Source organism: Geotrypetes seraphini, chromosome 2 (genome assembly GCF_902459505.1).
Source record: "Geotrypetes seraphini chromosome 2, aGeoSer1.1, whole genome shotgun sequence".
Taxonomy (NCBI): domain Eukaryota; kingdom Metazoa; phylum Chordata; class Amphibia; order Gymnophiona; family Dermophiidae; genus Geotrypetes; species Geotrypetes seraphini.
This window is the reverse complement of record NC_047085.1, coordinates 196,741,187-196,856,382: the sequence shown is the minus strand read 5'-3', so window position 1 is coordinate 196,856,382 and position 115,196 is coordinate 196,741,187. Positions and strand designations below refer to the sequence as shown.

Genomic DNA, 115,196 nt, shown 5'->3' with positions numbered 1-115,196 from the left:
AAAGGATAGAAAAAGGATCCAAATGAAGAAAATAAGAAACACAGAAACATGACAGAAGATAAAGGCCAAATGGCCCATCTAGTCTGTCCATCCGCAGTAATCATTATCTCTTTCTCTCTGACATAAGCACTGGCAAGTTAGATGCAAAGCATTGATAAAGAATGAAGAGAACTTCCCGAAGAGGCAAAAACTCATAGTACCAATTTTTATAGGTACATCAGAAGCAGAAAACCTGTGAGGGAATCCGTGGGACAGTTGGATGATCAAGAGCAAACGGGGCACTCAGGGAGGATCAGGCCATAGTGGAAAGACTGAATTAATTCTTTGCTTCAGTCTTTACAGAAGAAGATGTAAGATGTCTACCTGAACCCGTTAATGGTTTTCAAGGGTGATGATGCAGAGGAACTGAAAGAAATCTCAGTGAATCTGGAAGATGTACTAAGTCAAACTGACAAAATTAAAAGTGATAAATCACCTGGACTGGATGGTATAAATCCAAGGGTACTGAAAGAACTCAAATGTATTTTCATGAGTAGGTACAATTAGCAGATGTTGTTGTGAAGACTGCAAAGATCTTATTGGTACACTAGTGTTTTAGCCCGTTATATTAACGGGTGCTAGAGTAGATGTCTGTCTGGGGTTTTTTTTAATATTTGTCTCTCTCCCACTACATGAGCCGTGGAAATTGCCTGTATGTGTAGCTCTGCCCACTGGAACAATAAGTGGGCTTCCAGACTGAGCTGAACACTCTTGGTGCCTCCTTGACGACTGTCATACACCACTGTGGTAGCATTGTCCGAGAAGACTTATATTGCCTTTACTTCCAGACTCTTCTCCAGCTTCTGTAATGCCATTTGAATGGCCTGAAGTTCTACTCTGTTGATGGACCAATGTCTCTGGGAAGCCTACCACAGCCCCAGAACTGAGCATCCTTAGTGAAAATCACCCATGAAATTATTCTGAGGAGCATACTCTGTAATAATGACTGTAGACATAGTCACCAACTAATACTTCATTGGTATTCCAGAGTCCACAGGAGGATAATTTGAAGGTAGTCCATTTGTGGAGACCACCAATATAGTACTGCATTTTGGAGAGGATGCATGTGAGCCTTCACCCAAGGGACCACATCTATAGTGGTTGCCATGGAGCCTAATATGTGGCAGTAGAGGGAACATCTGTTGCCACTTTTGTGCCAAAAGATGCAGCCTAGTCATTGTTTTGGCTACCTTTAAAGAGCCCTCAGGAGCATCCTAGTGCTCCGTGATTAAAACATTCATATCAAGTAATGCCATATCAGGATGTGAGGGAAAAGACATGGACTGAGTCCCCTTTAGGTAACTTCACATTATGCCTCTTGGGCTCCATGGCTTCCACACTCTTATGCTAAGCTACACTGCTGTAGCTCTGGGAGGGGCTCTGGGAGGGATTTTCTCCCTATAGACAGGCCCTCCAAAAGTTGCTGTTCTAGACACCAAAGGGGAGGCTAAGCCTGAAGCTCCTGCCCTCTTCACATGCTGCATGGCATGTGATGCAAGGTGCTCGTCTGGTGTCCATCCAGCACAAATCTAGCATAAATTAGGGGTAAAAGAGTTTGGGGACTCCATTCCTGCCAGTTTTGAAGAAAAACAAGGTGATCTGAAGGATCTGGAGAACTCTGCAAAAACATTTGGGAAATTAAAGATGGCAACCACAACAGTGTTTTGGTACCAATAAATAGCTAAAAAATGACTTTATTAAAAGTTTTTTTAAAAACCCCATCAGAAAACAAGAATTTAGAACTGGGGGACCCTACAAGATGTGGCAGAAACCTTCAAAAATAGGTTTTACATAAGAACATAAGCAATGCCTCCACTGGGTCAGACCCGAGGTCCATCGTGCCCAGCAGTCCGCTCACGCGGCGGCCCAACAGGTCCAGGACCTGTGCAGTAGCCCTCTATCTATACCCCTCTATCCCTTTTTCCAATCCTTTCTTGAACTCCAGTACCGTACTCTGTCCTATTACGTCCTCTGGAAGCGCATTCCAGGTGTCCACCACACGCTGGGTTAAGAAAAACTTCCTAGCATTCGTTTTGAATCTGTCTCCTTCCAACTTTTCCGAATGTCCTCTTGTTCTTTTATGTTTTGAAAGTTTGAAAAATCTGTCCCTCTCTACTCTCTCTATGCCCTTCATGATCTTGTAGGTCTCTATCATGTCCCCTCTGAGTCTCTGCTTTTCCAGGGAGAAGAGCCCCAATCTCCCCAATCTTTCGGTGTATGAAAGGTTTTCCATGCCCTTAATCATTCGTGTCGCTCTCCTCTGGACTCTCTCAAGTATTGCCATATCCTTCTTAAGGTACGGTGACCAATACTGAACACAGTACTCCAGGTGCGGGCGCACCATTGCCCGATACAACGGCAGGATGACTTCTCTCGTTCTGGTCGTAATACCCTTCTTAATAATACCCAACATTCTGTTTGCCTTCTTCGCGGCTGCTGCACACTGTGCTGTTGACTTCATTGTTGTGTCCACCAATTCACCCAAATCTCTTTCAAGGTTACTTCCCTCTAATACTAATCCTCCCATTTGGTAGCTGAACATCGGGTTCTTTCTCCCTATATGCATGACCTTGCATTTCCCTACATTGAAGTCCATCTGCCATTTATTCACCCACTCCTCCAGTTTGTTTAGGTCCCTTTGTAGGTCCTCACACTCTTCCGCATTTCTAACCCTTCTACAGAGTTTAGTGTCATCCGCAAATTTGATAACTTCACACTTCGTCCCCGTTTCCAGGTCATTTATAAATACATTGAACAGCAGCGGTCCGAGTACAGACCCCTGCGGAACTCCGCTCGTGACCTTCCTCCAGCCCGAGTAATGACCCTTCACTCCAACCCTCTGCCTTCTGCCTGCCAACCAGGTTTTCATACCCCCTTCCCCCCATTGTCGCAGTTCTAAGCAGTATCTGGATCTGGGAGAAGAATCCCTGCCTCAATCAGCCAGTCCTCCAAATGCTGAGATCTTTGGGCTGTCTGTCAGACTGAAGTTGGACCAATCCTTAATTCTCACAGAACCGCACATATGCAGGGGCATATAGCATAAAGCAAGAGGCATAGAGCTTTATGGTCAATTAAAGGACAAATAATGTGCATTTGATGTACTGTAGAGTTTGAAAGAATTTCTTACCTATCTCAGAGATCTCAAGAGACAACCTAAAGTAATTGTACAGGATGACCCCTAGTACCTTCAAGGATTCTCCCTCATATCATACCATAATTTAATCATTTGTACAATGTATAATCAATAATTATAAAAACTTTAAAATGTATAATAATTTTTACCTCCTAGTCTGTAGTGTTTGGGGTCTGGAATCTAGGATCTATCATCTGCCCTATTGGCTACATGAGAAAATGTCAGGGCCTGAGGAAGGGGAGAGGGTAAAGGAGAGTGAGAGAGAGACTGGCAGTGGATCAACTTGTCATAAATCTCCCTTGGTATTATTACCTTGCTGTGTGTATATGAGTATGTAAGACACGCTTTCAAGGTCTTCTACAAAATGTTTAACAAAAACATCTTTTGAAACCCTACCACGCTACCTAGAGGTCTATAATGGGTAAGACAGTAAGAGACTGGGGAGATAATGGGTGAGTAAGTAATCTGAGAGTTGAGGAAAGGATTTTTGTCTGCAGCCTCTGCTGTATCAGTGAATCAAAGCCTGGCACTCACTCTTGGGACAAAGGCACAACAGGGGCAATAGTAATAGCCAATGACCCTCCACCCTATAATCAGCATGGCAAATTATACTTTGTATTTTATATACCACCTGCAATCTATCAAAGGTATAAATTTAGGTGCAGTAGGTATTTTTCTGACCCTCGAAGGCTCATAATCTAACCTGCCCCTTTTATTAAGCTGCGCTGCCAAGCAGCACGAGCTAAATGCCGAGCCGCCCATATGAATAAAATGGGAGAGTCTGGGAGACTTGGCATTTAGTTTGCGCTGCTTGGTAGCACAGCTTGATAAAAGAGAGGGTAAGTTTGTACCTGAGGCAGCGAAATATTATGGATGTCCTTTTACTAAATAAAAAAAAGGGGAAAAAATTTCACACCACAACAGTCTTTTTTATTCCACTGTTTTTCCTAGTCCTTTTACTAAGAAACAATAACTGATTTAGTGCATACTAACTAAATAATGTGTGTTAAGTGCCATGGAGCCCATGCTAAATCTGTTAGCGTGCCTTAGTAAAAGGACCCCTAAGTGACTTACTACTTCTACGTGCCATCGACTTGTGTTTGAGTCTTGGCGACTTGATGAATTACAGATCTAAAAAGAAATCGGTTTTGTGCTAGTCCAGTAAGGTCTTCCAACATCATCCCCATGGTTGTTTTCAATGTGTCCAGCCATCTGATTGCAGATCACCCTCTATCTGGTTCCTTCTGTAGGAGTGATTCTTTGTTCACACCTGAAGTTAGGCCTCTATGATGTCACAAAGCCTGAACCATCTTTTGGGTGAAGAGAAAAGAAGAAATCATCTTTGCTGCCTGCTGCCTGCCAGGTGCATTCTGGACTTGTTTACAAGAACTTTGTGTTTCTCCAGTCAAGGACATCTGCCCGGCTCAGCTCCTGAGAAAGTTGTAGGAGGAATTAGCTTCCATGATCGGTATGTGTCTCTCTGTTATCTACTAAGGCACCTCTCTGGAAGGCTGGTACACGAAGATGCAGAATGGCTACTAATTGGTGAAAGACTACTAATTGGGAATGTTTCTGGATTGGTCAGAAGGAGGTCATCTGATGAGAACTAAGAAGAAGGTATCTAATTATTATTATTCTGTTCTGAGGTGTAAAGGAACTTGCATCTTAACATAGTTTCTCTGCACACCTTCTATAATAATATCTGATAAGTTACCTCTTGTGATTAGCTCTACCAAAGAGTGAAGAAACAAAGAACTACTTTTGAAACGGACCTAGTTTTCACTTCACATAAGGAAACTGTTGCAGACCTAATTTACAGCTTTTCCAGTGACAAACTGATCTGTCTAACTCGAAGGAATTTTCTCATCTGCTTCTGAAGGAACGGATTCCTTCTCCCCAATTTTGCTGAGGCCTGATCTAAGGGTGAGAATAAGGAATTATTTATCTTTTCAGCTGGGTAGAGAGAATTCTGTTGTTTGGGATAAGGTCAGTTGGGTCCCGTGGTGATAAGCTATATTTTTAGATTGCTGCTATTCAGGAATTATTATTATAAGGAATTACTTAGTGTGTAAGAATTAGTATTTGCTCATTTACTTAGGGATTATTGTGTAATAATTATGTAATGAGATATATGTATGTACAGAGACATTGTGAACAATAATTAGTTATTTACTGCTGGCTTATGAATTATATTTTTCTATTTCTATAATAAAATATTTCATATAGCCCTGGTCTCTTTCTTAATATAAACTGGCAAAATAACAGAATCCGTGGAAAGGTATTTATGGTTTCCCTAGCAACTAAGATACATGTGACTTGTTTATGTTACGCTAATTAGTATATCCATAAATCTACCTACACTTCGATTTTCCCAGAAATGATGTCCTCCAATTATCTTTCTCTTCTGATAGTGTAACCAAAATAAGACAGTTGTAACTTCATAATTTGGGCTTCGAGTGACATAGCCAGTTTGATATCTTCCAAAATTGATTTGTTAGTTCTTCTGGCAGTCCACAGCACACATAAAATCCTTCTCCAACACCAAAACTCAAATTAGTCAATCTTCTTTCCGTCATGTCTAGCATTCGCATCCATAACTGACCACTGAGAAAATGAGTGCATGGACAAGTCTGATCTTCATTTGGAGTGTTATTTCTTTGCCTTTGAATACTTTCTTGAGAGCCTTCATTGAAGAGTGACCAAGTGCTATCCTGCAGAATATTTCTTCCCTGCTAGTTGCTTCTTTGTTTACAAAAGAGCCAGGAGATTGTAATCCTTTACAACTTTTCTATTCTGTTGCCTTCAGCCTCAAAATGTTCATCATTTTCCATGTTCATATCTTCATCTTGTTTATGTTTACTGGAAGAACAATCGACTGATTGAGATGAAATTCAGTGACTACCTTTGGTAAGAACTTTGGATGAGTGTGAAGTACCACTATGTCATGATGAAATACTGTGAAGGGTGTATCCACCATTAATGCTTGAAGTTCGCTCACTCTTCTGGCAGAAGAGAGAGAAATGAGGAGACTATCTTCCAAGTAAGGTATTTTAGATGAGCCGTGAACATTGGTTCAAATGGAGGCTGCATTAACTGATCACGAACCACATTGAGATCCCATACTAGTGGAGGTGGTTTGACATTGTAAAGTCCTTTCATGAATCTGGAAATGAGAGGATGGGCCGCAAGAGGTTTACCATCCACTGTCTGATAAAAGGCTGTGATTGCGCTGAGATGAACTTGTACAGATGTAGACTTGAGCCCAGAATCAGACAAATGAAGAAGATAATCTAAAATTCGAGAAATCGAGATAGATTTTGGTTGTTCATGCTGAAGGAAGCACCAGAAAGAAAACCTAGTCCACTTTTGATGGTAAGTAACATTGTTGCATGGATGGTTTCCTGGAAGCTTCCAAGATAAGTCAAACAGGCTGAGAAATATGTAGATCAGCAGAACTCAGCCCGAGAGGAACCAAGCTGTCAGGTGTAGAGACTGAAAATTGGGATGCAGAAGAGAACCGTGACACTGCGTGAGTAGAAATGGAAATATTTGTAGAGGTATGGATTCCTTGATACCGAGTTGAAGTAGAAGGAAAAACCAAGGTTGTCTGGGCCACTGAAGAGCTATCAGAATCATGGTGGCAGACTCCTGCTTGAGCTTGACAAGCTGAGAACAAAAGGAAATGGTGGAAATGCATAAAGGAACTTGTTCGTCCAATCCAGTAGAAAAGCATCCGCTTCCAGGCAATGAGGTGAGTAAAGCCAGGAACAGAAGCTGGGTAGTTTGTAATTGTAGGGAGATGCAACCAGATCTACTTGAGGCATCCCCCATTGAGAGAAAATGAAGTGGAGAATGGTTGAATTCAGAGTCCACTCATGAGGTTGAAGAATGTGACTGAGCTTGTCTGCAATGAATTCTGTTCCCCTTGAATGTAAACAGCTCTGAGAAAGATGTTGCAAGGAATGGCCCAATTTCAAAATTTTGAGCCTCCTGACAGAGGAGACCCTGTACCTTCCTGTTTGTTTACATAATACATTACCACTTAATTGTCCATCCGGACAAGGAGAACTTGATCTTGGATGAAATGCTGGAAAGCTGTGAGAGCACTGAAAATCGCTAAGTTTTCCAAGTTTATTATATAGTTTGATTAATCGCCTATTCAACATTCTAGGCAATGTACAAATAGTTAAAAATATCTAAAAAATGGGTAAAATAATACACAGACATACAATTTATCATATTGAGTTAAAAAGGATATGGACATTCTTACACATAGATTAAATCATTTAAATTAAAAAATTTGTAAATACAATATCAAAACAATAGGGAAATTATTTAAAGGTTACAATCAATATTAAATTTCATGTAATAAGGTAAAAACATTAGGAGGGAAGACAAAAACGAAAAAAAGGCAATATAAGATAAAAAGAGAAAAAAGAATTAATTATTCGCTAAAAGCATCATTAAAAAAGAAACTTTTAAGTTTGGTCTTGAATTTATCTAAATTCTTTTCCTGTCTTATATACAGTGGGAGATCATTCCAAGACTGAGGAGCAGTCACTGAAAAAATAGTATGACGCCTCGTATTAACAACTTTCAGTGAGGGAATGGCCAATAAATGTTGATCCTGTGATCTCAATGTTCTAGAAGTAGTATAAGGAATTAATACTTTAAAAATAAAAGCGGGAGTTTGAAATATTAAAGATTTAAAAGTGAGTAAACATAATTTAAATAAAATGCGATGTGCAACAGGTAACCAGTGTGCCTCCTTAAGTAATGGTGAGACATGATCAAATTTTTTAGCTTTGTGAATTATTTTAATAGAGGCGTTCTGAATAATTTGAAGACGTCTAACTTCTTTTTGTGGCAAGCCTTTAAATAAGGCGTTACAATAATCGATTTTGGAGATCACTAGAGAATGTATTAGGATATTCAGGGATTTTGCACATAAAAATTTGGCCACGGAACGAATTTGGCGAAGTCTGTAAAACGTAGATCTAACCACTTGGCTTATATGATCGTGGTATGATAATTTATTGTCAAATATTATTCCTAAAATCCTAATGTTTTGGGTTGTCTGCAATGAAATGCCTTTAATAGAAATTGGAATAGGAAGTGTGCTACAGTCCTTCCATGGAAAGAGCATAACTTTAGTTTTATGAATATTTAAGGCTCTGAGTTTCAATAGATTTGTTATGATGGCATCTGTCCCTGGAGGCCCATAGATCTTGAATACATAGGCCATCCAGATGAGCTCCCCAAGCATAGGTTGATGAGTCTGTCATGAGAACCTTCTGATGGGGAGGCATTTGGAAAAGCAAACCTCTGGAAATACTGGAAGATTGCATCCACCACTGTAGTGATTGTTGAAGAGACAAGGTCACTGCAACGTGCTGGGAAGCTAGGGTCCACTGAGGAATTCATAAATGAATCCTCGCAAATGGAGTGACATGGACTGTGGAAGCCATGTGCCCCAGAAGAACCATCATACGTCTTGCTGACAGAGATTGGAGCTGGGCAACTTGCTGACAAAGCTGAAGAAGGGTGTCCTGACGTTATTGTGGAAGAAACGCCCTGCATTGAGTGGTATCCAGAAACTCCTATGAATTGGAGCTTCTGAGGCGGATGAAGTTAAGATTTAGGGAAGTTAATTTCGAATTCCAAACTATAAAGAAAAGACACCATCCGGTGTGTTCCCAAAAGCACAGCTTGAGGAGAGAGATCTTTGATCAGCCAGTCGTCCAGGTAGGAAAAGACTTGAAGGCCCTGAGACCGCAAGGCCGCTGCCACTACTACCAGACACTTGGTGAAGGCCCTGGGAGAGGATGCCAGGCTGAAAGGTAGAACCTAGTATTGGTAGTGGTGTTGCACCACTCGAAACCTGAGGTACTTCTTGTGATTCGGATGAATGGTAATGTGAGTGTAGGCTTCTTTTAGGTCTAGAGAGCATAGCCAATCGTTGTGATTAAGTAAGGGATACAACATTGCTAGATAGCATTCTGAATTTCTCTTTGACTAGAAATTTGCTGAGAGCTCTGAGATCCAATATAGGTCGAAGACCTCCCATCTTCTTGGTGACGCGAAAGTAGCAGGAGTAAAACCCCGTGTTTTCTTGTTCTGAAGGAACCCTCTCGATGCCATTGAGAAGAAGTAGATTCTAGACCTCTTGAAGAAGGGATTGGAAGCAGACTCTTGGAGGATAATCTGAGGGTAAGTTGAGAAAATGAAGGGAATAACCTTTCCAAATGATCTTGAGAACCCAGAGGTCAGATGTTCTTAGCTCCCAACGATGAGAATAAATTTGTTTTAAGTTTGTCAGATTGCCTTTTGGCCTGTTTTTCTGTTTTCCTTGCCTTTCGTTTTTCCCATTTTTTTTTTTCTTTATTATCTAAATTTTGTAGTTCTTCCCCTTTTCTGCTTGTACCAGTCATTGTTTCTTTCAATTGCTTCATGTTTGTCAGTCTTAGGTTTTGTTGCATTTCCCTTTTGTTATGGTTTTTTTCTGTATTTTTAAAACTTTGTAAAACCGCCTTGAACTCTGATAAGGCAAAATATCAAATTTTAATAAACTTGTAAAATGTTAAAACCAAACTTTTACCAAATATTAAAATCCAATGTTTATCAAAGTTATTTTTAAAAAGTACAATTAACATAAAATAACTTAAAACTTTAAAAAGTCACAATCTAATCTCTGAATAGAAAATAAAACAACTAATATATCTTTTTTCCTCAATGTAATTTAATCAGTCTATTCTCTTACAATATCTTCTTAGTTTTCTTTCTCAAAAACTTTCATTCTGTGTTTCCTCTCCATTTCCCTAAAACTGATCTTTCCTTTCACTTTCCTTTATTTCTTTCTCCAATTATCCTCTCTTCACTTTTCTTAATCTTTCCTTACTTTTCTTATATCTTCTTCCTGTCTTCTCCCCTTATTCCTTCACTATCTCCCTACCTCTTTCACTATATCTCCATCTCTTATGGCCCACTAGATTCCCTTTTTGGCCACTGATACCATTTCACTCCCTACTTTCATCTTCCTTCACCTGTCTTTCTTCCTTTACCTTTTGCCCTTCATATATCCTTCTCACCCCATCCCCTATTTGTATTTATTCTGTAATGATTCTACCTACGCCAACTGCGAAGGATCAAACTCTACATTTCAGAAACAGACTTAGCCCAACTGCTATATGTCTATGTAATCTCTAGACTAGACTACTACAACTCCCTATTCAATGGCATCGCTGCAAGAGATCTAAAACGCCTCCAAAAGTCCAGAACTCAGCAATTCGACTCCTATACAACCTCAGCTACCATGACCCCATTACTTCAGTGCTCTATGCAGCTCACTGGTTACCAATCAAAAAGCGATGCATCTTCAAAACCCTGGTCATGACACACAAGAGATTCTACAAAAAAAACCCAGCCTACATAGCATCCAAGCTACGCCTATACACCCCTAACCGGCCCCTCTGCTCCAAAGCAGAACAAAGACTCAGCATTCCAGCAGGGAGATCCCTCCGAATGAGTACGGCATACAAACGATCCTACAGTCATTTCCTACCTCAGCTATGGAACCAACTATCCACATAGATCAGGTCGCTAGACTCACTAATGACCTTCTGCAGAGCAGTAAAGACCTTCCTCTTCCGCCAATCGGTCCATTAAAAACTGCCTCCTCAATGTACTTCTCCTAGTACTCTTCGCTATGACCAGTCTGGTCTCTAGAATAAGCTCTGTTATTGTCTACTATAACCTATTTGTTGTCATGACTAGTCTGTTTTTAAACGATTGTGAATGTCTACTTGTAACCTGTTCTGAGCTTCTGGGAGAATGGGAAAGAAATCGAAATAAATAAATAAATATCACCCAAGCTTTTCTCTCTTCACGTTTCCTTCCCTGTTCTCTAACCTCCATGTATCTCAGTATTTTCCCCTTTAATTCAATCTCTTTCCTTGCCCTTCATCCAACTGTTCTTCCCATCTCTTCTTCCCTTTTTTCATATATCCTTGTCCATCTTTTTTATTTGTCTGTCAATCAAGTGCCACCTGTATCTATTCTTTTATGCCTTAGTTATCTAATCCCTTCTGTTTTACTCATTCCCAACTATCTCTCCTTTGTTTCTATACATTCATCTTGTCCCTTCCCATAACTTCTTTCCAATCCTCTGTCAGATATTTTGCTTAGCAAACTCCATCTCTCTTCCCTTATATCTCCAACTCCACCCTTTCTTTTACTGTTTCTTATGCTTATTATTACATTCTTAAGAACAGCCATACTGGGTCTAGCCCTGTTTCCACAGTGGCCAATCCAGGTCACAAGTACCAGGCAGAAACCCATATAGTAGGAACATTGCATGCCACTGATCCAGGGAAAGAAGTCTAGAATCTGCAAAAAAAATCACTCTCCTATAAAACATTCAAACTCTTTAAAATGCTAGGAATATCTTCATATGTAGTCAAAAATATGTTCAGAGATATAGAGGCAAAAACAAGGGGTGAACCCAAAGAGTGTCACCTCACCACCCAATCATTGCATATGATTGAACAAACATCAAAAACGTTCTTTCTTTGCTGCTTGTGCAGTCTAAATGGTTGAATTATAACAAAATAACTTATCTTTATTGAGAGTTCCGACGTGGCCCTTTTTGTTCCTGCATCAGGGAACCAATATGCAAGGTTCAAACAAAGATATTAAAGGTGACATCTGTCTCAAAAAACAATTTAATCAGCTCCTTCAAAAGCTCGCTCAAAACGGCTTTCCCCATGTCTGTCTCAATAGCAGACTATGGACATTTCCTCCAGGAACTTGTCCAAATTTTTCTTAAACCCAGCTACACTAACCACTGCAACCACATTCTCTGGCAACACGGTCCAGAGATTAACTATTCTTTGAGTGAAAAATATATTTTCTCCTATTTGTTTTAAAAGTATTTCTATGTAATTTGAGTGTCCCCTGGTTTTTGTACTTTTTGAAAGGGTGAAAAATCGATTTACTCTTACCCATTCTACACCATTTAGGATTTTGAAGACCTCAATCATTCATATCCCCTCTCAGCCATCTCTTTTTCAAGCTGAAAAGTCCCAATCTCTATAATCTTTACTCATACATGAGGCATTCCATCCCCTTTATCATTTTGTTGCTCTTCTTTGAATTGTTTTAAATTATGGTGACCAGAACTTGTGCAATACACAAGGTAAGGATGCACCATGGAGAAATACAGACATTAAAATATTCTCAGTCTTAGTTGCCAACCAATTTCTAATAATTCCTAATACTGCTTTTCTGTGGGCTCATAATCGAAGTTTTTGTATCTGTGAAGCTGGGTTTTTTTTCTTACTAATTTCTCCATCTTATCATTAACTCTTCCTCATTCCATATTTCCCTTTCTCTCTTCAGGTTGTCTCTTTCTTCCATTTTTTTCACAGCTTCACAATTTATGCCTATGTCTCTTCAACCCCCCCCCCTCCCTTAACTTTAATCCTGCTATTTTTCCTTTACCATCAGTGTAATTTTAGCTCTCCTCCACCCCATGATGAACAACTTAGTACATTTACCCTGACCCCCCCCCCCAACAACTCGTTCCTTACTTTCTTTTCAAGTTTTCAGTGAGAAATAAATCAATCCTAATTTACTCTCCTCTCTGTCTCTTGTTAGATCCATCTCCATTCTTCCTTCCCGATTCTGTCTTTTCTCTTTCCCAACCCCACCTACTTTGATACATTTCTTCCTTCTCACCCCCTTCCACAAAGGAACCTTGATTCTTGCATCTGCAGTCTCACCCCAACCACCTGCCAGAGAGAGCACAGCAGGATTCCCAAAATACACCTATTCTGCGTATGCTCTCTCTGGTGCTATTAAAGCACTGAGACCTGCTCAGTACACAGGCCACAGGCAAAAAAAAACAGAAGGAGGTTTCCGGCTCCTGCAACGCTGATTGGTCAACTACCATAGAGAGGCGGGGACAGAAGGTTGCTGAAGGTAAATCGTCTTTGTGACAATTGCAGACGGCCAGCTGACTTCAGAAACCTTGCCTTTACCTTTGTTGACTGAAGTTTGTTTTTTTTGCATACAGGGAATCAGTAGATGTAACGCTTTGCTCTTTCCGGAAGCAGAAGTTAGTTTACCAGGCTGTGACGTTGCCACCGTTGTGCGCCTGCGTAGAAGCGTGTAGCGCTCGCACCCACTTTCCCGTTCCAGGGTGCTGCTGGTCTCGGGAGCTGAACGCAGAAGCTATGCTAACGGTTGCGAGGTAAGATCGCGAGAAACTCTACCCGCCCGGTTCGGTGGCAGGAGCGCTCGCCTGGTGCCGACGCTTCTTTGGTGTCTTCAGATTGCAGGTAAGCTGTCCGGGTACCGCAGTTGGTGTGTTATCGACTGCTTTGGGACAGTGCCGGAAAGTTGGTTGGGTTAGGGCACTGCTGCCCACCCCTGTCTGACGGCTGCATGTTGATTTAGTGAGGGACGAGAGATTTTGAGCTTGTTTACTTACCATAACCGCTTATTTCTTGAAAGCCTGAGCGCAGGGCAGTTGGTAATGGAGCCTTTTCTTTTTTTTTTTTTTTGCTTCATCTTTCACAGCGCTGTAGATTGTGGTGTTCACTGCCAAGGGAAATAAACTGGTCAGGTATAGAGAGGGGCCACAGCAATTGCTCAGGGTCATCTTATGTGTGCATGTTTTAATTCTTTTAGGACCTGAGACCACCTCCTCCGCTTGGCGTGTTGCCTTCAGGATTCGTTGACCTTAAAATATGCTGTTTGCATAACTGCGGATATTAAATCTGATTTGGGGGTGAGTGTACTGTATGTTGAAAAGACCTGCGATTGTGTAGTTTGTAGAGTTCAAACTGTTGAAAGAGTTGGTTTGATACTTGCACTGTTTCATGTGTGATTATCCACTTCATTGTTCTAGTTTAGCAGCTTAGGCAGAGTCATTTGTGAATATAAATCCTGGTAACAAGTGTAGGTAGAGAACTAAAGACTTCTCTCTTTCAGTTTTAGGTAGAGGGATGGAACTTTTAAAACCACTTTTTCTGTGTGGTTTACACAATCAAAGTGGTTTACATATTTTAGATGAGATACCGTACTTATTTGTATCTGGGGCAATGAAGTGTTAAGTGACTTGCCAAGAATTTTAAGGAGTTGGGACTGGGTAAAACATGGACATAAGAACATAAGAATTTGCCTCCGCTGGGTCAGACCAGAGGTCCATCACGCCCAGTGGTCCGCTCTCGCGGCGGCCCTCCAGGCCGATCACCTGTGCAATGGTCCCTGCATGCCCTTATAAAAAAATCTGTTCACGAATTAAGATGGCGCCCTGACTGAGTTTGGTGGAACGCTGTTGAACCTTTCCTTAATTTTTGATGGTTAAATGAAAGTCTAAGACCCGACCCGAGTCTATCCTTCTGAACCCGGGCAAATACCTTAACTTTCATGTCCAATGGATCTTTTCATCAATCGAATGCCCAGAGATGAAACGGATGAGAAATCCTCTGCGCAAGGTGAGAGCTCATCGGAGAGCTGTCGAGCCTCTTTCGAGGTGGTCAGCTTCTCTCCAGAGGAGCGGAGAATGCCGATACAGCCATTCCCCTGGCCTTTGGCGTGTAATACAGCCAGTGAGGGGAGTGAGACAGTGATGTCGTAGTGTAGCGGGGAAGCTGAAGACCTAGCTGTACAGCAGTCACCCTGTGACCTCTTGGAGTTGGTAGAGGAGCGGCAGAATCTATCTTCAGTAATTTCAGCTCCAGGTACTATGAAATATAAACTTACAGAGCTAAATTTTGCAATAGCTCCCTTTAAAAAGCCCCCGGTTATAGCAGTTACAATCCTCTTTGGGAACTCGGATGCAAAATTTGACTACCTATTGCTCTGGAGTACTTTCAGAATTATCGAAATTGCAGCAAAGAGTGGATACAATTGAAATGGATTTAGTGCAACAAAAACAAAAAATGGAATCCGTGGGGGTTCAAAACCAGCTTTTGATGAAAGAAATTGAAAATACTAATTTCAAACTAGAACTGTTGGAGAATGTTTCAAGAAGGCATAATTTGAGGTTAATGATTTTTCCTAAAATGTTAACAGTTTCAGCTCTTGACATGTTTAAGAAATATCTTACTGATATTTTGAATATGCCTCAAAATGCTTACCCTCCTGTTTCAAAAATTTATTACATCCCAATTGGGAAGAAGAAAACACCTGAAGATCAACGGGCCCTGGCGTTGGATCTGTTGGATCTCACAAACATTTTAGAAACCTAGGATTCTGAACAGATGGAGGTAGCTACACTCTTTGTTCAACTAGCATTGGATTCGGATAGAGACTGACTTTTAAAGATTTTCTTTAAATATAAAGATAAATCCTTTTTGAATCAGAAAATAAGAATGTACCCAGATGTCTCTAGTAACCCAAAAAAGAGGAAGCAATTTCTTCTTTTAAGATCTCAAGAAACTGGGAGCCACTTTTTTACTAAGGTTTTCTTGTAAATGCTGTGTTAATTTTCAGGGAGCTAGATATATTTTCTTTGAGTCTTCACAGTTGTCAAGATTTATAACGAGTAAAGATGTGATTTCTGCAAGTACCCCTACTAACATATAAGAGGAAGGCTCATAAGTCTAGACATTCTTTTTTCCTAATGATGGTCTGATTCTGATTTAGTCCGACTTGTTTAAGCTCTCTCCCCCATATATAGCGGGTTAACTAATAGAACAAAAGAAATAATTTTCCTTTTAACTACAGTGGTGCCTCGCATAACGGACGCCTCGCACAGCGAACGCTGCGCACAACGAACTTTATGTCTTGATTCGTACAACGAACTTCGTTTCACACAACGAAGTCGCCCGAGCTGCATCCTTCCGCGCAGGCACTGCGCTTAACTGCCCTCTCTCCGCCTGGCTCCCTCTTGCCCCCCCCGACTCCCCGACACGATCGGGGCAAGAGGGAGCCCAAGCCCTCTTGCCCCCCCGACTCCCCGACACGATCGGGGCAAGAGGGAGCCCAAGCCCTCTTGCCCCCCCGACTCCCCGACACGATCGGGGCAAGAGGGAGCCCAAGCCCTCTTGCCCCCCCGACTCCCCGACACGATCGGGGCAAGAGGGAGCTCAAGCCCTCTTGCCCCCCCCGACTCCCCGACACGATCGGGGCAAGAGGGAGCCCAAGCCCTCTTGCCCCCCCGACTCCCCGACACGATCGGGCCAGGAGGGAGCCCAAGTCCTCCTGGCCACGGCGACCCCCTAACCCCACCCTGCACTACATTACGGGCAGGAGGGATCCCAGGCCCTCCTGCCCTCGACGCAAACCCCCCCTCCCCCCAACGACCGCCCCCCCCAAGAACCTCCGACCGCCCCCCAGCCGACCCGCGACCCCCCTGGCCGACCCCCACGACACCCCCAACCCCCTTCCCCGTACCTTTCTGTAGTTGGCCGGACAGACGGGAGCCAAACCCGCCTGTCCGGCAGGCAGCCAACGACGGAATGAGGCCGGATTGGCCCATCCGTCCCAAAGCTCCGCCTACTGGTGGGGCCTAAGGCGCCTGGGCCAATCAGAATAGGCCCGGGAGCCTTAGGTCCCTCCTGGGGGCGGGGCCTGAGGCACATGGGCCCAACCCGACCATGTGCCTCAGGCCCTGCCCCCAGGAGGGACCTAAGGCTCCCGGGCCTATTCTGATTGGCCCAGGCGCCTTAGGCCCCACCAGTAGGCGGAGCTTTGGGACGGATGGGCCAATCCGGCCTCATTCCGTCGTTGGCTGCCTGCCGGACAGGCAGGTTTGGCTCCCGTCTGTCCGGCCAACTCCAGAAAGGTACGGGGAAGGGGGTTGGGGGTGTCGTGGGGGTCGGCCAGGGGGGTCGCGGGTCGGCTGGGGGGGCGGTCGGAGGTTCTTGGGGGGGGCGGTCGTTGGGGGGAGGGGGGTTTGCGTCGAGGGCAGGAGGGCCTGGGATCCCTCCTGCCCGTAATGTAGTGCAGGGTGGGGTTAGGGGGTCGCCGTGGCCAGGAGGACTTGGGCTCCCTCCTGGCCCGATATTGTTGGGGAATCGGCGGGGCAAGAGGGCTTGGGCTCCCTCTTGCCCCGATCGTGTCGGGGAGTCGGGGGGGCAAGAGGGCTTGGGCTCCTTCTTGCCCCGATCGTGTCGGGGAGTCGGGGGGGCAAGAGGGCTTGGGCTCCCTCTTGCCCCGATCGTGTCGGGGAGTCGGGGGGCAAGGGGGCTTGGGCTCCCTCTTGCCCCGATCGTGTCGGGGAGTCGGGGGGGCAAGAGGGCTTGGGCTCCCTCTTGCCCCGATCGTGTCGGGGAGTCGGGGGCAAGAGGGCTTGGGCTCCCTCTTGCCCCGATCGTGTCGGGGAGTCGGGGGGGCAAGAGGGCTTGAGCTCCCTCTTGCCCCGATCGTGTCGGGGGTGCCAGGGACCACACGGAGTCACCCACCGTACCACCCGATTCGGGTAAGCGCAGGTATCGGTGGGTGGCTTATTTGCGGGGGGGTGCCTTATTTTACATTTTTTTCTAAAAAGGGGGGGCTGTCTTATTTGATGGCCCTGCCTTATCATCGGGGAAACACGGTAGAAAAAAAAAAAAATGAACAGTTAAGTCCCAGTTTTTGCCGCTGAGACTCTGCCCTCTCTCACTGTAAAATTAGACTCTACTTAGTCTGTCTTTAAATTTAAAAAATGTGTGTTGTTTTAAAAAACAATTATGTTTTTAGATGTATCTAAATAAAAATAATAACCAAAAATTTATCTTTTTTTATGTCATCTTAGCATATTTTATGCTGCAGAACGAATTATTTTTTTTTACATGTATTCTTATGGGAAAACGCGTTTCACATAACGAACGTTTCGCATAACAAACTTGCTCCTGGAACCAATTAAGTTCGTTGTGTGAGGCACCACTGTATTTGTTTTTCCTTGTATTATTTTAAATTGTTTGTTTATTTGGAATGATGGTTGTGATCATGTAAAAATTGAAATGTTAATAAAGGGAAAAAAACCATGCTCACCTCTGAGGGCGAGCGGATCTGTGAGGTCCGTGGGAGTTAAAATGAGAATTTCTCTGAAGACCCCGTGTCACGGCTGCTTTCTTTTTAAGGCTGTGTGCTTTAGCTCTACGGCAGTGGTCCCCAATCTTTTTGACACCAAGGACCGTTTTTATAGAAACTAATTTTTCCAGGGACTGTGGGTGGGGGATTCGGGGCGGGTTTGTAGGGCAGTTTTATACACAATATACATTAAATTTCTATTATTATTAAGTTATAATCATAATAGAAATTATACAACTTACCATAATGCAGAATTAGTGGGAGCCCTGAGTTTGTTTTCCTGCCACCAAACGATCCCATCTGGGGTTTCAGCAGAGAGGGCATGCTGGTTCTGTATGCAGTGGGAGGAAGCAGCAGAGAGGGTTTGCTCAGTCTGTGTTGGTGTGTTTGTTTGTCTTTAGCCTTGATTTATACATAATCCAGTGTTTACCATTTTTAGTCCCAAAACTGCCCTTGCCTTATACATGAGCTTGACTTATAGTCAAGTATATACGATAGCTGGTCTGCCAACTAAGCTTCTGGAACGTGAAGCCCATCTTTGTTGTTAGTATTTTAATCTAGGAAAGACATTAACAGGGCTATATTTGGCTTGTGACTTTTTTTCTTTTTTCCCCCCACAGGCAGCGTCATCATTAATTAATCCTGATGATTCTTCTGCAGTTTTGTGCCAGGAAGCTGGGCATACTTTCCTATCGTGGGCTAAAGCCATCTTCTTCCAGTAAACGAGCTATTTCACTGGCAATGAGTTCTAGTTCTAGTAAGTTATCTGACATAGTGATACCTGAGTAAGGCTTCTCATCCATTGCCCCAGGTACAAAATAAGTACCTGTATATAAATAAACTGCTTTGATTGTGTAACCACAGATAAGTGGTATACAAGCCCCATTCCCTTTCCGTTCTAATCTTGACATCCTACACGGTATTGATTTTCTGCCTGGTCACCAACTTGGAACCTTTTTGATTTCCCTATTGCAGCTAGAGTGGAGGCTTCTGTTGGCTCTTACCTGATAATGTTTTTTCTTTCCAGTTTAGTTAGGACTAGATAGGGATCTGGCCCATGAAACTTCATTTGATTTATAAAGAGATTTCCTCCCTGCCCTTTTTTATATGTTTACCTCAAACATTTTCATAGTTGTTAACATCCTGGGTTGGGTGCCATGTGGCCTAATTCCTTTCAAAACCTTATGTCCGTGACCCCTGATGCCAACCATCATTCCTACGCAATGAGTCCAATCTTAGATTTGATTTGGGGACCTTCATTTATTATTTGAGCCACTGGACTGTATCCTTTAAAAAAATTACTATTGCTTTGCTGGTTGAGGCATTTTTGTTTAAATTCTGTTTGATTTAAATTTTTTGAATAAAGAAAACAAAATATTCTTGTTGGTTACCCACCCTTCTCATAGAGGGTGAATATTTTTGTCAGCCAGCCCAAAAGATTTTGATTGTATCATGTACCCTGATTTGAATAGCTCAAAAATGTGCTGTTTTTACCATAAATTAGAAATAGGCCCTTTTAGATTTTAAAATCTCTTGGAATAGGGAATTACCTACTGTACCTGAATGTAACATGCTTTGAGCTACCAATGAAAAGGTGTGAAGGCAGTATTTATTTATTTATTTTGATTTTTATCCCGTCCTCCCAGTAGCTCAGAACGGCCTACAAGCAAACATTCACAGTGGAGTACATTTGGACAGTACAAAGACTATACAGTAGTTTAAGTACAAGGACTATACAGCAATTTAAGTACAAGTTAAGAATGGAGAAGAGAGGGTAGAAGGAAGGGGGAGTTTAAAGGGGATGAAGGGATAGATTGCAGTTGTAATTTTAGTTGAAGAGGAGAGTCTTTACCACTTTCCAGAAGGTCATCAATGAGTTCTGTAATCTGCAGGGGGAGTTGTTCCAGAGTTGGGGGATGAAGTGGCTGTAGGAGTGTTTGTGGGCAGTTTCTGACAGGAGAGACCTTCCTGTGTGAGGGATGCTGAGCTAGAAAGCAACCTGAAGGCCCAGAGCTACTTTTTATCTGAGTGGAGCCCCGGCCTATAGCTTCTGCAAATTACTGCAGATATTCACACAAAGTAAGATAATTTTACATGAGAATGTAGATAATTTTGCAGAGAGTGATACCTGGAAAATGTGTTTTTGGAATCTGGTAACTTTAGCTCAGTCAGAGCCAGCCTCTTTTCGACAGTGGGTCCTGGAATGTCATTTACAGTTACCTCCAGGCCCATAAAAGTGCCCTGGGTATGAATTTGGGAGGTTGAGAGTAGAAAAAACCCAGTAACAAAACATAGTATAAACAGGTTATCACCCAGTGCTGGATGTTGGAACTACAATTTTTCTATATTTACAAACTTTAACTTATTTGAGTACAGTTTAACATGAAACACTAAAACAGAGGAAGTGTGCAGAGTTGCCTGGAATGTATAGAAATGTTGATCAGACTGCTTTTAAGTGTGAATCTGTTTTAATCCCTATAGAAAAATGTCTAGTGGTCCTGAACAGTAGAGTTATGTCCCTGAACCCACAAGTTGCTACAGAAGGATGTTGCATATCTTTCAACTCCACCTCCTTCTCAGAGGGCTATGTCTTGCTCCCTCAGTTTTCCCTTTTGGAAGCAAGTTGAGAAGGTGTCTTTCTAATCTGCTCTGCGTTTTTTAAATTACAGTATTATTATTAGCGTAAGCGGGCAGCCAACAGGAAGTGCCGCGGTTGGGCGAAACCGCTGTAGCCTTCCAAGGGCCAGATACAATGCTTAGCCCCAATGTTCAAGCTCCACCCCCACAGCCCCGGATAATGAGCTCTCCAAGGGGCAAGGAAACCCCGGAGATAGGGCAGTTTCCGGCCCTTGATGCAAGTTTACCAGCTCTGGATAGCTCAGAAGGAGGGGTACTCCATCGGAGAAGCTTAGTTAAGGAACCGGAGGCGATTACAGCTGTAAATGGGGACAATTACCAACCAGAGGAGAGGAGAGAGATTCCTGCATTTGGTGAGAACTTTTTCACTTGTCAGCAACCTATTGTTCCAATTAAACCCTCTGAAGTTACTCTAGAGGCACTTTGGGACTTAGTGGCTAATTTTGGTAAAGCCATTAACCCCCATTTCTCATATAAAGAAAGGAAACTGATTGAACAAACAAAGGAATTGAAAGAAGTTAAATTGGAATTGAGTGACTCTAAATCCTCTATTCAGAAAGTTGAACAGGACTTTATTTCCTCTAAACAGATTCAAGAGACAATAATTAAAGATAATGTTAATCTTCGAAGAAAAATTGAAATGTTGGAAAACACCGTACGAAGTAATAATTTCAGATTGATTAATTTTCCCAAAGTCACTTTGGTGACTCCAAGGGAAATGATCAAAAGATATTTTCAGGAAATTCTAGGAATTTCAGCTAAACTTTTGCCTCCATTGTCTCAAGTTTATTATTTGCCTGCTGGTGGTCAAAGACAACATTTGAGGTCTAGAGATCAAGAGGCCATCCAACATTGATTTGGTGAAGCGCAGTCGCATATTTGCCATAGAGCCCGAGGAAGAGTGAGTCTCTCCAAGGGTCCTAAGGTCCGTCAGGTCAGTGGTTCACTCCTGATTTTGTGAATCTGATGTGGAGCACCTATTTAAATTGTCTGGGTTGTTAAGTACCTGGGGGTGTGGTTACCCCGTGATATTACTACTTTATATGCTTGCAATGTTTCCACATTGCTAGAGGACTCCTTGCAACTGCTTCAGCTTTGGAAAACTTTTCCCTTGTCGTTTGCGGGATGGGTGTCCCTATATAATATGGTGCTTTTCCCAAAATGGCTCTATCGCTTTCAGGTGCTTCCCCTCCTACTGAAACCTGCTCATAGAATTCAGCTTACTAGAGGGTTGCAACACTATGTTTGGGGGGATAAGAAACCACGTATGACTTTTGTTAGACTTTGTCTTCCCAGAGAAAGGAGGGGCTATGGATTGTTAAATATTCATTGGTATGCGATGGCTTGCCAAATGAGACGCATCAATGATTGGTTTCAGGGTACTTCTTATTTTTCTGTTACCACACTAGAATTGTCATTGTTATCCCCTTATCATGTTAGTTATTTCCTACATGTTACGACACCGGCGCTCCACTCTGCGGTGGCAGATTACCCCATATTTGCCCTGGCGAGACGGACGTGGCGCTGGGTCTGTTCTTGTTTGAAACTGTCGCCTAAGATCTCTCCTTTTCTCTCACTTCAGGGAAATGGACATTTTTTGCCAGGTTGCTTTTCAAAGGTGGGCCACATTAGGTTTAAGGTTTATTTTTCAAATGTATACAGAAGGAGATCAATTGGCTTCTTTTACATCTGTGCAATGTACATTTGGACTTACTGGACTAGATGTCTGGCTTGCAAATTGGCAAAGACATTATGTTCACTTCCTTACTGCTTGTCATTTGACCGACACTTGCCAGGAGACACTTTCGGAGATGTTTAGTTTGTCTGCACAACAACTGATTCCACTTCGTTTTCATCATATGAGCATTCGAGATTGTCAACCTGGCCCCAACTTTACCATATTGGCAGCAGCTTGGGCAGAGGATCTCCAATGTGAGCTTACTGATGCCAGGTACAGCAAGTGGTGAAAAATTTGAGGACTGTGTCCACCAATGTTATACACTGGGAATTGCAGCTTAAATTTACTCTGCACTTATATATATCACCCATGCGAGCATGTTGGATGGGCATTACTCAGGATCATCATTGCCCAAAATGTAGTCAGGCCCATGCCTCGCTGGACATATGTTTTGGCCCTGCCCATATATTTTTCAATTCTGGCAGCAATTGGGTCACTATACAACTTCTCTTTGGGGTAGACTGTGGACTCCGACTTCTAGAGCGCTATTTGAGTTTTATACCATTGCCTCACCCAAACCTAAGGGACTTTCAGCTTTTGTGACTAGAGTGATCTTATTGGGCAAGAAAGTAATTTTTTTCCCAGTTGCTGGCCAATGAACCGCCAACTTATAGTCAATGGAAATCATTAATGATTACGCATGCTTCTTTGGAGCGACGACGCTTTTCTGAGCTGGACACTGGCACTGGTCACAGATTCTGTTGGATTTGGGAGACATAAATTGTCTGGGTTGGCCCAAGCCCTCTGCAGATGTTCAGGGCTGAGCAGGCGGGGAATTTCCCCCAGATGGCTCCCAGATCGGAGGCAGACCTGTCACTGGAACCAGATGTCAAGTGTCAAATACTGGGATGATTGGGGTTCTGGATCCATGCCTTTTATTATCCCAGGGAACTGCTTCTTTCTTGGAAGATTCTGGCTTTCAATATAAGGCCGATGGGCAGGAGGCGGTGGTTGTCCTTGACCAAAGAGAGGATCCAACAGTATGTCACCTGTTTAAGGCAAATTTGTTTCCTGGCCTTATTGTGGCTTCGCTGCGGAAATTGAAACTGGAATCCCTGCAAGCTTCCACTTCTTAGTGCTCAATTATGAGTGGCTCCACAGCTCAGACCTGATTTCCAGTAGATGTTTGATCAGCCTAAGGTGGATTCGCTGGTGGCCCAAGTTACCAGTGGACCTCATTTCCCAGTGAAGGAGGTGTGATGTTAAAGGACACACAAGATTGTAAGGTGGATATGGTCCTTAAAAGACCATTTGAAGCCTTAGCCCTTGGGCTTAAAGCTGCTGCAGCAACAGCTTCATTTGTGGCTCATGCTTGCCATACTGAGCTCAGCCAGCTTCAGATGATGAGGAATCCTCCTAAATGGTTCTCTAGGGAGTGGAATTATGTGGTGGACACTTTTTATGACATTAGGGTCATGTACAAGATTTCTGCTTTTTCCATCTCCACCCATTGAATGCTCTGAATCAGACAATGGGCAGAAGATTTGGCCTTGAAGGCCATGCTTAGCAGGCTGCCCCCCCCCCCCCACTAGAACCCCTCCTAACCCCACCCGAACCCCCCTCAAACCTTTTAGGAAGGACGGTCGGGTCTTCTTTCCATCTGGCTGGCTGGCCCGCCTCTGTCTGAATGAGGCAGGCCTGCCCCTTCTCAGAGCATTGTAGGATGCACCGGGGAGGTGCCTAAGACCTGATTGGCCCAGGTGCCTAAGGCCCCTCCTATGGGCAGAGCCTTAGGTACCTGGGCCAATCAGGCCTTAGGCCCCTCCCCGGTGCATCCCACAATGCACCGGGAAGGGGCAGGCCTGCCTCATTCAGATGGAGGTAGGCCTGCCGGACAGAGGGAAGACCCGTCTGGCTGGCCTACCTAAAAGGTTAGAGGGGCAGGGAGAGTTTAGGAGAGGTTCTAGTGGGGGTGGGGCAGTCTGGAGGGGGGGGGAACAGTGCAATCTACATGGGGGGTATTCCGGCAAGAGGGATTGGGCATCCCTCCTGCTGTGATCTACAGAGGGGGGGGGGCTCCTGCTGATGATCGTTTGGCAGGATGGGCTACCACAACAGCTAAACATCGCGACAGGAAGATCCCTTGCTGCAATAAGCTCAGCAGCCGCGTCTACTTACAATGTAGGGCAGCATTTTGCTGGCCTACATTGTACACATCTCCCGCTGGCCTAGGGAGATGTGTATGGCTGTCTAGGTTCGCCTAAGGCTACTTACTGGGCAACCCACGCCTAGCCTTAGGCGGGCTTGCCTGTCTTCCTAGGCTCCTAGAGGCACATCCAGTGTCGGCGGCCTGCCTCAGGAACTTGCTTTTTTTTTTTAAACATATTTCCCGATTGATGCCTATCGCTGCCTACAGTCGGGACACCATTTATAGAATCCATGCCTAAGAGTTCAGGTATTTTATTAGACTCCTCTTTACAGTTTCTTGGCCACATTTCAATTGCAGTATTTTTTTAGGATCAGTATGATAATCTAATTTGCAGAATTTGCTCTTACAATCCAATTTTTGCCAAGTCATGCAGTGTTTTGTTTTACCTCATTTGGATTATTGCAATTTACTTTTGTGTGGTCTTCCGAAGAAATCTCTGAGAGCACTACAAATGGCTTGGAATGCCACAGCAAGGGTAATTTGTGGTTTGCCCCATTATGCCCATATTTCCCGTATGTTAGCTGAGCTTCATTGGCTTCCAGTAGAATGGAGAAACCAATTTAAGATCTTAACTTTAGTGTACAAAGCTTTGTATCACTCTTTACCAAAGGTGATGCATTCATTATTGGAACCATATATGCCTTCTTGTCCTCTGCGATCACAATCTAAGAATCTGTTGGTTGTTCCCTCTTTTCAGTGTATAACCAAGGCAACTATTCACTCCCGTGTTTTTAGTATTGTAGGTCGCCAATTGTTGCATTCTCTTCTTGAATTAGTTTGCTGTATTTCTACATTTGTAAATTTTCGAAAGAGTTTGAAAGCATATTTTTTTAGTAAGGCTTTTTTTCATCATATTTGATAGTTGAAATAAGATCTAATATATATAACTGTTTGTAGGGTATAATTTATGTATGTCATATTTGTAACCTGCATGGAACTTTAGACATGTGGGATATAAATGTTTTAAATAAAAATAAATAAATTATAATGCCTCTGTATTGCTCCATGGTGCAACCTCAATTCTGGTCTCCTTACCGCACCTATTTTGAGCACATTTTACCAGAAGCTTGACTTCTTCTTGGGCGGAGTCATGGGCATTTTCATCTGAGTTTTGTAGGGCAGCCCCATGGACCACTCTTCATACTTTACCATTATAGAGTGGACGTTGCAGCCAGGAAGGACATCACTTTTGAAGGCAGTGGTTCTCCATATTGAAGGCTGGCTCAAGGGACCCATCCCAAGTTCAGGGGACTGCTTTGGTACATCCCTACTGTTCCGGACTGCTAGACAAATTGCACTAGAAAGAAAGATTAGGTTCTTACCTCAATAATCTTCTTTCTTGTGAATGTGTCTATTGGCCCTTAAGCTCTGCCCTGTCATTACTTTGCACCGGCTTTCTGTCTGAGTCAATGTGAGAGTTGTTGAGACTGGAGAATGCTTCTGCCACTTGGCTACGAACAGGTGATAAATGGTTATGTGAGTAGTTACAATCTCCAAGAATGTTAGTGCTGGTTGCATTCCATTTCTGTTTTAATCTTTGTTAACTTTGTTATACTTGTTACAGAGCAGAACAGAATTTGACTGTCGGGGAGATTCCCCATACCCCTCTTTCTTCTTAGTATCCCTTTTAAGAGTATTTTGCACTTCTTTGGGACGAACTGAAGGTGCATGGCATGGCCCTCTGGGAAGGAGGTGGAATTGAAAGATGTGTGACATTCTTCTGCAACAAAATTCAGGCTCAGGGACATAACCCTACTGTTCAGGGCTACTAGACACATTTACAAGAAAGAAGATTATCTAGATAACCTAATCTTTCTATCTTCTGTTCCGTTTTTTGAGGGTTTAGTGAAACAGAAGTACAGTTAGAAAAAAAAAAGTATCCCATCTTGTCAAGTTAACATTTTAGTTTCACCTTCTTGAATTTTTTCCCTCTTGTACTTGAAGGTTTGAGCGAGTTTCGGGAAACCTTTGCCAAAGCCAAACACATTGCCATAGTAACAGGGGCTGGCGTGAGTGCTGAGAGTGGAGTACCCACCTTCCAAGGAGCTGATGGCTACTGGAGAAAGTGGCAAGCTCAGGTAAGCAAGGGACTGAAATTTGCACTGTGGTTTCTTATCCTTTCCTGCAGAATCTTTCCTCATCATCTTTCATCAGCTAATTTCTGCATAAGAGCTTCTATTAGTTTCCCTGTTTTCTCTCATATTCACCTTTTGAGACTGAGGTAGGAAATGTTTTCAAGACTACTTTATTGTAGGGCTTTCTCTGTTGTCCTAGCTGTTATGGGCTTATGCATCAGCTGGATACCCAGTTACCTTTGACAATTGTGTCTTAAAGCAGGTAAATTTATTTTAAGATTTATTAAGCTTTACATTCCAGTTATAAATTTTAAATCAACCCATAGGTTTGTCGAAGAATACAGCAGGATTGGGTCAAACTATTATACCCTGGGAGTCTTAGAACATTTCCTGCCTATACTGTGTACGGAAAAGAAGGGTGGGGGACATCAGTGGAAAAGCTTGGGGAAAGGAAGTTGAGAAACTGTTGTACATGTTCTAGAATAGGTATATGGGTTGTTGCTGTTAAGAGCTCATGGTACGCAGATGCAAAGCCCCCTTCAGAAACCTCGCACATCTGGATGTGAGGCCAAGGACTTCTTGTGCTCTTGAGATCTGAAACGCAAAAAACCTGTTATTTGAACTTTGAGGGAGTCAACCGCAAGGCCTTGTTCAAGGCCTTCCTGCACACGTGCCTGCAGGAGTGTTTGTTCTGCTCTCCCCATTTTATTCGGTGTATTTTTGTTCCTTTTTTGGGAATTCTGGTGCTTGGAGAGATTTCACAGCTCTGCCTGCTTGAGAACACACAGACTTCGATCTGTAGCTGACAGGCCAATCCCTCTGGGTACCTGGTAGCCAGTCTGCATAGTTTTCTTTGGATCTCAGGGCTGTCCCTGAGGTGGTCTCACCTACTGTTAAGCAGAGGTTGAGCGCAGGCTGTTGGGCACCATTAGGAACTTCGGCGGTGTCTCGCAGGGTACCTGCTGTGTTTTCTCAACTCTACTCATCCCGGTGCGCATCCGTGGGTCTACAGAGATGGAGGTATAGTCAGGCATAAGAGTCTGACCGGCAGCCCGAAGATCAGCTTTGCAGAAGCATTCCCAGTATTGAGGCCATGAATTTCTCATCCAGCTACTGTTAGAGAGCTGAGGCAGGCTACAGCACATTTTCTGTCAGGTCACAGTGAGTACAGGCTGTCGGCCCGTTTCGGAGGAGGTTGGAAAAGTGGGGTTTTGATTGTTTCTGAATGTTCCCCCTTCTGAAAAATCCTAAAATAGCCATTTTTGGAGTTTGGGAAGTGTGAAAAAAAATCACGATTTTGGCATGAATTTTTTTGATGGCGGCCATCTTGGATTTTTAGCAATCTTTTTTTTCTAAAGCTCCCTGCTTTAAAACTGCAAATTTTGCCTAGAAATTTGCTAAGATGGAGTGCTTGGGCTTTCCTCATGTTGATTCTTTCCAGGATTGTTCAAATTTAATGCTTTTTAGAACATCCTTGCGCCACATGCTGTATGGTGCAGCCAGGGAGTGGCGGCAGCATCCATCTTAGCCTCTCCTCTGCTCTGCTTGAAGCAGGTGACCAAGCATTTAGCTAGCTTGGTGGGGCGGCCTTCGTTGCCTTTGGGACTTGGCACAGCTGGCAGTTCCACTTGCCCAGCTGCAGACCCTCCGCAGCTTAAGAAACGCAAATTTAAGTCATCTCAGGGTGACTCTACACCCCAGGAGCCGGACACTTTTTCTAAATGTGTGAAATATTTGTGGTCTGAGTTTCAGGACAGGTGTTCTCATGAACAGTCCCAATCTACCTCCACGGTGTCTCTTAGTGGCGTTGTGCCTTTGGGCACATCCTCACCTCAGCATACTGCTGCTTTCACGCTGCCTGTCCCTGTTCTGGGGGACCCTGATGCAGATGTTTCGCTTGCTGATCTCTTGTTTGCAGGTACAATGCTTCCCGAAGCGGGAGATCAGGGGCTGTGTGCTGGATTTGTGGATCCTTCTGGGGTCTTGGATCCTACTGTCCTGCGCTAATTTAAGTTTGTGACTCTGCCAGACCTTATTTCTGAGTCTTTGCAGGAGTTGAACTTAGTCACTCCGTTGGCTCCATCTACTTCTTTCTCTTGGCTTTGTGGTGTGCGCTCACAGTCTGCGACTTTTCCCTGGCACTCTGATATGAACGTTCTGATCTTGGAGCAATTTGACTCTCCAGAGAGTGCTCTTAAAATTACTAGAGCTATGCCATGCTTGTATCCCCTGACACATAAGTGTCATCGGCTTTTGGGTCAGCCCAGGGTGGATGGTGCAGGTGACTAAGCATATCTCTCTCCCCAGTGAAGGTGGTGTGGTGCTAAAGGATATGCAGGACTGCTGTGTGGATATAGTCCTCAGACTTTGACACAGCTGTTCTAGGCATCAAAACTGCTTTGGCGCCATCTTTTGTCACATATGCCTGATTCTCTCGCCTGTGCACACTGGAGAGTGAAGCAGTGGATCCCCCTCAACTTCTTTTGGCTGGAACAGATTATATTGGTGATGCATTGTATGACTTTATGCAAATTTTGGCAAAGGTGTCATTGTACTCCATCTCTGCCTGCAGAATGCTCTGGATCAGACAGTGAGCTGGTGATTCCACTTCAAGGGCAGTTATTGTTTGGCAAAGATCTGGACGACTTTGTGCATTCTGTGATGGATCGTGCCTGATGGCAGACCCAGACCCACCAGGGATTCTGGTCGTTTTAATTTTCATGGCTCACAGTGATCCCGACTGTATGCAAGTTCCATGTCGTAGAGATTTTCACAGGGCACCCGATGATGGTATACTGGTTACCCGTGTTCCCAGCCTTCCACCTCCTGTTCTGCACCCTTTACCAAAAAGTCACAATGACACCAGTCTGAGGGATGCCCTCTTCAGTTAGGGGGCCGGCTCTCAGCATTTCTTCCCACCTGGATGCACATTACATCCGACCAGTGGGTCTTGGGAATTATTTGGTCGGGCTACAAGCTCGAATTTGCCTGGCCTCTGACAGATTGGTTTATGGACTCCTTCAGGTCGTCCAGACAAAGCGCTCAAGGTTCAAGCCACCATTGAGCTCTTGCTTGATATTCAAGCTTTAGAGACAGTTTTGTCTGACCACTTGGGCTGTTCAGGAGTGTTGGACACCCTCTCGGTGGAAATGGTCAATCAATTGCATTGATTCTAAGCAGATTACAATAAAACACACAAATTGCACATCAATTTGATGACAACAATTACAAATCCCACAAACTCTTCCACCAAACCGTCTCCACAATTTTACTTTCAAAACCCTTAACTCTAATTGTTGCTATTAGAGCATCCAGCCTCTCAAAATTCTTAAACAAGGGGGGAAATAGTGATGTCAATGGTTGAGATAGTAGTGTGAAAGACTAGCTCCGCTTCTCTACCCGCTTTAATAGAGAACTTCTACACCTCTGGTTTGCTTTTTGTTCCTCTGTCTTGTAAATTGGTGTGCTTTCTGTTTGTGATAACAATGACATTCAAGAAGAACACACAGTATCTTAAAAACTTCTGACTTTATTAGCACTGAGTCTACTGAGAAGTCAGATCTGAAAATGGTGGAGGGGCCTGGTAAGCTGTGTCCATATTCCCTGAGGATGTCTCTTCTGATAATGGTGACGGTCAAGGAGCATTGAGAGCTGAGTTCCAGCTTTAGTTTGGAGAAATAACATTGTAGATTGCTAAAATGGAAGGGGAACTCCAGTCTAGCTTGAAGGATATGAAAGTTGAACGTAAATATATTGACCACAGAGTGTATGATTTAGTGGAAGATATCATTACAGAACAGGAGTGTGACAGAAAATTGGAGAATGATAGGGATGCTGTCTGGCTTAAACTGGGAGACTCGAAGAACAGAGCAAGGAGGTGCAATCTCGAATTTTGGAGGGGGAATCCTGATACTGTTGCTGATTATTTAGATCATTTTACATTACTAAGTAATTTTCAATCTGGTTTCAAATCACTCCACAGTACAGAAACTGTACTTACTGTATTTCTTTAATCAATTATTTAGCATTTTATCTTCTGGACAAAATGCTTTGATTTCACAATTAGATTAGAGTTGTGCCTTAATTTAGTTCAGGATATTTTATTGCACTGTCTGGATTTATTCGGTCTATCAGATAATGTCCTCTGCTGGTTTAACAGTTTTCTGCGATCTCACATATATCAGGTTAGTAAGTTCTCACTCATAACAAAAGTTATTTTATATGTTAATACTAACATTTTATTTGTATATTTTATTAGTATATGTTTTTATTGCTGTACATCGCCTAGCAATTTGAATAGGCGATTCATCAAGAACAAATAAACTTGAAACTTGTTAGAAGGAATGAAATTTTCTCTCATAAATTCAAGTTTCTTTATTTTTTTAAATACCGTTTATCATACAGGTATCTAAATGGTTAACAATAAAATAGAATATAAAAATTTAAAATATTAAATATGGATAAATCAGAAGCTATTGCTACAAATGATAGTTTACGGATACAGTGGGGTCCTGATTTTCCACTAAGATGGATGGAGGATCAGTTTAAATATTTGGATATCCATATACCTGTAGATCCTAAATTTTTATATAAATCTAATATTCCAGATTTGCTAAGATATACAAAACAGAAATTGTTGAAATGGCAGTCTTTGCCTTTATCCCTAGGTGGGCATATAGCTCTTTTTAAAATGGTTCTTTTCCCCAAGTTGTTATATACTCTTGAAATGCTTCTACTGGAATTAACAAGTAGAGATTGGCAGAAATTAAGAACTGCAATTACTAAATTTTGTTGGCCAGGGAAAAAGCCAAAGTTATTTTCTGATATTTATTAGGTTCTAGGAAGAGAGGTGGAATGGGACTTCCCGATCTTCGTATCTATGGTAGGGCTGTTTATTAATCACAAAAAACACTTTCACCAAAAGGAATTGTTGAAGGTATATTAAACAAAAGACACAAGCACAGACCAGTCTTAACGGAGGAAAAAGCCTCAGACAGGGGCCCACCCACCTCCACAATGGTGGAATAACGGTGTTCAGGCGATCACTTCACTGGCATAAAACCTCCTACTGTATTGGTCGTGGCACTGTGTCAAAAAATTGCTTTCAGAATTGAGTGATGCAGAAGAAGATAATAATAACTTAACTTTCTCCTTAAGGATCGGAACACCAACGATGGCCAGCGTTTCACTGTCAAGCTGCCTCAGGGTGTAAACAAATCCGATCGCACTACAAATATAGACATGAAACACTCAAATCAGAATAAATTTTGAGAAAAACCGGTACATATTGTAACTATAAATATCAAAAAAACCGGCTACATACCTCTCTTACGGACGCCACTCGCGTCTCAAAAGATCCTAAGATGGCGGCATGGTTAGCAAACCAGATTAAATCATACCGGTGTAATGACGTATACTCGCGTCAGCACCGGAAATGACAAGCCGGCTTTTACAAGCCGGTAAATGATTGTTTGAAGCTTGTCAATTCTTGATAAAGGAAAGGCAATAAAACATTTATTGATATTTCAGAAGAATGTTTTGTTGTTTCTAATATCTTAATCATTTTCTAATTTTTTAAAAAAATTTTTAATTTTTAATTTTTATTTTGTAAATTTTTAATATTTTTAATTTATTAAATTATTAATTTGTTGTTCATTTGTTTATTATCATATGTCTTTAAGATCTTTCATTGCTTCTTTTAATTCTGCTTATGTGTGAATATAAAAAACTTATGTATAGAAAAATTCAAAACTCGTGTCATTGAACATAAGAGTTGTCTTCGCAACAATAGGTTACAAGCTCCTATGGTGACACACTGCTTAGAACGTAGTCACACATTCTCTGAATTGCGCTGTTGCGCTATTGATCACATTGCGGACAATTTGACCTCTAGACCTCAACGTCTATTACGAGCTGAGCAATTTTGGATCCATACGCTCAACAGTGAAGAACCTGCTGGACTGAATGTTAGATCTGATTGGAATGTTGCTTTATAGTTATAATAATTTTTCTATACATATGTTTTTTATATTCACACATAAGCAGAATTAAAAGAAGCAATGAAAGATCTTAAAGACATATGATAATAAACAAATGAACAACAAATTAATAATTTAATAAATTAAAAATATTAAAAATTTACAAAATAAAAATTAAAAATTAAAATTTTTTTTTAAAAATTAGAAAATGATTAAGATATTAGAAACAACAAAACATTCTTCTGAAATATCAATAAATGTTTTATTGCCTTTCCTTTATCAAGAATTGACAAGCTTCAAACAATCATTTACCGGCTTGTAAAAGCCGGCTTGTCATTTCCGGTGCTGACGCGAGTATACGTCATTACACCGGTATGATTTAATCTGGTTTGCTAACCATGCCGCCATCTTAGGATCTTTTGAGACGCGAGTGGCGTCCGTAAGAGAGGTATGTAGCCGGTTTTTTTGATATTTATAGTTACAATATGTACCGGTTTTTTCTCAAAATTTATTCTGATTTGAGTGTTTCATGTCTATATTTGTAGTGCGATCGGATTTGTTTACACCCTGAGGCAGCTTGACAGTGAAACGCTGGCCATCGTTGGTGTTCCGATCCTTAAGGAGAAAGTTAAGTTATTATTATCTTCTTCTGCATCACTCAATTCTGAAAGCAATTTTTTGACGCATTGCCACGACCAATACAGTAGGAGGTTTTATGCCAGTGAAGTGATCGCCTGAACACCGTTATTCCACCATTGTGGAGGTGGGTGGGCCCCTGTCTGAGGCTTTTTCCTCCGTTAAGACTGGTCTGTGCTTGTGTCTTTTGTTTAATATACCTTCAACAATTCCTTTTGGTGAAAGTGTTTTTTGTGATTATTAGTGATATTCACCATATCCGAGTTTTTGTGCTATAATTTTAGGGCTGTTTATTAAGACTTATTGGGTTATGGATGATGTTTTATTTACTCCAATAGTTTATGAAAAGGCCTTTTATTATCCTTTTTCATTTTTTATTCTTACTTCAGGTACATCAGTCAAAACTACCAGTTCATTTAAAATATTGTAGTGAATAGTCATCATTTCTTCTCTTCTTCTTTTCTTTTTCTTCTTTTGGCACAATCTTACATAATATGTTATAATATGTTCTATAATATGTGTATATTCTGATTGAAAATATAGATGAAGGTTGGGAGGTAGGGGGGGTTAAATGTATCATTAGATTTTTATGTAGTAGATATCAAAGTGCTATTGTGTAATAACTTGTTGAATTATATTATTTTGTGCACTTGTCAAATTTGAAAATGAATAAAGAATTATTTAAAAATAAATAAATAAATAAAATTTTATTTTAAAACCAATGAGGTCAGTATGGCGGAATTTGTTGAAATTATGGGCTTATAATCCACATGTAAATGATCTTTTACCTATTCAAGGTAATGGTGATTTTACACCTGGTATGACATCTGGGATATTTAGAAATTGGGGGTCAAAGGGTGTTTATTATCTAGCACAGGTATTATATGAGACAGGGAAGATAAGAAGTTTTCCTGACCTTTAACATTAAGAAGGGGTCCTGGATCTTTATATGGTTATATGCAATTGGTGAGTTATGTGAATAAATTATGGAGCTCGGACCTTTCATATGGAGTTTGTGATAGAATTATTACTTTTTTCAATCAATGTGAGGATTTGCCAATTTCAGTATCTTTTATTACATAAATTGTGATGGGATTTACTGCCAATTCGCACATATGATAAATTGTTACTAAATTGGAATGAGGAGTTAGGAACTCGGATATCGTTTCTTGAATTTAGTCAAGTAATTAATAGATTACCTAAAATTTACGAGTTTTGTATGGAGGGAATGTACATATAGATTGTTACATAGGGCCTATTTCTCCCAAATTCAAGCTTTTCGTGCGGGTTTGGTAATGATCTAGAGATGGGAATAGGGAACAAGTGATGGTATACTCGGGGTGTTTAGAGTGTTGAATAAATAGTTTCCTTAGGAGTTTTTACATATAAAAGTATAATTTTAAAAAATATAAAATTAATTAATTGAAAAAACTGATGGAAAATCATTAGGAGGAGGAGGTTTTTGAGCCAATGAGGTAGCTCACAAATATTGCCAGCTTGAAAACTAATGAACAATGGCAGGCTGGAGTCTGAGGCTCTTTCCTCCCTTCTCCATGATATCCTTTGAGCTGAAGGGAAATCTTAATATAAAATTAGTATTAATTCCTTTTGAATAGGGAACAAGTGATTGTACACCTGAGGTGTTTGGAGTGTTAAATAGTGGGGTTCCCCAGGGGTCTGTGCTGGGCCTGCTGCTTTTTTAACATATTAATGATCTAGAGATGGGAATAACTAGTGAGATAATTAAATTTGCTGATGGACACAAAGTTGTGAAAAGTTGTGAAATTGCAAAAGGATTGTAAATTGCAAGAGCACCTTGTGAGATTGGAAGACTGGGCATCAAAATGGCAGATGACGTATAATGTGAACAAGTGCAAAATGATGCATGTGGGAAAGAGGAACCCTAACTATAGCTATGTGATACTGGGTTCTGTGTTAGGAGTCACTGCCCAGGAAAAGGATCTAGGTTTCATTGTTCGGGATAACGTTGAAACCCTCAGCTTAATGTGTGGCGGCTGCTAAGAAAACAAATAGAATGTTAGGAATTATCAGGAAAGGAATGAACAACAAAGATGAAAATGTTATAATACCCTTGTATCGCTCTATTTTTCGGCTGCTCCTTAAATACTTTGTGCAGTTCTGGTCGCCATATCTCAAAAAAGATATTGCGGAATTATAAAAGGTATAGAGAAGGGCGACAAAAATGATAAAAGGTCAACTTCCCTATGAAGAGAGGCTAAAGCAGTTAGGGCTCTTCAGCTTGGAGAAGAGACGGCTCAGGGATGATATGATAAGAGGTCTATAAAATGAGTGGAGTGGAAAGGGTAGATGTGAATCGCTTGTTCACTCTTTCCAAAAGTAACATATAACATATAAAAATTTATTTCTAAACTGCAGTTACCGTAAAGTTCAATGCGGCTTACAAAAGATTAGCTACTAAACAAAATCTAGAATGATGGATACATTAACGTTGAGAACCAAAAAACTTGGAGAACAAGAATGTCTTAAGTTGTTTCCTATAATGATGATAAGAAACCGATGAGGAAAAGAGCCGCTTAAAATCTTTGTCCCATAGTGCAATCTGGAAAGAGAGTGTTTTAACATGATTTCTTTTATACCTACAGCCCTTGAATGGTAGAAAAATAAAGAAGGCTTTAGTGGTACAAGAATGATGTGTACTAGGGCTAGAGGACTACTACTAAGGTAGTAGATTTAAAACAAACCGGAGAAAATATTTCTAAACACAACGTGTAATTAAACTCTGGAATTCGTTGCTGGAGAATGTGGTGAAATCAGCAGGGTTTAAAAAAGGTTTGGATAATTTCCTAAAAGAGAAGTCCATAGGTCATTATTGAGATGGTTTGGGGAAATCACTGCTTATTCTTAATATAAGCAACATAGAATTGATTTTGCTACTTGGGATCTAGCTAGATACTTGGGACCTGGGTTGGCCACAGGATACTGGGCTTGATAGACCTTTGGTCTGTCCCAGTATGGCAATTCTTATGTTCTTATGCATTTTTCACGAGGACGTTTTTTATTTTTTAAAATGTCCAAAAAAAGTAGACCTCCTATGGACCAAAACGTCTACATAGGTCATTTTCAAAAATAAAAGATAGACGTCTGGCAGCTTTAAAAATTGACATTTTATCTACTGGGTTTATGGACCTCTTGCCCAAAACGTCCAATCTCAGACTTAGACGTCCTGAAGGAGGAGAAGGTAGTGGCAGAAAGGCTTAACATGTTCTTCTCGTCTGTATTTACTAACGAAAACACGTCCAACATGCCGGAACCTGAGCAATTCTTCAACGGAAGTCAAGCAGAAAAATTAACATTCATAGAAGTGAGCATTGAGGATGTTCGCAGGCAGATAGAAAAACTAAAAACTGACAAATCCCCGGGTCCGGATGGCATACATCCAAGGGTTCTGAAGAAATTAAAGGAGGAGATAGCGGAACTACTGCAGCAAATTTGCAACTTATCCCTGAAAACAGGCGAGATCCCGGAGGATTGGAAGATAGCCAACGTTACGCCCATCTTTAAAAAGGGATCAAGAGGTGATCCGGGAAGCTACAGGCCGGTGAGCCTGACTTCGGTTCCGGGGAAAATGGCAGAAGCACTGATAAAAGAAAACATTGATCAACATTTTGAAAAACACGAACTTCTGATAGCCAGCCAGCATGGTTTCTGCAAGGGAAGATCGTGCCAAACAAACTTATTGCACTTCTTCGAAGGGATTAACAAACAGATGGACAAAGGAGACCCCATTGACATCATATATCTAGATTTCCAAAAAGCCTTTGACAAGGTGCCCCATGAACGTCTACTCCGGAAACTGAAGAACCATGGGGTGGAAGGAGACGTATATAGATGGATCAGAAACTGGTTGGAGGGTAGAAAACAAAGGGTAGGAGTGAAGGGCCACTACTCCGACTGGAGGAGGGTCACGAGTGGTGTCCCGCAGGGCTCGGTACTCGGGCCGCTGCTATTTAATATCTTCATAAATGATTTAGAAACAGGGACGAAGTGCGAGATAATAAAATTTGCGGATGACACCAAACTATTTAATGGAGCTCGGACTACAGAGGAATGCGAAAAATTACAAAGGGACTTGAACAAACTAGAAGAATGGGCGACAAGATGGCAGATGAAGTTCAACGTTGAGAAATGTAAGGTATTGCATGTGGGGAGCAGAAACTCGAGGTACAACTATACAATGGGAGGGATATTATTGAATAAGAGTACCCAGGAAAGGGACTTGGGGGTATTGGTGGACATGACAATGAAGCCGACGGCACAGTGTGCAGCGGCCGCTAAGAGAGCGAATAGAATGCTTGGTATAATCAAAAAGGGTATTACAGCTAGAACGAAAGAGATTATCCTGCCGTTGTATCGGGCAATGGTGCGCCCGCATTTGGAGTACTATGTCCAATATTGGTCGCCGTACCTTAAGAAGGATATGGCGTTAGTCGAGAGGGTTCAGAGGAGAGCGACACGTCTGATAAAAGGTATGGAAAACCTGTCATATGCTGAGAGAATGGAGAAGCTGGGTCTCTTTTCCCTGGAGAAGAGGAGACTTAGAGGGGATATGATAGAGACTTATAAGATCATGAAGGGCATAGAGAGAGTAGAGAGGGACAGATTCTTCAAACTTTCGAATAATAAAAGAACAAGAGGGCACTCGGAAAAGTTGATAGGAGACAGATTCAAAACAAATACTAGGAAGTTCTTTTTTACCCAACGTGTGGTGGACACCTGGAATGCGCTTCCAGAGGACATAATTGGGCAGAGTACGGTACTGGGGTTCAAGAAAGGATTAGACAAATTCCTACTGGAAAAGGGGATAGAGGGGTATAGATAGAAGATTACTGCACAGGTCCTGGACCTGTTGGGCCACCGCGTGAGCGGACTGCTGGGCACGATGGACCTTGGGTCTGACCCAGCAGAGGCATTTCTTATGTTCTTATGTTCTATCGAAAATGCCCCTCTGTATGTGTGCGTGTATGTATATCTATCTAGATATACATTTCCAATCAATCCCTTTAAATCAGCCCTTGATTATATGCTATGACTAATGAATGCATTTTATTTCAGCGCTTGGCAACACCAGAGGCATTTGCACGAAACCCTTCCCGTGTGTGGGAGTTCTATCACTATCGACGGGAAGTGATGCTAACCAAGAGTCCAAACCCTGCTCACATCGCCATTGCAGAGTGCGAGGCCAGGCTAAGCAAGCAGGGTCGCCATGTGGTGGTTATCACTCAGAATATTGATGAACTACACAGACGGGCTGGCTCCAAGAATCTGCTAGAGATTCATGGTAAGGCATGTTCAGCCACTGCCTGCTGAAGAGCTTTTCTGACCTCCCTCTCTTTTCTCCCTTCCCTGTGCTGTATGACTTTTATGCAGCACATTCTTAAAGCTTTCTAGGATGTAGCTTGATTAAGGTTTGTGCATTTTCAGGTAGCTTGTTCAAAACACGGTGCACCAACTGTGGGAGTGTGGCTGAAAATTATAAAAGTCCCATCTGTCCTGCTTTGGAAGGGAAAGGGTAAGCCATTTACTTTTATAGTTTTGTCTCTTTGTGTTAACAGCTTTGACTTGGGATCTGAAAATGCAGTACCGTATTTTCACGCATATAACGCGTGCGTTATATGCGTTTTTACCTACCGCGCATACCCCTCGCGCGTTATACAAATTTTTTTTTACATAGTTCCCACCCCGCCCGACGCCCGATTCACCCCCCCCAGCAGGACCGCTCGCACCCCCACCCCGAACGAACGCTCGCACGCACTCCCACCCGCACCCGCATCCACGATCGGAGCAAGAGGGAGCCCAAGCCCTCTTGCCCGGCCGACTCCCCAACTCCCCGACAATATCGGGCCAGGAGGGAGCCCAAACCCTCCTGGCCAGGGCGACCCCCTGCCCCCACCCCGCACTACATTACGGGCAGGAGGGATTCCAGGCCCTCCTGCCCTCGACGCAAACCCCCCTCCCTCCAACGACCGCCCCCCCAAAGAACCTCCGACCGCCCCCCCCAGCCGACCCGCGACCCCCCTGGCCGACCCCCACGACACCCCCACCCCACTTCCCCGTACCTTTGGTAGTTGGCCGGACAGACGGGAGCCAAACCCGCCTGTCCGGCAGGCAGCCAACGACGGAATGAGGCCGGATTGGCCCATCCGTCCCAAAGCTCCGCCTACTGGTGGGGCCTAAGGCGCGTGGGCCAATCAGAATAGGCCCTGGAGCCTTAGGTCCCACCTGGGGTCGCGGCCTGAGGCAGTGCACGGAAAGTCAGGGCGGGTGAACGGAGAGTCGGGACAGCGCACGGAGAGTCGGGGCAGCGCACGGAGAGTCGGGGCGGGTGAACGGAGAGTCGGGACAGCGCACGGAGAGGCGGGGCAGTGCACGGAAAGTCAGGGAGGGTGAACGGAGAGTCGGGACAGCGCACGGAGAGGCGGGGCAGTGCACGGAAAGTCAGGGAGGGTGAACGGAGAGTCGGGACAGCGCACGGAGAGTCGGGGAGGGTGAAAGGAGAGTCGGGGTGGCCAGAGGAGAGTCGGGGCGGGCGAAAGGACAGTCGGGCTGCATGCGCGGTATACCCGTGAGCGCGGTATACAAAAGTTTTTGTACATAAAATCGTGGTTTCTGCGCGCTATACCCGTGTGCGCGTTTTACACGGGTGCGCGTTATCTGCATGAAAATACGGTAGTCTGTTGGCCAATAAATCTGCTGTGTTTTTCAGAAGTGCAGTTGTTCATTAGGTCAGAAAATGTTTTCCTCCTAAATGAAATATTTGTTTAATGTTGGGGGATCTGTTACTCTTCTTTTTTTATATCGGAACTTTTCATCTTAGCCAAGTCAAATTAAATAACAGCTTATGAAACATTGCACTGATCATTTTTCCATGCCTATACTTGTTGGTTTGGAGTTATGATTTGTTCAATGTTTTATTGTTAGTAGTAATGCAACAGGGTGTTTGAAGTGGCATTACAGCAGAGAAACCCTAAAACTATTCATATAGAAATATTCCCTGGAAGCTGTATATTGCTTTCTACCCTTTTGGAAAAAAAAACATCTCTTTTCCAAAGCTGATTTCTTGGCAAAGTATGGTTTATAGTTTATTTTACTTGATAGAAACATAGAAACAAGCAGCAGAAAAGGGCTATAGCCCACCAAGTCTGCCCATTCCAAGTATCCCCTCCCCTGAATTTACTCCCTTAAAGATCCCACGTGAGTATCCCATTTTCTCTTAAAATCCGTCACGCTGCTGGCCTTTATCACCTGGAGTGGGAGTCTGTTCCAATGATCCACTACTCTTTCGGTGAAGAAGTACTTCCTGGAGTCACCATGAAACTTCCCTCCCCTGATTTTCAGCAGATGCCCTCTGGTGGTTGAGGGTCCCATGAGCCAGAAGATATCATCTTCTGACTCGATGCGTCCCATGATGTACTTATATGTTTCAATCATATCTCCCCATTCTCTTCTTTCCTCAAGTGAGTACAGCCGCAATTTTTTTAATCTTTCTTCATACGTAAGATCCTTGAGCCCCAAGACAATCCTGGTGGCCGTTCGCTGAACCGACTCGATCCTCAGCACGTCCTTTCAGTAGTGTGGTCTCCAAAACTGAACACAGTACTCCAAGTGAGGCCTCACCATGGCTCTGTACAACGGCATCATAACTTCAGGTCTCCTGCTGACGAAACCTCTGCGGATACACCCCATCATTTGTCTTGCCCTGGAGGAAGCCTTCTCCACTTGATTGGCAACCTTCATGTCCTCACTAATGATCACCCCTAGGTCGCGTTCCGCCATGGTCCTAACCAAGGTCTCACCATTTAGTACATAAGTTCTACGCGGGTTTCTCTTACCCAGGTGCATTATCATGCATTTTTTAGCATTGAAGCCTAGCTGCCAAGTAGTTGACCATTGTTCCAGCAACAGTAGGTCGTGTGTCATATTATCAGATAATAAGCTTTTGCCTACTATGTTGCAAAGTTTGGCGTCGTTGGCGAACAGTGATACCCTTCCTCTAAGTCCTTGCGTCATATCTCTTATGAATAGGTTAAATAGAATCGGGCCCAGGACCGAGCCCTGCGGCACTCCACTGATCACGTCCGATGCTTCGGAAGGGGTACCGTTCACCACCACCTTCTGAAGTCTACCACTCAGCCAATCCCCAACCCATGTAGTTAGAGTGTCTCCTAATTCTATCGATTTCAGCTTGTTCAGTAATCTTCGATGAGGGACGCTATCAAATGCTTTACTGAAGTCCAAATATACCACGTCCAATGACTCTCTGGCGTCCAGTTGTCTAGTAACCCAGTCAAAAAAGCTAATCAGATTAGATTGGCAGGATCTACCCTGGGTGAACCCGTGTTGGTGTGGATCATGCAATTTTTCTTCTTCTAGGATTGTGTCAAGATTCTGTTTGATCAGTGTTTCCATGAGTTTACACACTATAGACGTGAGACTCACTGGTCTGTAGTTTGCTGTCTCTGTCCTGCAGCCCTTTTTGTGGAGTGGGATTACGTTGGCAGTTTTCCAGTCCAAGGGGACCCTTCCTGTGCTTAGGGAAAGATTGAAAAGAACAGATAATGGTTCTGCCAGGACTTCCCTTAACTCCCTGAGCATTCTGGGGTGTAGGTTATCCGGTCCCATGGCTTTGTTTACTTTGAGTCTTGATAGTTCGTCATAGATGCTGCTGGGTGTAAATTCGAAATCTTGAAATGGGTCTTTCTGGTTATCTCCCGTCTGCAGCTGTGGACCAGCGCCCGGCGCTTCGCAGGTGAACACTGAACAGAAGTATTTGTTTAGTAGTTCTGCCTTCTCAGAATCTGATTCCGCAAAGTTACCGTCCGATTGCTTCAGGCGTACTATCCCATCTTTGTTTCTTTTCCTGTCACTAATATAGCTGAAGAAAGATTTATCCCCTTTCTTAATTTTCTGTGCTAGCTCTTCCTCCATTTGGAGTTTGGCTTCTCTGACTGCTGTTTTGACAGCTTTAGATCTGTCTAGATAGTCCTCTTTCGCCCCCTCTCTGCCTAAATGTTTGTAGGTGATAAATGCGTCTTTTTTCTGTTTAACTAGGTCTGAAATTTCTTTACTGAACCATTGGGGTCTTTTGTTTCTCCTGCGTTTACTTACTGTCTTTATGTATCGGTCTGTTGCTTCGTGTAGGATGGACTTCAGAGACAACCACATATCCTCCACATTGTCAGATATTGCTTGTTTATGTAGCTCCTGATGGACAAAATCTCCCATGCGGTTGAAGTCAGTGCCTCTAAAGTTGAGAACCCTTGTTGCTGTGTTTGTCTTAGGGAAACCTTTCTTGAGGTTGAGCCATACCATATTATGGTCGCTGGAGGCCAGTGTGTCTCCTACTGAGACTTCCATGACGCTATCTCCATTGGTGAGAACTAGGTCTAGTAACGCCTGGTCCCTGGTGGGCTTCAATACCAATTGCTTAAGACGTGCACCCTTTATGGAGGTTAATATTCTTTTGCTGCTACCCGTAGTCGCGGAGAGTGTGTTCCAATCTGCATCTGGCATGTTGAAGTCTCCTCGCATTACTGTGTCCCCGCGCAGTGTGATGTTCTCTATGTCCTCGATTACTGCTATTCCTTTTAAAATAAAAGCAGCTTACAGTATAAACCAAGGTTAAAAAACTAAGAACTAAACTAGAAAAGGAATGCCATTCAATGACAGAAAAGTGTGCAGAAAAAAAAAATATATACCTCATTTTTTGCTCTATAAGATGCACCCAACCATAAGATGCACCCACCTGTCGAGGAGGAAAACCCAAGAAAAAAAAATTCACGCCGCCCTGCCCTGTACCTCCTCTGGTGGTCTAGTGGTAGGCTGGGACAGGGTCTTATAGAGCGAAAAACCCGTAGGCAGCACAGACACACACCCATCCCCCGTAAGCAGCACAGGCGCATCCCTCCCCCTATAGGCAGCCCCCCCCCGGGTACCTTTTTTGAAGTCCATTGGAACTTTCCCTTTCTCTTGCCTGTCTCTCTCGCCAGATGACTCTTCATCTGTTTGGGCAGAGAGGCACAGAAGGCAGGTGCATGATGTTCACGTTCCTGCCTGGTCCAGCGCCGCTCCCCAATCGCGACCCATCTCCTTCTCTGCCTCATAGAAGGTCACTCCCAGAGAGTCTGCCTTTTACTAAGTACATCAGACAGATGGGGCAAGCACTCCCAATAAATATGGAGTCTGAAACAGAACGTTGGGCAGAACTTATGGATGCACTTGATTATAAAGAGCAGCCTAAAGACTGCATAAAGGTTCCTCTTCACAACCTCATGAAGGAAACCTCGTTTAAAAACTGAGAATCTCCACTTCATGTCCCAGTAGCTCTGCAAAAGTTGGACACACTTTGCTAGATTCAGTCTTGTCTTGGCTTTGGCAAACCACAGTTACAACACCAGTCTCTGGTTGTGGAGTCAGCCTTGAAAAAGACTCATTACTCCAGGTCTTATGCCAGCACTCCTACTGGAAGAGAAGGCAGAATTCTGGATAAGTTTGGGCGGAGAGTGTTTCAGGGCTCTATGGTAGAAAACAGAATCTTGAACTATAACACAGGTCAACAACAACAACAAAAATGTTCTTGGTACTTTGGGTTTTTCGACCTGTTCCTGGGGTTATTTGGGACACTGATCCAGAAAATTGCATTGGATAGACCGCATCAGCTCTAGTTTCTTAGATATAGTTGAATTTATTAATTTTTTTACCACTATTTAAAAGAGCCAAACAAGAGCATTGGGCAAAAAAAGATTGGCCTCTGAGAGAATATATGGTGGTTGGAGGACAAATAGTAATCGATTAACCTTTGGTAGCACAAGATAGAATCATACTGCCACCACTACATATAAAACTAGGTCTGATAAAACAATTTTTAAAGGCTTTGAATAAAGACTGTTCGTGCATTGAATACATATCACATATGTTACCTGGACTTACCATAGAAAAACTGAAGGCAGGAATTTTCAGATCAAACAACTTATAAATGACCCACATTTCATAGCATCAATGAATGACATCGAATCATGTGCTTGGTCTTTCTTGGCAAAAAGAAGGCAGACAAATACCTTGTTTCCCCAAAAATAAGACAGTGTCTTATATTAATTTTAAGTCCAAAAACACACTAGGTCTTATTTTTGGGGAAGGTCTTATTTTTTTCATGTATAATGATTATCTCTCCCTCTCAATTCTTCCTCTTTCCTTTCTCTCCCCCACATGTGCAGCATCTTTACTCCACTCTCACTCATCTCCTTGTGCCTTCCCTCTCCAGCAGCTTTTTATTCCTTCTTCCTTCCCATCCCTCTGTGCAACAGAACCCTTGTTTAAATTAGTTTCTGAGTAGTCACTAGCCCAAGATCACAATAGTCAATACAAAAGATTCCACTAAGAACAAGCTCTTATAGAGCCATACAGCTTTAAGACATTTTTTTTGAAACATTTTTCCTTTATAAATAAAAGCCAAAGATATTAAAAATTATTAAGCTTGCATTAAAAAAACAACAGACAACCCAAAATACCACAGTGTCTAATACCCTAGCAGGGCTCAACTCAACAACACCCTAAATTTCCACATACCTCTCCCTCACTTTTTCCAGTCACACACCTTTTCCCACACTTTTTCCCACCACACCTAGGCTCTAAACAAGAAGAGAAAATGTGGAGCCTGCACATGCCAAAGGCAACCAATCATAAAGTACCTTGCACTTTCTTTCAATAAGTTCCAAATTAGTTCTGCCTTCCAATTATCTTATAGGCTACTCCATTTCGTTTAGACCAATGCTGTTGCCATCTTTATCTCCTCCCGCCTCCTTTCTTTCAAATGATGAATCAATGGTAACTTGTGTTTCCAAATTACCACCTCCCCCCTTCTCGTTATTGCGGGAGCGCTGGGGTTGTTTACTTCGTGTGGAGGCAGCAGAATTTGAATTTTGCAATTACACTCATAGTCTGGTGGGGAAGCTGAGAGATGAAAAGATGGGAGGGTCAGTGGGGGTTCATCGGGAAGCGCTGCTGCCTGGCGAATCCGGGGGTAGAGCTTATATTAAGACGTACCCCGAAATTCATGCTAGATCTTATTTTCAGGGTAGGTCTTATTTTTGGGGAAACACGGTATACACAATTAGTAGAGGATATGCTCTTTCATTTCAACAGGCTTGGCTGTAACATGAGTGTTAAAGTCACTTAGCGCTTTCCAGGGAACCTTGATGACTTAAGCGAAGAGCAAGGTGAAAGATTTCACCAAGATACAAAAACAATGGCAGCCAAATACCAAGAAAGATGGGATGAATACGTGATGGCAGACTATTGTTGGAATCTTATGCAAAATTGTCCTGGCAGATCCCACTCTCGGAAGTTTTTCAAAAGGAGCTTCTTGTGTGTCAAATGACTGGAAAGTTTGTATCATAAACTTGTGACAGACTGAGTCAGGAACTGGTTGAGTGGAAGGCAACAGAGGGTAGTGATCAATGGAGATCTCTCTGAGGAAAGGATGTTACCAGTGGTGTGCCTCAAGGTTCTGCTCTTGGACCTGTTCTTTTTAACATTTTTGTAAGGGATATTGCTGAAGGACTGTCAATTAAGATTTGCCTCTTGGCTGATGATACCAAATTCTGCAAAAGAATAGACACCCCAGATGGTGTGAATAACATGAGGAAGGATCTAGTGAAGCTTGAAGAATGGTCTGAAATTTGGCAGCTAAGATCTAATGCGAATGCAAACCTGAGGGAATGGTACAGTTTTTAGGGGTGAAGAACTTTTGTGCATGAAAGAGGAGTGGGACTTGGGTGTGATAGTACGTGATGATCTAAAGGTGGCCAAACAGTTTGAAAAAATGGCAGTAAAAGCTATAAGGATGCTAGAGTGCTTAGGGAGAGCTATGGCCAGTAGGAAATAGAAGGTATTGATACCCCTGTATAAGACTCTGGAGAGACCTCATTTAGAATATTGTGTACAATTCTGGAGAAAGTACCTTAAAAATATATAAACAGGATGGAGTCATTCAGAAGAAGGCTACTAAAATGGCTGATGGTCTTCATCATAAGGCATATGGAGACAGACTTAAAGATTTCGATATGTATACTTCAGAGGAAATGTGGGAGAGGGGAGATATGATAGAGAAGTTTAAATACCTATGCGGCATAAATGTGCATGAGGTAAGTCTCTTTCATTTGAAAGGAAACTCTGGAATGAGAGGGCATAGGATGAAGTTAAGAGGTGATAGGCTCAGGAGTAATCTAACAAAGTACTTTCTTACAGAAAGAGTGGTAGATGTGTGGAATAGTTTCCTAGTAGAGGTGGTGGAGACGGACTGTTTCTAAATTAAAGAAAGTGTGGGACAGGCATATGGGATCTCTTAGGGAGATGAGATAGTGGATGCCTTTATTTGCCATCATGTTTCTGTATTAAGTACAATCTAATTTCTCTTTCATCCTCTAAGAGGCTCTTGTAGCATGAGTAAAGGGGCACGTTATGTATTTCCTTTTCAACAGGAAGTGCATCAAAGTAAATTAGAGTGCACTGGTAACTGTTTGAAGGCTCTTTGACTTGGAGTTTCCTTCTGCTCTGTTGTACTACCTTTAAAGTTGGACTTGGGACTAGAATCTGTCATTATGCATCTTCATTCACATGTACTCAAAGGTTGGGGTTTTTATATTCACCCATATAAAAGACTGAAATTTGTACTTTTTCTACTAGTGGTTTTCAACTTTTCTTCTGTTGACACACAGACATTACAATTGTCTATTTCATTTCCTTGCTGCTAGCAATGAAGGAAATAAAACACAATGGTGGTGACTGCCAGAAGGGGGAGGAAGGGGGTGGGTTGGGCCAGCCCGTAATCTCTGCCACTCACCCAAGCTGTAAATGTTGCAGAAGGTAGTGACTAATGGAGATTTCAAATACCTGGCTTCCTGGTGGCTTCAGTTCTCTCCAACCTACTGTAGACATGGTTATTAAGGAAAGCACAAGCTTGCTATCCGTTGTTGGTGACACACTTCCAAGCTCTTGGAGACACCAGTATGTCCCTCATATTAGTTGAGAACCATTGATCTACACTAAACTTGTGATACTTTCAATATTATTTTAAGGAAGAATTTGAGATAGCTCTGTGAAAACCTAACATTTTGAAATTCTTCTTTTATATTGTACAATTCAGTGCTCCAGATCTTGAAGTAGAGGATGCCATTATCCCTGTTGAACAGCTTCCTCGGTAAGTTATTTAAATTTGTTACATGTGGCATTTAGTGAGGCATGAAATTTCAGTTCAAACTTAAGGTCTAAAATTATATTCAGCATGTATGCTGTCAGTAGAAGTAAAGTTCCACAATTGTTTGTGCTTTGTGATTAGTGCCACAGAAATCAGCTCCATTAAATTTTAAACTGAATTTATTGAATTATCTGACTGATAATTTAAAGAGTGGAAAATTCCTCACTAATATGGTCATATTATAATAACTCCAATCCCAAAAATCCCCAAAGAATCATTAGCATTAATCACTAATTATAGACCAGTAGCATCCATCTCATATTTTGTAAAAATTATGGAAAGATTGGTCCATTTTCAACTAATGGAATATCTTGATCAATTTTCTCTCTTGCATGAATCTCAATCTGGTTTTAGACTTTTATTTAATACCGAGACAGTAATTGCAGCTATTTTGGACAATTTACATTCTTTGTTTAGTAAAGGTCTTATGCCTTGATCATGCAATTTGATGAGTTCTGCATTTGATTTAGTGGCCCATGGGAAATTGCTGTAATGTTTGGATGCTATTGGTATTAGAGGAGAAGTGTTAGAATGGTTTTGGGGCTTTCTCATGTCTCGCACCTATCAAGTTTGTTTCAATAATGATCTTTCAGGTATTTGGAATAATTCATCTGGTGTTCCGCAAGGTTCACCATTGTCCCCATTGCTCTTTAATGTTTATGTCATCATTAGGTGTGCAATTGTCCCAGCTGGGGATAAAGCTGTTTAGTTATGCAAATGATTTTACGATCATTATTCCATTTGCTATTTCTCTTTCTGAAGTTATTCCTAAAGCAACAGAAGTATTAGGTCTAATGGAGCAATGGATAACTGACTTTAGACTGAAGCTTAACTAAAAAAAAAAACTAAGATTTTTGTAGCTTCACTGCGCCCGTTTGATACTAAAACATCATTGTGTATAAATAAATTCAGTTATCCTATTCAATCTACCATTAAGGTTTTGGGAATAATACGGGACCAGGGCTTGACTATGAAGGATCAGATGGACTCTTTGGTCAGAAAGGGTTTCTTTACTCTTTGAAAGCTTCGGTCCGTTAGGGCGTATTTTGATGTGTCATCATTTAGAGTTTTGGTAAAGTCTCATACTAAGCCAGCTTGATTACTGCAATATTGCCTATTTGACAGTTTCCCAGAAGAATATGCAACAATAGTACAAATAGTACAAAATGTGGCAGTCAGGCTGATTTTTAGGTTGAAGAAATGCGATCACGTAACACCCTCCTATCGAGTACTGCATTAGTTGCCAATGGAGGCGCGGGTGAAGTTTGTTTGCTTCTGTTTTAAGGCTTTGTTTGGTTTAGCTCTCAAATATATAATTGAGCTTTTCTCTTTTGTAACCAACAGACATAAGAGAAACTCACATCTGAATTTTGTTTTTCCGCCTGTTAGAGGGTCTAGCCTGTGTTCCAGTAGCTGGAGTCCTGTTCTTTTTCGGCCCCCCCTTCCCTTCCCGCAGGCTGGCCTGCTGTGGCCGAAGATTTTTTTTTAAGTTTAAAAGTGCCGCCGGCGGCTCCTCTCACGATCCCTGCCAGCGTTGGAAGCCTTCTCCAACGCTGGTGCAGGCTCGTGAGAGGAGCCGACACCGCAGCTTGAGAGGTGGAGAGCAGGGAGTCCAGTGCCGCTGGCCAGTTTGGCGAAGTGAGGATGGGAGGGGGGAGTCGCTGCCGAGACCACTATGTTAGACGGAGTGAGGGACCCTTGTATGCGCGCATGCGCACTCTGCTGATCACGGAACTACAGATCAGGCAACATGGTGGTAGAGTGCACATGCGTGCTTAGCGTTTTATTATATTAGATTTGTTTGGCTGGGCAAAACTCCTAGAATTGCTTTAGTATCTTTACAAAAACCAATTGTGGAGGGTGGGGTAAGTTTTCCCAATTTTTATAGGTATCATCAAGCCTATATTTTGCACCATGGTATGTATTGGGTCCTCCCAGAGCTCATTGATAAGTTTCAGGTTTTCAAGTTTATTAAAATTTTGATATAAACGCAATATCAAATATTTTCAATGTGTATAACAACAAAAAAATTTTGGGGGGAGGACAAAATAAAACAATTTAAACAGGCAAACATACAATCAATATACACAATTAATAAGTGATACATAAGGAAAAAGGAGTGAACTACAATTATTAAAGAAAGTAAGAGAACATTTAAGGAAAAACAACATCAGGAGGGTAATTAAAATGTTTTACAAATAAAACAATGTCTAAAAACGAAAGGGAGAAGTTGTGACCTGTATATAGATCTGGTTAGATATAAGTATTTGAACCTGAGATTGTTTTTTATGTTTTAAATCTTTATTCATTTTTTTTTGTGTTACAGCAAGTGTTACAAATAAACTCAATAGAAACTTAAATACACACTTGACTAACTCATATATTAATATCAAGTTTAACATTAATATAATAATCCCCTGTCCCACCCTCCTTCCCAACCAATAATACATAAATCAATTTTATTGTACATTCTTTAAATATTAATTTAGTATGTAATAATCAAAATTGAAAAGCCCACCCCGTTCCCCTCTTTACAATATCTTATCATGGGAAAAGTTGATTTTTCATTAGAGAAATCATGTTAACGGTCTTCAAATATTTCCAAGTTTTATTTATAGGAAAAATTATCCTTCTTTACAAAAATCAGTTAATGGTCCCCATATTTTTTGAAATTTATTCATGTATCCTTTGTGTGTTGCAATAGCGAGTTCCATTTTGTATATGTGGCATACCGAATTCCACCAGAACATATAATTCAATCTATCATGTTGTTTCCAATTGGATGTAATTTGTTGTATTGCAATTCCAGTTAAAATAAATAAAAGTTTGTTATTACTAGATGAAATTTGGCTTTTTGCTCTCATGGTTGTTCCAAATAATATAGTATCATATGTCAAGGCTACCGGATTTTCTAACAATTTGTTAATTTGGGGCCAAATTGATTTCCAGAATGATAGGATAAATGGACAAAAGAATAAAAGATGATCTAGTGTCCCAATTTCAATATGACAGTGCCAGCATCTATTAGATCTTGAACTATCTATTTTTTGTAAACGAGTAGGGGTCCAAAAAGCTCTATGAAGAAGAAAAAACCAAGTTTGTCTCATAGATGCTGACACCGTACATTTTAGCCTCCAAGACCAAAGTCGTGGCCATTGAGATGCACTAATTTGGTGTTTTATCTCAATGCTCCAAATGTCTCTAAGACCATTTTTTGGTGCGGCTTTGTGACCTATTGAGTCCATCTGGAAACATAAGAATTCCAAACTGTGATATTTAGCGAGATCTTTCCATTCAGGGAACCCTTCCTGAATAGACTGCTTCAATTGCAACCATTTAAAATATTGTGTTTTATTGAGATCAAATTTCTGTTGCAATTGTGAAAACTCCAGCAATTTATCATTTTTAATTACATCATCCAAAGTGCGAATGCCTGCTATCATCCAATGTTTCCAGATGACTTTAAAACCGCCAATTTTGATCTTGGGGTTTAGCCATATAGTTTGGTTGGTTGATTTACTAATTGGAATTTGAGTAAGATTACTTATGTATTTTAGAGTTTTCCAGGTATCCATAAATATTTTATGATCTTTGTATAACCTTGGCATTTTGATACTAATTACATGATTAAGACGTAATGGAAATATAAGCCTCCATTCTAGCCAAAACCAGTCTGGAATATTATCTGTGGGTTCTGGGAGGATCCAATACATACCATGACGTAAGATATAGGCTTGATGATACCTATAAAAGTTGGGAAAATTTACCCCTCCCTCCTTAATTGGTTTTTGTAATGACGCTAGAGCAATTCTTGGTTTTTTATTAAGCCATATAAATTTTGTCAAAGTCCTATTTATTTTTGTATAAAACGAATCTTGAAAGAAAACTGGTATCATCCCCATTTGGTAACATACTACCGGTAAAATAATCATTTTTACAGTTTGTACTCTTCCCCACCAAGATAAATGCAAAGGATTCCATTGCTCACACATTTCTATTACTTTTTGTAATAAGCATTTTTCATTAATTTTCATTGTTTCATCTACTGTTTTTGTTATCAAAATTCCAAGGTATTTAATATATTCTTCCTTCCAAACAAAAGGGAATGTATCAAATAAACCTTTTGTACAATGTATATTTAGTGGAAGAATCTCTGATTTATTCCAATTAATTTTATATCCTGAAAAATTTCCAAATTTCTCAATCAATTCAAGTAGATGTGGAATGGTGGATTCTGGATTTTTCAGATATAGTAATAGATCATCTGCATAAGCAGATATCTTATATTCTTTATCTGAATGAGGTATACCCTGTATCTCCTTAGCTTGTTGGATGGCTAATATTAAGGGTTCTAAAACAATATCAAACAGCAAAGGGGATAAGGGACATCCTTGTCTAACTCCTCTCTGTAGATTAAATTTTTCTGAAAACGTATTATTAATATATAGTCTAGCAGAAGGGGAGCTATACATTGTTTGTATCATTTGTATAAATCCAGGACCTATACCAAACCATTCCATTGCTTGATACATAAAAGGCCATTCTACTCTATCAAAGGCCTTTTCTGCGTCTAATGAAATTGCAAAAGTAGGTTCATTCATTTTCTTTGTTAAATATAACATATGGAATGTTAATCTGGTATTGTGAGATGAATGTCTTTGAGCAACGAATCCTGTTTGATGCATACCTATTATATGGGGGAGAGCTTTAGCTAATCTTAGCGCAAGTATTTTTGCTAATAATTTTCCATCTACATTTATTAAAGATATTGGTCTATAGTTTGAGACCAAAGTGGGATCTTTATTGGACTTTGGCAAAACAATAGTCAAAGATTCTGCTATAGTGCCTTTAATACAACCTTTATTGAGCTGATATTGATAGAGATTTAATAAATAGGGTAGTAAAAAATTTTGAAATGTTTTATAAAATTCCACTGTATATCCATCACCACCTGGAGCGGATCCAACTCTAAGGGACTTCAAAGCTGTTCCTAATTCTTTTAGTGATATTGGTTCTTCCAAACTTCGTTTTATATGTTCAGGAATTTTTGGACCCTCTAACATTTTTAAAAATTCAAAACCATCTTTTCCTTTATTTGGATAATTTTCGGAAGAATAAAGAGATTTATAAAATTTCAAGAATTGTTTTAAAATAGGTTCAATTTGTGTATATGTATTTCCATTTTCATCTTTTATTGCTATTAATTTTGTTTTTCTTTTTTTCGCTTTAAGATAATTTGCCAGTATTCTTCCTGATTTGTTTGAATTACCATAGTACAATGTTTGTTGAGAAAATAAATCTTTCCTAATCATTTTAGATGAGATCTCATTATATTTACCTTTTAATTTTAATAATTCTTGTTGAATAGAATATTCCCATTTTTCTATAAGTTTTGATTCTAAATTTTTTATCTCTTTTTCTAAGAATAAAAATTGTTTTTTAATTTGTTTTTTTAGAAAAGCCGAATAAGAAATTATTTGTCCTCTAATTGATGCCTTAAAAGCATCCCATAAAGTTTCTCTGTTAATATCATCATTATCATTTATTTGAAAAAATTCTTTCATTTTTGTTAGAAGATTTTCACAAAAGTTTTGGTCAACCAACAGTGTATTATCCATTTTCCAAATTGGTCTGTTATTATTTTGATCTGTAGTTTTAATTTTGATCCACACTCCACCATGGTCAGATAGAATAATTGGATCAATGGCAGCTTGTGTCACTTGATGTGCAAGATGATTTGAAGTAAAGATATAATCTATTCTTGAAAAGGAATTATGAACATGAGAACAGAAAGAAAATTCCCGACCATCAAAATGAAGTATTCTCCATATATCTATTAAATCACAAGATTGAATCAAATTATCTAGTCCCATAGATTTCATAACTCTACTTGGGTTTTTATCTAATAAAGGATCCATTACAGCATTGAAGTCCCCTGCTACTATAAGATTTGAAGTAGCCAGTGGTATGATCATTTGTTGAAGAGTTTTAAAGAATTCATTTTGGTTCGAATTAGGGGCGTATATATTGATTAACGTCATGGTAGTATTTCCCATATTCATTTCCACCATTATCCATCTTCCATGAATATCTGAAGCTTTTAGTTTGAATGAAGCAGAGCATTTTTTATTAATTAAAATAGCAACACCTGCTTTTTTCCCTATAGCTGGTGAGAAAAAACATTGTTTGACCCAGCCTCCTTCTAGCTTTTTAGATTCTATATGTGAGAGGTGGGTCTCTTGTATAAGGCAAATATCTGCATCTTGCCTTTTTAAAAATGATAATGCTTTTTTCCTTTTTATCATATGATTTAGACCGTTAACATTTAAAGACATAATTTTAATATCCATTTATTTTTAAATTTTCAGATATTAAATTATGTATATTTTCCCAATGTTTTAAGTATTTCATTTCTCTTTTTTCCTTTACACCCATGATTACCTTATATATTTCCCCTTTATTCCCTCCCATCCCTTTTATCCCTCCCTTCCCCCCCTCATTAATTACGAAAACTTGGATACGCAGGTTGAGGTTAGATTTAGATAACTCCGACAGGCTATTAATAATTATCTAAAGTACTACCATTTTTTCCCCTATTTCTGTATATTTTCTCTTATTTTATTATTAATTATAAGAATAAGTAAAAAGTTTTTCATTCTTATGTATTGAAAGATTATTTTCTATATTTGTATGTCTTTAAATCCATAAGAATGAATATATTACATTACTTATATCTTAGAACATTTCAATTAAAATTCATTTCTTTTCAGGTGGTATATTATTTTTACTTTAAAAAACTTTCATACCTGGGTATATTAAGTTTATCATGTTAAGAGCATTCTAATTTAGCCTCTTTCCTCAGAACTGTAATAAGAGTCTTCAGCACAGGAATCCCCCCCATCTCTTATGCTCATTATTTTCCTATGATTCACGAGAGAGTTGTCAATTAAGAGAAGCCAACAATCCCATCAGTGTTCTCGTTAGCTCTGTCTCAATAGCATACTCTCCAGACATCTATAATTTTAAAGTATCTGAGGCCTGTGCAGACGAGAGTGTAGTCCTGTGCTAAAAACTCTCTCTTTATCTCCCATAGAGGATTGCCAGGTTGAACAATTGTGGGTACTAAAATTCAACTTAATAAATAAAAGAACAATTATCTATAAAGATGAAACATGAAAATTGAGATATATATATTTAAAAAACTTTTCAGGCAATTTTTGCGTTTCAGATATATTCTTTTTATATATATCGTATTTGAAACGCATTTTAATGTATCTGAAACGCAAAATTGAACCCGAAGTACCACCTTCAACCGGAAATATAACAAACCAATCACTTCATCTTTTTTATAATCTTCTCTGTGGTTGAAGGATAATTCCCTTCTCACAATTACTCCGCCTTCAAAATTTCTCATCCAATCAGTACATCTTTAAGTTTGTTGAAAAAACTTTCTTCGTCATTATTTGAGTTCGAAGATGTATTTCAATTCATTTTCGTTCCTGCCAGTAAGTTTATTCTATTTATTCTGAGTAGAATTCTAGAATTTTTGTATTTTTGTATTTTTCTTATTTTCCATGGAGAATGTTGCAAGTTGTTTAAGTCTTTAATTCGATCCTTGTGTGTTCTTTTTCCATTGCTTTCCGTTCCAATTTATATTTAACCAATGTTCTTTTATTGAAATTCATTATCATATAAGTCAAAGTTTTCACAAATTGGTCAATATTCTTTAGTATGAACCCATTAAATGTTCTTTAGATTGTCATAGGTTGCTCCAGTTGATTTATAAATTCCTGTAGTTTTTTTGGATCTGTAAAGTTTTGCGTTTTGTTAGCGATGGTAACCTTCATAATCGCCGGATAGAGGAGCCCGAATCTAGCTCCTAGAGATCTTAGTTGTGGTCTCATGTCTAAGAATTGTTTTCTTCTTGTTGCTGTTTCTTTTGCAAAGTCCGGGACAATGTATATTTTTGAATCTTGGCATTTAAGATTTTTGATTTCCTTGGCTATTTGGCATATTTCAATTGCTTGTTGATGTCTTAAAAGTTTGAAAATTAAAGTTCTTGGACCTGTTTGAGTGTTATTTCTTTGTGTTGGAATCCTATGAGCTCTTTCAATTTCCAGTTCCGTTTTAAATTTCAGTGGTAGTATTTTAGGTAGAAATTTTTCAAGAAATGCAATCGGATCATTCTTTTCCACTCCTTCAGGTAATCCGATTATTCTTAAATTATTCCGTCTTTCACGATTCCGGCTGTCTTCCAGATTTTTTTTTATCTCTGTTATTTCTTTCCATATGATTTTGCTGTGATTCATATCTGTATTTAATTGTTCTGTAATATCTTCTAATGTTGAAATTCTATTTTCTGTAATGTCCACTCTTTTAGTTAGGATTGCAGCATCTTCCATTGCTTTTTGTAGTTTTTTGTTACTATCTAAGACAATTTCTTTTATTTGTCTTAGTTCTTCCATAACATCCAGATTTTTTTCTGTTGGTAATGGGATTTTAGAGGGTGTACCTGGCTCAGGTTTCGACCTCTTATTGCTTCCCGATGTTCCAGCTCCCAAGTCAGCTTTATTTTGTTTAGTTGAAGTCATATTTCAATATATATTTTAGTTTCTTTAAAATTAAAATTTAAAATATTTAGTAGTAATTCTTTTTAATATATTTGCATATAAGGAGCTATTCGTTTATCCAACCATCCGTCCAAGCCACGCCCCCTTTTTTTTTTTTTCTTCTCAGTATTCTTAAAGCAACTGTAAGTTATTTGTCTTAGGTTCTATTGCTGTGAGAAAAAATGTCAGTAGTCTTTTTTTTTTTTCTTCTCCTTCAAGCCCTATCTCAGTCTCTATGAAGGCAATAACATTCAAGTAGTAGATCTTTTTTTTATGTATGGTTGGTTATTCTTTTATAGAATTAATTTACCAACTTGTTGTGACATCTAGCTTCATCGCTGAAAATTTTGTAGCCTTCTTTTCTGGCTCTCCTCTTATAAGCCCAATCGCAGCCTTTACCGAGGAGAGCAATATTCCATCCAATATATTTATTTCAGCGTCTCTCAATTGCCTCAATGTCACTTTTTTCAGGTTACAGAAATCATTAAACCTTTTATTTGTCCTTTTCTCACAGCCCAAACGCTGAAAAAAAAAAAAAAAAAAACCTACAATCTCCTATATCTGAATCTTTTCAAGTACAACAGCAGAGATTTATATTTATCCTTCACACTTTCTTTTTCGAAGTTAGCAGCAAGGAAATAGTTAAAAAAAAAAACCGTTGCCCAGTAGATTTTACTGCAGACCTTGCTTTATCTCCAGCAGAGGACAGTTACTTTAAAACATCTTATTTCCTTAATATGACAGGCATCAGGCATTTCAAAACTTTTATCCCTGTCACTAAGCAGCTCACCGGCAGTCCCAGACGTTGTCAAATTTTTTTTTTTTTTTTCGATCTAAGATGGCCGCGATCGCGATGCACCGAGCAACCGCCTGCAAACCCCCACCCTCGGGAAACTTTTCCTCTGGCGTTTCACGCCGCAGAACTCCGACCGTGCCAAAGAGGAGGGGAAAGGGAGCCTCGGCCCCACGGCGTCTCGAATCAGTCTCCCCTGGCAATATCTAAGAGCTGCTGAGACGGATTCAGCCTTCCACACCTCGCCTCTCAGAAACAAACAGAAACAAAAACGGCACCTCTATCTCCCGATTCTCACCCAAAACGGCACCTCTATCTCTCCGATTCGATCAAGGAGGTAAACTCTAATTTATTATAACAACAAGAATGCAAAATCTTGTTTTTTTTTTGTAGTTTTTTCCTGAAAATTAAGCCTGTTTGTACGGAGCTGTTTCCTCACCCAACCGTCGTCATTCGCGTCCAAGCCACGCTTTCTAACCTGAGATTGTTGATAAGAGTTATCCTGTTTATGACTCAAATGCATCTTTGTATAGGTGGCTTTTTAATGTACTTTTAAATTTTTCTAAAGAAGTTTCACCACGCAGATAAATTGGTAACTTGTTCCATAGTTGGGGTGCTATGATTGAAAAAGTTGTAGCTCTTCTGGTGCCTATTATTTTCAGAGACGGGATGGTCAGCAAATGCTGATCTATTGATCTTAAAGATCTGCCTGGGGAATATGGTATCAAATAACGATGTAAAAATATTGGTGTCTTGGTTTGAGTTTTGAAGGTTAATAGTGTAATTTTATAGATTATTCTATGTGAAATTGTTAGCCAGTGTGCTTTTTGTAACAGGGGAGTGACATGATCATATTTTTTTGGAGTTAGTAATAATACCCCAGACTGGTTGTGGCTGGAATGGCAACTCATGTTTCCTCTAAGTTTGTCATGTTCTTAGTATTAAAATGCATAGATTGTATAAAGAAAACAGAATATTTATGGATACATGGAAAACTCTGCGATATGTTAGTAATTTAACATCTATTCCAATATATAAATCAACAAATCAAACTATATGGTTAAACTCCAAGATTCAAATTGGCAGATTTAAGGTCATCTGGAAGCATTGGATGATTGCAGGTATACGGATTTTGGGAGATGTTATTTCAAATGGTAAACTGCTTGACTTTTCACAGTTGCAACATAAATATGGTCTTAATAAATCACAAAGCTTTAGATGGTTGCAACTGAAGCAGACTATTCAGGAGGGGTTCCCTGAATGGGGAAAACTCAATAATCAGTATAGTCTGGAGTTTTTATGCTTTCAGGCGGACTTCTTGGGCACCAGGCCGCACAGTGGTATAAATTGATAAATGGATTTGTAAATAAAAAACCTAAAAATGGACAGGGACATTTGGAGCATTGAGATAAAGCATCAGATTACTGCGTCTCAATGGCCACGAATTTGGTCTTGGAGAATGAGATGTACAGTGTCCGCATCTATGAGACAAAATTGGTTTTTCCTTTTACATAGAGCATTTTGGACCCCAGTTAGATTACAAAAGTTAGATAGCTCTAAGTCTAATAGATGCTGGCATTGTAATCTGGAAGCAGGGACTTTAGATCATTTAATATTCTTTTGTCCCTGTATCATGGCATTTTGGAAATCAATTTGGTCTCAAGTTAATTGTTTACTAGAAAACCATGTAGCATTATCATATGATACAATTATGTTCGATATGTCAATGAGAGCAAAAAAAGTCAAATTTCATCAAGCAATAATAAACTTTTATTGATTATGACAGGAATCGCCATACAACATATCACCAGTAATTGGAAAAATTATAGTAGACTTAACTATACCTTCTGGTGGAATTTGTTGTGCCATATTTACAAAATGGAAAGAACAATTGCCATACAAAAAGGGAATTACAATAATTTTAAAAAGATTGGGGGCCATTGAAAACTATTGCAAATGATTAGACACCATTTTCTACTGAAACTATATTTATACATAGGTGGGAGGGTATAAAGTTCTATTAAAGGTTTAATCAATAGATAAGAATATAATATTTATATGATATTTTTGATTAAAATATTTGTGGGAAGGATGGGTGGGGAGGGTATAAATTTATGTATTTAAGAAGATATTAGAAGGAAGTGATGTATACAAGTTTTAACTGATGTAATATTGTGTACTTGATGTAAGATGGAAAAATCAATAAAGAATTTGGAAAAAAAAATAAAAAGGAAATCGGGTTGTTTTTATCCACCCCTTCCAGTAGCTCTAGGACCCTTAAGTTACTTCGTCTTTCTCTGTTGCAGCAGTCTTCCAGGTCCTGTGTAAGTATTTCTATCTTTTTCCGATCCGATTTAACTTGAAATATTTCTGCTTCAGTAACTTCAATTCTTTTTTCCAGTTGACCATCTTGATTTCAACCATCTCCATTCTTTTATTTGAAGTAGATATTTCTTATTTAACTTCTTGTATATTCCTCGCATTATCTAAAACAATTTTTTTAATTTCTCTAAGCTCGATCATAATATCACTGTCTGCTCCACTCTCCTTCGGCAACTGTAGCTTTGAAGGGGTTGCCGACTCCGGCTTCGACCTTTTTACACTTCCTGTCGTCGAAAAAGCTGAATCAGCCTTTGTCTGTTTCCCCGAAACCATAACGCCTTTGTATTTCACTTTTCAAGCAAAAGAATATTTTTTTTGGGTGACTTATTTAACATCAAAAAGTCTGTCGGTACGGAGCTTGCGCCTCCAAGCCACGCCCCCCCCCCCATCACAGCTTTTTAGATTCTCCTCCTCTTTCTCCCCGGTTCTTCCTTTTGCATTCGAGCATGAAGGTGTCATTCTGATCTGCTCCCTTTCTTTCTTTATTATTTTGCAGTGTTTTTTTGGTTCTTCACGGTTTTTACGCTGCTCAAGGAACTGCTATGCCTGTTTGGAGAGCAGACTTTAGTCTGCATCTGGGAGGTGAATCCTTTGGGGACCTGTGCAGCCAGCCTGATGAAAATTTGTGGAGCTCAGAGTTCTGGGCCCTCAGCATTTGACTTGGTCAGGAGCTTGATTGCAGGCTGTTGGACATCAATAGCTTCCTTCAGTTGCTCTCATGGTGCCAGCTGCAGTTTTGTCTTCGCCCTCCTCCTTTCAACATTCACCACGGCCCAGGGGGAGTGGAGACTTAAGTCCGAATAAGGTCCAATTGGCAGCCTGAAGATCTTGGCTTGGCAGCTGACTAGTGGCTTGAGGCAGAAAATCCCTCAGATCCAGCTACACTTTCAAGGAGCTAAAGCAGGCTGCAGCTCCATTTCCTTAGCACATGACCTGTGAGTACAGGCTGAAACAGTATATGAGGAAAATCGGGGGGGGGGGGGGGGGGGGGGATCTGAAAAACTGTGTTTTGACTGTTTCTGCAGCTCAGGCTGTGTCTCTCCCTCCCCAATCCTATTGTTACTGTTTTTGGTCAACCCTGAAGTGTTTATAAGCTGTTTTGGCACCAAAATGCTGCCACGGTGGCCATCTTGGATTTTATTTTCTCCCAAGTTCTCAAACCTCTCAAACACCTCCTTTTACCTCAAAATTGGTAGGAATGAAGTCCTCAGACCCTAAAACCCCTATATCGTGCCTTATCACTGGATGGGCAGCTGAAGAGCACCCTTGCGCCACTTGGCATGGGATGGAGGGGCAGGAGCTTCAGGCTTGGCACCTCCACAGGCCTCTAGGGCTGGTGAATGGCAAACTATTCCATCAGGAGGCTTGAAACAGGTTCTGGAACCCCAGGACAGCAGCCCTGCATGCCATAAGTGCGTAGATGCTTTGCAGCCCAAGAATAGCGTTTGCTCCACCCTGAGGAGCAAGGAGAGATGCCCTCTCAGGCCTTTACCCCAGAGTTCATTAACCTCCTCTGGCAGGTTTATACACAAGGCAGAAATCCACCAGTCAGGTCCCTGGCTATCACCACCAGTCAGCACACATGCCTATCTAGAAACTCAGAGTGCTTCTTCCTTGAGAACGGAGAGTTGGATTTGATCCCTTTAAAGTCCCAAAATGAAGCTTTACTGATGGGAGAATCAGTGCGCACTCCCATGCCTCTTCACATCCTTTTGCTGCACCTTCTTTCTGACATCACTTCCTGCTCCTGCAAACAGGAAATGATGTTGGAGAGGTACAGGGTTAATGCTTACAGTGCATAGGACAGTCTGCCTGCTGCTGGTAAAGATTTGAAGCAGTAGCTGGAGGAGTACTTTTCAGAGACCCATCGCATCACTTGGGGTGGGGGGAGAGGAGAGGTGCCGGCACCCTGCCAAATTAGCGACTGGGCAGTCTGCCCCCCTCTTTACTATGCCATTGGGTCATTGATTTGATGTGCCACCTTTCTGTGGTACAACCAAAGCAATTTTCATTTCTTATATGCAGATAGTTTCTGTCCCTAGTATGCACATAATTGGTTAGTGGAGGGTTAAGTGACTTTCCCAGAGTTGCAAGGAGCTGCAGTGGAAATCATACCCGATTCTCAATCCACTGCACTAACCATTAGACTACTCCTTCACCTCTAAAACTTATAAGGATTTTTCTTTTTAGTATGTCTTGGCTGCATTTGTCTCTTAAGTCGCTGTCCTATTCCATATTAAAAACTATTTTCTTCACTGCACTGATGTATTTAAAGGACCTGAGCCCCCTGTGGAGAAAGGTGGAACTTTGTATTTCACTTGGAGATTTTTTTTGGCTAGAATTTTGATTGTGCCCTTATTGTGATTGATTGATTGATTGATTTTGTTTCTGCAGCTGTCAAAAAAAAAACTGCACTGGCCTCCTCCGTCCTCATGTTGTGTGGTTTGGAGAGACTCTGGATTCTAATATCCTTACTGAAGTTGAGAAGGAACTTGATCTCTGTGACCTGTGCTTGGTGGTGAGTGATCTTTTGGCTTTCACTGTGTTTTGTTGATGCACCTTTTTATTGTGGAGTCAAGTAAAAGCCATGAAAAAATACAACTAAGTGGAATAGTTTTATTTAAAATAAAACTAGCTGAGTAGTTTGATAGAGTGAAAATCTCTTTATTAGGCTAATAAATTATTTAATATGTAATGCATCCATGCATGATTCTTCTTCCCTGTTATTGAATGATTTTTAGCTCCTACTGTATCAGATTTTTTTTTTTAATTCTTTATTTAGACACTCACAGAAACATAGCATAACAGTGTTCCCCTCAGGAACATCCCTATCGAATAACAGTAGATTTTTAAGCAGAATCTTCATCTCTCGCACTTTGAACTTTACTTCTTGAGCCAACAAGAGGATATAATAACTTGCTTAGGGTATTTCCTTTTTTAGGTGTGTTTCCTAGTACTTTTTAATCTTATTTTTTAGAAATAATACCCCCCTTCCCGCCAAGTAGGATTGGGTCAGACATACAACTGGGCCATATCATCCAACAATACAAAAATAGGACTGCTCTCCCATTGCTTATAACTTCATTGTATAGTTCTGTGCATTCACATACATTCTCTTCATTTCTTCAGGTTTTCTTCTGCTGTAGTAAGTGTTCTCTCTCTTGTAATAAATATTAGCTGTATTTTGAAAAATAAATTAGTCTTTCCTTCTCATCCTGCTAGTAGAGGAAGGTATTCAAAGCTCCCAGCCAGATTGAATACCTGTATTGCTAGCAAGATACTACTGTACACCGTAAGGCAACCACTATGCTCGCAAGAAGAAAAATGATTATGCACACCCTTGGGACACACCGTCTGCCTTGAAGACCGCATGAAAAAGATTGTATTCCCACTACCTACCGTGGCTCTGGAACAAATTACCTACCCACATAAAATCATTAGAAGGTCTACTGAACTTCAGGAAGGCAATAAAAAACCCACCTCTTCCCTTGACCCTCTGATTTCACCTATCCAAACCTAACAAAGAAGAGCCTTCTGTTTATGTATGCAGACTTGTAACCCATTCTGAGCTCTCCTGGGAGGATGGGATATAAAACCAAATAAATAAAGCTATCTATCGGCGGTTCCATGCACTTCTGCAACATTTCCTGTTTGTGGCTCTCCTGTTCAGCCTAGCAACAGCTGCCTCCCTGCATGTTCACCAAGGTTATGGTGGTGATTAAGTTGGTGGTTGCAGCTCACCTCCGGAAAATGGATTCAAGTTAAGCCCTATCTGGATTATTGGCTAATCAGAATCTCATCCAGGGAGAAATGTGAACTGGCTGTGCGTCGAATAGTGGAACTGCTCCTGTGTTTGAGTTGGATTGTCAACTTCAGAAAGAGTCATCTGGCCCTGACCCAGAGTCTGGAGTACCTGGGCATTCTCTTCGACGCAGCTTGCAATTGAGGTTTTCTTCCCGAGCCACACAAACAGAAGCTCCAGAAACAAATTCTCTCTCCTCTCTCTCTTGGAGATGCAGTCTCCAACTGCTTGGCATTACCTCCAGTTGCTGGGTTCCATGGCAGCCATGATGGAAGTTGTTCCCTGGACCAGGGCTCATTTTAACCACTCCGGGACTCTTTTCTGTCCCGGTGGTTTCTGCAGCGACATCCTCTTCAGATGCAGCTCTCTTGTACAGAGGTTGAGACAGTCAACCTACAATGGTGGCTTCAGGTTGCATCCTTTGTCAAAGGGCATTCCTCTCTGGATCTCAGACTGGTTGACTCTCTCAACCGATGCCAGCCTCTTTGACTTGGGAGCTCATTACAGGGACTACTTGGTCCAGGGCCAGTGGACTTCCCTTCAGAAAAAGTGGTCTATAAACTGTCTGGAACTCCAAGCCATTCAACTGGCCTTAAAGGCGCTAGAAGATGCCCTGGAGGGAAAAGCTGTAAGAGTGTTCCCTGACAATGCCACAGACCCCGGGGCACAAGGAGCGCCCTCCTTGCGACTGGAAGCTCAGTTGCCCATGTGAATGGAATGGAAAATATTCAGGCTGATATTATAAGTTGACAGTTCCCGGACCTGGGGGGAATAGTCACTCTCACACAGGTCATTTGATCTAATTGTGCAGTGCTAGGGCCGGCCGGTGATGGATTTGATGGCTTCAGCCAAGAACATGAAGGCCAAATGCTTCTTCAGTTGAAGGGCGGAACCAGGAAGCACAGGGTTGGCCACACGATAATCTCCTTTACGTCTTCCCTCTTTGGCTCGTGGTAGGCTGGGCCCATCCAAAGGATTGCACTCTATCCCATTTTTGTTATACTGGTGGCTCCATACTGGCACCACCAACCTTGGTATGCAGTCCTAGTATGTCTTCAGCAGGATGAAGGTCTCCGACTGCCTCTTCATCGTTATCTTCTCAGCCAGGGACCAGTCCCCATGGAGAATCCACAGTACTTTGGTCTTATGGCGTGGCTCTTGAGAGCTTGGTGCCTCAATCCACCAGTCGGCTATCATGCCGAAATCTTCAGGTTACCAATTAGACTGAAATTCCACATGTTCAGGCCACAACAACTAATGAACCGAGAAAAGGGGGGGGGGAGAGAACTGACAGCCTGCACTCAAGCTTCTGACCAAATAAAGGAAGTGAGCAAATGCTGAAAGCCCAGAACCCAGAGCTCCGCTAATATCCATGCATATAATGTGGTTCTCACCTTACTTCTACAGGAAGAGAATTCCATAATTGCATGGCTACAGACAAAAGAATAGCCTTACAAGGTCAGACCAATGGTCCATCTAGCCTAGCAACCCATCCTCACGGTGGCCAATCCAGGTCACCTGGTACCTGGCAAAATCCCCAAAAGTGATAACCATGTAAATAACACAGAGTCATTAAGCTTAGCAACATGATTCATAGTTCCCCCGAGGAAGGCTAATGTGTGGCTGAAACGCTATGGACACAATAGAGCGTTGGGTATTTATAAGAATACCTACCAGCGTTGGTTTCTAGCAATAGGCCATCAGATAAGTGTGGCTGTTCTTGTTTTGTTTTGATTTAGTATCTTGCAAACATACACACATTTTTTTAAATTTTCTTCTTTATGAACCTAAATAAATTATTAAAAATTAAAACTAATAAAATTTTTTTACCCTAGTTAGTATAAATTAAATTTAAGTAAGTACTTAAAAAGTTAGGGTGAGTCAGATGATGGTAGCGGCACTGGGGGGATCCATGATAAATCAAATTTATTGCGAAACATGTTGGATCGATAGCTCCCAGGTCAAACCAAAGTTGAGATGAATTTAAGTTAAGTATGAAATTCATCATTTCTATAATATAGTATATATTCATTTTTGGATACTGAAGATGATGGAATAAAATATTTTTAGAAAACCCAATTAAATTATTTATAAAAAGTTAATATGAATTAAGACCAGTAAGGAAAGTCTTACACCGTAATTACTGTCAGATACAAATTTATTATCAAAGGTGGAGGAGGTGTTTCTGAGGCCTTTTTACTCATATAAGGATTAATTCTAAGTTGGGCGCCAACATTATACCAGGTTTTAGCTGATGTAAATCTAGCGCACAAAATTAGGCGTGAAAATCACTCTATGATAGTATTCTGCAAAGGTTACTTTGTGCAGGGTGCCCTTTGCAGAATATTAGTTTAGCACAAATCTTCCTGGTGTATAACTTTGGGGAACATTTACTGAATTCACTTGCTTTATAATATTATTGGTGTATCATCTGCAGGTTGGAACCTCTTCAGTGGTTTATCCTGCTGCCATGTTTGCTCCTCAAGTAGCTGCTAGAGGAGTGCCAGTGGCAGAATTCAACATGGAAACTACCCCTGCCACCACCAGCTTCAGGTAAATCAGAGTGCTATAGAAATCTCCAATTCTTCTAGTCGGGAAAACTCTTCTTAAGCTTTGCCAAGAACAAGCCACCATAATTCTCATAGCACCTCCCGTGGTCACATCAATCATGGTTCCCTCTCCTCCAACAATTCTGTGTACAAGAACCCATCAACTTCCAAGTGTTTCCAACATTGCTGACACAGACCGAAGGTTCTCTGCTTCATCCCAATCTACATTCATTAGCACTCACAGAATGGTAACTCTCCTAGCGAGTAGTTTCTTTCGCAGTATCTGCACCACTGTCAGCCATCATTGAAGCTTCTAGAAAACCTTCCACACAGCACTGCTATCATTTCAAGTGGTCTCACTTCACAGTCTGATGTAATTTCTATTTGCTTGATCCGATCACTTGACGTCTTCCATTGATTCTAGACTATTTCCTATACCTTTCCAATTCTGGTCTCAAGACTACTTCAGTCAGAGTTCATCTCAGTGCAGTTAGTGCTTTTCATTCACCACTGGACAAAAAACCATATCTGTATATCCTTTAGTTTCCAGATTCATGAAAGGCCTTTACCATGCCAAGCTTCCTTCCATTGCTTGGTACCTTAATGTTGTGTTTTCCACTCTAATGAAGTCTCCCTTTGAACCACTTTCAATTTTATCCCTGAAGCATCTCACTTAGAAAGTGGTCTTCCTTATAGCTTTTACATCTAAACACCAGGTCAGTGAACTTCAAGCACTTGTATCAGATCCACCCTATACAACATTCTGCCTTGACATGGTGGTTCTTTGCACACATCCCAAGTTCCTCCCAAAAGTCATCTTGAATTTCATCTCAACCAGTGCATAGTTCTACCTGTCTTCTTTCTGAGACCACATTCTCACCCTGGTGAAACAGCACTCCATACATTGGATTGTAAACATGCTCTTGCTTACTACTTAGATCGGAGCAAACCTCACAGAACTACCACTCAACTTTTCTTGTTGTTTGATCCTACCAGACTTGGAGCTCCTGTCATCAAGAGAACTATCTCCACATGGCTGGTGAACTGTATCTCATTTGCCTATATTTGGGCTGGGCAGACGCTTGAAAGCCATGTCACTGAACATAAATTTTCGAGCAATGACAACTTCAGTAGCCCATATATGTTCCACTCCTATTGAGATTATATGTAAAGCAGCCACCTGGTCCTCAATTCATACCTTCACATCCTATTACTGTTTGGAGAATCTCTGTTTAAATGCCAATTTAACTGTCCAACCATTTATTTTTGCCAGGCTCATGGTAGTTGTCAATAACCCTCTTCTCAGAGGCATGATTTTGGCAGCTTGGGAGTCCCAAATGTGAGAACTACTACTACTACTACTGTTTGTGATTTCTATAGCGCTGAAATTCCTCTGAGAAAGCAGTTACTCACTTCTAGCAGGTGTTCTCCAAGGACAGCATGCATATATTCTAACAACACCCCCCCCCACACACACACACACACCTTTCCTAGTTGGCTTCTATGTTATCTTGCTGAACTGCAGGTTCGGTGAGCCGATGTACCGGAAGGCACCGGCACGTGCATAGTGCAGGCGGTCTTAGTTTAAAGTGACTACACTTTTTGACTGTCCATGCTGGGTTCCGTGGATCACCTAGATGTGAGAATATATACCCTTCTGTCTTCACAAAACATATACAAGTGGACATCTTTGCTTTATTTAGATCAGGGAACTGCATACATTAATGCAGTTTGAATTATATTGTTTTATACAGAATACTAATGTGTTAACAAATTATATGAGGACACACATAATATGTTCATATAATGATTCAAAATGTGTGATTGTGGCACCAAGGTACTCCACTCTTTAAACCCAGCATGCACCCAAAAAGAGGGAGAAGAAGCCTCAGACTAATGTAGCAGTATAGAACCAAAAGGAACAAATCAACACTGCTTTTGATACTTTCACTGGCAAAAAACTGTCTCACAGAACAGCTCAGGTTTAGAAAAGGGCAAAGTCACCCGGAGGCACGTTCAAGGACTTAGATGGCAAAAAACGACTTGAGCTTCAATCTTCCCAACAAGTGACCTTGTTTCACCAATGTTTGGCTCATCAGGGGAACAAACAATACAGCCTTGAAAAGTGCAGCCAAGCTGAGACCAGCGCTGTATTGTTTGTTCCCCTGATGAGCCAAACATTGGTGAAACAAGGTCACTTGTTGGGAAGATTGGAGAAGACGTGACAGCATTGGGGCTCAAGTCATCTTTTGTCAGCTAAGTCCTTGAACGTGCCTCTGGGTGACTGCCCTTTTCTAAACCTGAGCTGCTCTGTGAGAGAGTTTTTTTTGCCAGTGAAAGTATCAAAAGCAGTTTTGATTTGTACCTTTTGGTTCTATACTGCTACATTAGTCTGAGGCTTTTTCTCCCTCTGGGTGCATGCTGGGTTTGAAGAGGGGGGAGGGTGCCACGATCACACAACATTTTGAATCATCATTGTTTTATATAGACCATGAAAAATATGCAAGGGTTTGAAGACTTTTACAAGGCACTTATATGTTCAAAATGATTTATGAAAAACACATTTTAAAAGATTACATTGTATTGCCCATTTTCTTCCTTGTGTTCTTTCTCTGCCCTTTTCCCTCACTTCCTCTGGTACTGAAGAAGGTTAAGGAATTTTAGGTATAAATGGCAATATCACATAGCAGAGAGAACTTTGGGTGAAAAATAAAGAAATGTTGCAATGTCATGTGGAAGTATACTATAGTGAGTGGTAGTCACTAGACTGTTTTGGTATTTCAGAGGGAAAAACAATGTTTATAAAAGCTGTAGTGGCATGGTGTTGGATTTAGTCTTTAGCATTAGTCCTTATACTATGCTATGCTGTTTTTCTATCTGTGTTATTTTATTGCTGTTCTTGGCTTTGTCACTTCATTTATGATCTTATAATTGTGGGTTGTGTTTTCTCAGTTTTCACTTCCAGGGCCCCTGTGGCACAACCTTACCTCCAGCAATTGTCCGACACAAAAGGGAAATAATTTCTTGAAACTCAATGATGGGAATGGAGTCAAGAAAAAAATGATCCCTTTAACTATTAACTAAGGACTGAAAAGGAAAAAAAAAACTGGCTGTGTGGATAAACATCCTCTTTGCTATACATGACTTCTAAGAAGGTGAAGAGCAAATTCAGATGGGGTACTGAAGAATGGAGTTGAAAATTTATTTTGACAAATATTAAAATGAGCTACAAATGTGTTTTTATTTCAGGGTCTACGGCAGACTTTTAGAGTATGGCTCTCAGAATATTGGTGGTAATTCTATGCATTGTATTTTGCTGACTGCATTAAAATATTACAGAGTCCAGTATCTCTAATCTCAGACTTTCACAGAGGCTCACTGAAGTGACCCTTCTTACCATTGAGGCTTATGATGCCTCTCCATACAATGTTTTCATGACATATGACACTTTCTGCGAAGATGTGGCCTACAAATGAAATAAAACTGATGAAATTTTCACTGACTGGATAGGTTCAAATACATCTAATATAGCAATTTTTATGTAAACTAATGTAATTGTGGTGTGGCACTACTGCCAACATATATGGATGTTAAATAGGTAATAACAGTAATGTTAAAATATGCAGATGTGCTTCCACTGCTGCTATTAATGCTGCTGGAAATTGGTGCACTGTATTGCTCTTGGAAATCTTGATACTGGGTACCAAAAAGTTGTTATTAGTAAGTTGCTGTAGAATTAAGAAGAATGCTTCAATCTTAGCAAGTTGATGCCTTTTCCATTTTGGTATTGAAGTGGCTTACTATGATTAATAAGTGTTAGACTTAAAAACAGATGTCTAGTTTTTATACTCACAAATTTTATCTATAGCAGTAAGGGAGCAAGTGAAATGTTTTATTATACCCTTAATAAAGGATTCAGTTAGGTATACCAAGGATTCACTCCTAGATTCAAATCAGTAAGACTTCTTAGGAGAGTTGATCATGAAAGACGTCCTTAGTTTATACCAAAAGCAAACATACCATGAGCAGCTTTAGCAAAGAGCATTTACTTGGTCCTGCCAAGAAGCCACAGACCTATTCTGAAGCATCACTTTTAACTAGTGACTTTCTCTATTCTTGTCTTTGACATCACTGCTGAGCCTACAGCTCAGGAAGCCACTCATGAGAGCTTTGTGCATGTGTTATCACAGACAGACATGCATTGATTGCTGGTTATAAAATCTCTTTGCTTTTTTGTAATAAAGTAAATTTGAGTTTGCATTTGTTAGCTGTTTTCTCACTTCTCATGAAAATAAAAATTTTACACTTAATTAGCCTTTTGAACATCTTTTAGTTTTTGACCCCTGTCAGAGCTGCAATTTCATTTTCTAGCTTTAAATTTCTTTGTCATATATCCATCAAAATTCTGGCTATGAATTTTGGGGCATCAGATTGACCAAGATAATGGAAATGTGAGATTTTCATCCCCCATCTGCTAGCAGGCACTGTTAAAAGCAGTACATTTTAGCAGGGTTTTTGCATTAAAAATCCCTAGCCTGCTCTGCATTTGATTTTGACAGGGCCATGCAGAGCCGAGCCTGAAGGTTTCCTTTACAACATGTGGATATTTTTGCATTTTAGTGAGACGATGTGATTATTCTCCAAGGACATCTTCTCACATCTAGGTACATCATCTGACAGAGCCCTTCATAGACACAGTTCTCCAGCTTTATAAAAACTTTTGACAGTGTTCACAGTGCATATGTGCTCACCTTCTGTCATAGCACCCATTTGAACTATTGAGGTATTTTCTGCCGGTACGAGTTTTTTTCATTTGTGTAGGCTTGTCACTATTGTGCAGGGTCTTTTTTCCCCCCTGATAGCCACTTTAGTTGTTTGGTTGGGTTTGGTTTTTTTCATGCATTTCTAAGTTTCTTTTCTTTTTCCCATCAGTTCTTGCTTGACCTCAGTAGATCTAGGGCACCCAGTTGACTCTTTTTTCATCATAGTCATTTGACTTTGCTTCAGCTATTTTTTTGGACGTGCTCCTCAAAATGTTCCCAGGCTTTAAGAAGTTTTCCAGGTGCAACAAGACTATAGTCACAGGAAAACAGGCAGCAACCCATTGCAAAATGAATGGAGTAGACAAAAGGACAGTATGGCAGCTTAAAAGGCTCAAATGTCATTTTATTAAGAGTCAATCAGAATAAAAAAGGTGGTTCCAGATGCATATATCTAGATTTCAAAACCAATGATAAAAACAGTCCAACATGTTTTGGTGACCCCAGTGCCTGCATTAGGGTTTAATGTTATATTAACAGTGAGTCAGATAATATTGTTCTTTTGTTCTCTGTAACTGGACTATATCCTTAATGGATACCTGATCTAGGTACAAACAGTGCCTGAGACCCAATCATGAGATCTCTTAATGTCTTCATTATTCAAAGATGTCAAAAAGAGGTATCCATGGTCATGAAAAGCAGCATAAACAAATTTTGAAGTTGGTCTATTGATATTCTCCTAACCTAAAGCTAATCCCCCCTCTCTGCCCCAAAGGTATAAAAGGGTGAGGGGGAGAGACAGCTCAAACAATAATGCATTAAAGAAATAAATAAAATAAATAATTGTGATAAAGGAAAGCCTTCAGTCACACAGCTTGCACAGGGGAATGAACTCCAGCTGTCACAAGTATAACCCAATGAAGGGTATTAACTGAAACATCCCTGGGCTAACCTTGTGTGAGTTAAATATAATGAAACCAGTGCACAAACCAACATGCTAAAGGTAAAAAATCAATAATAATAAATGTAGCAAATTGTAAAAACTGTCTCTACCCCTCATCCGGGGAAAGTGAGCAACCAAAATCAGCCAAGCAGGCACAGGTGAAAAACAAAATCAAATGCAGGAAGTACTTAGCTTGTCCAATGTAGCACAAAAGTAGCCAGCCAAGATGAAGCTCGTCCAATGGGACTCCGTTTCGAGGATGAAAATCCCCTTCCTCAGGAACCGGCCAGGCTATGACCAAAAAAGATTTTAACAGTTTTAAACACCGGCCCCAGATAGAATCGCAAAGTTGAAGATGGCATCAGTCTCCATCGTTCCTGGAACTGCAATGAACAGTTAGTAACGCATTGACGTGAGTATTTCAAATCACCCTTGACTTCAGGTGTCAACAGATGTCATGGGATCAGTCAGCTGAATTCCCTCCTAGGGAAGAGGAAGAATTTGTCTTTGTTCTCATCTGCACTAACGGGCAAAGATAGTAGACATCAAGCAGAGGCCCGGACACAGTATCATTGAGCTTTCTTTTGGAGTATAACTTGAGATCAAGAACACCTGTGCTCGCAGTGCCTGGGTGCTCTAGAAGTGCCTCTGATGTGAGGATAGCTCCTCTTCAGTGTTATTGGAGTTGTAACCTAACTAAAGTATATTGGAAGCTAACAGAATGTGGCCAATCTGATTTCAATTCCTCCATTTTTGTTGATGACAACCTATGAGAGAGTTCAAGGAACTATGGAGTACTTCTACTACCATGAAGCTGCTTCTTCAAGGCTATTGATGCAGAGGCTCAAGGTGGTTCAGCCAATCCTCAACACTTTCACTACCTGCAAGAGATATATCAATACAGAAACCTCAAAGAGCTTTGGAATTGTTGCTGACTGCGCTGGTGTCTATCTTTAGTCCATCAGGAGAGAAAGCTTCTCTGATACATTGGAGATGCCCTAGACCAGGGATCTCAAAGTCCCTCCTTTAGGGCCGCAATTGAGTCAGGTTTTCAGGATTTCCCCAATGAATATGCATTGAAAGCAGTGCATGCACATAGATCTTATGCATATTCATTGGGGAAATCCTGAAAACCCGACTGGATTGCGGCCCTCAAGGAGGGACTTTGAGATCCCTGCCCTAGACCTAGGCTGACTAAGAGATCAGTAATTTGAGGCAAACAGACTTTAATGTCTTCTGCTGAGTACTTCTCTAAGTCAAAATCAGAATGCTCCTGGGCATCTGGCATCTAAAAAAAGCCAGGTATCTTCTCAGAGGAAGAGTCTACTAGTTTCCCATCATATCCTTCTTCACCATGTGAGAAACATAAAGCTCCCCTAGAGGAGTTCTCATTCACTGAGTTTTATCAGGGAGATGGCTAATTTCTTTTAGAGATGGAGAAGGAATCCAGGGCAGGAACTTCAGACATCCTTCAGTTCCTTGACTGTCCGCCCTCCCCAGGAAGAGTCTGTTCATAGACTCCTGAAGGAAGTATAAGTGAGACTGTGGGAGAACCCCCCCACCCCCGCCCAATCTCCTGTTAATAAGAAGGTTGACTCTAAAGCATTCAAAAGGCTCTGGGTTCAAGAAGCTACAACTTCCTTACCTTTCCATAGAGGTTGAATCTGGTCTCAAAAGAGCAAAGTATACAAAGACTCATTCCAAGGAACGAGGGGGAGAAGTATGGACCTTGGAGTCTTTGGGAAGAATTTTTTTCAGAATGCTATGCTCACTTCTTGCATAGCATCCTACCAGGTTTTCATGACCATGGACTTGTAGAACATTATATATAGTATAATGGAGTTTGCTGACTCTCTCACTTGGAAGAAGGCTGACTAACTCCACAAACTATTAAACAAAGGGAAAGTGTGAAAAATACATAGTTCTTGTAACCTATGATATTTTTTATATGACATTGAGATCCTCTGTAATGGGGATTGACAGCTGCAGAATTGAGTGACTGTGGGCTTTAAAGTGCAGGAGAAGCTTGCTGATATTCTGTGCCATGGAGAGAATTTCTTCAGTGTTAAGTGTTTGAAGCTTCTAGCCTCATTAAGCAGCACTTGGACACACAAGACTTTCTCCAGGCCCACTTCATAACAGGCCTCCTCTTCTAGATTTTCTAGCAAAGGGCAATAGAGATCCTACTACTCCTGACAGGTATCAGTATTTATCCCAGGACAAGCAGGCAGGTATTCTCACATATGGATGACATCATCGACGGAGCCCGGATGCGGACGCCTCGCAAGCAGACTTGCTTGAAGAAACTCGAAGTTTCGAGTCGCCCACCGCGCATGCACGAGTGCCTTCCCACCCAGCGCAGGGCGCGTCTCCTCAGTTCTCCGCGGAGCCGAGAAGTCCGTCTTTGACTCTCTGCGTTTAACTTTGTTCAGTTTGTGCCTTCTCTCAACCGCGGTTTGTGTTTTTTTCCTCACGAATCGCTGTTTTATTTTATTTCTTTTAGTTTAAAAAAAAATTTTCTTCCGTTCGTTTTCTGGGACAGGCCGTCCGATTTTGCGGCGGCTATTTTTCCGTCTATGTCCCAGCCTGCTAGGGGCTTCATGAGGTGTAGCAAGTGTCAGCGCGTGATCTCTCTCACGGACCCTCCCGGATGCTGCCTCGAGTGCCTTGGGCCAAAACATCATCCTAGGTCGTGCCTGCCTTGCCAAACACTTCAGCCTCGTGCTTTCAAGCGTCGTTGCATTTTGGTGGACAAGCTCTTCGAGATGAAGTCTCCTACTGATCCCTCGACTTCGAAGGCGTCTTCGGCCTCGACTTCCACCGAGGCTCCTTCTGCGCCTACTGCTTCCAACCTCGAGCCTCATCAGACCTTCGTCGTTTGCTGCGGCTCTTGCTTCGATGTCATCTGCTGTATCTTCCCGTTTCCTCAGGTCAGATAGCTCAGCAGTCGGTTCCGCCGGTGGTGATTAAAGTGTCTAAGACTCCCAAATCGAAGCACACACACTACCTTGAAGGAACCTCCAGCCAAAGCAGGTGGTCCAGTTTCAGATGCGGATCCATCCTTGCCGGCTTCTTTCCAGACCATGTTAGAGAAGCAGTTTATTCAGTTCCTTATTAACATGGGACCCAAACTGCTTCCTCTTATCCAGCCTGGGCATTCAGCAGACTCCCGCAAGGTCGAGCCGCTTCCTTTGCCCCAGTCTGAACTTACACACTCTTTGCAGGGAGCAGAATCTCTGCGAGTGTCTGGTCTGGCATCCAAGCACATAAAGCAAGGAGCAGATTCTGTGCGAGTGCCTCGACGAGAATCCTCACACTCTATACAAGGAGCAGAGTCTTTGAGAGTGCATCGAGGTTCCTCCACCAAGCCTCTGGAGCTTCGATCTACAGCCTCTAGTCCTATTCATACATCAGCATCGGCTGTCCACGTCTCCGAGGCAAAATCTCCTCGATGCTTGAGTTCTGGTTCCAGACACGGTTCTCACCAACATTCGAGGCCTTCATCGAGGCATCCTTCAAGGCATAGTTCTTCTCATGACAGAACATCTTCCTCGAAGCCTCGATCTACTCCAACCTCGACCAGACTACCGACTCCTCGTTCGAGGTCTCCGATGCCAGACCTCGAGGATGTTCCGGTCTTGATTGCCTCGTCCAAGTCACCAGGTTCCTTTGATGCCTTTTTCCCTGATGAAGCTTCTTCAACACAGGCTGCCTCGACATCTTCGAGTCCTTCTCGAGGCAAATCATTGGCAGATCAGCTATCTTTCTCGTCTTTCCTGCGACAGATGGCTGTGGACTTGGATATTCAATTGGATACTGGCTCCAAATATTCTAAGGAGTATCTCGAAGTCATGCATCTTCCTCAACTTCCGGCAGAGTCTCTTAAGCTTCCACTTCATAAGCTTTTGAATCAGACTTTTGGTCGTTGCATGGAAACACTTTTTTCCATACCGGCTGTTCCAGGGAAATTGGACTCTAGATATAAGGGTTTGACAATTCTCAGTTATCTCATCAATCCCGGCTGGTTGAGTCCTCCTTGAAAAGGTCCCATCCTTCCAAGGTTTACGCTACCGTCCCTCCTGGAAGTGAAGGGAAAACTATGGACAAATTTGGACGTCGCATCTACCAGAATGCTATGATGTCCTCTAAAGTCCTCAATTATAATTTTTATTTCATCGCTTACTTTGAATTTTTTCTTTCTCTTCCACCAAAGTTTTTGAATTATTTGGATGCCCAAATGCATTTTGAGTTTCAAGAAGTCATTGCTTCTTTCTCTCAATTACATCTGCATCTCCTCCAATCATCTTATGATGCCTTCGAGTTATCTGCCCGAGCAGCTGCTTGCTCTGTAGTTATGCGTCGTCTTGCATGGCTTCGTACCATTGAAATGGACTCTAACCTTCAAGACCGCTTGGCTAACATTCCTTATGAGGGCAACAACCTCTTTGATGAATCCATCGAGGCAGCCACCAAGAAATTATCTGGCCATGTAAAATCATTTGCTTCTATAGTCAGACCTAAGCCAAAGTCAGCTCCTGCCAAGCCTGCACGCCCTGCTCAAAGGTGTTTTGCTGCAAAGCCGGCTCCTTATACTCGCACTCCTCTGAAAAAACAGCAGCCCTCTTCTGAAAAAACAGCAACCTCAAAAGCAACAGAAACCCCAACCTTCTGCTGCACCTAAGGCTTCTCATCCTTTTTGACTGTTTACAACAGAGCATAACCTCCACCATTCTGTCTCTGTCTCCTTTTCCCCCTATAGGAGGTCGTCTCCATCATTTTTACAACCGATGGACAATAATTACATCCGACCTCTGGGTGCTTACCATCATCAGAGAAGGATACTCTCTTCATTTTACTCAGGTTCCACCAGAGCTTCCTCCAAGAGAGTATCCTTCCAAACCATCCCAGACCGCCCTTCTTTTTCAGGAAGCTCAAGCTCTGCTTTCTCTCCATGCCATCGAACCAGTTCCCTTGGAACGCACCAAACCACACAGAACTGCTCCTCAACTTTTTGTTTCCTTCGATCCAAATAAGTTGGATCCTATTTCTAAGTGTACCATCTCCAACTGGATGGCGGCTTGTATCTCTTTCTGCTATGCCCAGGCTGGATTACCCCTTCACAGTAAAGTCACAGCCCATAAAGTCAGAGCAATGGCAGCTTCAGTAGCTTTCCTCAGATCTACACCTATTGAGGAAATTTGTAAAGATGCTACTTGGTCCTCGGTTCATACCTTCACTTCTCACTATTGTCTGGATACTTTTTTTCAGACGGGATGGACAGTTTGGCCAAACAGTATTACAAAATTTATTCTCCTAAATTGCCAACACTCCCACCATCCCATTATGGTTAGCTTGGAGGTCAATACCTTCTATAATCACAGTTAGACTTATAATTAAATCCAATAATTATATGTCGTGAAAATCTCAGACCCTGAACCCGTGACTGGTGTTATCACCAAAATGGGGTTCATTTAGGGGACCATCACTGTCCCCGCAACCATCCACCAAAAAATATATTATATAAATGCCAAATAGACAAAACTTATCTGTGAATGGGATGGTATGATGTCGATAATGAACCTCAACGGTGAGTGAATAATTCTGGTGCTTGTGGTGTGTTAAAAACAATCACTGTAATTCCTTCGTGTTAAATGCTTGTCCCCCCTAACTCGAGTTTCGAATAACTTCCTTCTTCAGGGAAGGACTCTATGAGAACAAGTATACAGGAAAAACAGAGAGCTAATTAAATATGTCAAAAATTTAACATTTAAACCACTATATTCGGTTATCTATGTTATCTTTCTAGTGGAATCAAGATACTTCAATGTCATAATAAATCCGTAACTACTCACAAATCTCATACTATTACTGGCTCCAAGATTCGGCTGGAACAGAAAGCTGGGACAAGCATATAACACGAAGGAATTACAGTGATTGTTTTTAACACACCACAAGCACCAGAATTATTCACTCACCGTTGAGGTTCATTATCGACATCATACCATCCCATTCACAGATAAGTTTTGTCTATTTGGCATTTATATAATATATTTTTTGGTGGATGGTTGCGGGGACAGTGAAAAACTATGATGGTCCCCTAAATGAACCCCATTTTGGTGATAACACCAGTCACGGGTTCAGGGTCTGAGATTTTCACGACATACAATTATTGGATTTAATTATAAGTCTAACTATGATTATAGAAGGTATTGTTTAAACACATTATCACAGGATATTTTATATACTTCTCTCCATATTAAAAGTAGCTTGGAGGTCACCCATATGTGAGAATACCTGCCTGCTTGTCCTGGGATAAAGCACAGTTACTTACCGTAACAGGTGTTATCCAGGGACAGCAGGCAGCTATTCTCACAACCCACCCACCTTCCCTGGTTGGCTTCTCTGCTAGCTATTTGAACTGAGGAGACGCGCCCTGCGCTGGGCGGGAAGGTACTTGCGCATGAGTGGTGCAGGTGACTCGAAACTTTGAGTTTCTTCAAACAAGTCTGCTTGTGAGGCGTCCGCATCTGGGCTTCGTCGATGATGTCACTCGTATGTGAGAATAGCTGCCTGCTTTCCCTGGATAACACCTGTTACAGTAAGTAACCGTGCTTTTTCTCCCTCTCATTCCTCCCAAGTCATTCAGGGCCCTTGCTCTCACAGAAGCCCCAGCCACCTCCACAGTTAAAAAACCAGGAACAGGGTTTTGACCATTTCCAACAGAGCAAAACCTCCATCCTCATAACCTTCTTAGAAAACCTTTCCGTAAGAGAGAGGCTGAAAATGTTTTGAAGCAAGATGGCCCTTAGAGAGTTGTGCAAGGAGAGAAATCAAACCCGTCACCACTGGAATCAAACTTGTCCCCACCCATCACCACTGGAATTGAATTCATCACTGCCCATTCGCATAAGCAATATCTTCTGTCCCCATAAACTTCAGAAGTAGTTATGCTAGAGAAAGAGAGATTGTTCACTCTCTAAGATGGAGAGAATGAGAGGGCACTTTCTAAAGTTAAAGGGGATAGACTGTACAAATGTAAGGAAGTTCTTCACCCAGAGTGGTAGAAATCGGGAACGCTCTTCCAGAGGCTGTTATAGGGGAAAGCACCCTACAGGGATTCAAAAAAAGGTTAGATAAGTTCCTGCTGGACCAGAACATATATATTTAGGTAAGGCTAGACTAGTAGGCACAGGTCTTTGACCTAAGGGACGCCTTGTGAGCAGACTGCTGGGCATGATGGACCACTGGTCTCACCCAGCATGTTCTTATGTTCTGGTAGAGACCCACTTACATATAAGCAAATATATTTTATTATATTACTTGGGAAAAATACATACTTTGTAAATGGATCTCTGCCAGAGCCTCTAATGCAAATATAAATACTCCTAAATATTCATGCTGATAAGGACCCTCAAGCTTTGTCAGCTAAGGACTTCCTCTGAAGGTGGCCAGGGGTCCCTTTTGCCAAGCTTGGCAGGCAGTAGCAACGTCCCTGAATCACAGATGTTGGCACCTTGGTGGCTCAGGTGACTCATCTCTCCTGCCGCGATAGCGACCACCCACCCCCCTGAACCGTGGCACTTCGGGTGGGGGGTTGTTCAGGAGGGCCGAGTAGGGTGGGCTACATCGGGGCAGGAGGGCCTGGGATCCCTCCTGCCCCGATTGTGTCAAGGAGGGTGGGGGTTACAGTGGCAGGGGGGCTTGGGCTCCCTCCTGCCCAATCCGATTGGGGGAGGGGTCACGGCAGGAGAGATTGGCTATCTCTCCTGCCACGATTGTTGCTGGGGGGGGGGGATTCTGTAACCGGTGTTCTTTTTGACAGACACCAGTTACAGAATCCAGCTTTTAGGCGAAGGACTAGCTTCTCCTTTGCTTAAAAGCTCTTGTGTTGGCGTTTGGAACTTAGGCTTTTTTTGGTTGAATATATGTTGTTAGTGTAGACGTAGTGGTGGTCTGGGTGTTTAAACAGCTGAATGTAAGGCAGACCATTATTTTTTAAAACCCTCCTTTTGGATGTTTTTTTTGAGAATGGACATTTTCCCTGCTTCTACTTTCAGCGTTTAGGGCCTAGGCCAAAAGGGGACTTAGACTTTTTTTTTATTATGCCTTTCCACATATTTATATTTATTGAAAGTTAACACAGTGTAAATAATGAAACTTACAACAATTTTCTTCAATACACATATCATTTAACCCCTCCCCCTCCCCTTGAACAGAACAGTTGAGGAGCACACACACACAAAAATAAGTTCAATAGTCAACTTCGGGCAAATAGAGTGAGGTCCATCCAAAAATGTTGCCTCAAACACTTTAAAATCATAAGTGTTCGAGGCTTGAGCAGTTAAGGCAGAGCTTACAGAAATGGGGCAGGGACAGCGACAAAACTCATGGAGATGGGACGGGGAAATTGAGTTCCTGCGGGGATGGTGACATTTGTCCCTGTATCATTCTGTAGTGCATTTCTTCCATCCCCTCTACTGCCACATCCAACATTTCTCCCTCTCTAATCCCCCGGATCATGTGCAGCATTTTTTGTCCCTGCCCTCCAGCCCTATGCCCAACATTTCTCCTATCACCCTTCTCCAGCACCATGCCACATCTCTCCCTACATCACCATATCCAACATTCCTCTCTCGCATCCTTTTCAATCTGTTCTACTGTTCCCTCTCCACCATCATATCCAACATTTCTGTGTCTCATCTAGTTCCTTCATGTTATCACACATTTTTTTCTTTTGCCTTTCTTTTCCTGCACCATACCGGAGCTTATAAGACCGATTACTGCCCCTTTTTAAGCCACGGTGCCGCCTAACACATTAATTCACACTTCACTGCCTTCAAGTCGCATGCCGGTTTCTTCATTGTTACCTTATGATCCAAATGCACAGTAATATTCATATGCTTTTTGTGCGCTCTTGCACTCAGTCTCAAGCCAGCACTGTACATTGTCCCGCTCTCTTTTAAATTGCAATTTTTAAAAAATAATAAATAAATTTTTCAAAATGTATTATGTCATCTTGATACTCCGGCTCATTATCACACTTACATTTTCATATTATGATTTTTGTTGTCTTTATGTTCACGCTTTACTTCATAATGGGCTTCTTTTATCCACTATGCTTTTTAATGTTTATTTTATCATACATTACCTCTCTTTGTTGCTGATGGACTCACACATTCCTTTTGCTGTTTCTAGTTTTTATTCAATTGTTATCCATCATTTTATTTTGTTTCGACACGTGTTAGGTATGTATTCTCATAAATATTTTCACCCTTTACCATACACATGGCTTCTGGTTCTCACCTTCCCATATCCATTTACGTAAGGAGTCATTTTTATCACATTTCACTAGATTCACTTTCATTCATTATTATGTCTATATAATCACCAATCTTACGTTATGTTCACCATCACTTGATTCAATTCACTTCATTTTAATATTAAGTTGAAATAATCACCAAACTTATACAACATTCATCATCACTTTTCAACCTTTGCAAATAACTGCTTCACACTTAGCTAATGTATGCTTCACCTCATTTTTTTCACACCCCCATTTTTAAATAAACCATAGCATCAATAATCTTTTTGCTGTCATCATTGTTATTCAGATACACATTTCATCACATTAGGACCCCTGAGGAAGGAGTGTTTTCTTCGAAACACAGACCTTGTTGGGTCTGGTCTTATCAATCCTTTTGGATACAAACTATTTCATGTTTTTACGATTGTTCAGTAAAGTCTTGGCATCCTGTACATCATCACTGCCGTCTCTTTTTTTTGTTCATCTTTCTCTTCCCCATTCATTTCTACCTCATTCCTCCGCATGCCCAATAATTCTCCTCTTTCTTCCTTTTCCCATGTGTATCATCTCTTTCCTTCTCACTCACCCATGCCCAACAATTCACCCTTTGTTCCCTCACCCACCTTATTATCTCTTTCCTTCCTGCCATCCTATGTCCCAAGTTTGTGCCCCCTTCCTCTCTCCCTTCTGTGTCCCAAGTTCATGCCCCCCCTCCTTCCTATCTTTGTCTAAAGTTCATGCCCTGTCCACGTCCCAACACGCTCCCTCCTTTATCCCAAGTTCATGCCCTCTCTCCCTTCTGTGGCAGCCAGTCAGCCATGATGTCCGACTGTACCTTTAACCTCGTGGACTGGCAGACACAGTAAGGGCAGTGGCGTACCTAGGGGGGGGCGGGGGGGGCGGGTACCAGCCCTAAGGGGGTGTTCCCGGCCTTGCCGTTCAGTCCCCCGCCACCCCCGAAGGACCGCTCGCCCCACTGACCTTCCTGCACCACCTGTGAAGCAGCCCGCAGCAGGATCGCGAAGTCAGCGTCAGCATCCCTGCGCTGCTTCCTGCGCCGCGATCCCGCCCCTCCTCTGACGTCAGAGGGGGGGCGGGACTGTGGCGCAGGAAGCAGCGCAGGGATCGCTGACGCTGACTTCACGATCCTCCTGCGGCTGCTTCATAGGTGGTGCGGGGAGGCCAGGGGGGCGAGCGGTCCTTCGGGGTGGGTCGGGGCATCAGGCCTTCAGGGTGGGGCGGGCGGGCAGGCAAGCAGGCTTTCAAGGGGGAGGGGGTGACAGGCAGGCAGGCAGGCCTTCAAGGGGGGACAGGCCTTCGGGGGGGGGGGGTGCAGACCTTCAAGGGGTGCAGGCCTTCAAGGGGGGCAGGCAGGCCTTCAGGGGGGTGCAGGCCTTCGGGGGGGTGTAGGCCTTTGGGGGGGTGCAGACCTTCAAGGGGGTGCAGGCCTTCAAGGGGGGGAACAGGCCTTCAAGGGGGGAAAGGCAGGCAGGCCTTCAAGGGGGGGGACAGGCCTACAAGGGGGGGGACAGGCCTACAAGGGGGGGGGACAGGCCTTCAAGGGGGGGTGCAGGCCTTCAAGGGGGGTGCAGGCCTTCAAGGGGGAGACAGGCCTTCAAGGGGGGGAAAGGCAGGCAGGCAGGCCTTAAAGGGGGGACAGGCCTACAAGGGGGGGACAGGCCTACAAGGGGGTGGGACAGGCCTTCAAGGGGGGGACAGGCCTTCGGGGGGGTGCAGACCTTCAAGGGAGTGCAGGCCTTCGGGGGGGGGGGGCAGTCCTTCAAGGGGGTGCAGGCCTTCAAGGGGGGGAAAGGCAGGCAGGCCTTCAAGGGGGGGACAGGCCTACAAGGGGGGGAGAAGCTACAAGGGGGTGGTACAAGCCTTCAAGTGGGGGACAGGCCTTCGGGGGAGGGGGTGCAGACCTTCAAGGGAGTGCAGGCCTTCGAGGGGGGTGGTGCAGGCCTTCAAGGGGGTGTAGGCCTTCAAGGGGGGACAGGCCTTCAAGGGGGGAAAGGCAGGCAGGAAGGCCTTCAAGGGGGGACAGGCCTACAAGGGGGGGGAGAAGCTACAAGGGGGTGGGACAGGCCTTCAAGTGGGGGACAGGCCTTCGGGGGGGTGCAGGCCTTCGGGGGGTGCAGACCTTCAAGGGGGGGACAGGCAGGCAGGCCTTCAAGGGGGGGACAGGCCTACAAGGGGAAGGGACAGGCCTTCAAGGGGGGTGCAGGCCTTCAAGGGGGGACAGGCAGACCTTTAAGGGGGGGACAGGCCTTTGGGGGGGGACCATGATTTAGAAGTACACGGAGGGAAGGGGGTGTTCAAAGAGACATGCATATGCCAAACTTTGGGGGGGGGAAGAAATAATGGGTCTGAAAATAGAGGAGAGGGAGAGAGATGATGGACCATGGGAGTTAGGGAGGGAAGGAACAGAAAGGGAGAGAAATTGGACACAAGGGATGGTGTGGAGGAGGGATAGAGATACTGGATAGGAGGGTAATTAGGAAAAGAAACGGAGAGATGGTGGACTCTGGGATGGTGGGGAAGGAGGGAGAGATGCCGGATGAAAGGGTATTTAAGAAAAGGTGGATCTGTGGAGGGAGATGAAAAAAAGGAAAGATACCAGACTTCCTGGGAAGGGAAGGGAAATGGAAAGGGAGGACAGAGTTGGCAGATGGATGGTTAGCATGCAGAAAGAAGGAGACCCTGGCAAGCAAGTTATCAGAAGAAAACCAGAGCCTTGGACCAACAAGATTTGAAATATAACCAGACAACAAAAGGTAGAAAATTAATTTTATTTTCTGTTTTGTGATTATAACATGTCAGATTTGAAATGTGTATCCTGCCAGAGCTGGTGTTGGACTGCAAACGTGAGCTAGGATTTAACAGAGAGAGGAAAAGTCCTTTTTGTTTCTTTATTTTATTTACACCACAGCGCCAGTGTGGTTAGGAGAAGCCAAAGGGGGTGAAAAAGCTATAAAACCCACCAGGAGTTTTGAAAAAAATCACCCAACTGGGCAGGAAAATCGAATTGAAAAACCAATTCAATAGGGCTGAATCGAATCAAAATTTTTTTTTCCTGTATCTGGCAGCATTAGTTTGCGCTACTGTCTTAGACTTTAGGACCTGGGATTGGGGAGAGATGGCATCCTCAGTACTTTATAATGCAAGTGAAACGAGGATTTGGTCAGACTTTTGAAGGGTCTGCAGAAAAAAAATATTGTATAGGCCGGGGACATGAGACAGCAGGAAATGGGAACTTTTCTTCCTTCTATTTTTGTGAATGGAAAGGCTGAGGATGTCAGAGAGGTCAGTTAAAATATGTGCTTTATAAGAAAATATAATAATGTGTTTTATAAAGTTTATAGCATAGCTGGCCTACCCAGTGAGGTGTTCCTAGTGGTGATGGTGGCAGCGTGTCAATGTGTTGAGAGGAAGAGGTGGTCTGGGAAATTCTGCTGAGCAAACTCCGGGCCCATTTCCACCCCCCAGTTAGTCCACTCCACTCAACTGATTCACACACTGAGTGGGTCTTTGGGTGTTGTTTTGGGATCTCTTCCAGTGGTTTATCTCCTTCTGGTCCAAGGAAGGAAACTTTGTTATCCTTAGCATTGACCTACAGAATATGTTTGTAACAGCGCTGCTTGTGTGGCATTAGGCTATGTAGTGATCGAAAGAAAAAAAACAGACCTTTGCACATTTTTGCACTATATGGTGGGTGTATGAGGAGATTCACATTTCCTGCACAGCTAAGTCCATGTGAAGTTACCTTGTGCTGTATTTGACATCTAGCAAGGTCTCTGTTTGAAAGGAAAGATCTAAACTTAAAAATGAAGTGGCCAGAAGTTATGGTAAAAGCAGATAGTGTAGCTGGTTTTAAGAAAGATTTGGACAAATTCCTGGAGGAAAAGTCCATAATCTGTTATTAAGACATGGGGGAAGTGTCTGCTTGCCCTGGATCGGTAGCATGGAATGTTGCTACTCTTTGGGTTTTGACCAGGTATTAGTGTCCTGGATTGGCTACCATGAGAATGGGCTACTGGGCATGATGGACCATTGGTCTGACCCAGTTAGGCTATTCTTATGTTATGTTCTCATCTGTAGGGGCCTTTGTTTTCACTTCTTATTTTAATGTATTTTTTTTCTGGGAACTTATCAGTGTTTTTTATAATGGGAACAAAAATGGAAGAGAATTAATGTGTGTGGAATGGGGGGTAACTAATTTCTTCAGCTAAATAATTCAATCCACTTCAAACAGACATAGGAGAACTTGTGCACCATTCACACACCCTCCAACCAAAAACGTCAAAAGAAAAAAACTGTTCGACAACCTCCTAGCCATTCGAGCTGCAACACTCGACCCCCAACTCTACAACCAATTGATATCAACCACAGACTGCAAAACCTTCAAAAAGAAATAAAAACCCTTCTATTAAAAAAAACACATAAAACCGAACTAACACAATCAGAACTGTCCCAAGCATCACCTGCAACTACTCCATATGTACTTCTAATGTCATGACAATTTAGACATAATTTATGTTATGTTATGTTTGGAATAATGGTTACATATATGAGGTTCAATAAAAGAAAATTTTCACTGCCTGTTTCTATTCTGACCATTTATTCCATTTCATGGTTATTGCAAAAAAAAAAAAAAAAAAAAAAATTTTTTACATGGGGGGGGGGGGGGGGTCAAAAAATGATGGGCCCCGGGTGCCACATACCCTAGGTACGCCACTGAGTAAGGGTGGAGGCGAAAATTGCAGCCGGCATCCTACGAGACACCACTGATCTTCCTAAAGGTGCCTAACAGCCTACGCTTGAAGCCCTCCTACACAGAAGGTGTGGATAAAGCAAGGATGCTCTGAGCTCCAAAGAAACAAATAAAGGCTGATCAAAAGCTACCACCAGGGTTCAGCCTGTCAGCTGCAGACCAGAGCCTGCTTCTCTATTGCAGGCAGAGCTAAAGAAATGCTCTGACCACAAAGAAAACCCCGCAGAATATAAGAAAAAGGGGCGAGCAGAACAGAAACACTTCTTCAGGCTGTATGCAGAAGGGAGAAATTCCAGGTGCCAGTAGAGCTCCCAGTGAAGTAGAGGAGAGTCAGAGAAAAAAAACCCCAGAGTGGATTCCTTTTGCAGATGGCTCACTGCTATTAGGAAATATAACCCACATGTCTAGAATGACTCACCTATTGCACTGGAATAAGGTTTAAGGCAGTGTTTCTCAACACGCGGTATGTGTACCCTTGGGGAACTGCGGTCTGCTTCCCACTGGGAATCCCTGCCTGTCCCCCACTGAAGCAGACGGCGATCCCTCCCTGCCTGCTGTACCACCCCCAAAGCTGACCCTGCCACCTCGCCGGAGCTGACATGCTGCATCCCCCCCAGCAGCAACTCCGCACAGGGGCAAGCCATGGCCAGCGCGTGCAGTGACTCGCACGTGGCCGGCCCACAAGCCTTTCCCCTAATGTCAATTCTGACGGAGAGAAGGTTTCAGGCCAGCCAATCGCTGCCTGGCTGGCCTGGAACCTTCTCTCTGACGTCAGAATTGACGGGGGGAAGACTTGTGAGCTGGCAGCATGTGAGTCACTGCATGCGCCATGACCCATCCCTGCATGGAGTTGCTGCTGGGGGGGGGTGAAGCATGTCTGCTCCAGCAAGGTGGCAGGGTCAGCTTTGAGGGTGGTGCAGCAGGCAGACAGGGAGGGATCCCCGGTGGCTACTTCAGTGGGGGGGAAAGAAGGGATCTCCGGTAGCGCCTTCGGCTTTTGGGGGAGGGAGGGCATGAACTTGACACAGAAGGGACATAGGAGAGAGGGAATATAAAGGGAGAATTGATGGGCATGAGTGTGAGTGAGAGATGGTGAACATGGGGAAAGAAAGAAAGGAAAATTGGGCATAGAGAGAGAGGAGTGAGGTAGAGATGCCTGGGGAATAGAAGGATGAGGGAGAAATGTTGGATATGATGGTGAAGAGGGCAGATTGAAGGGGATGCAAGGAGGAGAAATGTTGGACATAGTGATGGAGGGAGAAATGTAGCATTGTGCTGGAGAGGGGTGATAGAGAAATGGGCATGGGGCTGATGGGCAGTGGTGCACATGATCTAGTCTAGATGATGAGAGAGGGAGAAATGTTGGATGTGGCAGTAGAGGGGGTGGGGGAGATGCCTGGATTTCTCAAGACAGATGGACAGTGAGAGAGAGATGTAGCCAATATAGGTGGAGGAGCCAGGAAGAAAAGTTGGACACATGGAGGGACAGAGAGAGATGTTGGTTGGGGAAGGGAATGGGGTCCGGAGGAGAGGAAACGTGCAGGAGGCAGAAAGAAATATTGGAAATATAGTGAAATCACTAGACAACAAAGGTAGGAAAAATAATTTTATTTTCAATTTAGTGATCATAATGTGTCTATATATTACTCTATATTTGTCTATTTTTCTATAGTTCAAGTTTATTGGTATTTGATTAATCGCTTAATCAATTTGCTAAGCGATGTACAATCATATAAATAGAAAATAGGTTACAAAAAAAAACTTACGAAGTAACATGAATCTTACAATTAAAACAAACATGGAACAGAGAGGAAAGGAGGGAAAAGTTACAATTCTTTCTTTTAGGGAATAAACAAAGAAGGATAAAACAAAAGGGAGGGGAGGAATTTAAAAGCCTGAAACATTATATCATGTCTTAAAATTTAAATATTAAAAGCATCTTTAAAAAGATAAATTTTTAAGGATTTTTTAAAAGAAATAAGGTCCTTTTTGTCTTTAATATATTGAGGTAATGAGTTCTACAATTGAGGACCCATTACGGAAAACATATCATGTCTTCCTGTGCCTACTATTTTTAGAGATGGGATAGCTAAGAGGTTCCGGGAAGTCGACCGAAGCGATCGAGAGGTATTATGAGGGATTAGCATTCTGGATATATATTGGGGTTCATTGAAGATTAATGTTTTAAATACTAAAAGTAGCACCTTAAAGGTGATGCGATGGCTTATTGGAAGCCAATGGGAGTCGATCATTAAGGGTGTGACGTGGTCATATTTCTTTGCATTGTGGATTAACTTAACGGCTGTATTTTGAATAATTTGTAGTCTTCTTTTTTCCTTTTGTGAGATATTAAGTAAAAGAGAGTTACAATAATCCATTTTAGCTATAATCAAGGAATTTCACGACCATATTAGTCACATAGTCAAAACATGCTTCTACAAATTACGCTTGATACGATCAATCTCAAAATTTCTCGAGCCTAATCCATAAACATACTAATTCATTCCTTGATTATTTTTCTATAGTTGTTAGTGATTGCATATTTTAGTCGTCTGCCTTGACCGCTTTGAAACCTACCTCCCAAATATAAGAACATAAGCAATGCCTCCACTGGGTCAGACCTGAGGTCCATCGTGCCTAGCAGTCCGCTCACGCGGAGGCCCAACAGGTCTAGGACCTGTGCAGTAATCCTCTATCTTTACCCCCTTTTCCAGCAGGAAATTGTCCAATCCTTTCTTGAACCCCAGTACCATACTCTGCCCTATTACACTCTCTGGAAGCGCATTCCAGGTGTCCACCACACATTGGATAAAGAAGAACTTCCTAGCATTCGTTTTGAATCTGTCCCCTTTCAACTTTTCCGAATGCCCTCTTGTTCTTTTATTATTCGAAAGTTTGAAGAATCTGTCCCTCTCTACTCTCTCTATGCCCTTCATGATCTTGTAAGTCTCTATCATATCCCCTCTAAGTCTCCTCTTCTCCAGAGAAAAGAGACCCAGTTTCTCCAATTTCTCAGCGTATGAAAGGTTTTCCATCCCTTTTATCAGACTTGTCGCTCTCCTCTGAACCCTCTCGAGTAACGCCATATCTTTCTTAAGGTACGGCGACCAATATTGGACGCAGTACTCTAGATGCGGAAGCACCATTGCCCAATACAACGGCAAGATAACTTCTTTCGTTCTGGTAGTAATACCCTTCTTGATTATACCTAGCATTCTATTCGCTCTCTTAGCGGCCGCTGCGCACTGTGCTGTTGGCTTCATTGTCATGTCCACCATTACCCCCAAGTCCCTTTCTTGGGTACTCTCATTTAATAACATCCCTCCCATCGTATAGTTGTACCTCGGGTTTCTGCTTCCCACATGTAATACTTTACATTCTCAACGTTGAACTTCATATATTCAATGCCATTCCATTTCCAATGTCCAGCATTGAATTTCTATTTTTTTTTTTTTTGACCTGCGCTAACTTAACCGGTTAAGTGAATATTTAGCATTGGCTGGTTAATTTAATTTATGGTTACTATTATGTATTAAGATTATATTGTGTGCAGTGGCGTACCAAGGGGGGGGGCAGTCCACCCCCCAGGTGCAGCCTTAGGGGGGTGCACAGCCGGCCCGGTCCCTATTGCGCTCTCTCCCTCCTTACTGCCGCCCTCCTTCGTGGCACTTTCACCAGAGCCCCAGGCCCGGTCCGGTCCGACAAACCTCCCTGCCCTGTGCTGGCGATGTCTAAACTGTCTTCTTACGGCAGCCGCAGTGTTGTAGTTGCATATGGCTGCCGTAAAGGTCGTCTCTGACGCAACCGGAAGTTGCATCAGAAACAACCTTTACGGCAGCCATATGAAACTACAATACTTCGGCTGCCGTAAGAAGGCAGTTTAGACATCGCCAGCACAGGGCAGGGAAGTTTGTCGGCCCGGGCCTGTTGGAGGGGGGGGTGAAAGCACCACGAAGGTAAGGGGGGGTGAAAGCGCCACGAAGGTAAGCGGCAGGGAGGGAGAAAGGAAGGAAAGGTAAGGTGGAGAGGAAAAGACGCTGAAGGGAAATGGGTAAAACAGAGGGGGGAGAAGGACGCTGAAATCACATGGGGAAGACAGAATGGGGAGAAGACACTGAAGAGAAATGGCGAACAGAGAGTGGGGAGAAGATGCTGGAAGGGAAGAAGACAAAGATGCCAGACTATGGGGGTAGAGGAGGGAAGAAGATGGGTGCCAGACCAATTTGGTAGGGGAGAGATAGGGAGAGGCGCATTAACAGAGCAAATGGAAGACGCAGAGAGAAGAGAGACAGTGGACAGAAGGAATTGAATGAGAAGATGAGGAAAGCAGAAACCAGACAACAAAGGTAGAAAAAAAATTCTATTTTTTTTTTTTTTTGCTTCAGGATATTAGTTGTGTTGATAAAAATTTATAAACAAAGCCCTGCCAGCTGAACATCTCTTTCTCCAGTTAAGCAGCCAGAACTTTGATTTATAAGGAAGGAATAAGCTAAATATTGCAGTACTGAGGCTTGTATGAATGCTGCGGGGAAGGTGACGGGCGGTGAAGGGACGGTGCAGTGACGGGGACAGATTTTTTCCCCATGTCATTCTCTAGTGCTCACGTCAAAAGCTTCCCTCTGACTCAGCTTCCTGTTTCCGCTTTTGACTGAGCACCGCGTTGCCGATCTGAAGTTCTGTAGGTGCCAGGGGTAGAAGGAGGCCCGTTGCCGATCTTAAGTGTCATCGCTGGGGGCGGGGGCATTGCCGATTTTGTTGCCAAAATTGGAAAAGTGAGGAAGGGAGAAAGATGGGCCTGTGGTGGATGGAAAGATTGAGAGAAGGGGGCAGATGATGGAAGTGTGGAGAAAGGGGAGACAGAAGAGGGCAGATAATGGAAGTGGGGAGAAGGGGCAGATGATGGAAGTGGGGAAAAAGGGGAGAGAGAAGAGGGCAGATGATGGAAGTGTGGAGAAAGGGGAGACAGAAGAGGGCAGATGATGGAAGTGGGGAGAAGGGGCAGATGATGGAAGTGGGGAGAAGGGGCAGATGATGGAAGTGGAGAGAAGGGGCAGATGATGGAAGTGAGGAGAGAGAAGAGGGCAGATGATGGAAGTGGAGATAAGGAGGAGAGAGAAGAGGGCAGATGATGGAAGTGGGGAGAAGGGAGAGCAAATGCTGAATGGAAGTTGAGAAAAATAACACATACTGGATGGAAGGAGGGATAAAGAAAAAGGACATATGCTGGATGGGGGAAGAAGATAGAGTTAGTGAGATAGTGGAAGGGTGAAGGAAAGGGATGGCATGTTGTGGGTAGACATAGCGAAAAGAGGGAAACTGAGGACTGCATAGTAAGAAAGAATTTAATTTAGACGGAGGCAGAAAATAAAGAAGGGAAGAGAGAGGAGAGAGAGAGATGCCAGAGAACGGGGAAGGAGACAGAGATATCAGATCTGAGCGGAGGAAATGAGAAGAGAGATATGCTAAAAACCACAGGGGGGAGGGAAAGAGAGATGAAAGGAGAAAGATGCCAGACCATGAGGGAAGATGGTCAGAGGGAAGATGATGGATGCCAGACCAAAAGGGGGGGTGGGTCTAGAGGAGAGATGGCAGGGGGAGACAGACAGTTTCTGGAAGGGGCAGACAATGGATGGAACGGGAAGATGCTGGACTGAAGAGACAGGGCAGACGCTGGAAGGAAAAGAGTGAAAAGAAGATAAAAGCAGAAACCAGAGACAACAAAAGGTAGAAAAAAAAATCATTTTATTTCTATTTTGGCATTAGAATATATCAGATTTGAAATATATATCCTGCTAGAGACATAACTGGGGACTGCAAAGCCCAGGCAGTGCTTCTTTAGCTTCTAGCTGGCTTAGGGCTCTCTCGGACCAGGGGGCAGTTGCCCTAGTTGCGCTCCCCTAACACTATTCCTGTCATGTGTGACTGCAGTATTCTGTTAGCATGATATTTCTGTGTAGCATTCTATAATAATTTGGCTTGTTCAGTTTTCTTGATAGTAGAGGGGATATATGTGAAGGGGAGGGGAGACAGGGGTTTTGTTGGTCCTTGCTCTGTATATTTATATTTATAAAATGACAATTGTACAGAATATTGTTTCTTTTTATACTTTAATAAAATATGTTCAATATAAAATCATAACTGAGGCTTGTCCGGATAGGATCAGATGGTTTGTGGGGACTGAGCTTGCGGAGACGGGGCGGAAATGTGTTTTTAAAATTTCAGTCTTAGTAGTTTGCCGGACCACAAAATAATTATTTTATTTCTGTCGGTCCACAGGTGTAAAAAGGTTGAAAAACACTACTCTAGAGCAGAGTCGGCAACTGCGCTGAGGTGCAGGAAGGTCCCCGGATGACTCGTCTGCTGGCTTTGCTCCGGAAGAAGTAAATTATGTCGGAGGGGGTGGACCTGGCAGATGCAGTCATCACGGGTCCTTGCCGTAACTCCCTGTGTCTGCTGGGTCAACCCCCTCCGACGTAACTTACTTCTTCCAGAGCAAAGCCTGGAGTCATAGCGGGACCTTCCAGCACGTGGCTGCCGACTCTGCTCCAGAGCTAGTACGTCGGATTGGGGTGAACCGGCAGCCGGCAGCTACAGTCATCTCGAGAAAGGAGCAGGACTGCTGGAATGAAAGAATGGTGCAGGGAGAGAAAGGAGGCAGGGTGGTATGGAAAGGTAGTGCTGATGGAATTGATGTACAGGGAAAGGGGAGAGAGACATAAGGGGGAAGGATACTGGATGGAATTGGATCGGAGGGAAAGAAAGGGGGCAGATGCTGATTGAAGAGGGGTGGAGAAAAAGGGCAGACATTGGATGGTAGTATGGCGGGTAGAGGGGGAGCCTATGCTGGATAGAAGTGCAGATAGGAGAGATAAGGGAGCAAATGCAGGAAGGAAACGGGAGGAGAGAAAGAGGGGAGCAGACTATCGAAGTGGACAGAGAGAGGAGAAGGTACTAGATGGAAGGGGTAGAGAAAGAGGGCACATGATGGAAGGAGGGGATAAATAAAAGGAGGGCACATGATGGGGGGAAAACAATTGAGTTAGGGAAATACTGGAGGGGGTGAGGGAAAGAGGTGGCGAGCTGTAGGTAGACAGTAAAAAAGGAAATTGATGAGAGGGTAGTAAGAACGTAATCTAGATGGATGCAGAAAATAAATTGAAAAGGAAAATGAGGGAAGAAAGGGATTGCAGAAGAGAGGTGTGGGAAGAGGGAAGGAGAGATATACCAGACCAATGGGGATGAAAGGAGAGATGGAAGGGGGAGGCATACAGTTTCTGGAAGGGGCATAGAAGGAGAGAAGATGCCATATAGGGGCAGAGAGATTGCAGACAGTGGATGGAAAGAAGAGAGTAACAAGATGAGGAAAGCAGAAACCAGAGAAGACAAAGGTAGAACAAAAAAATTTATATTTATTTATTGTTTTAGGAGACATGTGTCACTGTTTCTGTGGTGTTGCATTGTATGCAGAGTCCAGCTTCTTGCTGGTTCAATTTAACCTTTATCTATGTATTTCTATTTTATCCCCTCTTTTACAAAACTGTGGAGCGTTTTTTAGCGCCAGCCATGGTGGTAGCAGCTCTGATACTCAGAATTCTATGAGTGTCAGAGCTGTTACCACCGTGGCTAAAATCCACACTACAGTTTTGTAAAAGGGGGGGGGGGGGGGGTAGTTTGTGATGACATATTTCATACTAGACCAAGGTGTTTTTTTGTGTTCTGTGTGTCCGAAAGACATGGTTTTCTGTTAGGATTGTCGGTGTAGGATTGATCTGTACTAGTCTGGCTTGTTTAGTTTTACAATAGGTGTATTGCTGTTGTACTGCTCACTGCAGTATGTAAGATTCTGCCTTTTCCTAGGTACTCATGTGTGACTGTGGCTTGTTACTAAAAATCATGTTTTTGTACAGATGGGGGGGGGGGGGTGTCAAAAAATGATGGGCCCCGGGTATCACATATGCTAGGTACTTCACTGATTGTGTGTATATGAAAAATGGACGGAAGAAATTACGTTACAATTAATAGTACTATTATTATGGGGGTGGGGGTCAGGGGCGGGGGTACTCGGTTGATATTTGTTAGGCTTAGGGGGTAATTACCTTGAGAAGTTTAGAAAGACTAGTTTAGGGCATAGAAATGTCTTGCAATTACAGAGTTAAAGTCAGTTAAGTGAAAGGTATGGCGCCTGTGCAAGCCTAAGCCTGCTTGAACTCAATCCAAAAATTTACAGGCTCTTGCTGCTATTTCGTGGAAGACCGATTTCAAACTTCGGCTCTGGATTCTACAGGACGGGAGTTCTTTCCCCGGGGATTTCCAAGGATTGGCTCGAGCCCTTCTTCCAGGCAGCTCCCGGACAACCCCGACACGGGGAAGTCAGTGACGTCGACGCCACCATAAAGTATTCAACCTCTCTGAATAGGGCGAGAGGCAAAGCATATATTCCAACAAACCACATAAAACCCCAATTTTCAGCGGTAGTCCGTCATCTCTCCTTCATTCCCAAACCCCCTGCGACCCTCCCCACTCTTTTCCCCATCTCTGACGTCCCCCCCCCCTTTCTTACGCCTTGGTCGCGTCCCACACTACCGGAAGCAAGGAGTCGAGTCGCCGCAGAGGGGGGCGGGACGCCGGAGCAGGAAAGGGTGAAGGCAGAGGGTGAAGGTGAGAGGTCAAGCATTGGTATGGCGGCGCGGAAACGAGCTGCGGAGAAAAAGGAGCGGCGAGCCGGCGAAAGCGGAGATGAAGAGGCCCCCGAGGAGCTCAGCTTTCGAAAAGCCAAGGCAGAGGCGGTGGAGAAGAGAAGGTTGGCGGCGGAATCCGCGCAGAGGTAACGGAGAGAAGCTGCGAACTGCAGTCTTCGCAGACGCGTTCTTCCATAGTTCACTTTAGTGCCTTTTGCGTTGCTCTGCTGTTGGGGATAGCTCCGCCCACGGGTCCGGGGCTCACACTTTCGTCACCCTGACCTTTTTTTTTTGTCGCTGTTGATCGTGGGGAGCTACAGGTCTACTAAGTGCAGTAATAATGTGACCTGAAAATAGAATTTCCTTTACTTAATGGTACTAGCAGATTGATCATTCCTTGTTTTACCACTTTGCATGAGGGACATGTAAGAACAGCGGCAAGAGACCCTGGGGAACTGGGTTCAATTTCCAGTGCAACTCCTTGCGACAGTGGGCAAGACAATTAACCCTCCATTGCCCAGACACAAAATAAGTACCGAAAATTTCCAGTGCAATCAGTGTTGCCAGATGGCAAAAAAATTTCTAGCCCAACTTGTGTCGGAGTAGCCCAAACAATTGCCTTTGGAAACGCCTCTTAATGTATCAAACAGATACATCATACAAATACAAACAATTTATACACTGCACATATCCCAAATAGTCCATAATGATGTACTCAAAAGACCAAAATTCAAATACAAAACATTCAGGAAAAACACAATAAAAACAAGCACTTAAAGTAAGTCATTCCCAAAAGTAAAAGCTTTTCAAACTTCTGGACATAACAGGCCATCCTATATAGAATCGTCTCTGTCCTCAGGGACAGACGCCTAAGCCTGCCTAACCACGATTCTCTAACAGGCACGGGTTAGAGAATCTGGTTGCTGCAGAGCTGATCATAGCAAGGGAATCTCCCTGTCCGTATCTCCCCCCCCCAAAAAAAAAACAACTAGCAGGAGGGTAACCCAACCGGAACCCCAAAAGCCCCCCCCCCCCCCCGAATGTCTGCGGCAGGAGTGTCCCTCCTGCCACCACTTCCCCCCTCCACCCCCCGGAGACATCCCCTGACGGGAAGGGATGCCCAGTCCATTCACTTAGGTCCCAGATTCCCTTTTCTGCTTTTCTTTGTTTTTTATTAACTGTCTTCCATGATCACCTTTTTTACATTTTTTCCCCTCCCGTCTCTATCCTGAGCTGCTTCTCTTCTGTGTTCCTCTCTATTCTCCTTCTCCCATCATCCCTCTGTCAGAATCACCCCTTTTCAAACTGATTTCACTGGCAACCTGCTACCGGTTCTGCAGCTTTTCCTCCAGCCCATGCTGCAGCTGGTAAATACATTACACACTCAGGACTGAAACTCTGAAACCTGTTGAAAGAATTAGGTGGCAATACCAGAGTGAAGCTTGGCTGTTCCCGCTGGACTGGTCTTGAGATTTGTGAATTTTCATTGGTTCAGCTGGGGCACAATGGACCAATCACAAACGACCTCAGAGTTCCTAAAATCTTTTGTGATTGGCCCGTTGTGCTACAGCAGAACCAATGAAATAAAAACTCCCGTTACCTGCCCAAAATAGCAAGTTACAGAAAAAAAAGCTCAAAAAAATTGCCTCCCACCCAAGTCCTTTATTTCCCGACATCGGGCTTAAAAACTAGCCCAATTGGGTGGGAAAACTGCCCAACTGACAACACTGAGTGCAATAAAAATGGTATGCTGAACTGTAGGGTTATCTGTGCATAGTTGCATTCTGCTGAAGATGCCAATTACAGCTTTTCATCTCCTCCTTTTTCTTCACAATCTCTGCTGCTCCTCCTTTTTCTCCACAGTATCTGCTTCTCCCTTCAGGGTCATGAAAGTGTCCTCCTGATCTGCTTTCTTCCTTTATTTTTTGCAGTGTTTTGTGTGATCTTTTTTGGTTGTGTTTTTTATGCGGCTCCAGGACCAGCTGTGCTTGTTTGGAGAAAAGTAGAGACTGCAGCTGGTAGGTGCATCCTTCAGGAACCTGTTCAGCCAGCCTATTGGATATTTGTGGAGCTCGGGGTTCCAGGCTCTCAGCATTTGCTCGCTTCCTTGACTTGGTCAGAAGCTTGAGTGCAAGATGTCAGTTATCAATAGTGTCCTTCAGGGTGCTCACATTGTGACTGCGGTTTTGCGCCCCCCTCCCTTTCTCAGTTTGATAGTCGTTGTGGCCTGGAGGTGTGGACTTTCAGTCTGACTGAGGTCTGTCTGGCAGCCTGAAGATTTCAGCGTGATAGCCGACTGGTGGATTGAGGCAGAAATTCCCTCCAGATCCAGCTAACTCTCTCAAAGAACCGAAACAGGCTGCAGCACCTTTTCCCCTGCACATGGTCTGTGAGTACAGACTGTGACAACCTATGGGGAAAATCGGTGGGGGGGAGGGTGTTCTGAAAAACTGTTTTGCCTGTTTCTAAAGCTAAAACTTTATTTCCCCACACTAAAATCCTATTTTTTGTGTGTTTAGGTCAACCCTGAAGCATTTTAAAGACATTTTTTGGTGCCAAAATGCTGCCATGGGAGGCCATCGTGGAATTATTATTTTTTTTTCTAAGTTCTCAAAAAAACGTATCTTGCCTCAAAATTTATAGGGATGGTGTCCTCAGACCCTAATGCCTCTACTCCTCTGCCCTCCAACCCAGCATGCTGATTAACCATTCCCCTTAACTGTATCCATGACATCCTGTTTGTCTTGGTTGTTTAGATTGTAAGCTCTTTCAAGCAGGGACCATTTTCTTCTTCTTTGTTACTCTGTGCAGCGCTGTGTGCGTCTGATAGTGCCATAGAAATAATAGTAGTAGTAATATGCCTTATTTGTGCTGGATGGGCGTCTGACCAGCACCCATGTGCCACGTGGCACTGGAAGGAGGGGCGGAAGCTTCGAGCTTAGCCCTTCCACAGGCCTCCAGGGTTGGAGAAAGTTAGGTGGGCCTGTCAGGGAGGACGAAATACCTTCTGGGACCTTGGAACAGTGGCTTTGCGCACCCCCAAAAAAGGTGTCTGCTTCATCCTAAAGGACAAGGAGACTTGCCCTCTCAGGCCTTTACCCCAGAGTTTATTAAACTACTCTGGCAGGCTTATGCATAAGGCAGAAATCTGCCGGTCAAGAATAGCGCATAGACCTCGTCAGAGTCTGAGCGCTTACTCCCTAAATGCAGGGGCTATTTTGGACTATGATGGTCCTTCAGACAGGGTCTCGGAGAACAAGGAATTGGATCTGATCATTTTACTGTCCCAAAGTGAGGCTTCTCTGGTGGGCGACATGACCTCCTATGTAGAAGACCAAGATTTATTGGCTATATATCAAGGAGAAGAACCCTCTGTCCGCCGAATATTTAAGTCCTTGGTTTTAATGGGGATCATTAGAGTCCATCTGAGAACTGAAAATAGACCTTCAGCAAACCCATCTTCTCAGTGTTCTCTTCTGAGTGGGGTCAGGGCTCAGCCCATTTTCTTCCTGTGGTATCAAGACATGAGGGTCTTATCACTGAGCATTGGGAGAATCCTGAAGGATCCCTGAAGGTGGCTAAAACCATGGCTAAACTATCCAGTGGATCAGGAATTCCAGCAAATGTTTGCTATGCCAAAAGTGAACACCCTGGTAGCCCAGGTGACCAAACGCACTTCCCTACCTAGTGAGGGAGGAGTGGTTTTAAAATATCTGCAGGACTGCAAAGTGGATATGATCCTCCAAAGGCAGTTTGAAGCTTTGGCTTAAAGCTTCAGCTGCTTCTTTCTCTCTCTCTTTCTCCCTAAATTCCGCTGCCAGAGTTGCTATGCTCACATCACCCCTCTCCTTAAGTCACTTCATTGGCTCCGCATACAGTTAAAACTTCTTTTATTGATTTATAAATGCATTCATTCTGCAGTTCCTCAATAGCTCTCCCCTCTTACTTCTCCTTTGCTGCACCATACACCTGGAACAGACTACCTGAGTCAGTACGTCAAGCTCCGTCCCTGGCTAAAATCCAGGCTAAAACTCCTTTTTTTTTTTCACGGTTGCTTTTAACTCTTACTCGCTTATAAAGTACCCCTGGCTGAGAAACTCTCTAACCCCCCCTACTTGTCCTGTTTGTCTGTTTGATTAGATTGTAAGCTGTACTGAGCAGGGAATGTTGAATGTTTTAATGTATAACGCTGTGCACATCTAGCAGTGCTATAGAAATAAGTAGTAAAAGTGTTTTCAGTAGGGCTGCCAGTTAATCAAAGTTAACTCTGCAATTTAATGCATTAATCTCTTCCCACTCCCAGCCCCTTTCCTTGGCATGATCCATCATCTTTTCCCCTCCACAACCACCACCCGCAATTCAACATCACCAGCTCCCTGCACTGGTCCATCTTAAACATGGTCATCTTCTGCTTCATGTTTCAAGTTATTTAAAATTTCTTATACCGCCTAATCAAACCTAGGCGGTGTACAAAATCATTAAAAACATTTGTTAGCTAAAATTATATTTTTAAAAGACAAAACATCACCAGGAATAATAACGTCTTTCAGAGACGTATAAAAACATTAACAATCGGGAACAAAAGGGAAAGAAGGACTGGAACTACAATAAGCAAGGAGAAAGAAAACATGTAAGGGAAAAAAAACGATAGGGAGGGGTGCTGATGGTAAAATGCTTCTAGGTTCTAGGTCATCCTTAAAAGGACAGTTAGGTTTCAAAAGCATCAAGAAAGAGAAATGTCTTTAACTTCATCTTAAAGTCTATAAGAGTTGATATTTCACGTAGGTAATTCGGGATACTGTTCTAGCCTCGCTAACAGAAAAAATTGAAGACCTCATTGTATTTATGTTTCAGTAATGGGCTAGAGAGAAGGTTTTGAGCTGTAGATCTTAGAGTCCTTGTTGAATTATAAGGGATAAGAAGGTTATTAATGAATTCATGGCAGTGGCAGCAGCATTGCATGTATGGCGGCAGCAGCATTGCACGTTTGCTGCCTGTAACCTGGTCTGATACTTTCCCTTTGACTGGTCCTGCCCATGCACAAACTGGAAGTGATATCTGAGGAGGTGGGACGAGCCAGAGGGAAAGATTTGGAGTAAATGTGCACCCCTGCCACTTTGGGAACCAACAGAAGACAACCTTTAAGGTAGAGTAGCAGATGCCAAACTGTGGGTAGAAAGAGGGAAATCAGCTGTAGACCTGCAAGCAGAACTGGGCGAGCCACTAGTAGAATCTTTGACCATGGTGGTGATCTGGGGTAGGAGGAAGGAAGATTCAGTCCTTTATGGAAGGGAAAGGGGGATGGGATTTTATATACCACCTTTCTGTAGCTACAGTCAGAGTGGTTTACATATTATGTAGAGATACTTAGTTTGTATCTGAGACAAAGGAAGATTAAGTGACTTACCCAAAGTCAGAAGGAACTGCAGTGGGGAAATAAAATACCTTTTACATGTGCAATTAATCACGATTAAAAATTTTAACTGAAAGTGCATATCTAGTTTTCAGTAATCTGTAATATAACCGTGATGTTTATGTTTTTTTAAAGGGAGAAAGCTTTGCTGAAAGAAAAGAGACGGCGTCGAGAGGAACTTTTCAAAGAACAAAAGGTAGTGGCAGAAACTTTACTGGAAGAAAACCCAAACATTTCTAGGGAAAATAATCATTTGGAAAGGAGTGGAAAGTTGTATTAATCTATTGTGCAACCCCCACCTTGAGTATTGTGTGATATAGAGGGTCGTTTTCAATATGATGTCTAAATCCGATTTTGGATGTTTTACGGAACACGTCTAGACATCCAGTAATGAACATATCAATTTTCAAAACGGGAAAATGTCTTATTTTTTTGGTTCAAAAATACCCTTATTTTCTTTTTTTTTTTTAAATTGAAATTTATATGGTCTTTACAGAAAAAGATCCAGAAAAGAAAAATAAAATAAGAGTACAAAATTCAAATTCACAGGTCAAATTCTACTAGTTCACCTCACGAGAACATCCCCTACCATATCCAATTCAATACAATGATATTCAATATATAAAGAAATACAAGCAAAATATAATTTTACAATTGAACTTTTTCTCTCTCCTCAATATGGAAAGATCTAAATTAAATAACTAAATTTATTTCATAGGTAATTCTCCTTTAGCTGATTTCCCAGCCAGGAAAGACTCTTAACTGAATAGGATCATGGAACACAGGGCTCTATTTGGGAAATGGCACCTGCTGCAGTAGACGCCTGCAAAACGGGCACCTACTGCATGTAAATTACTGGTAGTTGCTGTGTCTAGAAGTTTCTTCTATAGATGCCTTAAATGTAGGCCAACATTTTACAGGCTAACATTTAAGGCATCTGACTCGGGCATCTGTAGGTGTGCCTAGGTGCTTCTCATAGGCACAAGGCCACTTCTTACGTAAACCTTGGGCATCTGTACATGTGCCTAGACATCTCCGTATACTTGCAAAGAGTGCCTATATTGTAGGCGTCCTTCACCCCATCAATTTTTTATTTTATTTTTTTAAACGTGCATTCCTATTGGTCTGTTAGACCAGTGTTTCTCAATACGCGGTACACGTACCCTTAGGGGTATATGAGCTGCTTGCCGCCAAGGATATTGCCTGCCCTCCATCGAAGCTGCTGCCAGGGATCCCATCTTTCCGCCTGCCCACCTCCAACAAAGCCGATCCAGAGGGCTTCACTCCAATGTCAGAGCTGACATCAGAGGAAAGCCTTCCAGGTCAGGGGGGGAGGGGGTATCCCAGTTACTTCCTTCTGCCTTCAGCAGCTCTCGTTGCAGGGACGCACAGGCTGTGGTTCACACACTGCACGTAGCTGACCTGGAAACTTTCTCGTTGATGTCAGAGGGAAGGCTTGTGGGTCAGCCACGTACAGCATGTGAATTACTGTCTGTGCATCCCTGCAACAAGAGCTGCTGAAGGCAGAAGGAGTGAGTGCAGCTCGAGCAAGTAAGGGAGACAGGGGATATGATCTGGGAGAAAGGAGAGAGGAGGAAAAAGCGTGTTGGGACATGGGAGGAGCACAATTTTAGGACAGAAGGAAGGGAGGGGGCATGAAAATGACACGGGAGGTAGGAAGGGGGCACTAACTTAGGACATAGGAGGGAGGGAATAGAAAGGGAGAATTGTTGGGCATGAGTGTGTGAGTGAGAGGCAAACAGATGGTGCACATGGGGAAAGGAAGAAAGGAAAATTAGGCATAGAGGGAGAGTGGAGTGAGGTAGAGATGCATGGGGAAAAGAAGGATGAGAGGGAGAAATGTTTGAAATAGTGGTGCAGTGGGAACAGAGGGGCAGAGTGAAGGAGATACAAGGGGGAGAAATGTTGAACATAGTGATGTAGGGAGAGATGTCCAAAGCAAACAAAAACTGTGGAGACGGATATAGAAATCACAAAAATATATATCCACGACTTGGAAAAGGGGACCCAACACGGTCCATGTTTCGACCTAAGTGTCTTCCTCAGGAGTCCTAAGGGTATAAAAGTGTATGTTTGAGCATATGTAAAGATTGAATGTGAATATTCTATAGGGTGAAGGTGACCAATGTTATAGAAGGTGTTATAGAGTGAAGGTGACCTATGGTGATGAGACATTAAGGCTCAAGATTAAGTAATGTGTTTATAGTGAATGGGTGTAGTCCTTTGTATAAGTGAGAACCAAAATGGAGTACACATGGGTACAACAATGGTGATATATTGTGCAGTGCTTTGAGAAATTTTCTTTAAAAGAGAACGTGGGATAGGTACATGGGATCTCTTAGAGGAAGAGATAATGGTTGCTGCAGATGGGCAGACTGGATGGGCCATTTGGCCTTTATCTGCCATGTTTCTATGTTTATTGCAGAAAAATGTTCAAATCATAAGCCTGTTCTAGTCCTGCCCAAACCACGCCTCCAACATGTCCCTTTGAGATTTAGACTCACTGCTGATGAACAGCATAGAAAACCATCTAAAAAATGGCTTTTGAAAATAGCAATTTGGAACTTTTGGCAAGAAAAATGTCCATCTGACCCTTTATGCCACTTTTTGGATTTGTTATATATTAAATATATATATATATATATATTAATGAGTCTCATTGTGAGCCTAGAAGAGATACAGAGAATGATAAAGGGAAGAGAGAAAAGAACTAAAGGACTTTGGGCTCTTCAGCTTTGGACGTGATACCTGAAGGGGATATGATAGAAGTTTTAACATGAGTAGGGTGGAATGTGTAAAAAGGGCACTGTTAATTAATCATTTCAGATAGTATGAAGACTAGGGGACAGTATGTTTTCACTCAATGCACAATTAGGTTATAGGATTTGTTTCTGTAATATGTGAGCAAAACATCTAATGTAGCTGGGTATAAAGGAAGGTGAAGAACTACCAATATCTTGAATGTATTTATTTCATTTCCACATTTCTTTCCCTAGAAAAGAAAGTTATTACCAAATACTGTTCTAGAAGAGATCACCTCCACATGCCGTCCTAGGTAAATATAAAGCGAAAAGCAAAAAGACTAATATGTACAAGACGCAGGCAGGCTATGTTTATTGTATCAAATATTTAATGCAGTTAATGATAGCACTTTATTACAAATCAAGAGACCCGTCACGGTCCGTGTTTCGGAGAACATGCCTTCTTCAGGGGTCTTCTTGTTGTGATTGTCCTCCAAGAAACTGTACAAAAGTCAGCAGAGTAGTAGCTCTTCTCTCTGGAGTTACTCTATGGGTGCGTGCTTAGTTGTGGTTATCTATCAGAGCACATGGAACACATTTTGAATTGTGAATTTTAAAGGGCATGCTGTTTTCTTGCCTCATGCTTAATCCTAAGAAAGCTCAAGTGCTAACCAGGGTTTCTTGGGGATTACTGGATACAGCAGGAAGGGACACCTTGTACACTCCTGTGAGCAGACTTGGGTGCCGCAGATGGTGAGATGTTGGATCTGAGCTCCTTTCAGTATTCTGGTAAAATGCTGACATTGACAGTCCGGATTTCCTACTGTGTAGTTGGACTAAGAGAACCTCTGCCCCCTTCTCTGGTGTACATGCTCCTTTATCGGAGGCATTCACGTAAGGCAGAATAGGTTTGTATAGTTGAATTGCTTCCAGAGGGTGTACTTTGTTCAAATCATAAGGCTTGTTGTGTGCTAAACAAAAGTTTTTCTTTTAGGGCAGATGAGGAATGTACCATACAAGAGCAAGGTAAAGTACAGATTTAATTGTTTAAACTCCCTTCTCCTTTACTCTGCAGCCTGTGGTATAAATGAGGTGTTTACTTTCATGACTTTTCTTCTTCTGAAGCTCCATCTATATATACACCCATGCATACTTTTGTTTATTTAAAATTTTTATGATTTCATTTGGCCAGCAAAAATTATTCTTCCTAATGCCAAAGCCTCAAACTTCCATTTGAGGACTAAGTCCACTCTCTGATCCTGTGAATCCTTCAGGACTACACCTTCACTAGACAGAGAAGTTCTTTTAGTAACTTGAGCCACCAGAAAATCCAGCTTAGTTGGAGTAAATTAACTTCTGGAAATCAGAAGCCATGGGATATAATTTCATCATTGCCCTGGCCCCTGTCAGAGGACCCTTGGGCATCTCCCAATTCTCTGTTATCATCCTGGTAATCTCTAGGTGTGAAGGGAAGCACGTGGACTGTGACTTGGTACTGCTTAACAGCGAGAGCTGGTCAGTAGAAACCTATGGGGACTCTAAATCTAACTCCCGCAACAAGACTGTAATAACCTTGGTTAAATCTTTTGGCTTAAAAGCTTGTGCAGTATCGGATCCTCTTCCTGATCTAGGGCTGTCACTGCACCAAACTAAAAACCAGGGGACAGTATGCTTTCACTCAGTGCACAATTAAGCTATATAATTTGTTCATTTCTAGTACTAGACTGCTCCAGGGAGGATGCATGGTGGAATAGCAGTGGAATTGCCTCTGACCCCAGGTCGTGCCAGTCCTTATCTGACTGGGCCTCCGGTTCCTGCAACTCTTTATCGGTTGCAGTGAGACCTCACTTTCTTAGAGGTAAACTCCTCTGAGAGCTGATTGGCCAACCCTTCTGGTAAGCTGCATACATCAAAGTCACAAAATCAAGGTCCAAGACCTAGCTTGGGCCCTTAGAGGACCTCTGCTGGTCTGCCACATGTCTCCTCTCAGGGTCAAGAATGTCTGTGCAAAAGAGCTTCACTGGCGATGCCGAGTTGCGTTTTAAGAGGCTCTAGCAAGGCTTTCTAGTGCAGTGTGTCTAGTGATGCTGAACACTAGGGTCTTGTATCTGAACTAGCAAGGCTTTCTATTTTTTTTTTTTTAATGATATTTTTATTGAGAATGGCAAACGGCTCATACAATCCATGTGTAAAAGGGAAAGGGGATAGTGATAAGAGTATACTACCGTCTGCCTGACAAGGATGAACAGACATGCTGAAATATTATCATAAAATAGGGAGGCTAACAAATTGGGTAACATCATAATAATTGATGACTTCAACTACCCTGATATTGACTGGGTAAGTGTAACATCAGGGACTGCTTTATGGAACAGCTGGTTCAGAAACCAACAGGAAGCAAAGGAATTCTAGGCCTAGATCTTGGTGGAGCGTGTGAATTGGTGCAGGAGGTGATGATGCTTGGGCCACTTGATAGCCATGATCATAACATGATCAGATTTGATTTAATCCCTGGGGTAAATTCACACAGGAAGTCCAATCCAATAGCATTTAACTTAAAAAAAAAAGGAGACTGATAACATGACAAGAAAGGTAAAGAAACTGAGCAGCTGCAAAGGCCAAAAATTTACATCAGGTGTGGATGTTATTCAAAAATATCATCCTGGAAGTCCAGACCAGATATATTCCATGTATCCATGCATTGAAGAAGGAAGACCAAATGGCAGCTGGCATGGTTAACAAATGAGCTAAAAGACTATCCTTCTTCAGAAAGTGGAAGAAGGATCCCAGTGAAAATAATAGAAAAAAAAACATAAGGAATGGCAAATCAAATGCAAAGTACTGATAAGGAAGGCAAAGAGAGAACTTGGAAAAGAAGATTGCGCTGGAAGCAAAAACACATTGTAAAACCTTTTTTAGGTATATTAAAAGCAGGAATCTGGGAAAAGAATTGGTTGAATCAGATGACCGAGGTGTAAAAGGAGCCCTTAAGGAAGATGAAGCCTTAACGGAAAGATTAAATTAATTATTTGCTTCGGTCTTCACCGAGGAAGATACTGGTGCCAGAAAAGGTATTCAATGCTGATGAGCCAGAGAAACTGAAAACAATCTCGGTAACACTAGAAGATGTACTAGGACAATTTGGCAAATTGAACAGTAGCAAAATCATCCAGACTTGATGGTATACATCCCAGAATACTGATAGAATTGGAAATGAACTTGCAGAGCTATTAGTGATTTGTAATTTATCTTTTAAAATCCAGTATGTTATCCAAAGACTTAAGGGTGGCCAATGTAATGCCGATTTGATCTGGGAAATTATAGACTGGTGAGTCTGATGTCTGTACCAGGCAAAATATTGTTGTATGTGTTTTACAATCACACTAGAAAGGGAATTAACCTCACTGGCTCATGCTCCCCTCCTGCCCTGTTGTTAATCAAAAATACTTATAGTTCTTAAAAAAAAAGGACTTAACTTTTAGATCCCAGGCAGGGTTTGTTGAAAATAGGCAGTGAAAGTCGTTGTTACTCAATCTTTCCTGCTGTCTCTGCTAGTCCCTTCGCCAACGTTAAGCTAGCTTTCCGTTTCGCCCTCAGGCTGCGTCAGGGCTGTGGACCAGTATAATGTTGCAGTTCTATGATTCACAAGCTCACCACGGCAGAGATCCTGAGGGCGAAACGGACAGCTAGCTTGGCAAAGGGACTAGCAGAGACAGCAGGAAAGATTGAGTAACAACGACTTTCACTGCCTATTTTCAACAAACCCTGCCTGGGATCTAAAAGTTAAGTCCTTTTTTTTAAGAACTATAAATATTTTTGATTAACAACAGGGCAGGAGGGGAGCATGAACCAGTGAAGTTAATTCCCTTTCTAGTGTGATTGTAAAATACATACAACACACGGGGATCTGAGGCTCAGCCTCTTTGATAGTAACTAAAAAGGATTTAAGCTCAGGAGCTATTCATAGTGGATTTACACCTCTGGATAACTTGGACTAAGAAAACTGAAATGGCATTTGAGAAGGGTATTTTTTGAAATTAATAGTGGGGTTCCCCAGAGGTCTTTGCTGAGACCCCTGCTTTTTAATGTATTTATCAATGATCTGGAGATGGGACTAATTAGTAAGATAATTAAATTTTTGCTGATGAAACCAAGGTGCTCAAAGGTGTTAAATCACATGAGGATTGTAAAAAATTATAAAAGGGCCTTGTGAGACTGGGCATTAAAATGGCAGAAGCCATTTAATGTGAGCAAGTGCAAATTGATGCATATGGGAAAGAGGATCCCGAACTATAGCTACGTGATGCATGGTTCCACTTTAGGAGTCGCCACCCAGAAAAAGGATCTAGGTGTTATTGTTGAGAATACATTGAAACCCCCATCTCAGTGTGCGGTGGTGGCTAAGAAAGCAAATAGAATGTTAGGCATTATCAGGAAAGGAATGGAAGACAAAGATGAAAATGTTATAATGCCCTCGTATGGCTCTATGGTACAGCCACACCTCAAATACTGTGTGCAATTCTGGTTGCCACATCTCAAAACAGATATAGTGTAATTAGGAAAGGTACACAGAAGGGCGACAAAAAAATGGTAAAAGATATGAGATGATTTTCCTATGAGGAAAAAGTAAAGTAGCTAGGACTCAGCTTAGGGGAGATATGATACAGGGCTATAAAATACTGAATGGAATGGAAGGAGTAGATGTGAATCGCTTTGTTTATTTTTTCCAAAAATACTAGGACTAGGGGGCATGCAATGCAGCTAAGTAGTAGATTTAAAACAAACCAGAGAAAATTCTTCTTCACTCAATGTGAAATTTAAACTCTGGAATTCATTGCCAAAGAATGTGATGAAAGAAGTTAGCTTAATAGGGTTAAAAAAAAAAAAGGTTTAGATCATTTCCTAAAACAAAAGTCCACAAGCCGATGGTTTGGGGAAATCTGCTTATTCCTAGGATATGCAGCATAAAGTCTGTTTTACTCCTTGGGATTTTGCCAGGTACTTGTGACCTGGGTTGATCACTGTAAGAAATAGGATACTGGTCTTGATGGACCTCTTGTCTGTCCCAGTTTGGCAATTCATATGTACTTAACAAACACACATGCAGGACAATTCTATAACTAGGTGCTTATGTCTGTGGATATATAAATGTAGGGAAATTAAACAAGGACTTAAGTGCATTTAAGTGCTGTTCTGTATGGGCATGATTTAGCAAAAAATAGGGGGAAGGGTCTTGCATGTGGAAGTATGGACAGGACATGGACACGCTTCACATTTACACATGTACCTTATAGAAGACTCTTAAGTGTTCCCTGGCTGCATTTATATGTCTTCATTTTCACCAGATCTATGGCTAATGTAACTGGGTATATACATTTTAGACACGCTAATGCCGACTTGTGCTCGTATTCTACAGTATAATAGAATCTAGGCACCCAGATTTTGCTGTAGGATAGGTGCTTCCAATGCTTCATCAGCATGCATTAAAGGAGACACCTACTTACTTGTAATGGTGGTTCTCTGTGGACAGCAAGATAAGTGATTCACATAGATACGATGGATATCTTCTCTTCAGGGATGAACTTGCGTATAATGAAAACATATTGGAATAGAAGTAGGCACTGTAATGAGGGATGGCTGACACATGCCCAGAAGGGCTCTTTTTCAAGCCTCTCTGAGCTTCTTTAGAACTATTCCATCCATGACATTGTTGGATGATGTCATTAGTACATGGCTAAATTATTCTGCTGGACACAAAAAGGAGAGTGCATTAAAAACAAAAGACAGAGCTCTGTTTTTGAAAATGTTTTTATTAAAAAATATTTAAATCATAAACGGATCACATGAATCCTGTCGTTTCGCCAACAGGCTTAATCAGTGGTAGATATTAGGTATATCAAACTGAAACAAAAACATCACGTGAAATACAGTAGTTGACATAAATACATGTATAATAATAATAAAAAAAATAAGCATAGAGCAAACATTTGTATTGACAATATAAAAGTATATATAGTACATATTTATTCAAAATGCAGCTTAATAGCAATCCCACATATAGAAAAATAATATTCAATGTCTACTCTGATAAAAACATGTAGGGTTTTGTGTGACCAATTTAAGGTGGTAAATATTTTTTTGAACACAGAGCTCTGGCGTATGGGCGTTGGGGCATTTAAAACCTTGGCCAGCACTAACAGACTTTGTAAAAGAGGAGGTTTGTGTGGTGTGCTTCTGCTGCCTCTTTCTTTCTTATTTTCTATTTTCTAAGGGGAACTTCCATTACCGGTAAGAAACTTAACTTTACATACCAGTTGCTCCCATAATCCCTAATATCAGAACAGGGGGTAAAGAGAACAACCACTTCAAAATATGCCCTAAATGGAACACCTGGGGGTCTTTGGGACGCTGCAAGGACGCACCACCCCACACACACACCACTCGCTCAGCCACAATCTAAAAAAAAGAGAGAGATGAAAAAAAGTGGAGAAAAAGCCTCAGTTAAGCTTCATTTATTATTTATTTATTTATTAAATTTTCTATACCATTCTCCCAGGAGAGCTCAGAACGATTTACATGAATTTATTCAGGTACTCAAGCATTTTCCCTGTCTGTCCCGGTGGTCTCACAGTCTAATCTAATGTACCTGGGGCAATGGGGGGATTAAGTCACAAGGAGCAGCATGGGTTTGAACCCACAACCCCAGGGTGCTGAGGCTGTAGCTTTAACCACTACGCCACACTCTCCACAATCAATGTTTTACTGGCGTTGGTGAAGTGTGTGAGAGTTTTGCATGGAGAGTCGTGTTGGATTGCTTATGATGCAGGAAGTATTACACCCCTGATGCAGCAAGAACGAAACAGATTTCCTCGTTGGGTGGGTTGACTGGCTACAAAGTCCGGACAGTAGTGCATGATTTGTGAGCATGATTGGAGACAGCTGGGACTTCACTAGCAGCTAAGTCTGTTTCTGCTCATGTTGTAATATTTGACTGTTTCACTGAAGTGCAGATTTTTTCCACACAGTAAATTTGTGAAATTCTTGGCATGCTTTTTGTGAGGTGGTTTTTTGGGGGGGGCTGCTTCTGTGCCTTATTTTTCCATCACTGTTGATTTAACACATTTGAGACATTAAAGTGGAGTTTTTTGCCATATGAAGCTTAACAGGCTTTTTCTGTCTCTCTTTTTTCAAATTGTGGCTGAGTGAGTGGTGTGGGTTCATAGTCATTCGCGTGTGGGACTTCGGCACGCCGACATTGCAGTGCAGACAAATTAGCGTAAGACCCCAGCGCGCCACCTAAAAGTTGCTTTTAAAGAGCTCCAACGCGGGGTGTAAGTGGGGAACCCCCCAGTTTACTTCATACTATTCGCGCTGGGGGGTTGGAACCCTCCATTATAGAATAAACTTAACTTTTTCCTGATTTTTTTTTTTTAGAAAAAGTTAAGTTTTCTCTATAATGTAGGGGGTTGCACCCCCCACACCTCCCCCCTAACGGCAGCGCAAAGAGTATGAAGTAACACACCCCTATCGGAGCTCTTTAAAAGTAACTTTTTAGGCGACACGCGCCTAATTGTCTGCTCTGCAATGTCGCTGCGCTTTTGTCCCGTCATCGTGGTGTGTGTGTGTGGGGTACTGCGGCCTTACAGTGTCCCAAAGATCCCTGGGTGTTCCATTTAGGGCATATTTTGAAGTGGTTGTTGATTGTTTTTGTCCTTATCCTTAGGTGGTTTTGAGTAAAGAGAACATCCCATCTTTAAGAAGAGTCATACCTACACCAACATGTACATTAATAAATGATACTTATTACAATTACCAAGTATTCAGATCCCTGAAATGTAACGTAATCTTATTTGTACTCTAACTGTAATCTATTTGTTATATCACAAGGTAACGTACAGTCAATTTAATATCCAATTTGCAAGTTCTTCTGGAATTAATCCAGCTACCTCTCCTCCCTTGTAACAAAAAAAAAACAAAAAACCCCAAACTGTTTTAACTTCACTGGAAACGTCCAGTTAGCTCTTTTGTAATCCGCCTTGAACTGCAAGGTATAGGCGGAATAGAAGGCCCTAATGTAATGTAACAATTACAGTTACAATAGCATTTATATTCTGCTACATTCCAAAAATTTTGGATTGGGGTGGATTAACAATTTCAAGCTAGTCAAATACTAGCAAAGTTACATAATATAAATGAAATAACAGCAATAATTACATTAAATAGTCTTGAAATGGATATGCTAAAGTTTGCAAAATTTCAAATAGCAAGAAACCCTTCTTAGTTCCTCTGGGAAAGAATGACAGCATAGACAAAACTTGCTGAGTAAATAGATTTAAATTTTACACCCTTAAATGATGGATATTGTAAAACATAAGAATCTTTCGATCTAAGAGAGTGATTAGTGAGCTTAGATCAAGATTATAATCATATATTCTGGAGAGTAACAGCTTGTGAACCAAAGTGCACAATTTGAATTAATGGCTACTGTTAAGATGTGGTATTTTACTCTTAACCCTTGCTAATATAACTAGATCTCGTTACATAAAATGGGACCTGTGCTAAAATAATACATGTTTAACAGTAGCCACATGTCTTGGACTCTTAAAACATTTGATCTCTTTTTTTCCAATAAAGAGTTCTATATGTCCCATCTTCTACATTGTCAGCTGGTTTACGATGTGTTTTGTCTTTCCTGCTCTGACAACAGTACTCTGCTAAGGAGCAGAGGCAGCCTGTCAAGAGGCCTCAAGGTAGGAAGAGGGCTGCCGAGTTCGGAATCATTATGCTGTTACTTTTGGTTATTATACAGAATGGGTGATTAATGGTTGCTATGACCTTTTTAAGATAATAAAGGAGGGCTGCTAATAGCAGATGCTCTTTGTCGTCCCACTTATGTGTCTGCATATGATGTACATTAAACTGTACCCTTACTTCCTCCTAGGTGATGACATGGAGAATGCGGCCACGAGCTCTGAAGATAGTGAAGCAGAGGCTGTGAATGCTAGGTACAGAGATCATAGTTCAAGGGCACTTTAACCTGCTCTGGAAAACTCTGACAGTGATTAAATGCTACCATGACATTAAATTACCTTTTCAATAGAACAAAGCAGATCACAGGTTCATACAAACGTAAATATTTATTACATACAAGGGGCCGCTAAAAAGTTCTCAGCCCAACCAAGAAGAGAATGATGTGGAGCCATGAAACTTACAAGTTATTCCACACTTTTCTTGACACTTTACATTTCAGTGATATGAAATGAAACGAAAAGTATGAAGAAGAGTGCAGAATAACTTGTAAGTTTCTTTGCTCTACATCAGGGCTGCCCAAGTCCTGTCCTCAAGATCTACTGGCAGGTTAGGTTTTCAGGATATCCACAATGAATATGCATGACAGATTTGCCTGCACTGCCTTCTTGGTATGCAAATCTCTCTCATGCATGTTCATTGTGGATATCCTGAAAACCTGGCCTGCCAGAAGATCTCGAAGACCGGACTTGGGCAGCCCTGCTCTACATCATTCTCTGGCTGGGCTGAGAACTTTTCAACGGCCCCTCATGAAACTATAAAAGAAAAGAGTCTCAATATGGCCATGTTGCACCAAACCAAGGGCTAAATTGGGGAAAACTATTTGTAGACAGACATTTAAACTAATATGAATAGGACATAGATGAAAACTTAGTGTAAATGAAGATTGTTTGAACTTGTAAAGGGAATGAAAGACGTGTACTGCTTTTTCTATGTGGTTTACTAACTACGACTAAGCATTTCTAAAGTGCTACAGGCCGTACGAAGCACTATACAGTACATATAAGCAGGGGGTCCCTTCTTGAAGAGCTTATCTAAGCAAAAACTGACAGACAACAGGGGTGGGAGAGATTAGGAGTTGAAGTCAGCATCAAAGAAGTGGGTTGTGAACCTGAATTTGAACATAGATAGCGATGGAGCTTGACGTATTGATTCAGGCAACCTATTCCAGGCATATGGTACAACAAGGTAGAAGGGGTGCAGTCTGAAGTAGAGACTCGCACAATGAGCGGAGTTCACTTGGGGTGGGGGGGGGAAAATAGAGGGAGATAAGTGAGGAAAGATATTGGGGGCTATGGAGTGGAGGCATTTGTAGGCCAGCAAGAGGAGTTTAAACTGTATTTGGAAATGGATGGGGAGCCAGTGAAGTGATTTTTAGGAGAGTTGTGATGCGTGCATAGCGACTTTAGTGGAGAATGAGTTGTGCAGCAGAGTTTTCAATGGATTGGAGAGGAGAGGTGGTTTAGCGGGAGGCCTGTTAGGAGCAAGTTGCAGTAGTCAAGGCAGAATGTGAACAAAGTGGGTGAGGGGTTTGGTGGTTTGGGCTGAGAGGAAAGTTCAGATTTTGGCAAAGTTAATGGAGGAAGAAATGACAGATTTTGGTGGTTTGTTGGATCTGATCAGAGAAGGTGAGAGGAGTCAAAGATGACTGAGGTTGCGAGCTGACATGACAGGGAGGACAAGAGATTTATCGACAGAGGTAGAGAGTGGGGGAAGAGGGGGAAGTTCACCAAGTTTTGGACATGTTTAATTTTAGATGGCGGTGAGTCATCCAGAAAGCAATGTCAGACAGGCAGGCTAAGACCTGAGCTTGGATGCCTGCAGAGATTTTGGGTATGGAGAGATCTGGGGGGAGTTGGCATAGGGTTGATACTGGAAACCATGGGAGGAGAGTAACTCATCGATGGAGGGAATATAGATCAAGAAGAGGTCCTAGGACAGAGCCTTGAGGGACTCCGATTAATAGTGGGATAGCTGTGGAGAAGGACCCACCAATGGAGTTATGAAGGTTACCAAATGATGGTCAGAACGGGGAAGGATCGCGATGCTGAAGCTGGTTATCAAGCAGTTGGAGGAAAAGGCAAGGTCAAGAGAGTGGCCATTTTGGGGCGTGGGAGCAGTGGAGCATAGTTTGAAGATTGAATGAGGATGTGAGTGCGAGAAATCTAGAGGTGTAAGAGTTGGAGGGGTCATCGACATGGATGTTGAAATTGCTGAGGATGAGGGAGGGAAATGAGGGTTCAAGGAAGGAGGAAAGTCAGGAGTCATTCGGTAAGGAAGGAGAAAAGGGACTTGTCGGGGTCAGTAAATTACTGCTATTAGAGAGGTAGGAGAGCGAATAGGCAGATGGTGTGGACTTTGAAGGAGGGCAAGCAGTGAGACGGGGGTGTTAGGAGTGGTTGAAATCAGTAGGAGGGTGAGAGTAACAGTCCAATACCAACTCTGTGACCAGCAGAGTGAGGTGTGTGGAAGAAGAGGTAGCATCCGTGATGCTGCTGAAACAGTCTCGGAGCAAGTAGGTGGAAGGATTGGGAGATGAAGAGGTCATGGGTGTAGGCAAGTTTGTTCCTGTCCTCCCTCCTCCTCCCTGCCTTTTTCCTGTGCCCTATAGAATGCCCACTCTGTCTCCTACAGACATAAAATGAGTGTGGGGTGTGTGAATGGGGTGTGAGTGGGTTAGGAGGGTGAGGATTAATATCAGTAGCTGAGGAGGGGGGGAAGGAGGGGAGCAGAGATATGATTGGAGGTAGGGAGCTGTGGCCTGAAAGAGTAGATCGGGAGGTGGTTAGGAGGACTGGGATTGGAGTTGATATCCCCAGTAGAGAGGAGGAGCAGGAGTAAAAGAGTACAGACGAGGGTAGGGGGAGTACTCAGATGGGATGGGGATGATGGACGAGAGGAAGGAAGTGTTGGATCTTTATGGATGAGCTGAGGAATTCAGGAGGTTGGTAATGGGGTCTTGAGGAATGTAGTGGTGTGGGTTAGGGAAGGAGGTTGGGGAGGGTTAGTATTGGGGTCATGGGGGTAGGAGGAAGGGAGGGACAGTGAAACAGGTTGTAGCTTCTTTGCAGTCTTAATAGCTTGGGACAGTTATAGCAGATAATTTAACATAGTGCATTGAGTAAATGCAATAGCATAATACAAAGGATGATATACTTGGTTGAATGAGTGGGCTCAATGAGATCAGTTATGGTAGTTATTGAGCATCCACAGCTCACATAATGGAGAAGATGTGGAGAAGGACCAGACAAGATTCAGATGGTGAGGGACAGAAAAGACACTATCTTCTATATCTGAATGTGCACGGCTGTGATCGTTTTCGTGCTTGAAGGCCGTATACTTGAGATGGTTCTTGTTCTTAGTGGTCATGGAAGGACTACACAGAGGACCACAAAAAGGGTCCTTTGGCAGGGGCCCTTCAAGGTGTGCTGTGCCTCTGACGTCGGGTGGGCCGAGTCTGCAGGTGGGGCAGTTCTGATTGTGGGATGCAGGCTGAAATGTTCCGGAGGGATTGCTGATCCACTCTGCCTCCTTACTCTGGACCTAGGTGTGCTGTGCATGTCATATCGGGATTTGCACAATCAAAGCAGTTTACATATTTTAGACAGGTACTTATGTTCTGCCTGGGGCAATGACGTGTTAAGTGACTTGCCCAAAGTCACAAGCAGCTGCAAAATCTCCAGAGGAGATAAATGGATGTAAAAAAATGAGAACATAAACCTAAATGAAATCACATACCAAGAAAGATAAATGGTTCTTAAAAAATATGAGATGTCAGAAGGGACACCAAACAGGGTAAGGATCTGCACTAATTGCATATTCTTTAGCACTCTCCAGACCAGTAGAGGTTAACTTTACGAATGGGTATATATCTAATCATGACCAGCAGGTGGAGACTGAAAACAAAACTTTGGGACAGTATA

General features: G+C 42.3%; 2 protein-coding genes across 4 annotated transcripts in view; both read left to right on the top strand.

Annotated features, from left to right (window-relative positions):
* Positions 1 to 13,026: 13,026 nt before the first annotated feature.
* SIRT5 (sirtuin 5) lies at positions 13,027 to 70,144 on the top strand. 3 transcript variants are annotated; one of them, XM_033934630.1, is made up of 11 exons: positions 13,027 to 13,150; positions 13,245 to 13,421; positions 13,862 to 13,961; positions 18,814 to 18,950; positions 26,662 to 26,795; positions 38,501 to 38,726; positions 38,870 to 38,957; positions 47,589 to 47,642; positions 61,878 to 62,001; positions 65,723 to 65,838; positions 68,787 to 70,144. In XM_033934630.1, exons 4-11 carry the CDS (start codon positions 18,839 to 18,841, stop codon positions 68,860 to 68,862), a joined length of 930 nt encoding a protein of 309 aa, XP_033790521.1. In that variant the 5' UTR covers positions 13,027 to 13,150; positions 13,245 to 13,421; positions 13,862 to 13,961; positions 18,814 to 18,838; the 3' UTR covers positions 68,863 to 70,144. The 3 variants fall into 3 exon arrangements, with proteins under 3 accessions (XP_033790521.1, XP_033790523.1, XP_033790522.1); XM_033934632.1 differs by having other exon boundaries at positions 13,245 to 13,509; XM_033934631.1 differs by lacking the exon at positions 13,027 to 13,150 and having other exon boundaries at positions 13,180 to 13,421.
* Positions 70,145 to 94,119: 23,975 nt separating this feature from the next.
* Positions 94,120 to 115,196, top strand: part of NOL7 (nucleolar protein 7) — a 33,691-nt gene continuing 12,614 nt past the window's right edge. The window contains exons 1-5 of the mRNA XM_033934629.1: positions 94,120 to 94,436; positions 99,839 to 99,899; positions 102,721 to 102,779; positions 103,460 to 103,491; positions 111,407 to 111,470. Coding sequence (XP_033790520.1) covers positions 94,291 to 94,436; positions 99,839 to 99,899; positions 102,721 to 102,779; positions 103,460 to 103,491; positions 111,407 to 111,470 — 362 coding nt within the window. The 5' untranslated portion in view covers positions 94,120 to 94,290. The remainder of the gene's footprint in view (positions 94,437 to 99,838; positions 99,900 to 102,720; positions 102,780 to 103,459; positions 103,492 to 111,406; positions 111,471 to 115,196) is intronic.

Coding starts and splice junctions, on each gene's coding strand:
- SIRT5 (XM_033934630.1), top strand. CDS start 18,839: ATGATTCTTCTGCAGTTTTGTGCCAGGAAGCTGGGCATACTTTCCTAT. Junction 38,958..47,588: donor CCTGCTTTGGAAGGGAAAGG/GTAAGCCATTTA, acceptor TGTACAATTCAG/TGCTCCAGATCTTGAAGTAG. Junction 62,002..65,722: donor TCTGTGACCTGTGCTTGGTG/GTGAGTGATCTT, acceptor TATCATCTGCAG/GTTGGAACCTCTTCAGTGGT.